General features: G+C 34.4%; 9 protein-coding genes, 4 long non-coding RNA genes and 3 pseudogenes across 28 annotated transcripts; 9 read left to right on the top strand and 7 right to left on the bottom strand.

The window, feature by feature from the left end:
* The first annotated feature begins 1218 nt into the window (after nt 1–1218).
* P5cr (Pyrroline 5-carboyxlate reductase) lies at nt 1219–7646 on the top strand. Of its 2 annotated transcripts, XM_071797197.1 has the most exons (7): nt 1219–1349; nt 1594–1768; nt 1860–2116; nt 5007–5088; nt 5153–5289; nt 5362–5573; nt 7322–7646. In XM_071797197.1, the coding sequence occupies exons 2-7, from the start codon at nt 1678–1680 to the stop codon at nt 7389–7391; spliced, it is 849 nt and encodes a 282-aa protein (XP_071653298.1). In that variant the 5' UTR covers nt 1219–1349; nt 1594–1677; the 3' UTR covers nt 7392–7646. The 2 variants fall into 2 exon arrangements, with proteins under 2 accessions (XP_071653298.1, XP_071653297.1); XM_071797196.1 differs by lacking the exon at nt 1219–1349 and having other exon boundaries at nt 1531–1768.
* Nucleotides 7647–7676: 30 nt separating this feature from the next.
* Prp18 (pre-mRNA processing factor 18) lies at nt 7677–9545 on the bottom strand. The gene is made up of 4 exons (XM_071797195.1): nt 9060–9545; nt 8705–8983; nt 8186–8614; nt 7677–8061 (listed from the first exon to the last, which is right to left on the bottom strand). Exons 1-4 carry the CDS (start codon nt 9120–9122, stop codon nt 7825–7827), a joined length of 1008 nt encoding a protein of 335 aa, XP_071653296.1. The 5' UTR covers nt 9123–9545; the 3' UTR covers nt 7677–7824.
* Nucleotides 9546–22582: 13037 nt separating this feature from the next.
* LOC139824673 (peroxynitrite isomerase THAP4-like) lies at nt 22583–25674 on the top strand. Of its 2 annotated transcripts, XR_011735218.1 has the most exons (4): nt 22583–23476; nt 23695–23855; nt 24027–24122; nt 24407–25674. XR_011735218.1 is itself a non-coding variant. In XM_071797198.1 (3 exons), the coding sequence occupies exons 1-3, from the start codon at nt 23700–23702 to the stop codon at nt 24419–24421; spliced, it is 267 nt and encodes an 88-aa protein (XP_071653299.1). In that variant the 3' UTR covers nt 24422–25674. The 2 variants fall into 2 exon arrangements, 1 of the variants encoding a protein (XP_071653299.1); XM_071797198.1 differs by lacking the exon at nt 22583–23476 and having other exon boundaries at nt 23700–23855.
* A 12515-nt stretch (nt 25675–38189) lies between these two features.
* LOC139824676 (uncharacterized) lies at nt 38190–39932 on the top strand. Its single transcript, XR_011735223.1, has 3 exons — nt 38190–38711; nt 39002–39106; nt 39363–39932. It is a non-coding gene; the product is annotated as an uncharacterized lncRNA (long non-coding RNA).
* LOC139824675 (uncharacterized) lies at nt 38743–39354 on the bottom strand. Its single transcript, XR_011735222.1, has 2 exons — nt 39221–39354; nt 38743–39115 (listed from the first exon to the last, which is right to left on the bottom strand). It is a non-coding gene; the product is annotated as an uncharacterized lncRNA (long non-coding RNA).
* A 2211-nt stretch (nt 39933–42143) lies between the features above and the next one.
* LOC139824677 (uncharacterized) lies at nt 42144–43027 on the top strand. The gene is made up of 2 exons (XR_011735224.1): nt 42144–42283; nt 42369–43027. It is a non-coding gene; the product is annotated as an uncharacterized lncRNA (long non-coding RNA).
* A 1054-nt stretch (nt 43028–44081) lies between these two features.
* Nucleotides 44082–46751, top strand: LOC139824674 (uncharacterized). Of its 3 annotated transcripts, XR_011735219.1 has the most exons (5): nt 44123–44220; nt 44442–45097; nt 45171–45244; nt 45466–45746; nt 46193–46751. It is a non-coding gene; the product is annotated as an uncharacterized lncRNA (long non-coding RNA). The 3 variants fall into 3 exon arrangements; XR_011735221.1 differs by lacking the exon at nt 44442–45097 and having other exon boundaries at nt 44082–44220; XR_011735220.1 differs by lacking the exon at nt 44123–44220 and having other exon boundaries at nt 44849–44932.
* A 2987-nt stretch (nt 46752–49738) lies between these two features.
* On the top strand, nt 49739–54168 carry LOC139824670 (ADP-ribosylation factor-like protein 13B). 3 transcript variants are annotated; one of them, XR_011735217.1, is made up of 9 exons: nt 49739–50054; nt 50150–50220; nt 50334–50467; nt 50624–50739; nt 50898–51074; nt 51177–51354; nt 52051–52081; nt 52148–52774; nt 53736–54168. XR_011735217.1 is itself a non-coding variant. In XM_071797194.1 (8 exons), exons 1-8 carry the CDS (start codon nt 49963–49965, stop codon nt 52459–52461), a joined length of 1113 nt encoding a protein of 370 aa, XP_071653295.1. In that variant the 5' UTR covers nt 49739–49962; the 3' UTR covers nt 52462–53025. The 3 variants fall into 3 exon arrangements, 1 of the variants encoding a protein (XP_071653295.1); XR_011735216.1 differs by having other exon boundaries at nt 52834–54168; XM_071797194.1 differs by lacking the exon at nt 53736–54168 and having other exon boundaries at nt 52148–53025.
* A 5897-nt stretch (nt 54169–60065) lies between these two features.
* On the bottom strand, nt 60066–80924 carry LOC139824680 (caspase-1). Of its 3 annotated transcripts, none has more exons than XM_071797203.1 (4): nt 80668–80921; nt 78044–78303; nt 77295–77597; nt 60066–63602 (listed from the first exon to the last, which is right to left on the bottom strand). In XM_071797203.1, exons 1-4 carry the CDS (start codon nt 80748–80750, stop codon nt 63352–63354), a joined length of 897 nt encoding a protein of 298 aa, XP_071653304.1. In that variant the 5' UTR covers nt 80751–80921; the 3' UTR covers nt 60066–63351. The 3 variants fall into 3 exon arrangements, with proteins under 3 accessions (XP_071653304.1, XP_071653306.1, XP_071653305.1); XM_071797205.1 differs by lacking the exon at nt 80668–80921 and adding an exon at nt 78459–78485; XM_071797204.1 differs by lacking the exon at nt 60066–63602 and adding an exon at nt 71502–71969 and having other exon boundaries at nt 80668–80924.
* Nucleotides 80925–82030: 1106 nt separating this feature from the next.
* LOC139824679 (uncharacterized) lies at nt 82031–84737 on the bottom strand. Of its 2 annotated transcripts, none has more exons than XM_071797200.1 (4): nt 84200–84737; nt 83705–84045; nt 83221–83489; nt 82031–83077 (listed from the first exon to the last, which is right to left on the bottom strand). In XM_071797200.1, the coding sequence occupies exons 1-4, from the start codon at nt 84250–84252 to the stop codon at nt 82628–82630; spliced, it is 1113 nt and encodes a 370-aa protein (XP_071653301.1). In that variant the 5' UTR covers nt 84253–84737; the 3' UTR covers nt 82031–82627. The 2 variants fall into 2 exon arrangements, with proteins under 2 accessions (XP_071653301.1, XP_071653302.1); XM_071797201.1 differs by having other exon boundaries at nt 83720–84045; nt 84200–84723.
* Nucleotides 84738–99394: 14657 nt separating this feature from the next.
* Nucleotides 99395–100438, bottom strand: LOC139824683 (uncharacterized). The gene is made up of 3 exons (XM_071797211.1): nt 100141–100438; nt 99788–100057; nt 99395–99607 (listed from the first exon to the last, which is right to left on the bottom strand). Exons 1-3 carry the CDS (start codon nt 100363–100365, stop codon nt 99395–99397), a joined length of 708 nt encoding a protein of 235 aa, XP_071653312.1. The 5' UTR covers nt 100366–100438.
* Nucleotides 99581–102505, top strand: LOC139824669 (uncharacterized; annotated as a pseudogene).
* Nucleotides 102506–102992: 487 nt separating this feature from the next.
* On the top strand, nt 102993–109086 carry LOC139824678 (putative nuclease HARBI1; annotated as a pseudogene).
* On the bottom strand, nt 108891–111935 carry LOC139824681 (uncharacterized). Of its 6 annotated transcripts, none has more exons than XM_071797209.1 (5): nt 111672–111870; nt 111410–111534; nt 111116–111342; nt 110227–110418; nt 108891–109906 (listed from the first exon to the last, which is right to left on the bottom strand). In XM_071797209.1, exons 3-5 carry the CDS (start codon nt 111257–111259, stop codon nt 109409–109411), a joined length of 834 nt encoding a protein of 277 aa, XP_071653310.1. In that variant the 5' UTR covers nt 111260–111342; nt 111410–111534; nt 111672–111870; the 3' UTR covers nt 108891–109408. The 6 variants fall into 6 exon arrangements, 5 of the variants coding, with proteins under 5 accessions (XP_071653310.1, XP_071653311.1, XP_071653307.1 ...); XM_071797210.1 differs by having other exon boundaries at nt 111685–111870; XM_071797206.1 differs by having other exon boundaries at nt 111442–111534; nt 111672–111869.
* A 25-nt stretch (nt 111936–111960) lies between these two features.
* Nucleotides 111961–116054, top strand: LOC139824684 (uncharacterized). 2 transcript variants are annotated; one of them, XR_011735226.1, is made up of 6 exons: nt 111961–112452; nt 112710–112933; nt 113055–113216; nt 114180–114281; nt 114420–114532; nt 114611–116054. XR_011735226.1 is itself a non-coding variant. In XM_071797213.1 (5 exons), the coding sequence occupies exons 2-5, from the start codon at nt 112756–112758 to the stop codon at nt 114443–114445; spliced, it is 468 nt and encodes a 155-aa protein (XP_071653314.1). In that variant the 5' UTR covers nt 111961–112452; nt 112710–112755; the 3' UTR covers nt 114446–116054. The 2 variants fall into 2 exon arrangements, 1 of the variants encoding a protein (XP_071653314.1); XM_071797213.1 differs by having other exon boundaries at nt 114420–116054.
* Nucleotides 116055–116100: 46 nt separating this feature from the next.
* On the bottom strand, nt 116101–118075 carry LOC139824685 (uncharacterized; annotated as a pseudogene).
* Between the last annotated feature and the right edge of the window lie 7500 nt (nt 118076–125575).

Genomic DNA, 125575 nt, shown 5'->3' with positions numbered 1-125575 from the left:
TTAAAAAATTACTCGCACCCCACTTTGAGATAACTCAAATCCGCTTGAGCCATTTTTTTCAAAATTGTTTGTAGTTGTTTGTAGTGCTTTTCTTTTCGTTTGTAGTTGCACTGTTCAAAAGTTATTATATTTTTGCAATAAACAAAAAGAGATAATTTTGAGAGACAATTTTGGAGATATTTTAAACGAAACGGAACGAAAACTATTACAAACAACTACAAACAATTCTACATCGAGTCGCGCAATTAGTTTTAAAATATTTCCAAAATTGGCAAAGTTACACTTCTGGTATATTGCAAAAATATCATAACTAGATATATATAGAACGGTGCAAATACAAACAAAAAAAAGAAAGCACTACAAACAATTACAAATGATTCTGAAGAAGATGGCGCAAGCGGATTTGAGATATCTCCAAAATTGGTAAAGTTACTCTTTTTGTTTATTGCAAATATATAATAACTTTTGAATGGTGCAACTATAAACAAAAAGAAAAGCACTACAAATGATTCTGAAGAAGATGGCGCAAACGGATTTGAGATATCTCAAATAAGTGGAGTGCGAGTAATTTTTTTAATTTTTATCATTTTTAATGTATTAAACTACAAACGAAATTTTTGTTACTACAAACAACTACAAACAAAATGCTAACGTTTTCTGTAAAAAAATTAATTTTTCGGAAGTCGGGTGCCAGGTTCACATAGGTTTGGTCCTTGTGGACCTGGAAGGCAACAACAAGAAATATACAGTAATTGTTAATTACGAAGATGCGGAAAAAGCCCTAAAAGATTACTACTACTACTACTAAATTAATATAATTAATATAATAATAAATAATTTCGATATTTTTATAAATCTGAAAACTGTTATTTATTTTATAGACATGACTTTTGCAACATTATTGTTTAAGTACAAGATTCTTTTTTATATATTTAGAATAGGTGCTCCTATCGTCGTGTCACGTCGTGTCTAAGGTAGGTTAAGATAGGTTATATTTCTTTCTTATACGGGTGCGTTTCGACATTCACTGGCAGTACTGGCAGTACTGTGGTCGTCGTTCCGTTATTCCAGCCTGAAAGTAACAGCAGCAATATAGAAACGCTCCTGCAGTTCTACTCAATGACGTCATATCGTCAGTACTTACAGTGAATATCAAAACGCACCCTTTATAGGGTCTCTAGTAGCCCGACTAGCTTCAAAGTGAGTCACCCCCCACCACTGGAGTTGCCAGACCTGTGTATACGACCAGAGAAGTAGGAATCCTCAGATCACTCTAGAACGGGCATACTAAGCTATGCATTTTGTGTGCGATGGCCTTTAAAATACATTGCTCGCGTGACCAGCTATGGGTTCGTGAGTTGAAGTATTGCGACTGTTATGCCTGGTCTACAATGGATGTATTAAGTGGTATTAAGTCGTAAGTCGTAAGAATTGGCCAATCACAGTTCATTATTCTTCGACCGCAAGACTGTGATTGTATACATCCATTGTAGACCAGGCTTTACTGTCTGCATTGATTCCACTCAGATTTTCAGTAATTTCCATTTAGACTTCGCTACGCTAACAGTGATTCAAACTTTGTTTAACAAACAGTGACAAATCTGGCCAAAATTGTCCGCTGAAAAGCGGCAGGCGCCAATTTAATAGAAGAAGAAAGAAAGAAAGAAGTGACCAGCTATGGCGGAACAGTATTTAAAATCCATTAAAGTCGGTTTTATCGGTGGCGGAAATATGGCTAGTGCCATAGGCGCTGGTTTAATTCACAAAGGTAAACACACTTGCTCATCACTCACTGATAAGTCAGACTAAAGCAAGACAGAAATCCTGAATGATACATTTTTTTCTTTCTCTCGCAAAAGGTATATTAAAAGCAGATAATGTCTGGGTTTCTGGTCGTACAGACAGAACACATGGATTTTGGAGGGATCTAGGTGCTCATCCAACATTGAAAAACAATGAAGTCATGTGCAACTGTGACATCATATTTCTGACAGTGAAACCGCATATGCTGGACGACGTACTTGAAACTGTTGTTGGGAGAAAAGCTGGTGAAAAATTCGAGAGCAAGCTCTTTGTTTCGGTGCTTGCTGGAGTATCTCTCAATATCTTGTATACTGTGAGTAAAACAAATTTTGATAATTATAAAGAAGAGGGCTTCCTCACCGATTTGGCTGAAACTTCACAATTTTGTGTATTTTGGTGCGTAAAACATGAATCTATAAGAAGGAGTGGTAATAATCGACGCTGACTGGCTATATAAAATTCTTTAATTATCTCACGACGTTTTGACCGTCACTTTCGGTTCTTATCAAGTGTTCAAATTATATTACTTGCAAACAATTCAGTCCTGGCATTGTGCCAACAATCCAAAAGTCAAGAACTAAATGAAAAAATAAAAGGAAAAAAAATATATATATATAATATAAAAGGTCCAGAACTAAAAAGATGAGAAAATATAAAAAGAAAAATATAAAATATAAATTGACAAGTTTAAAAGGTGATGAAAATTACAAAATGATAAACTTACTAAATGATAAAAATAATATAGAAAAAAAAGTATAAAATATAAACTTACAAGTTTGCGCGTCATATGTAAAAATGATGGTAAATGTGGGAAAAGCATGTCAGCAGTCCACGGGTGACAAAGGCACACTGATCACGATCGACGTTAAATATTCTTTATTATTATATCATATGCCCCGGTCAAATTATTCGTGTCTTTCTGTAGGTTGATTGTGTTGTTATTTTGTTTTATGAAAAACATTTCAGCGATCTCGCGTTTTCTAATTTGTTTTTCGCTATGTAATATCTCTGTTTTATGCCATTCGAATTCGTGATCAAAGGAAGTACTCTTTAATGCGTGTTTCGATATGTCTTTTGGTTTGGCCAATATACGTGGCATCGCAGTTTCCGCAGTCAATTTTATAAATTAAGTTAGCCTGCTTGAAACAATCGAGTCTATCTTTCCCTCTCCTTATGACGCAATCGAGGGACTTAGGAACTGTATAAAGGACATGAAGACCGCAATCATTAAAGATACGCAAAAGTCTCTCGCTGAGACCCTTAATGTAGGGAACCTTTATACAATTTTCCGGTATTCGCCGTATAATGTCGCTTGTGTTAGATGTGTTAATTTGGTGACTGAGAAGTTTCAATCTCACTCTAATAAACTTGTCAATCAAATGTGGAGGATAGCAGTTGTTCAGAAGTATTTCTTTGATTTTAGCAATATTGTTCTCGTGGAACCGTTTGTCGGATAATAAGATCGCGTGGTCAACCAAGCTTGTTATCGTGTTTAGCTTGTATTTTTTCGGGTAACTCGAAAAATAATTAACGTATCGTCCAGAGAAGGTAGGTTTAGTATACCAGTTAGTAATTAAGGTGTCATAATCCCTGATGACAGTCGTATTCAAGAAATTGATTGAATTATTTTCTTCAGTTTCGTAGGTAAATTTCAATCGAAGATGATAATTATTGAAAACCGTTAAAATTTCATCAATATTAGACTTCGGAACAATCGCAAAGACATCGTCAACATAACGACAAAAAAACCGGATCGCAAAACTTAATTGTTTCAAGCAGAAAGTCTCAAGATCATCCATAACAATGTCCGCAAGGATAGGAGATAGAGGGGAACCCATGGGGCTACCGAAAACCTGTTCATAAAATTGCTCGTCAAACTGAAAACTTGTTGAAGATAGGATGAGGTCAATCGCGTATAAAAATTGTTCTAAATTGAAATCAGTATTACGGGAAATATATTTCCATCTGTTCTTTATACCATCCATAACTAAATCTTTAGGTATATTAGTGAATAATGCAGTGACGTCGAGAGAGACCATCAATTCGTCCGGATTAATTTTAAAATTGTTGATCTCAGACACAAAGGTCCAACTGTCTTTAATATATGACTTAGGTTTCGGTATGGATTTATGTAATATGTTATGGATGAAACGCGCTACATTATAAAGTGGACTACCCACAGCGGAAACAATGATTCGCAAGGGAAAACATCTCGGAAGATTACCATTTGTGCAGTTAAGGAATTTATAAGTACGGTCATCGACGATACCATTGGTGTGCCATGATTTGATAAGCTCATTAAGTTTAGTTGTAATGAATCTATAAGTTAAAATTGTCGCTCTCACTTAGGAAAAGTACTAAAATTGATAGTTGCGTACATACGTGGTTAGAATGTTTGTCATACTGACATGATCTAGACGCACATGATCATGCGTAGAGACGTAAAAGTGCATGAAATTACAGTAATAATACAGTATAACGACAACCTATCCTATAATAGTCTAGCATCTTACTTTAATTATGTGCTATTATTTGAGTTTGTATTTATTATACTTTGTATTTATATAGACTTTTTAATATACCAAATATTTTCTGCTTTAAAAAAAGCGTAAACTCTATTTCTATTATCTTTTTTAACTATATGGTAGTATATAGTTTTAGTATATAGTATATAGTTTTAACTATGTAATAGAAATAGAGTTTATGCTTTTTTTAAAGCAGAAAATAATTGGTATATTGCAAAGTCTATATAAATACAAAGTCAAATAATAGCACACAATTAAAGTAAGGCGCCAGACTATTATGAGAGGTTGCTGTTATACTGCACTATTACTGTAATTCCATGCACTTTTACGTCACTACGTATGATCATGTGCGTCTACATTCTACATTATGTCGGTAAAACAGACATCCTAACCACGCAACTGTCAATTTTAGTACCCAGCAAACACAGTAATCATCGAGTGCACAATTTGATAGCAAATTGCGCACTCGGTGATTACTGTGTTTGCTGGGGTACTTAATAACGTTTTTCCTAAAATTGAGAGCGACAGTTTTAACTTACAGATTCATGTTTTATGCACCAAAATACACAAAATTGTGAAGTTACAGCCAAATTGGTAAGATAGCCCCTCTCCTTCATAATTACCTAAATTTTGTATAACATTTCCATTTTCATGACAACTTATATGAAATGTTTTTAGAAACTTTCAACAATTGTGACTTCACCAAGGATAATTAGATCCATGCCAAATACACCCATGATGGTTGGGGAAGGAATTACAGGTATGTTAGAAAGCTGCGATGTAGTGTAGATTAACTTGTGCATTAACATAAGTGTAATTTTTAGTTTATTGCAGTAACAACGCTGAGTCGAAAGATCTAGAATTGATAGATATGTTATTCTCTTACATTGGCATGAGTCAAAATGTTCCGGAAAGTCTTATGAATGGCATTGGTGGCGTATCAGGTAGCGGCCCAGCATTTGTAAGTTGTAATAATCGTCACGATTGGAGAAATGAAAATAGTTGCATATTATTTCAATTTATTTTTACTCAGGCATATCTCGTCATAGAGGCATTAGCGGACGGAGCTGTGAGAATGGGTGTGCCAAGACCAATGGCGACTAAATTTGCAGCACAGGTGCTGGTAGGAGCTGGAAAAATGGTACTCGAAACTGGGCGACATCCTGGCCAGTTGAAGGACGAAGTCTGTTCACCTGGAGGTACTACTATTACCGGCATTCATGCTATGGAAGTGGGAGGAGTTAGGTACTTAACTTATTTTATTCATTTCTTTATTTTATACAGAGCGTATAAAAAAAGGTAAAGTAAACCAACTAGGAGGTGAAAGAAGAGCTTGAGTAGAATACGTAATGTACATAAACTTTTCTTGTACTCGCTATGGTTAAATACAGCATTACTATTTCTTAGCTGAAGTTAATAAAGATTAATTGATTGTGATAGTGTAAATACAGCATTTTATATGCACAGTAGATTTTACAGCTGCAAAATAAGCATACAATACATTTATCTGCATACATTTGTTACTGTCATTGTTGTTGTCAAGTTTTACAATAATCAATCTTCTGAACACTATCTTCTACACACTCATTAAACTGTTTACATTTAGTGTATAATGTTGTGATCTAATTGTGTTTACTATGTCCATACTCTGTCTATATCGCATCTGGTGTTTCCTTTCAGCTGTAGCAGCATTGCCATCACAAAGTCCTTAAAGATAATGCTTATCGCGATATTCCTCATTGTTTTCTTTCTGTGATCACGATGTAATTATCTGTGTACGAGCACTTGATTGTTCACTCCTCCACTCTTTACTTTTTGTAGCGAACACTATCGTCTTTTAAATGAGACCTGGAGGCATGACGACAGCAGGTATGGACAGAGTACGGATGCGGCAAATACAATTAGATCACAACATTATACACTTACAATCAGTGTAAACAGTCTAAATGGGTGTTCAAAAAATAGTGTTTAGAAGAAGATTGATGGCAATGAATGTAGATAATAAATGTTTTATGTGCTTATTTTGCAGCTGTAAAACCTACCATACCGTATGAAGCGTTGTATTTACTAAACCATGGCAAATACAAGAAAAGTTTATACACATTACATACTCTACTCAAGCTTCTCTTTCACCTGCTAGTTGATTGATTTTACCTTTTTATACATCCTGTGTACAATGTATATACAATATATATGTTACGGGCAAAGTCCGCATGGTGTGCAGTGTCGGCACTGCCCGGGCAATGTCAGGATTGCACAACGCGACTGGGCAAAGTAGTTTATTAGCGGACATTGCCCGGTTTGATGTGGGCAAAGTTAACACTGCCCATCCAGCGATGGCAATGTCAACGGCTATTATCACATTGCGGATTTTGCTCGGGTCCAAGTGGGCAATGTCGAAAATTAACAGTTAGCCTTATGTAGGCAGGAGAAGGGCTTCGTTTCCACGCGAGACGAATTGCCACATGGGTTTATAACTTTCCACGTATGAAAAGTTCACGCATGTACTTTGCAAGGCACACTATGTCTAGTTTAATGGTAGTGGAGCCCCGCAGGGGGGCGAAACCTACTGCCTTCATGCATACACTTTCCACGCGACTACATAAACCGGGCAATGTTCGCTAATAAATTACTTTACCCAGTCGCGTTGTGCTGACATTGCCCAGGCAATGCCGACACTGCACACTATGCGGACTTCGCCCGTAATATATATATATTTTATTTATTTAGTTATTGCATTACATGCATATGCAGGGTATCTGGTAATAATCGTATCACTTTTCGTGAGCGGATAGAGCGAGTCAAACTGAATACTGTGTTTTAAGACTACTGTTTTTACTCATTAATTGAAAAAACTGCAAAACGGGAGAACTTTTTATTTAGTTTAATCCACGTCCATGAGAGGTAGTATGGTTATTACCAGATCTATACCTATACGTACATTTAATGATTTAATTGTTAAATAATCTTGATTTTTATCTTGATAATTACAGGGGATCTATAATGAATGCTGTCGAGGCTGCTGTGAATAAAACAAATGAACTAACATCTCACTTAAATTAGTTCCTTTTTTGATTAGTGATTTTGAAGTGTGTAGATATGTAATAATCGAATAAATGTTCGATGTTATCTTACTGCTTATTTAAGCTACATTTTATATTCATATAATATTTGAAGAGATATTAAATTCATGTAATGTAGAACAATAATGTAAAATTTTATTTTTTCTGAATGCGAATATTATCATAGTGAATCTTAGTATCATTTCGATATTAAGTATACACGAAAAGTGTATACAATAAATACATATATACATTATATCATTTTGTTAACTATCTAAAAAGAATGTTATAAACTGGTAATAAATTTATTTTGTAAAAGATTTCTATAATAATCTGTTGAGAATTTCTATTAATGATTATACGATGTCCATTTCTACATGCAAACTTATAATAGTGCGTGCTTTCCTTTACTTTGTACATTTTATCGTAGATATCTAATTTTTTGAGTACTCTACACAACGTGATGGGTCAGTAGGATAATATTCTTGACATTTAGTCATCAATCTTTTAAGTGCTTGAATATACTTTCTTTGAGTTTCATCGTTCATGACATGAGCAACATTCTTGGAGAAGATCTTTTCTCTACCAGTACGGGCATGGATACCGACCATAGTAACACCAATAGGCCATGGAGAATTGCCTATTGCCATTTGTAAATAAGCGTCGCTAGCCTGAAATAAGAATTTGGTATTACTGCTTTGATATGTCTATTTGATATTGTCAGATACAGATATTTGTTATTATTATATTTATTACACTGACAGGATACATATTTTATATGTAATTAAAATGTACCAATATGTAGTTTCGCTGTAGTAAATGCTTAACAATTTCTGTTAAACTGTCTGTTATATCTTCTGGAAGAGATTTATTCTTCAATTTTCTCAGAAGTGGTTTTAAATACTCTCTTGTTTGAGCGTACGTGGCGCTATTCATCTTTCCTTTTGTGCTCATCTTTTCAGCAGTCAACCGGCTGTTTAATTGATTGCCCCACATTTGGACTAGATATTGCACAAATAGGGTGATAACATTCATATCGAAGTCTTTGTCTCCCTTGTTCAGTTTAGTCGACATCTTTTCTATGTCTTCATAAGTGACGCCCTCGTCAGGTACATTTACATCTCCCTTTCCATCAAGATTTTGAGACTTGGAAGATGTCAAAATCTCATTGAGATACGCTTGATCCACTTGTTCCATAGCCTCTTGAAAATCATTTCTGAAACCCTGTTGACAAATTATTGCAATCAAATTTCTATTTTTTAGTAAGCTGTTTTTTAATTGATGGAAGTAATGTAAAGCAGATGGATACTTTACCTTATTTACTTCTGGCTCAAGGATTTCACATTTCCTTAATCTCTTGAACGCTTCTATTTCAGATTCGCCGAATAACAATATGGGCTCTCCCCGCTCGCGTAATCGCCTAATTACTTCTTGCCTGGACAGCAAATGTTCGGAACTGCTGTCTGTTACATGATTTTCCGATTGTTGACTGACATTTGAAGGAACAGCTTCATTATTTCCCTTGTCAGTTTCATGCACTTCCTGCTGCTTTGATATCAATTGACTTCTCTTAAAGTACTTCTTGTTATTTTCCTGAGAAAGATATTTTAAAATAAATATTAATACACAATCACGCAAGACTATAAAATTATAGAATACATGTACATACCAAGACATGACTTTCTTCTAGCTCTTTGCGTTTCTTTATTATTTCCGCTTTTAGAATATCCATTTTTCCAACAAATACGAGGTAAATCTGAAGAATAGTGACCTCTTCACCGATTTCGTTGAACTTAAGGCTTAATCAACGCGTTTTTGTGTGAAACGAAAGAATCTGGCAGAAAAAATGTCGCTCTGCCCTGCGAAGCGAGATATTAACAGTTAATGTTTTTTTTGTTTGCTCCTTTTAGGTGCTTTTAGGTTAGGAGCGTTAGCGCCTTCAACCCTGTCAAAAACAGTTAAGCCCCTTGCACAATGGCTGCGTTCAGTCGAAACTCCGCTAGCCTAGCATAGAGGGTCTCTAGCCTAGCAATCGTGAGCAGTCGCTCTTTTCCTCTCTTTTTAATCCATTGGATCAAAGGAGAGGAAACGAGCGACTGCTCACGATTGCTAGGCTAGCGGAGTATCGGCTGAACGCAGCCAATGTTAAAAGGCCATTGCACGTAACAAAGTTTTAAGGTATTCCTTTCATGACACCAAAGTCTTAGGCTGAGTTTCCACTGAGCGCGTCACGCGTCGCGTCGTCCGAGTTGAACCAATCAAAACATCCCATTTCGATCCCGTCACAAGAATGTAATGAAATGGGATGTTCTGATTGGTTAACTTGTGACGACGCGACGCGTGACGCGCTCAGTGGAAACTCAGCCTTAGAATTAACTGATTTTTTGGTACGAGAAAGTTAAAATGCATATCTTTACGCCAGAAAAAAATTAAACCACATTACCGAACATATAAAGAAGAATTATGACTTTGAAAATTCGATATTTTATATGTGACGTTATCGAAAAAGTTTATTTTTCACATTTCAATGTAATTATATAATTTGTTTATCAAATATCTTGAGATATTAAATATTAACTGCGCTACATATTCGCTAAACTCTATACTTTCGATAGGGCCGATAAAAATACAGAGTCACCGAATATTTAAACAAAATATTTATGTTAAAAGTTGACTTGAAATGTGGTTTATAGATGAATATTTTTTATGGCGACTTTCAAGGAATTATTTGGCAACGCTGGCGCTGCAAGCTGTGCGCTCATGTCACACTTCATTCATAACGTACAGTTTATTATCAACTTTTATTTTCACAAATTGTCCCTTATTTTTGCCCACATTACTCCTCACTTTATGTTTCTTATATCACTCATTATTATTATAAAATCTCTCTTTGTGATAAAAATAAAAGAAAATGTCACAATGTTCTTTGATTAATGAAATTGACACTTACATTGACACTTTTGTTATCAACTTCACATTTTACAATCGGCGCCCTGAAAAGCGCAGCGTTGCCATATTGTTCTGACAGTAAAATTTACCGAAAAATGAAAAATTTCTAAATACACATAATATTTTTACTTTTTTCTTATAATTAAACATAATAATCAATTATAACTTGATTTTATATAAGTTTAATGCAATATACAAGAGTTTGCTGAGGCCCTGCTTAAGCGCCTACCAAATACGCTCCTCCGTGAAAGGAATACCTTAAATGACCATGAAGCTAGCCGATAGAAATTACTAAATTTGATAATTTTTAATTTTTCTAAGTGTATTTCGTTTGTAAATCGTTTGTAATTGATTGTGAGTCAGTTTTTAACGTTTGTGACCAAGTTTGTTTGTAATTAACAATTTTATTTTGGCCATGATGTCAGCCGACACTTTTTAATAACAAACCGATTTTTGATTTCTGATAGCTGTAATTAATAGGAAATCGTTTGTGATTTACGAATATACCAGTGAAACGTTTGTGAATTAATAAGTTTCTGAGTTATTTGCAAAATAAGTTCAGTTAATATGGTTAATGTATGTACTGCGCAGATAACTGCGCAGATCGCTGCGCATGCGCGAAATGTACTCAAGGCTCCTGCGCACAAAGAGTGCGTCGACGCATTTCGCATGGCGGAAGTCGATGCGGTGGCCAATCACTTCTCACCTTTCTGTAACTAGCGGGCGATTATTGGCCACGCATTGCTTGTATGAAGCTAGCCGACAGAAATTACTAAATTCGATTAGTTTTAAGCCCCTTGCACAATGCCAGGCAACAGGCAATAGGAACAGGGAATAGAAATCAGAAATCATGTATAAATGCAGAATAAACAGTGACACAGGCAATAGACACAGAGTTTCCGTCACGTTGGAAATTCTGTGCCTATTGCCTATTGCCAACCAATCATAGCATTTGAATTTTTTAGGTTGTAATTAACGATTTTTTGGTTATTTCCTGTTCCTATTGCCTGTTGCCTGGCATTGTGCAAGGGGCTTTAATACTATGGTTTTAATTCTTCTAAGTGTATTCCGTTTGTAAATTAAGTGTATTTTGTTTGTAAATCGATCGTGATTGATTGTGAGTCAGTTCTTAACGTTTGTGACCAATTACGGAATACATACACTTAGAAGAATTAAAACTAATCGAATTTAGTAATTTCTGTCGGCTAGCTTCATACAGGCAATGCGTGGCCAATAATCGCCCGCTAGTTACAGAAAGGTGAGAAGTGATTGGCCACCGCATCGACTTCCGCCATGCGAAATACGTCGACGCACTCTTTGTGCGCAGGAACCTTGAGTACATTTCGCGCATGCGCAGCGATCTGCGCAGTTATCTGCGCAGTATATTAACCATATTAACTGAACTTATTTTGCAAATAACTCAGAAACTTATTAATTCACAAACGTTTTACTGGTATATTCGTAAATCACAAACGATTTCCTATTAATTACAGCTATCAGAAATCAAAAATCGGTTTGTTATTAAAAAGTGTCGGCTGACATCATGGCCAAAATAAAATTGTTAATTACAAACAAACTAATTGGTCACAAAGGTTAAAAACTGACTCACAATCAATTACAAACGATTTACAAACGAAATACACTTAGAAAAATTAAAAATTATCAAATTTAGTAATTTCTGTCGGCTAGCTTCATGGTCATATACCTTAAGGTGCGATTTCATTGACGCTAGAAACCAGCGGCAGCGTCAAGAAAATGTAGTGGGGGAAGAAGTTCAGACCGTCTCAACTTTTTAACGTACCGCAAAATTCAACGAAACTTCTTCCCCCACTACATTTTCTTGACGCTGCCGCTGGTTTCTAGCGTCAATGAAATCGCACCTTAAAGCGGGGAGCACACACTTCTGCACAACGTATAATGCGTAAGCATAAGAAAATTGTTTGGTCCATACACATGTGCATAAGAAAATAGACCAATCAATTTTCTTATGCTTACGCATTATGCGTTGTGCAAAAGTGTGTGCTCCCCGCTTTAAAGGTGCCTTTTCATGCTGACGCTCGACGCTCATTTTCAGCGGCAAAAAGGTCGCATGACCACAATTGACGCCGGCGTCAATTGAAATTCATGAAAAGGAAAACAGCGTCAAAATTTCGGCGTCTTCGCGCTGCTTTGGCTTTGCTTCATAATATGCATGTTTCATAATTTGCTCCATTTTACTTTTTTTATAAATAAATGATAAAGTTAGTAACAATGTAAACGTTAATATAAACGAAAATCATTAGAATTTGTAGATTCGCAAGGTACAGAAAAATTGCTCCCTTTTCGTTTGAATTTGCTCCACCTTTACAAACTAATTATCTACAGTATTTATTAAGAAAAACGTAAATAATTGCTTTATGCAGTTCGGAGGTTATCAAGAAATTGTGCGCATGCGCAGTACTTAGCGCCTGCGCAACAGAAATCGAGCGCGCCATTTTTTAAATTATTCATTTTTCTTTAATTTGCTTTATACAGTTTGCGAGATATCAATCATTAGAATTTGTACATTCTCAAGGCACAGACAAATTGCTCCATTCTTGTTTCAATTTGCTCCACCTTTAAAAACTAATTATCTACAGTATTTATTAAGAAAAAAATAAAAATTATCGTTTTATGCATTTTGCAGGATATCAATCATTGGAATTTGTACATTCTCAAGGCACAGATAAATTGCTCCGTTCTTGTTTCAATTTGCTCCACCTTTAAAAACTAATTATCTACAGTATTTATTAAGAAAAACGTAAATAATTGCTTTATGCAGTTTGGAGGTTATCAAGCAATTGTGCGCATGCGCAAAAGTATTTAGCGACTGCGCAACAGAAATCGAGAGCGCCATTTTTAAAATTGTATTTTTCTTTAATTTGCTTTATGCATTTTCCGGGATATCAATCATTAGAATATGTACATTCTCAGTGCACAGACAAATTGCTCCATTCTTGTTTCAATTTGCTCCACCTTTAAAAACTAATTATCTACAGTATTTATTAAGAAAAAAATAAAAATTATCGTTTTATGCATTTTGCGGGATACCAATCATTAGAATTTGTACATTCTCAAAGCACAGATAAATTGCTCCGTTCTTGTTTCAATTTGCTCCACCTTTAAAAACTAATTATCTACAGTATTTATTAAGAAAAACGTAAATAATTGCTTTATGCAGTTTGGAGGTTATCAAGCAATTGTGCGCATGCGCAAAAATATTTAGCGACTGCGCAACAGAAATCGAGAGCGCCATTTTTAAAATTGTCATTTTTTTTTAATTTGCTTTATGCATTTTGCGGGATATCAATCATTAGAATTTGTACATTCTCAGTGCACAGACGAATTGCTCCATTCTTGTTTCAATTTGCTCCACCTTTAAAAACTAATTATCTACTAATTATCTTATTTATTAAGAAATAAATAAAAATTATTGCTTTATGTATTTTGCGGGATATCAAGAAATTGTGCCCATGCGCAAAAGTATTGGCTGCGTTCAGCAGAAGTCAGCGCTTTTAGTAAGCGCTTTGGGCTGATTGGATTAAATTTGTAGATCCAGATGAATAGTCCTATCTCAATGAGAATGTACATACAAATTCCAATGATTGATATCCCGCAAAATGCATAAAACGATAATTTTTATTTTTTTCTTAATAAATACTGTAGATAATTAGTTTTTAAAGGTGGAGCAAATTGAAACAAGAATGGAGCAATTTGTCTGTGCACTGAGAATGTACAAATTCTAATGATTGATATCCCGGAAAATGCATAAAGCAAATTAAAGAAAAATACAATTTTAAAAATGGCGCTCTCGATTTCTGTTGCGCAGTCGCTAAATACTTTTGCGCATGCGCACAATTGCTTGATAACCTCCAAACTGCATAAAGCAATTATTTACGTTTTTCTTAATAAATACTGTAGATAATTAGTTTTTTAAGGTGGAGCAAATTGAAACAAGAATGGAGCAAATTGTCTGTGCCTTGAGAATGTACAAATTTCAATGATTGATATCCTGCAAAATGCATAAAACAATAATTTTTATTTTTTTCTTAATAAATACTGTAGATAATTAGTTTTTAAAGGTGGAGCAAATTGAAACAAGAATGGAGCAATTTGTCTGTGCCTTGAGAATGTACAAATTCTAATGATTGATATCTCGCAAACTGTATAAAGCAAATTAAAGAAAAATGAATAATTTAAAAAATGGCGCGCTCGATTTCTGTTGCGCAGGCGCTAAGTACTGCGCATGCGCACAATTTCTTGATAACCTCCGAACTGCATAAAGCAATTATTTACGTTTTTCTTAATAAATACTGTAGATAATTAGTTTGTAAAGGTGGAGCAAATTCAAACGAAAAGGGAGCAATTTTTCTGTACCTTGCGAATCTACAAATTCTAATGATTTTCGCTTATATTAACGTTTACATTGTTACTAACTTTATCATTTATTTATAAAAAAAGTAAAATGGAGCAAATTATGAAACATGCATATTATGAAGGAGCAAATTAAGCAGATTTTTTTCATGTATCGTAAGTTTCATTACTGTAGAGGTCGCTGGCTGGGAGCTTGTGGGTTAATGTTTCCTGTCTTGTGTAGTATACGCGACGTATACTACACAAGCACAGTACATACAGTAGCGCAACTCTCTGTCGGCACTTTTGATGTTAGCGTGGATGAAAATGAACTGCACATGCGCGTGCGAGGTATGTAACCAATCAGAGCACCGATAATCTGTCTCACTTCCTCTCACTGTTATAAGTCTCTCTCTCTTTCTAATTTATCGTTGCGTGTCAGACGCGCGCGTTTTGATTGGGATAATGTATAGAGACGCATGTTTGACGTGCGTTATAACGCGCAGAAACGCATGCATAAACAACAAGGGTTACATTTAGATAGAAATAAAACATAATGTACAACCAGACGCGCGCTATATATTTATTTATTGGCACTATATATTTTTTAATTATATATATATAGGTTAGGTATATACAAAATACAGATAAATTTTAATAATTTGTATAGCAATTGTACAAATGTGCCATATTACTTCTTCGTGTTATACACAAGTTGTATAACACAAATCAATAAATTATTTATGCTATCAATATTTAAACGGTCACAAAAGGAAATATCAAGGAAATATTAAGAAAATTATATAATACAACTTGTAACTTAATTTTATCTAAAATATAAGTAGAAAGGGCTGTAAGGGTCACAACGCGGATCACGGTGCGTTCAGATATAAATGTGATTTATTCCTCGATTTACAAAAATCCAAACGTTTCGGCTCCTGTCCGAGCCATCCTCAGTGGTATAATATTAACATCAAAAATATATATTCTCCCTTAACATGGTGAGTTTACTGTTTCAATTTGACAGAAACTTAGTGAGACTAAAAGGTCCAAATCAATTAGTCTGGAGAAAAAAATACATCGCAGTCAAACCAAATAATAAGAAAATAAGGCAAAGGGAATGATCTGTGCAGAGCGATCTGTAAGACGAGATCCCATCGACACGACGCACAACGAAACATTGTCTTTCGACGCACAACGAAACAGGCTCGGACAGGAGCCGAAACGTTTGGATTTTTGTAAATCGAGGAATAAATCACATTTATATCTGAACGCACCGTGATCCGCGTTGTGACCCTTACAGCCCTTTCTACTTATATTTTAGATAAAATTAAGTTACAAGTTGTATTATATAATTTTCTTAATATTTCCTTGATATTTCCTTTTGTGACCGTTTAAATATTGATAGCATAAATAATTTATTGATTTGTGTTATACAACTCGTGTATAACACGAAGAAGTAATATGGCACAATTGTACAATTGCTATACAAATTATTAAAATTTATCTGTATTTTGTATATACCTAACCTATATATATATATATATAATTAAAAAATATATAGTGCCAATAAATAAATATAAAACGCGCGTCTGGTTGTACATTATGTTTTAATTATTTCTATCTCAAATGTAACCCTTGTTGTTTATGCATGCGTTTCTGCGCGTTATAACGCACGTCAAACATGCGTCTCCATACATTATCTCAATCAAAACGCGCGCGTCTGACACGCAACGATAAATTAGAAAGAGAGAGAGACTTATAACAGTGAGAGGAAGTGAGATAGATTATCGGTGCTCTGATTGGTTACATACCTCGCACGCGCATGTGCAGTTCATTTTCATCCACGCTGAAATCGGGAGAGTTGCGCTATATACTGTGACACAAGACAGGAAACATTTAACACAGTATTGTGCGTTATGCTGGGTCTACAATGGGAGTCGCAAAGTCGTGAGTCGCAAGAATTGACCAATCACAGTCGATTATTCTCCTCAAATTCGATTGTGATTGGTCAATTCTTGCGACTCACGACTTTGCGACTCGCATTGTAGACCTAGCATAACATAAGACAAAGACTTAAGGCATAAAACACTGCCTTAAGGTTATAAGACAGCCATTCTGCTTAGGCCCTTACTTATTACGTCCACGACTACCGACTGTCATATGTGCCAGAGAGAAACCTGAGAGCGGCCACCGGGATCATTCCGTTCCAGCGGACGTATACTGACGCGCCGCCTGAGAAAGTGGACGTCAACTACGTCGTTACGCTCGGTAACGGTACACACATGGTTCGTGTCCGTGCTATGGTTCGTGTCCGAACTACTCAGATGGAGGGGATATGCTGGTCGCGCAAGCCCCTCTTCTGTTCGTGTACGCTCGGCACTTGGCAAGTTTCGAGCGGGGAGAGAAGGACAGACATACGATCTGCTGTCTCTTTCTCTCTTGAGCTGGGACATTGCCGGCGCGGCGTTGCCGTTAGCACGCGCCGGCTATACCACAATGCCACGCATTTCGGGTTTCGCGTCTCGTGTTTCGTGTCTCGCCGAGTGCTGAGTCTCGAGTTGGCAAATTGACGATGCGCTATACGTTACATTTGCGTTTATATTTACAAATTTTATTTTTTATATTTATAAATAAATATATATATATGTATATATATTAGAAGTTTATAAATATATAAAGATTGCAAATATAATTAATTAAATAAATATTTATAAACTTAAAAATTAAAATTCGCAAATGTAATGTATAAAAATCACGGTTCTATACATATGCTTTTCTATCTAAAAAAGTCTTACATTAAAAACCTTTACTTTAGCATAATAATATTTACGTGTAATATTTAAATGCATACCAATAATTATATTATTAACTATGAGAAATAATTGTAGTTTATAATGTTCTTTTACTCTCATTAAATTTATTTTACCTATGCATGTTTAATTGGCCAAATTACGGCTAAATTACAAGCAACAACAAAAGGATATTGGATAAAAATAAAAACATTTTATTAAATAAACAATACACGTGGGTAACATTTCGACTGTACTTATTATAATTTTAGTCTTCTTCGGAACGGATTACTATGAATATAAAAGAAGAAGATATAAATATTAAAACATGATAATGTTTCAGTTAACATACTAAAACATTAAACATTAGTCTACTAGACTAAAACATTAAACAATTTCCTAATAATATAAACAAAATAAACAATAAAATCTAATTGAATCACAAATATAAAAACGCCGGAGTATAAATCGAATGAAACCATGACAAGATAAATTTTATATTTATATTGAGAGGTGATAAAATCTCTTCCGTCAGGAAGAGAATGTAAACAATTATTAACGGGGGTATTCTGATTTAAAATATCTTTAAAATAGATATTTTTCAGGAATTTTTTATAGGAAAACAAAAAAAGTGAATAACGTTAAACTTTGCATGTTCTCTTCACCTTATTTTAAAATTTTATTTTTATTTAAGTAACAAAAATGCTCTTCTTTTCTGTTATATCCTTGTCACTATAAATGACAGACGGTGTAAATAATTTTAGCTGTTCTAGGTATCTGAAACACAAAAAGCTAAAATTTTCTTTCTCTAAAATTTCTAATTCTGCAGAAGTGTGGCTATTGTCTGAACTAGAATTAAATCAATATTTCTATTTTGTGTGTGTAAAAGCGGCTTTTTTATTAAAAATATTATAACTTTTTTCAAAATTTTATTAGTATTTTATTAAAAAAAAAACTAATAAACAATGTTTATTCTAGTTCAGACGATAGCCATCACTTATTTTGAATAAGAAAGTTTTTGGTTTTTACATTTTTGATATTTAGAACAGCTAGAATCATTTACTTCATCTCTTATTTACGTCTTTTAGTGATCAAGATATAACATAAATAAGAATATTTTTCTTACTTAAAAAATAAAAATATATTCTTAAAATAAGATTAAAAGAACATGCAAAGTTTAACGTTATTCGCTTTCTTCGTTCACCTAATTAAAAATTCCTGAAAAATACCTATTTTTAAAGACCTTCCCCGGCTCCAGTCGTGCTCAACTTGTATTCATGCCTAAAAAGAAAAATTTATTTTACTAAAGTTAGGGCCAAAGCACATATGACAGTCGTAGTCGTGGACGTAAGTAACGCACAAACTTTGGCGTATCCTGATCTGTCAGGTCGAGTACTACGACCGTCGTATATCGCTACGCCATGTTATGTGCTTTGACCCTTCATTGTTTATATACAAAATATTACATATAACAACTAAAAAATAAGAAGTTAACTTCACGCGTGAGAACTCATGCGGCGTTGCCAAGTAATAACTGACGCCTCTCCTCTTCTGTCATTCCTGAACCGAGCGAAAAATTCATCAAATCGCGTACTTTACACTAGTATTTCTCGAAAACGCGTACCGCAAGGTTATTGACACTTATCGCATATTATTTCTATTTTTATGGATTATATACTAGTTTTTCAAAAACATTTAGAGAAAACTTTTTTCACAATTTATTATGTCTATATTACAATAGCTCGGAATAGGAATTCCATGTTAAAAGTTGAAACTTTGAAGCTCAATATCTCGATTTTTAATATCGTAAGAGGTACTGAAATTTATACCACGCATAAAGCACACCTAAATTAATGTATATTCACAGTTTTAAAAAAAATCTAGAGAAAATCGATTTTTCGGAGAACGTCCTTAAGATCTTTCAAACTAGAATACGCCCTTGTAATTTATTATTTGTCATTAACATATTGTTATTAATTACATACATATAAGTGTGAAGAAGCATATGGTACAAAATAATTTCAATATTCAAATGTAATAATAAAGAAATCAATTATTTACATTTTCTACTGTGTGTGCGTGTGTGTGTGATATTATTGACAAGTTTTTTTGCACGTTTACATTTTTTTTGCAGATTTATTACACGCTTAACTTTCACAAGTGTGATGTGAAATACAGACAAGATTTTTATTTATCTGTTATAAGCGTGACTTCAAATGCAAGATTACGTTTAACATTTTCAATCTGCAAACGAGTGATCAGCAATATGATCCACAACATGTAGTCTTAAAATACTACGATTTTCTCTAGAAGCACTAGCGTATAATTTATTCGCCGACATTACGAATTTCTTCTGCAACAATCACATAAAATATTGAACAGTTTTCTTGAACGATTATAACAACGTCTGCATGCTTTTGCATCATTAACCCCCCGAGGCCACACCTCTTTTTTTAATACGCCCCGGCCACACGCGTGTGAATATGAAAATCCAATTTGTATTTCTAAACATCGTGAATATTATTAATTAAACGGACATATTTTACATTTAATTATATAAATTTGTGTATTTTTATGTTGTAAATTTTTTATCACACACAAACGTCTTGCCGTTGATTATTATTGTCATTAAGCTTTTAAAAAATAATATTTATCATATTTATAAAAACAAATTGCACTTTCATACTCACACGCGCATTATATGCATTAAAGAAATTTAAAATATATTTTAAAAGTTAAGATAAGTTTCTGTCTCTATATATAAATTAACTCTTTCTTCCAAGTCTGTCAAAATTTTTTGAAAGAATAACATTTGAGACAGCATTTTCTTTAAAGAAGAATAAACATTTTTTAATAGTATTATTATTTTAGAATGAGAATGTGAACAATACCTTAACAAATTAATAATGCAAGGACATACAGACGTTGTTACAACCATTCGAGGAAACTGTTTAACATTTTATGTGTTGCTGCAGAAGAAATTCGTAATGTCGGCGGACAAATTATACGCTAGTGCTGCTAGAAAAGATCATAGTATTTTAAGGCTACATGCTGTGTAGATGATATTGCTTGTCCCTCGTTTGCAGTTTGAAAATGTTTGATTATTAAAAACGTTTGATTATTAAAATCTTGCATTCGAAATAACACTTATAACAGATAAACAAAAATCTTGTCTGTATTTGACATCACACTTGTGAAAATTAAGCGTGTAAAAAATCTGTAAAAGAAATGTAAACGTGCAAAAAAACTATTGTCAATAACATCACGCATACACACACAGAAGAAAATATAAATAATTGATTTTTTTATTATTATTACAATAATTTGAATATTGAAATTATTTTATACCATATGCTTTCTAATACTTATATGTATATAATTAATAACAATATATTAATAACAAACAATAAATTAAGGGCGTATTCTGGTTTGAAAGATCTTAAAAATAAGTATTTTTTATAAATGGGAATTTTTTATAGCGGAACTAAGAAAGCGAATATTGTTAAACTTTGCATGTTCTTATTTAACCTTATTTTAAGAATTTATTTTTATTTTTTAAGTAAGAAAAATGCTATTTTTTTCTATGTTATATCTTGCATGATCACTAGAAGGTGTAAATGACAGACGGAGTAAATGATTCTGGTTGTTCTATAGGTATCAGAAACCCAAAAACAAAAAATTTTCTTATTCAGAATAAGTGCAATGTGGTTATTGTTTGAACTAGAATAAACATTATACGTTTATTAGTTTTTTTCTTTTAATAAAATACTAACAAAATTTTAAAAAAAAGTTATAATATTTTTAATAATATAAGAGAAATAAGACCCCCCGTTTTATGTGACCGTTATACAATTAATCAATATTAAATAAGCCGTTTACGGCGGTCCGAGCTTGGATCTTAATAGCCTAATAATATTTTTTGTGTATTACACGTATATTTTTTCCAACCTTAATAAACTGCGCGCCGACATAACTTGTCAGACTTACAACACAGCTCCTGTGTTGGAGTAGTAAATTCTTTACTATTATTTAAATCGATTTAATTAGAGGGGAATGAGGAGATTTTACTACTCCAATAGGAGCTGTGTTATAAGTCTGACAAGTCGGCGCGTAGTTTATTAAGGTTGAAAAAAATATGTGAATATAGTATATAAAAAATATTATTAGGCTACTATAAAATACAAGTTCAGACCGTAAATTGTTTATTTAATATTGATTAATAATATTTTTGATAAAAAGGCTGCCTAGAATGGAAATATTGGTTTAGTTTTAGTTCAGACGATAGCCACATATACTTCTTCTGAATAAGAAAATTTTAGCTTTTTGCGTTTTAAATACCTGTAGAACAGCTAGAATTATTTACACCGTCTGTCATTTATATCTTCTAGTGACCAGAATACCTATAATATAATAGAAAGGAAAAGCATTTTTGTTACTTAAAAAATAAAAATAAAATTTTAAAATAAGGTGAAGTGAACATGCAAAGTTTAACGTTATTCACTTTCTTTGTTTCCCTATAAAAAATTCCTGCAAGTTATATATTTTAAAAATCTTTTAAATCAAAATACCCCCGTTAATAATTTTTTACATTCTCTTCCTGACGGAAGAGATTTTACCACTTCTCAATATAAATAATCTTGCCATGGTTTCATTCGATTATTCCGGCGTTTTTATATTTGTGATTCAATTAGATTATTTGTTTATTTTGTTTATATTGTTAGGTGATTGTTTAATGTTTTAGTCTGGACTAATGTTTAATGTTTTAGTATGTTAAATAAACATTAATTATTATGTTTCTTGATATTTATCTTCTTCTTTCGTAATAATCCGTTCCGAAGAAGACTAACTATAGTCGAAACATTAACCGTGTGCATTATTTGTATAATAAATTGTTTTTATTTTAATCCAATATCCCTCTTTTGGTGCTCGTGATTTGGCAAAAATAAGAGTAAAAAGAACACTATAAACTACCTTTTTTTCTTGATAGTTAATATTTTACTATTATTATGCATTTAAATATTAAATTTAAATATTATCCCAAAGTTAATGTTTTTAATATGACTTTTTTTCTAGATAAAAAAACATATTGGCCAGAACGGGAATTTCTATACATTACATTTACGAATTTTAGTTTTTATGTTTATAAATATTTATTTAATTAATTAATTTTATGTTTAATTTTAACGGTACAAAAACTACGGAAGTACATGATCATACGCGATTTTATGTTTAATAAAATTTATTTATTAATTTGCAATTTTTTTGTAAATATAATTGCAATATTTATAAATATAACAATTAAAACTCGTAAATATAAACATAAATGTAACATAGCGCATCGTCGATTTGCCAACTCGAGACTCGGCACTCGGCGAGACATGAGAGGCGATACCCGAAATGCGTGGCCTCTAACAGCTCAAGAGAGAAGGAAACAGCAGATCGTATGTCTGCCCTTCTCTCCCCGCGCGAAGCTTACCGAGTGCCGAGCGTACACTGACATGACTGACAGAGGAGGGGCTTGCGCGACCAGCACATCCCCATGGTATAAATACATGTATTTATACCATGCACATCCCCTCCATCTGAGTAGTTCGGACACGAACCATAGCACGGATACGAACCCATGTATCGTTACCCGAGATCTCTCTGATCGTTACCTAGCGTAACGCCGTAGTTGACGTCCACTTTCTCAGAGGGCAGATTAGGACAGGCGTCCCTAGAGTTCCTCTAGTAAGAGTTAGGACACCCCGGTCTGAATCCTGATTGGTTCCGCCATTAATGGGGAAGACGTTAGTGGGAGTGAGACAAAGCTATGCAAGTGGGAGTGAGACAAAGCTATAACATAAGTGTTAGTGATCCGCTATGCCCGGCTATGCTACAATTTCCAAGTACGATAGTTGAAGAACAAAATTACCTCGATCGTTCGCTATGCAAAAGTATGACTATTTCGCAAGCGAGTAAAATTCACGTTACAGTAAGTAATAAAAATAATTAAAATATAACAAAGAGTTATTTTACATCTGTTTAACTGTACATGATTATAAGCGATACTTATTAATAAAATGTATTTAGTAATTATTTATTATAATATTAAATTCACAAACTGTAATCTAAAACTTATACAAAAAACCTTAACCTAAAACTTATACTTACAAATAGTTTGGAAAAATAATTTTAAAAACTGTGTTGTAGATAAAATGCCTAGTTGTGCGGCGCAAGGTTGCTCAAATTCCTGGAAATCAGGTTACAAAATGTGTTATTTCCCATTAAAAGATACACAAAGATGTGCAATATGGATTCACAATGTGAATCGTACAAATTGGATCCCAACAAAACATTCAACATTATGTCAGGTAATAATATAAATTTGAACTTATTAATAATTGTTGTACGGCGTCATTAATGCCTGGTCTCCAAAATTGGATGCGTTTCGGACTCACTCTTTGTCTCTTTCTAAAGGGGACAATTAGAAAGAGTGAGTTTCCGATACTCTATTATTGTTACATTATTTTTATGATTTATAGGTTCATTTTGCTCCTGAAATGTGGGAAAAACATAGAGCAGATGGCAGCTTGAAATTAAAAATGAATGCCATACCTACTTTATTTGGTGATACAGAGGTAATTTTTTCATCTATGTTGGTTTAAAATTCTTAATTTTTTGTATTTCTATTTTTATTAGTTTTATAGAAATTAATAACACAGTACCTATTATAAATAATAACTTTTGCATTTATTAAAGTAATAGATTTTTTGTAGAAATAGATATAAATAATTATTATTTAACAGCAAAGATTAAGGAATATAAGAAAGAAATTAAATAAACAAAAGTAAAGTTTTTTCTGTATGGACAGAATTCAATTATATGTTCCAATCATGTTCCAATGTTAATACTTTATTTTCAGTTCCAAAAGAGCTAATAATTAACGAAATTGAAAATAAAGATCAATCAACGAAAGACTATGTGCAAGGTGAGACGGTGCATATTGGAGAAAATTCGTCCCAAAATAATGAACATGAACCAATGGAGTATGAAAATAAAGATCAATCAACGGAAGACTTTGTGCAAAGCGAGACGGTGCATATTGAAGAAAATTCGTCCCAAAATAATGAACATGAACCAATGGAGTATGAAGATGTGAATGAAATTATAAATATTGAAAGTAGCGAAGCAGAAAATGGAAAATCCGTGCAATCAAATAAAGTTTTGAATTCGTGCACTAATTGTTTACAAAAAGACAAAACAATAGAAGAAATGCGTAAACTTTTAACAAAAATTGATCGCTTACATAAACATGCAAAAGAAAAACTTCTCAATGCAAAACGCAATATAAAACGTTTACAACAACGAACAGGTTCTTCCCATATACTTGCAACAAAGATAAAGAATATGCTTAGCGATACGCAACTAAAACTGTTATCTGGCGAATTTATCAAAGTTCCAAAATGGTGCAATAATACTATACAAAAAGCACTAAAAATAAGGTTTGCATGTGGTAGCTCAGGTTATGAGGAAGTGATTCGTCATTTTCCTTTACCTTCGCTACGAACATTAAATAGGAAAATGCAAAATATACAGTTTGATAGTGGTATTTTGAATGACATTTTTGACTTTTTAAGTATTAAAGTTTCTTCCTTCAAAAATAGTTTAGATAATCATTGCATGCTAGTGCTAGATGAAATGAGCATAACACCCAGTCATGTATTAGATATATCAAAAAATACGTACTTAGGTACTGCTACTTTACAAAATTGTTCGGGTGATAAGCATATCGCTAATCATGCTTTAGTTATAATGTTAGGAGGCATTTCAAGTCGATGGAAGCAAGTTGTCGCCTATTAAGTATTATACCAGTGACTCAGTGGATGGTACAAAATTAAAACCTATTGTCTGTGATATTATAGAAAAAGCAGAAAAAATAGAATTACGCGTTCATAGTATTACTTCAGATATGGGATCCGCAAATATGGCATTATGGAAAGCGTTTGGTATAAAAATTTCACGACATTCTAGGATCATAAATTCTTGCGTACATCCTGTTGACAAAAATCGCTCTCTTTATTTTTTTCATGACGTAGCACATACATTCAAAAACTTAAAAGCAGGTTTTATAAGAAATGAATTGTTTAAAATTCCAAAGGAAATAGTAGATAAATATGGTTTACCAACAAATGAAGTAAGAGTTTCTCATTTACATAAATTATGCACAGCACAAGAAAAATTAGGTTTTGGTTTATTAATAGCTCCAAAATTGCAAAGAAAATTATTAGATCCTAATAATTATTTTCAAAAAATGAAAGTGAGCAATGCTACTAATGTATTGAACCATCGTGTAGGTTCTGCTCTACAATTTCATGCTGAAGATACAAATGATCCAACTCTTAAAACAACTGCTTGGTTTATACAGTTCATTTCTAAATGGTTTACGATTATGAGCGCAAGAACACCAAAACTAGCCTTAGGAAAACTTAATGTAGAAAAATTTGAAGAAACAATGCAATTTTTAAGAGAAGTTATTCAAGTAGTTACAGGAATGGAGGTCGGCAAATCAGGGTCATGGAAACCATTTCAAACAGGTGTTATAATTTCTACCATGTCCGTTATACAATTAACTAATTACTTACTTGATAATGAGGGCTTCGAGTTCGTTCTCACGTCGCGATTTATGCAAGATTGTTTGGAAAATGTATTTTCTATTATTCGTTCTAAAAACGTGATACCAAATGCAGTCCAGTTCAAAAATGATCTCAAATTAATTACAATTTCGCAATATATGAAGCATATTGGACACAGTAGTTATGACAATGATGACAGGGAGTTCTTTTCACAGTTTTAGAACTAATGTCAAACAAGAATCGCACGCGTCCGATTATCGACGAAAATGAACTTGTTAGCAATCAAATAGTACAAATAAATGAGACTGATATTTGTGATAATATTGTTCTTGATAATATGGCTTTAAATACTATATATTATTTAGGCGGTTATATATTGTATAAAATTAAAACTAAAGAAAAAGTATGTGATACTTGTATTAACGCTACAGGGAGTACTGACTTTATTGCGTGTTCACATAGTGAATTGACAAGAGCAAGATGTTTCAAGGAAGAAACATTATTTTTTATGAATGAACCAACATTTTCTTTTATTGTAAAGATGGAAAAGGTTTTCCAGAGTTATTACATACAAGTTTGTTCCAAATCCATAAATTTAAAAAAATTTTTTATTAATTTGTGTAATACGATTAACTTTACAATTCCAAATTGTCATAATTTAAAACAAAAAATCATTACACGTTTCATTACTTTTAGATTAAAAAAAATGTCTGTAACATTGCATGGAATGGATAAAAATTCTATGTTTGCGAGCAAAAGTGCTTATATGCATGCTGTAACATAATAAATTTGGTTTGTATTCATTAAGTTAAATACATCATGTTATATGCGTGTTTATTATGTTCTATAAAAAGTTTAATATATGGCTTGTTTTGAATAAAAAATTATAGTATGGTTTATTCGAATAAAAAACTTTAATATTATTCTATCTCTAGTTGACTTTCCTATAAATACTGTACTCCATTCGTTAATTTTTTCAGGTTTCTCCTATTGCAATGAGTTAAAAAAAATCATGCTACATTTGATTTTTATATGCATATCGTGATATTAGTTCTGTGGAGAGCATTTGCAGCAACTTCATTAAATGATGGTGATTGTGAAATGTATTATTATACTTACTATGTATTTCATGTCCAAATGTTATCTTTGTAAATAAAGACAGACTTTTATAAAATTACAAATAGATAATATAAGTGATACGTCGTAGAGCAATTTTTTAACTTTTTATATAAAAGAAACGTAATCTTTAATTTTAATATATAAATAGATAAATAGAATAGTAGAAGCCTTTCAAATCGCGCGCTATAGCTCCCTATTAATGGCGGACGGTGTCCTAACTCTTACTAGAGGAACTCTAGGCGTCCCCCGAAGCGGGATGGCCGCTCTCAGGTTTCTCTCTGGTAAAAGTGAACACAATAGACTAAAATGTAAGTTCTGTGGTAGTGAAGAATATAAAGGTGCGTTTAGATGGGAGCGTCGAGCGTCGAGTGTCAAGCGTCAAACACGCGCGCAGCACCCTTGCGCAGCTGTCTAGGTGTTGTGAATTTCGTGTGAATTCGTTGTGAATTTTTATCCCCACCATTAACTCATGTATACACCGCTTTTATTATGTTAACCTTCCAATTTGTACCAACGCTTCACTCACGACATGTCAGAGCGACAGGTACATTTTTAACACTGCTACTTACTGGTCTGTAATGCTCCGTAAGTAAGAATTTGTGATTGTAATTTTAATACTAATACATTGCGTTTTTTAACATATTGCGACTCCGATTCACGGTTTAGAAAGGACAATAATCGAATCTCTCCTTTCTACCTATGGTCTTCCAACCTAGGAGTAAACGTCGAAGATGCGATCGATTCGGAGCATTTGCATATCCTGACAGACTACCGAACATTCGTATGAATTTTATTTTATTGATTTGACTGCGCTTTTCTACTGATTGACTCATTTTATCGCAATTGACTGTAATTTATCGTCTGAAATTTTCATGTATTATTTTCATTTTTACGCTGAAGATGACACAAAAAAGTGTCGAAACGTCCGAATTTGTATTAACTAAATAATATATTTTATTATTGACTTATTTTGATTGCGCATTAATTACCGCGCGTGGCTCTGATTGCCTCTCTCACTTCCCTTTATTTATTGATTTATTCAAGAGAGCCTATATTTCGTTTATTCAATTTTTAATTTATTTTTGTGTATGCATATAATTTTTCCTTACTTAATATTTAAATTATGTACAGATCCATTTGTGAGAAATTCAATGTAGGAAAAACCACTGCGTTAAATGCTGGAAATTGGAATTTTGTTACAATTTTTCCGTTTATAATTCGATTCGACGACACGTTTGTTGATATGTAATCCGCTAACAATGCGTTCCGAAATGAACGTAAGCGCTTACGCTTCTTCTTCTTCTTCTTCTTCTTTCTGCCCCGAATGGATTTCCGGTTCCACAGGAACCGTAGTACCACGCTTTATAACAAGAAATCTGGGGGACTATCCGGAGGAATAGTCGCCCTCTTGCGTCTTTCATCAGCTACTCCTCCTCCACATGCCGATAAAGAAGAGAGCCAAGCTCCGTATCAATCAGTTATAAATCGAACTTACAATCATTCAAAAAATTAATAATCACCTTTAAGATATTCCTGTTAAGGTTGTTAAATAAATATACGACAGAAAAAGGTGCCAAAAGTTTGAGTTTGAATAGATTATTGATAAATTAATTTCTTTCTTTGCTGTATAGCTCGCATGACCAGAACAAATGATCAACGTCTTGGTAACAAGAGCCACAGGGGCACGCAGGAGAATCACATAATCCGAATTTAAACTTAGTCGCATTAGAGAAAGCGTATCCGACAATGATACGAGAAATAATACCTAGCCAACGTCTTTCGATATTAAATTTAGTTAGGTAAGAAATATCAATTCCTGTCTTATAAAAATTTTCCATATAAAAGTTGCCCGAACCAATATTGATTTTCTCCAAAAATTCCACGTCAATCATTTTATAAGTGTCCAACAAAGCAGCAGAGACATCTCTATAAGATATTTTATTATTTAAAGGTTCTCCATTAATGGATGCAATCTTAACGGCAACATCTGCTCTCTCGTTTCCACATATGCCGATATGGGCAGGGCACCATGTAAATCTAATACGCTTACTACTAATCAGAGCAAGGTTCAACTTAATTTTTAAATCCGCAATAACCGGGCAGAGTTTACAGAAATTAAAAGGTTTAGCGTTACATAACGTCATAAGGACACTCAACGAGTCCGTACAGATATTTACATAATCCCACGAGCATTCCCATGCTAATAAGTCAATTGATTTAGAGATAGCAATGGCCTCCGCCGAAAGGAGCTAGTATAATGGTTCAATTTAAACAACCTGGTAATATCCTTTGAGGGGACGTAGATAGCGCAGCCCGCCGAAGTGTCATTCTTGGATCCATCTGTGAAGATATCAACCTCCGTAGGATACTCTCTATTAAAGGATATGAGATTAGTAAAAGCGGTATTGGGATTTCCATGCTCTCTAACCAGGGACCCAGTATCAGTGTCTATTAAAGGCAAAATTGGACAAATCTGAGAGGAGTAGGAGTATTGTGGATGTGTATACCAGATGTATAAATGACTCCTGAAAGGTTGGACCACCGGCCATCTGGAGACCAAAAAAGGAATGTTCCTGGGGGCAATATTTTGTCGATTAACCAAGCTGTGAAAATTAGCAATCTTATTTATCAGTCTATTGTTACGTAACTGAATAGATCTTGCAATGAATTTATTACATTTAGAAATGACCCTTCTCAAGAAGGAACTCTGGCCCCCAAAGGCCCAACATACTCGGTTAGAAGAAGACTTCGGGATGTCTAAAGCGGTTTTTGTTGAGGTAAAACTCTTTAATCATATATGTTATTTGTATTTGGCGCTAGATGCGTTCTCATATCTCCATGTGTTTAGTTCTTTTTGGCTTTATAGTTTCCGCTACTGCTCACGCGCGCCACCGCACTCTTGTCTTGTCGTCCCGCGCTTTTGCCTGTACGCCACGCAGCTCACGTTTCTTATTGTATCGGCTGTATAATTAAAACTACTGGTATAATCATATTGACTGTTTTCTATTAAAACATCAACATGGTAGCAGAGCGTGGTTCCTTGTAATAAAGTGGAATCTGTTACTGAAGTGCTGTATTCTTTTGCCTCTGTGAACGGGACAAACGCATAAGGTTAAGGGCGCGGTTGTCTGGATCGTTCACTGGAAATAACTTAAAACAGATCAAGCATGGAGTTCCACGGAGTTGAAAAGTTACGAGGCGCAGAAAACTGGAATACCTGGAAGTTTGCTATAAGAAATCTGTTACGCGGGACCGAGGACGCATATGAGGTTTGTCTTGGCGAAATTGTAAAACCGGAACCATTAACGATTAATGCAAGTAATGAGCAACAAGTGCAGTATCGAGCGGAAGCTAAAGTTTGGGACAAGGCGGATCGTGCTGCAAGTCAGATTATCGTTAGAACGCTGGAGGCCAAAGTAATGACACTCTTGGTTAAGTGTGAAACTGCTAGAGAAATGTGGCTAAAATTACATGCGGTATTTGAGCAACAAACTAAACAAGCTGCTCACACTGTTCAGGCTGAGTTTTTCAATTTCAGTATGAATCCAACTGATGATATGGTTACGCATATTGCCAAAGAAGGATTAACCTTGCGTATGCAGCAGATGAATGTAAAACCTGACGAATCATCACTAGTGGTTAAACTGTTGGACACGCTACCGGACGAGTATGAAAGCCTTCGTCAAGCTTGGTGGGCGAGACCGGAAATTCAGCAAACGTTCGAAAACTTGGTGGGAGTTTTAACGTCTGAAGAGTCACGTCGGAAGCAACGAGCGGGAAAACAAGAGGAACTAACAGCTCTATTGGCAAACAAGGCTAAAATCCAAGGAAAGAAGGAACGTAGCAGTAAGAACCAGCATCTGAAGAAAACTGTTGAGTCTGAAGTAAGCAAAAATAAAGACAAAGTATTCAAATGTTACAACTGTGGCGGAAGAGGACATATTCGGCGAAATTGTCCGACTGTTAAACCGAAGAAGCCAGAGGGACCAAGTACAACGACTAGTAGCAACAATGAAGAAGCTTTCATCAGTGAAGTTATGAATGTTGAACTTAATAATGATTCGTGGATTGTAGATTCGGGCGCGACAGACCATGTTACACATCATGGCGAATGGTTTTCATCGTTTGAACTTTTTGAAACGCCAGTTAAAATTTACATCGGAGACAAATCTACTATGAACGCTCTTGGAAGAGGAACGATTAAGTTTGACGCGCTTGTTAATGGAAAATGGCTGCCGTGCAGAATGGAAAATGTCCTATATGTGCCGAGTGCTCGAAGAAATCTATTCTCAGTGATTTCAGCACTTGATAGAGGTATGATATTCAAGTCTTTTAAAAGTAATTGTGAATTTGTTAAAGATTCCGTCGTCAAAGCCTGCGGGATACGAGTTGGACAACTATTTAAGCTAATGATCCGTGTAAAGCAGCCGGAATCGTCTTGTGTTAATGAGGCCAATCTGTCGTCAAAGGATACTGCACAAATCTGGCACGAACGACTGGGTCACCAGAACATACGTCATGTGAAGAAAATTCTCAAGAAACATGAAATCGATTTCGTAGATGACAACTCATTTTGCAGCGCCTGCGTTGAGGGTAAACAGCATCGTAATACTTTCCAATCACGTCAACAACGTGCCAATTCACCCGGTGAGATTATTCATGCAGATCTCTGTGGTCCAATGGAATGTACGTCACTAGGCAAAGCAAGGTACTTCTTATGTTTCACATGTGATTACTCAAAATTGCGCATGGTTTATTTTCTAAAAGAAAAGTCTGAAACTGTCGAGAAAATTGCAGAGGTACTGCAGGTTGTTAAAACTCAATGTGGACATCCCATGAAAGTCTTTCAATGTGATGGTGGTCTAGAATTCGATAACAGCAAAGTCCGAAAACTGTTGGCGTCAAATGGTGTAATATTTACTGTAACCAATCCGTATACACCACAGCAAAATGGTTGTGCTGAACGAACAAATAGAACTGTTGTTGAACTTGCCAGAACAATGCTGTTATCGAGGAACTTACCAAAACATTTATGGGCTGAAGCAGTTAACACTGCTGTCTACACACTTAATCGAACAGGACCAAGCAGTATTGACGAGAAAACACCGCATGAACTGTTTACGGGGAAGACAGCGCACTTGAAGAATTTTCATGTTTTTGGTACCACCTGTTTTGTGCACGTACCAAAAGAATTGCGGAAGAAATGGGACTCAAAATCTGAACCTGGTATTTTCGTCGGATATTCGGACAATATTGGTGGTTTTCGCATCTGGCTACAGTCGAAGAATCAAGTCATTCGAAGCAGAGACGTTGTGTTTGAGCCTGAGACAGCTGGAAAAACAATAGCGTTGGTGCCTACTACAACAGGAAACGGACCGAATGAGACTGCACAAGAGCCTGACTCCCAGGCTGATTCATCTTCCGATAATAACCTTGACAGTCCAGTGTGTAGTTCTACGCCAAAAGAATCGACAAAACGAAATCTGCGAGACAGGAGCAAAATTCAACCTCCACGTCGTTTGGTGGAATTAATGTTGACTGAGGTTGACGAGCCTAGGAACTACTCGGAAGCAATTAAGTCAGCGGAACGAATACACTGGAAAGCAGCGATGGCAGAAGAAATTGCCTCGTTGAAGGAGAACGCGACATGGACATTAGTCGACTTACCAGTAGGTTGTAAACCCATATCTAATCGTTGGGTATATCGCATTAAACGCAACTCTAAAGGTGAAATTAACCGTTACAAAGCCCGGATTGTTGTTCGGGGTTTTAGTCAACGCGAAGGAATTGACTACGAAGAAACATTTAGTCCTGTTGCTCGCCTTGATACGGTACGAACGGTGCTAAGCATTGCTGTAAGTAAACACTTAAAGCTAGCACAATTTGATATAAAAACGGCCTTCTTGAACGGTACAATCAAGGAGGACATTTATATGGAGCAGCCTCAAGGATATAATGATGGCACTAATCGTGTGTGTAAGCTTCAGAGAAGTTTATACGGACTCAAGCAATCACCAAGATGCTGGAACGAACGATTCAAGAAATTTCTACTTGATCTCGGATTTCTTGAGAGCACAGCGGATCCGTGCTTATTCTATAAAATCGTTGGTGAAGATATACTGATAGTCACTCTATACGTTGATGATGGCTTGGTAGCTGCAACAAGAAAAGATCTTATTGAGGAGTTTTTGAACAGATTAGAAGCGGAATTTAAAACAACTGTTGAACCGGTTGGATGTTTTCTGAACATACTGATCAATCAAGAAGAGGATGGATCAATCTTCATCACTCAAGAGACGTACGCCAAAGATGTACTCAGAAGATTCAACATGGAAAACGCGAATCCAGTCTCTACTCCATTTGAGAAGAATCAACCAATAGAAGAAGTTGCTGATGCTGATTTGACGGATGCCCCATATCGAAAAGCTGTTGGCTGCCTGATGTATTTGGCAGTAGCTACCAGACCGGATATTGCATTCGCAGTGAGCTATGTGTCTCAATTCCTTGAAAAACCTAAGCAGCAACACTGGATTATGGTTAAACGTATCCTAAGGTATGTTAAAGGTACGATAACTATGGGCATTCGATACAGTAATTCTGCAGAAGAACTGGAATCCTATAGTGATGCAGACTATGCAAGTGATCCGGCTACTCGAAGATCGGTTAGTGGAGTTATCCTTAAATACAGCGGTGGAGCCATCCTTTGGACCAGTAGACGGCAACAAAGTGTCTCGTTATCCACCACAGAAGCTGAATATATAGCTGCCTGTGAAGCTGCCAAGGACATTGTATGGATAAATAGACTGCTCAACGAGATTTCACCTCTAAGTGACATACCTGTACTTCGTGTGGACAATGCTAGTGCTATTAAGTTGGCTAAGAATCCAGGTTTTCACAAACGCTCGAAACATATTAATGTGCGTTTTCATTTCGTGCGAGAGTTAGTTCAAAACGGTCAGATGAAAATAGAACACGTATCAAGTGAAGACCAACTTGCAGACGATCTTACTAAACCAATTTCTCGAGTACGATTTGAGAGACTGCGTCAATTGTTAAATATAATTGAGAAACAAACTGAATAAGGACATTAAGTTTTTTTTTTCTCTTTCCTTCTATGAGAGGGCTTTCTTTGAATATATAAAATGTTAATATTTTCTTTATTATTGATTCAAAGTTTTAGGGGAAGTGTTGAGGTAAAACTCTTTAATCATATATGTTATTTGTATTTGGCGCTAGATGCGTTCTCATATCTCCATGTGTTTAGTTCTTTTTGGCTTTATAGTTTCCGCTACTGCTCACGCGCGCCACCGCACTCTTGTCTTGTCGTCCCGCGCTTTTGCCTGTACGCCACGCAGCTCACGTTTCTTATTGTATCGGCTGTATAATTAAAACTACTGGTATAATCATATTGACTGTTTTCTATTAAAACATCAACAGTTTTATATGAGGAGCACAGAATGCGATCCACGGTAGAGCGATATGTTTGTGCAGCACTCATATACCACATCGCACCCCATTCAAGTATAGAACCGATAGTGGCGTTAATATAATTAAGGGCCAAGGAAGGGCTAACACCCCGGAGTCTGCCAGACAACCATTTGAGTATATTCAAATAAATACAAGATCTGTCATTCAGTGACTTAATATGCCGACACCATCTGAGGCCAGTATCCAAAATTAGTCCAAGGTACCTAACATATCCACTAAGAGGGATAATCCCACACGAAAGTTTAAGGTGATCAGGTATGATCAGCTTCTTGCGATGGAAAATTATAAACTGGGTCTTAGGTAGAGAGATGGACAAATCTAGGTTTTCAAGCCATAAAGCAAGTTGATCAAATGAGCTCCTCAAGCCCGAAATAACCCTATTCAAGTCGTGGTCAGAGAAAAGTATCGCAATGTCATCAGCATATTGTAGCACAATAGCAATATAAGGGACGTGGAAAAGTATGTCCTTGACATATAAGTTAAACAAAATAGGGCTAAGTACAGAGCCCTGCGGTATGCCACGTTGTAGAAGTCTCCTTGTGTAATACAAACCTGACTCAAAGAAGTTAACGGATCTAGCGGAAAGTAAGTTACGGAAGAAACGCTTATAAGCGTCTGGTGTTCTGAGCTTATTGATAATACTGAATAAAACGTGTGGGTTGACGTTATCATATGCAGCTTTGATGTCCAAGAAGAGAGCTCCGGTCATATCTTGCTTAGCAAAGGATCTATAAATCTCCATATTAATAAGGGCCAAACAATCATCGCAGGACTTACCTCTCCTGAAACCAAATTGGCAAGTGGGCAAAATGTTTTCCAATTCAATAAACTTCTCGAACTTGCACTTGACCAGCCTTTCAAATATCTTGAACACATTAGAAGCCAAGGAAATAGGTCTGAAACCTTTATTGTTTGGTTTGGGAATAAGGACAATGTCATATAGGTTCCAAATGAGCGGGAACGATCCATCAGATATAATTAAATTAAAAATGTTAGTCAGCCTAGACAATGCAGAATCAGAAAGAAGGCTTAAAATAAAATTAGATATGAGGTCAGGTCCCGGGGAGCTTTTAATCTTGGTAGAAACGATTGCCTGTTTGAGTTCACACAATGAGAATTCCTCATCAAAGATTGATACCTGCGGCGTATGAGAAATATTCTCAAAATAACTCGGTACCCAGGGGGGAGCAAAATCACAAATAAAGTTATGCACACTAGATATACGGCTCTCAGAAGGCGGAGAGCAATCGGCAAAATAAGCAGAATTCTTGAAAAACTTAATCGAGTCCCAAAATGTTTTAGGATCGAAATTTTCTCCGAGATCATTGATAAAAGTATTAAATTTTTCTTTTTTCTTTTTACGGATAGTCCTTCTACAGGTGTCCGACATTCTTCTATAATTAGCCAAATTTTCCTTGGAAGGGCTCCCCATAAAAGCCTTAAAAGCATTCGCCCTAAGAGTTCTGGCATCTTCACATTCCCTGTCCCACCAGGGTTTGTTGGTGTGTTTTCTCTCATATTTAGGACGGTAAGATCTACGAGAATCGGAGCCAACATCGTATGAAACAATCAAACCCGAGGATTCAAAGATTTTCGCCCCAGCGCGCAGTGTGCAATCAATTATAGAAGAATTCCAGTTCTCAAGACTCAAGGCTCCAGAGAGGCCCTCCAACGAAAATTCGGACATACAGTTATTAACAATATCGCAAAAACGGTCTCTATCCATATTGGAAACACACAACCTGGTCCTCACAGAAGCACTCGGGAGATTGGAGTCATAACTTATCCGGATGATAATAGGGTAGTGATCGCTGCCGCAAGGCTCGTCAAAGAGAGATTTCGGGAACGCTACGATGGTCAGGGTTAGCGGAAACCCTTGTGCCGGATCCATCATTAAGGAATACGAAATCTGAATCAACCAGAGCCTCTGCCAAGGCTATATCATCCTTGTTAGGTCTAGTAGACCCCCACGTCTCATGCTGGGTATTGAAATCCCCACAGATGATTATGTTTTTAGAACTGGTAGCGGACACTACTGATTTCAAAAGGTTGGACCAGCATTCCAAACCCACACGAACATGCGGTGGTTTGTAAAGTGAAACGATGAAAATTCTATTGTGCGATATCTTCTTATTAAGAAAAGAAATACATGTCATTTCAATACCGGGATTATTGACAAGGTTGAAGTCAAAGATAACTGGGTCAAGTTCTTTCTTGCAAAGTATAACGGTGCCCCCCGCAAGTATCATCTGCTCTATCATTTCTAAAGAAAGCAAAATCTTTAAAGGAAAAATATGACCGAGAATCCAACCAGGTTTCCTGTAGACAGGCTACATCAAAATCAAGAATCAAGTTAGAGAATTCAGGAAACTTCCCAACAACACTCCTACAGTTCCATTGTAAAATTTTCAGAGACATGATTATGTGAGATTAGTTTAATTTACTAAAGATTAAACCGAGATATTTTAGCAAAGCCGCAGCTTTGTATTTATCTGAATTGCCTGAATTATAGAGAAAACGTAGGTCATGTAATATAATATCGGGAGTAGGGAAGGTGCTCGATAAAGACTCGAGGTTAGATTCAACCAAGTTATGTTCGATATGCGGAAGCTCTCCTTCAAGATTCATTTCCGCAGGGGGAGGACGTATAGTATCGTTCAACGGAGAGTGAGAGACGCTCGAGACTACACTGTCCGCTCTCTTGGAGCCTTTCCTATTACTGGAACTTTCACTCCGAGCCCCTTCTAAGTCGAAACCACTCCAGATCATATAGGCTTGTCCCCTGAGTAGATTTACCGCCTGTTGGCAGGAATTGATATTTCTGGACCTAATTATTCTTTTCGCCTGGGCGTGAGAGAATTTCGTATAAGACATTACAGTATTAATTATCTTATTATCGGTAAAAACCGGGCAAGAAGAATCTGTGGAGATATGACCTCCACCGCAATTTACGCACTTGAGATCCGAGTTACAGTCTCCGGGAGGATGTTCAAGGCAACATTTGTCACATGACTTATTACTTTTGCATGAAAGGGTGGAATGTCCCCATCTAAAACAATTAGTACATCTACGTACTTTATTAATATATGGGTATATCTTACACTAAACCTTCCATACGTATATATGAGAAGGTAGTAGGTTTGTCGAAAAGACCACCTTAACAGAAGCTGAGTCCTTCAATTCATTACTTACTATCATGGAATCTAAGTCTCTCCAAAGAGCAGATCTCATTCGGAGCATCCGGCCACGAGATACCTTCACGTAACTCGTCAATGGAAAGGGAGGGGTTTACATCCCTAATCACCCCAACTCGGAAGATCTTGTAATTCGGAGCGTAAAGGTGGAAGCACATAAAATTGCAGGAGCCATGAGCACGAATGCAGAAGCCATATGCGCATGCGCTATGGTATCTGCATTCGGCCCATGGCTTCTGAATTTTCAATCTACATAAAAATACATAAGCATAGTTTATGTAGATTGAAAATTCAGAAGCCACAGCCATGGGCAGAATACAGGCAGATACCATAGCGCATGCGCATATGGCTTCTGCGTTTTGCTCATGGCTCCTGCAATTTTATGTGCTTCCACCTTAAGTCAATAATCCGGGCGGAAGGGAATTTTTAGATAAAAATTCGTTTGCCTCTACGTACAAGGAGAAATCAACACGTATTAAGCTCTGACCTAATCTTCGGATCGAAACAACGCTGCTATACTTCGCGCATAATACTTTGCCTATGTTCATAGGATGTAAATTACCTATATTCAGAGAGGTCGAGAGAGACTCTATATGTATGAAGGTTGCAACACTTTTTTTTGATGATTTTTGGAACGCGCAGAAATTTTGAGATCGCGATCCACCATCTCTGTATACACGTAGTGAACGGTATGATAGCTGTCAAAGTGAACTATACAAGGTGGAGGTTCACGAAATGTATCTTGTGCGCCGCGGAAAATCTTAAGATATCAACTGGATAATGTAATATCGGGGTTAGTATAAAAGAATAAGCTAAATACACAATTTTATTTTATAAATTAATTTTTATTTTCAAGACATGTGTAACATTAAAAATTAATGTAATATAACCTATTAATATAATTACTTATAATTATATTCATATATTGTGTTATATGTTATATTAATTTTAATTACATAATTAATTACGTAATTAATAACATTAAAATTAATTAATAACATATTAATTTTAATACATAATATTAATACATAATTAATATAACAGTAAAATTAACTGGTGTCTGAATTAATGTTCGGCAAGCAGAGGACATCAGTCGATCGAAGAAGCTACCGTGGAAGACGTGGATACTGAGACCGCGAAGCCACATCACCGCTTCAAAGCCAATCCTTTTCGTCAAATAACGATGAAGTAATCTTTCTAAAAAATTACAATTATAAAAATTAATTACTTACAAATTCAGTTTTAGTATAAAATCATCATTTTATTATAATTATATTAAGTTGAGAAGATAGATTTACTTACATAAAATTGCCAGATCGCTGATTACTATTGACTGTTCATTAAGAACAGATCAATCGCAATCTGTTGTCCGCTGCAATCCAGAGCGAATCTCTTGTAGAAATTCGTTGTGGGATTAAGATGTGCACGTCTTTGTTCACTCTAGTACTGGGATCTTCTTTCGGCTGCAGGGCCCCTGGACCGACATTAGGCAGGCATGTTTGGAAACGGCAATACGTCCTCGGGTGCTGGAGAGGAGTTTGTGAGCAGCTTGAAGACCGGTACCAAAGGCGTTGTTATTGTCAAAAGTGCCACAGAACTTGATGGGCAGCTAGGCGAGAAGGTCACGGAATCGGCAGGCCCAAAGATATTTCGAATGACTTTTGCCTTGTGCCATGTCTATTCAAGATTTTCATTCCTTTATTCGTTCATTCATTTACGAGAGTTGTTCACGTTACAATCATTCAATTTCAAACATATTATTCATTTATTCATACATCATCTTGGTGAAAAAACTTCTCATATTTTCTCAGAAATTTTACAAGAATTGGGACTTGTGAAAAATTCTGAAGAAGTATATGATATTTCTCAGATACTTTCAGAAATAATTGAAGATTTTTAGAATATTTCAATATCCGTATATATGAAAATTTCTGACAAATTGCACAGATTTTCTCATATTTATTCAGATTTCTGCAAGGATATATTAGCGAAAAATACTTTATTCTTATTTCGTCTGAGATGTTTAATTCGTATAAAAAATCTGAAAATTTTTATAGAAATTCTGATTAATAATGTGAAAAATTCTGATATTTTTTTACCAGGGCATCCATGGAAGGTCACATAGTAATAATACCGTGTGACACTTCCATATGATTCTCTATTTCTACATTTAATCTTTGGGGCATAGATGCAACTAAATTTTGGAATAACTCGTGCCTTGCGCGGAAATCTTCCCATACGATGAGAACATGTTGCGCCAATGCCTCGCGTCTACGTGGAAATTGAGGATTCCATATTTTCTGAGTAGGTTGTTCCTCTCGTTTTCTATAATGTTACGCGCCCAGGCTCCTAATATGCGATAGCGCAAACCGTGCGGCGTAGATGGCGAGAACAGAGACACAATCGATATAAATCGGCTCAATATAAACAATTAACCGAACGCCACAAAGAACAACGGCTTTTGCCTTGCAGCATTTGGCACAGAAGCATGAATGGACAAATACCGTTTTCTCGAATGAGAACGTATTTTCGATGGATGAATCTGGGCGTGTAACATTATGGAAAACGAGAGGAACAACTTACTCAGAAAATATGGAAACCTCAATTTCCACATAGACGCGAGGCATTGGCGCAACATGTTCTCATCGTATGGGAAGATTTCCGCGCAAGGCACAAGTTATTCCAAAAAGTTGCATCTATGCCCCAAAGATTAAATGTAGTAATAGAGAATCATATGGAAGTGTCACACGGTATTAATACTATGTGACCTTCGATGGATGCCCTGGTAAAAAAATATCAGAATTTTTCACATTATAATCAGAATTTCTATAAAAATTTTTAGATTTTTTTTAGAATACTCAGAAATTTTCAGATTTTTTATACGAATTAAACAACTCAGACAAAATAAGAATAAAATATTTTTCGCTAATATATCCTTGCAGAAATTTGAATAAATATAAGAAAATCTGTGCAATTTGTCAGAAATTTTTATATATACGGATATTGAAATATTCTAAAAATCTTCAATTATTTCTGAAAGTATCTGAGAAATATCATATACTTTTTTAGAATTTTTTACAAGTCCCAATTCTTGTAAAATTTCTGAGAAAATGTGAAAAGTTTTTTCACCAAGATGATGTATGAATAAATGAATAATATGTTTGACATTGAATGATTGTAACGTGAACAACTCTCATTAATGAATGAACGAATGAAGGAATTAAAATCTTGAATGAACATGGCACAAGGCAAAAGTCATCCGAAATATCTTTGGGCCTGACCTTCTCGCCTAGCTGCCCATCAAGTTCTGTGGCACTTTTGATAATAACAACGCCCGGGTTGGTGCCGGTTTTCAAGCTGCTCACAAACTCCTCTCCAGCACCCGAGGACGTATCGCCGTTTTCCAAACATGCCTGCCTAATGTCGGTCCAGAGGCCCTGCAGCCGAGAGAAGATCCCAGTACTAGAGTGAACAAAGACGTGCGCATCTTAATCCCACAACGAATTTCTACAAGAGATTCGCTCTGGATTGCAGCGGACAACAGATTGCGATTGATCTGTTCTTACTGAATAGTAATCAGCGATCTGGCAATTTTATGTAAGTAAATCTATCTTCTCAACTTAATATAATTATAATACAATGATTATTTTATACTAAAACTGAATTTGCAATTAATTTTTATAATTGTAATTTTTTAGAAAGATTACTTCATTGTTATTTGACGAGAAGAATTGGCTTTGAAGCGGTGATGTGGCTTCGCGGTCTCAGCATCCACGTCTTCCACGGCAGCTTCTTCGATCGACTGATGTCCTCTGCTTGCCGAACATTAATTCAGACACCGGTTAATTTTACTGTTATATTAATTATGTATTAATATTATATATTAAAATTAATATGTTATTAATTACGTAATTAATTATGTAATTAAAATTAATATAACATATAACACAATATATGAATATAATTATAAGTAATTATATTAATAGGTTATATTACATTAATTTTTAATGTTACACATGTCTTAAAAATAAAAATTAATTTATAAAATAAAATTGTCTATTTAGCTTATTCTTTTATACTAACCCCGATATTACAGTATCCAGTTGATATCTTAAGATTTTCCGCGGCGCACAAGATACATTTCGTGAACCTCCACCTTGTATAGTTCACTTTGACAGCTATCATAACCGTTCACTACGTGTATACAGAGATGGTGGATCGCGATCTCAAAATTTCTGCGCGTTCCAAAAATCATCAAAAAAAAAGTGTTGCAACCTTTCCGTGAACGACTGTACCGGATAAGGCGCGATGATTGACTTCAAGTATCTATTATTTAATTGTGAAAGCACAAATTTCTCTCTACCGGTAGGTTGACTCTCACGAGGGAGAGATTTATTCAAATCCATAGAGGGATCTCTCACGTTCTCTGTATCGTTACGGCGACGTTTAGGATCGTTTCCGTCCTTGGGCGATTTGCGGCTCGAATTCTTCGGCATTCTATTATTGACATACAAGTCAGGAAATGTGAGCAAAAACACCCGAACGAACTCGTCGAGCGAGACAGCACAAAGTAAATACAGCAACACGCCAGCAAATACGTGACAAATACGCAGGAGGGATCTCAAGCTAACATATGATAAATTGTGATGGGTCTTAAACCGAAAGCTTTAAACGTAAAATGTAAAGTATTCCCGTCATAATGAAGGGATAATACAGAGTATTGTAAGAAATCGAAGGAGGCCTACCCCGATAGGTGGCTCCACATGTCGCATGCGAGCGGCGCGATAACTATGATGGCTAGAGGCGCTGGCCACCGCTGCCAGCGCGCGATCGGAGAGTGCGTATGATTGGTCGGGTGGCAATGACGCAAGTTGTTTACGCGAAATGTGTAACGGCCAAACAAGTCCGAACGTGTTCAAGCGAGTCGAGACGAGTTGAGTGCGCGAGAAGGTTCGACAGAGTTATGAAGGAATCTCCCAAGAGATCGGTCATGCGTCGGAGGGCTCATGCCTTTGTAATCGTATCCCGGCGTATCGGTTCGTAATTCGTAAGTCCGTGCAATGGACTTCGCGGAGATGTAAAAGTGAAATACATATTAAATAAGCGTTATCTATCCTTGTCTTCTTTTCCCATCAACACCACCCTCGTTTTCCTTCGTAATAAGCGGTGTCGATAATACCCGCGCCACGTCGTCAAGGTCGTCCTGCAAATTCCTTCGTGAATACCGGTGAAACGATAATTATTAAAGGAAACATTCCCATCTACAATCAGAGTTGGGATTCTCAACAAACATTTTACAAACATTTTACAGTATATAATAAAGTGTAAATAAGGTCGACGGGGCGTAAATAGAAATAGCAAGCGTCGCTGGAATGCGGCGATTCGCACTTAATACCAAAATAATAAAGGAAACGCTGAATAATTGTAATTTAACTATTAACATATATCGCAAAATAAAAACGCAAATAAACTTTTATAAGTATAAAATTTATCAATGTTGAGTAATTCAACTGTAACTCAAGGCGCGTGTAAAAGAAATAAACGAAAAAATCATTCAACAAAGAGGACAGTAATATATCAGTCCTTCTGATTGATAGCAAAATACCATTCGGAAGTAAATAAGAGAATTCTCGTCGCAGTGAGAGAATAATAGAAGTAAATATAATAATGCGTAAATAAGGTCGAAGGGACGCAAATAGGAAATACCGTTAGAATGCGGCGATACGCACTTAAAACTAAAGAATAAAGAATACGCTGAATAAATGTAAATTAACTATCTGTATATACCGCAAAATAAGCACATTACGATAGGACTAACATTATGAGAATTGATTAAGAAAACGCAAATGAACTTATATAAATATTATATAATTATCAATGTTGAATAATTCAACTGTAACACAAGACGTGTGCAAAAGAAAGAAACAAAAAAATCATTAAACAAAAGGACAGTAATAATATTAGACCGTCTGATTGATACTTCGCTTTATGACTCACCCCCTCGGGAGAATAATCGTATATCAGGTAGTCGGCATTCCGTGTAGAATCTATTCACGAGCGCTCAGAAATGATCCGCCGATATTCTCTGTGAGCACCGTGGCAGTTACTCCAGTCCACCAGAGATTACTCCAAAAAGGCACAATTCCGGCTACTCCAGAATTACAGGGCCGCTCTAGAAAAGCCAGTGCTCCAGGCAATAAAGCAGCCGCTCCGAAGATTAGCTCCAACAGAATGGAGTCAAGCAAGATCCATCACAGGAAGAAAAAGAAAAGGTCACCGCTTGTCATGAGCAGATGAGAGCCGTACGTCCGAACGCGACGAACGCTCATGCTGGGTCTACAATGCGAGTCATAAAGTCGTGAGTCGCAAGACGTGACCAATCACAGTCGATTATTCTCTTCAAATTTGACTGTGATTAGTCACGTCTTGCGACTCACGACTTTGCGACTCGCATTGTAGACCCAGCATCACGGTGGTCTCAAGCGCTTACGCTTGATCACGCTCACACTGCCCTACCTTGCAGAAATAAGCGTTTGTCAGCAGAAGTTATGACGTCACGATGACGTCATTAGTCGGTCCGTAAGCGCTTAGGCCCGGTCTACAATGGATGTCGGAAGTCAGAGTCGTAAGAAATTGACCAATCACAATCTATTATTCTTCTTGCGGTCGAAGAATAATGAACTGTGATTGGTCAATTTCTTACGACTCCGACTTCCGACATTCATTGCAGACCGGGCATTACAACTCCAAAGCGAACGACGTGAGTAAAGGCCATTGCACGTAACAAAGTTTTAGTTATAATCGTAAGGCCGTAAGAAAATAGACCAATCACACTTGATTATTCTTCAAGCACGAGGAGAATAATCGACTGTGATTGGTCTATTTCCTTACAGCCTTACGATTATAACTAAAACTTTGTTACGTGCAATGGCCTTAACGCTCATAAGCGCTTACAGCGCGTGAGCGTCCAAACCGAACGCACCCAATGTTGTATCTTGTTTTTGAAGAAAAAATGTAATATTAAATTTTTATTAATATTACAGAACACGAATCAGTATTGTAGAATAGTATATGTCGTTTCTGAGTTAATTTTAATCGTACATTAATTTTATTGTATTTATTTTTGGACTGTTTGACAAAATGTATCTATTAATTTTCTCCGCATGGTATTAGTCTTATGTACGTTAGTCTTATATACGATATATATAGATATGATATAATAGATTGTTCGCATTTTATTTCTTGCTTTTAGACAAAAACTGCAATGGGAATTAGCAGTCTTGAAAAAGAAATTCAATATTTATAAGAAGAAAAAAAAATTGATAGGTTAGTGTTTTTTTTTATTTTCATAATGACATGGGCGTTTTTGTAAATGCCCATCTTTTGCAGGTGATTATTTTTATTTTTATAAATATAAGTTCTGAAATCACTTCTACATACAACCTTGTAATTACAAGTAATTTATCATTGAAGTTACTTCAAATGCTATTTACAGAGATAATTTATAATCGATGTAATATATAAATATGAAAGTTATCGTTTTTCAGCAAAATTCAACTCGCTGCAGTGAAGAAGAAAATGCAGCAGTTCAAGCGAAATCAGTCATTAAAGCCGACAAGAAATACGAAACGAAGATGTACGATGTTTTGAAAAGGGTATTCACGCCAGGATAAATTCGGATGCTTTTGAATCCTTCTCAGAAATATGTAGTTTGGTCTTCGGAAGATATAGCCAGTGCTCTGTCATTGAGATGCGTCAGTCCAAAAGCATACCGGTACCTCAGAAACGTTATGAAAATACCGCTACCATCGCTACAAACGCTTCGAAGGTGGGCAACCGACATTAATGTAGAGCCAGGTGTTTTAAATGCTATACTCGATTGCATGCGCTTCAAGAGTAAAAGCATGCCAGATTTTGAAACATTGGTTATATTGACATTTGATGAGGTGTACTTATCCAATAAAGTAGCTATTGATAGAAAAAAACAGCAAGTTGTAGGTCCACATAAAACATGCCAGTGCGTCATGGTCCGCAGTTTGTTTGGAAATTGGAAACAACCTGTATACTATAATTATGACACGCCTATGACTAAAGATAACATTTTGCACATTATTTCGCGATTGTACAATGTAGGTTATACGGTTGTTGCAATGACATGCGACATGGGCCCGACAAACATGGCACTGTGGTTGGACCTTGGCCTAGGAATAGCACCAAAGAAATGTTATTTTCAGCATCCTATAAACGAAAATTATAAGATTTATGTATTTGCAGATATGCCACATTTGTTGAAATTGGCGCGAAATTATTTCCTTGATAATGGATTTAGTGTGGGGAAATATCGGGTATGCTGAGCGAAATGCTGACACCCTATATGTGTTGCCAGGTGAACCCCACAACGAAGAAGAAGAACTGTGTGAATATAACATTAATAATAATAATGTAATGCGTGACATATCTAATGATAATAATAATAATAATGTACTACGTACGTGACATATCTAACGTTAATAATAATATTATACTGGGCGACAAATATATAATTTTAATAATAATCAGAATAATAAATTTTTTTCGCCAGTATATAGAATAACAATTAAAGTAATTTAAATCGACCGTGACTGGCAATATATATAACGTCTTTTCGATATGAACATTGAAAAACTGTGAGCCAACTTGGTTTGTCGGATTCACACAGCACTTTTTTCGGATCAATCATCGAGACATTATTAATTTTGACCATGGTTTTGGTCAGTTGATGTAATTTCTAAATTAAATAGTTTTTAAATTTTATTGCAAAAAATATTACCCCAGCCAGGGTTTGAACCTGGAACCTCCCGTATACCGTGCGAGTGTCTTGCCAATTCAGCCTCAGTGGTCGAATTGGCAAGACACCCGCACGGTATACGGGAGGTTCCAGGTTCAAACCCTGGCTGGGGTAATATTTTTCGCAATAAAATTTAAAAACTATTTAATTTAGAAATTACATCAACTGACCAAAACCATGGTCAAAATTAATAATGTCTCGATGATTGATCCGAAAAAAGTGCTGTGTGAATCCGACAAACCAAGTTGGCTCACAGTTTTTCAATGTTCATATCGAAAAGACGTTATATATTGCCAGTCACGGTTACTTTAATTTTTAATAATAATCATGTACTGCGTGACGAATATATATTACTCTAGTAATAATAATATAGCCATATGCGATTTATCTACGTACCATGCAACTGTCGAAGAAGATCAACTTCTTGCGTCTCTAGATGACATGAATATCGCGGACATTATTGAAGACGAGGGCTTAAAATATGTGGCTGGGTATGTAACCTTACCCTACAGATTTAAGTCATATACCCTCAGTTCGGAGTCGAAACTCGAGAAATGCCGACTATAAACAATGGAGATTGGATACAATTTATTTCTCGCGGTAAATGTATGTACCCCTCAGAAGATATGATAGCAACTGCGCGAATAATGAATATCGAATTCGAAAAATATCACGAATCAAATCTTTGAAAAGATCAATTAATATTTAATAAATTGGCTGATATTTTACATGACAAAATACGACCAATTCAACTACCACGCGATGTTATTTTGTGTCTTGTTCGAACACGAACATATATATCCGAGTTCGTGTAATTAATCGGCAGATATGTGAAAGCAATAGAAAAAAATAGAAGAAGGAAATTAGTAAAATTTACTAACAATAAAATATTTTAATACACATCTTTGTTGTTTTCTTTTCCTGGAATACATTTCTTTAATTATTATTTTAAAATTTATTAATTCAATATTAAATTATTTAATTTAATGTTTTATTCCTTAATCCTTTAATTTCGCTTCTTATACATTTTTATTTAAATAATAATTTATCAAATTAATTTATTGCCCATTTTATTTACATATTTATTATTCATTTAATTAACACTGTTAACAATTTTAATACTTTATTAATAAAATATATATATATATATATATATATATATATATATATACAATTTAGCCGTCAAAGAACCTCAAATATATACTTTGTATCCCACATCTTAGTAAAGTATTTCGTATTAACGTATATACTACATTATAGAAATTTTACAATAAAATGTATAACTTTTATGCAATGACGTCTAAACAATGGCAAAATAGTAACTTTCTATAATGTGTATTGTAAAGAAATGATAGTAACTTCGAATTTACCGCATAATGATGACGTATGAATGGTGACAATTCTGATTGGCCGTTGACCGTCACGTGATTTATATATGCGCGTAAGCATATGCTTAGGGCCTAAACAGAATGGTTGTCTTAGGCCGGTATTCATAATCAGATCTTATTTCAAGACCGTCTTAAGTAATATCTTAAGATGCTAATACGGCTCTGTGATTGGTTAATGACATCTTAAGATTGTACTTAAGATGGTCTTAAATATAAGAACCGACTATGAATACCGGTCTTATAACCTTAGGCAGTGTTTTATGACTTAAGTCTTTGTCTTATGTAACGCACAATACTGTGTTAATGTTTCCTGTCTTGTGTAGTATACGTCGCGTATACTACACAAGACAGAAAACATTAACACAGTATTGTGCGTTACATAAGACAAAGACTTAAGTCATAAAACACTGCCTTAAGGATATAAGACAGCCATTCTGCTTAGGCCCTTAGGCTGAGTTTCCACTGAGCGCGTCACGCGTCGCGTCGTCACAAGTTAACCAATCCAAACATCCCATTTCATTACATTCTTGTGACGGAATCGAAATGGGATGTTTTGATTGGATGACGCGACGCGTGACGCGCTCAGTGGAAACTCAGCCTTAGGGTCTAAGCAGAATGGCTGTCTCGGCAGTGTTTTAATGCCTTAAGGATCCTAAAGCCGTGATCCTAGCCGATTTTTTTCAGTTTTTTTCTTAACACTAATCTTTTAATTGGCTTTATAGAAATGCAAAATTCTTGTCTAGAATTAAAGTACGCATCAAAATCTAAGTCATGGTGGTCGAATTTATATGTGGTGGTCGTCACGTATAACAAAAAATATTAATTTTTTTTTGTTTTTGATATAAATTCGACCACCATGACCTAGATACTGTACAGTATTGTGCGTTACATAAGACAAAGACTTAAGGCATAAAACATTGCCAAGACAGCCATTCTGCTTAGGCCCTTATGCATCTGTGCAAGTTTGTTTGGATTGACCTTCAAGGTCTATCCAGACAAACTTGCATAAGTGCATAACCATATGCATAAAGAAACGGATTGATCTATTTCTTTATGCACATGCATATGGACCAATCAAATCTCTTATGGTTATGTTTATGCGCTATGCAAGTTTGTCTGGATTGACCTTAAAGCGGGGAGCACACACTTTTGCATAACGCATAATGCGTAAGCATAAGAAAATTGATTGGTCTATTTTCTTATGCACATGTGTATGGACCAGTCAATTTTCATGCTTACGCAATGGGTGCGTTCAGCCGATACTCCGCTAGCCTAGCAATCGTGAGCAGTCGCTCGTTTTCGCTCGTTTCCTCTCCTTTGACCCAATGGATTAAAAGGAGAGGAAACGAGCGACTGCTCACGATTGCTAGGCTAGCGGAGTATCGGCTGAACGCACCCATTATGCGTTATACAGAAGTGTGTGCTCCCCGCTTTATAAAGCTATATCCACACAAACTTGCATAGGTGCATAACCATATGCATAACAAAACGGATTGGTCTATTTTTTTATGCACATGCATATGGACCAATCAATTCTCTTATGCTTATGTTTATGCGCTATGCAAGTTTGTCTGGATTGACCATTACGAAAAAGTGTGTGTCCGGGCCCTAACGCACAAGCTTTGGCGTATCTTGATCCTGATCTGTCATGTCAGGTCGGGGACTACGACCAACTACGACCGTCGTATATCGCTACGCCATGTTATGTGCTTTGGCCCTTAAGAGGCATGGAGGATGGAGGATGGAGGCAGGAGCCAATAATCAAAGAGGAAGGAAGGACTCGATGAATAACAGAAGTCCACCGGAGTGCGATTGAGACCGCGGGAAGCATGGGATTGCGATTTTCTCTCTCTTTTCCCGCGATGAGTAGTTGCATCAGAAGTATACTGAGGAGGCTGCGAAGAAACCGTACAGCAGAGAAGTACGCATCATTTATAAACGATGAATGCGTGTTGGATATGAAATAAGGAGAGAGATGACGTCCTTTTGTTTACATTTATCTTTCAACGATTTCAGGACCATTGTTTTGCTCATTGTGGGACTGGACAATGCCGGAAAGTCTATGATACTCAATCACATTAGTGGCGGTAAATTTTTCAAGAATTAAAAATAGGTTTAACACTAAGCGAAAATTCCTGCAAATGAAGCTTATCGCTGTATGGTATTAAATTTTGGTACAATACATATTCTTGTTCTGTAGATTCAGATCAGAAGGTGCTGCCCACGGTAGGATTCCGGATGGTATCCCTGAAGCACAAGTCATATTCCGTGAAGATATATGATCTCGGAGGCAGCTCTCAGATTAGAGCATTGTGGCCTAAATATTACAACGATGTAAGTGACTTATGTAAATCAAAATAAATAACGATAGTTATAATTAAATGTTACGATAAGAAAATAAGACAATTGACTGCTACATCTATGCTAACATTGCTAACTGCAAACAGCAACTTCAATATCTCTATATATGTTTCAACTGACATCTTTTAGATACATGGACTTATATACGTGGTGGATGCTAGTGATATTTCCCGTCTTGCAGAGAATAAAGTTGTATTTAACGAATTAATCACACACGAACATATTTCGACGAAACCAATATTGTTGTAAGAGATCTCTGAAGTTATGTCTCTGCACACTTTTGCTTGCGCACATACGAAAAGCAGATTAGGTCATTTGTGTGCATATAATGATCAAAGATGTTGATAAGTTGTGTGGTATTGCCGGTACAAATGTCATTCAGATTTTCATAATGTATGCATAGACTCGCCAACAAACAAGATCTGAATGAAGCTATCGACGAGCTAGATGTGGTTGAAAACCTGGATGTAGAGCGTGCAGCTAATGCTATGAGATGTCCAACAAGAGTAGAAACGTGCTCCTGCATTTATGACAAGGAGCAATCCAAGAGTAGTATTGCGGGTATAAAGGATGGATATAAGTAAGCTTAGAATTACTGTTAAGAAGATTTAGATACGTGTACGAAATAAGAGATTAATGGTATATACTGTCATATTGATGATCAGAATTTATTCTTCTGCAGATGGTTATTGGATATTATAGTGAAGAATTATGCTGTTCTGAACAACAGAGTCAAACAATCACAGAATTTTCAACATAAAAGCGTTCAACGGGCACAGTCTGTTGTGTCAAATGCGCCATCGAAAGTGTCTATACACTCCAATCCTTTTAAACCTATTAAAGATCTTTTGGCGGCAAAGGTGCACAATGAATATTAATTGTACACAGTCGCTCTAAGCCCGAACTACATCTATCGTAAAGTTCATTGTAAAAAGCGGGGAGCACACACTTCTGCACAACGCATAATGCGGCATAAGCATAAGAAAATTGATTGGTCTATTTCCTTATGCACATGTGTATCAATCAATTTTCTTATGCTTACGCATTATGCGTTGTGCAGAAGTGTGTGCTCCCCGCTTAAGCGATCGTAACGCTCGTAGTAACAGCTATCGTAAGCTCATTGTATAAGTTGACTCAGTTTGAACTTTTAAGGCCTTGGCACATAGAAAAACTTAAGCAGTAAAACTCAACCAGTAAGCAAATCAGCCAATCACAGTCAAGAACTTAAGGCACGGCCCTAAGCGGTAGCGAATCCATACTGTTGATTTCTTACTGCTTAAGTTTTACTGCTTAAGTTTTTCTATGTGCCAAGGCCCTTACGATTACAACGCTTTAACCTAATCTGTCAACCTTCTCGACGTGCGAAGAAAAGTGTGTTTATAGATATATGGGCATAGATATACGGTTTACGACGGCTTCATTGCTTACGATCACGATCAAAGCGTCACGATAGATGAAGATCTAGCTTTATGTTTGTATCTTAGAAATATGATGACACAAATCTCTCAGTTTAAATTTCTTATTATTGATCTGATATTTTCTTCTAAAAATTTCAGGATGAAGCTTTAATAAATGAATCGTGCAATGGTACGTGTACCTATGTTAATAAAACAAATATATAACATCTTAAATCAATATGAAATATTTTTATAGGTACCAATGAAAGGAGAAGCATTATGAAAGTTTTTGTAAAGAGAAATAAGACTGCCCCTCTTCCAATTGAGCAATCAACTATTAAATGCGAAAGTCTTTTACGAAATCTTACGCCTAATGTAGGGACTCTCGCTGGAGAGAAAAGCACACAAACTATGACTACAATATTAGATCCCTTGAATCTAAATATCAGTCCTAGTGAAAGTTACGAAAATAAAGTTACGCTAATCCGTCCGTATACAGCGCCAGAAAGATCGCAACAATTATCAAATAATATGACGATAATCAACATTCCTGGTCAAGTGCCTCAATAGCAGCATATCTGTAGCTTTTAAGGCCCGTGCTCAATGCTAGGCAATAGGTAATAGGAACAGGGAATAAAAATCAGAAATCGTATATAAATGCAGAATAACAGTGGCCACAGCGTTCCGTTGAAAATTCTGTGCCTATTGCCTGTTGCCAACCAATCATAGCATTCGAATTTTTTAGGTTGTAATTAACGAATTTTTGATTATTTCCTGTTTCTATTGCCTGTTGCTTGGCATTGTGCAAGGGCCTTTATACTTAAGTTAAAGAGAACCATATATAATGTACTATGAAAAGCTGCATGTAAATGATTGTAAAAATGTGAGTTGATAAAAACTGTTATGGATAGACTTTTAGATCAGTAATTTAAATATTGTTAGTTTTAGTAAATTAGCATTGCTGGCTCCTGGATGGTCACCGTGGCCATATTGGATTCTTACTATCGAGGCGAGGAAAACACCCAATTTTGTTGTGCATGCCATTTTCAAATAATTTGTATCTAAATATCATTTCAATAAGACATTTCAAAGAAGACATTTCAATAAAACATCACTATAGATCGTTTCAGAACACTTCCGAAATTGGCCGAAAACTACCCTTTTCCCTCGACAATAAACAAACAGCCATAAAACGAAGCCTAAACATACGGGAAAAACAGCCGTTTAACGACTATCGAAAAGAGGTGAAAACGTTCCTTCCGCATGCAAATCTTACTTCTTGGCCAATTTTACGACTTTCACGAATACGTTAAACGTTAGAGCACAAGCACAGAGCGAATAATAAAGAAATAGCACGTACAACAAAATAAGTTGTCACATGTCACAAAGGACAGAATTCTCCATTGGAGAGAGTTCTGATTTCTGCCGCGACGGTACGTCGTCACCGTCAACGCAGAGTTCTCGGCTGACCATCCAGGAGCCTTAACTCTACACATTTCAAATTAATATCTTTTGTACAAAAATGCTTTATTTTATACCGTTAGATTTACATTTTTAAAATCGGAAAAAACGCGAAAGTAACTTTATAGTGAATTTGGTTAGACTAGTGCATACTCAGTGCACATTAAAGCCGTCGTAAATGAATCAACGTAAAGTGTATGTTTGATATAAACGGGTTAAGTCATGAAATCCTCAATTATCTTTATTGTACTATTTGGTAAAATATGTATTGGGCATTAATCAGTCGAAATATTTGCATTTTACTTTAAGGGGCAAATTTTCCGACGAAGCACCTCAACAATTTAAAAATTATATAAATTTTGTAAATCTCAATTTTCATGAAGAAGACTTTGGGCTAAAAGCTGAATGGCATTATTTTGCAACAACTCATGGCAAAGGTTCTTATGATGGAGTAGGGGGAACTGTTAAGAGAATAGCGGCACGAGCAAAAGTCTTCAACTTCCATATGACGAACAAATCTCAACTCCTCAAGAACTATATAACTGGGCGATAAAATCAAATTCTTTGCCAAATATCTATGCGCAATTCTTCTCTAACGAAGATTATATTCAGAGCAAAGAATCATTAGACAAGCGATATATTAGAGCTAAGACAATAACAGGAACGCAGAAATATCATTGTGTAATTCCAGACGGAGAAGGCACTTTGAGATTTAAACAATTTTCATCATCTGTTGAATCTCGAATTTTTAAAATATTTAAACGTGTAAGAAAATAAACGTTACTTAATAAAAAAAAATTTATCAAACATAATAAACGCTTTAATTCAACTGTATTTTTTCCTGAAATCAATTTGTAAACTATTTAGTAATCACTATGTCTCAGATAATTATTAATAGTAGTTCCTGTGTAAATTATTTTTTCTTTTCAGATATTTTTTAGCACGGATAAATAAAAAATGGAAATTAAAAAATCGAAAAAAATAGATTCCGTCATTATCTCATTATAAATTTAGGCTTAAAAGTTGTGGAATCGATGATAGTTTTTTACAAAAAATTTTGGAGAAAATCGATCAGTACGTGTTTTTTGTAAATCAAAAATTTGTGTCAAAAATTTGAAAATCTTATAGAAATACAATTTGAAAAATTTTTTTGATATTTTTTATCAAGTGTGTTTAAAAAGAAAAATTTTGAAAAAAAAACGTCCTATTTGGCCCATTTTTCGTAAAGTTATGGGCGTTTAAAAAAAAAGTAACGTAATTTTTCAAAAATCGATATTTTGAAAACGGTTCGACAAAAAAATTTGAAAAAAATCATGGAGGCCTCTTTCAACCAATACTATAACATAAAAATTTTTCAAAAAAATCGGAGATGCAAAACTCAAATGGTGTCCGATTTGGCGTGGAACGCCCCATATACATAGATAAACACGTGTGTGTTTGTGTGTGTGTGTGTGTGTGTATATATATACATCTTCCATCGCATAAATTCTGCAAATGCACTTTGCTTGAAAAATACATATATAAAGGCACAAAATAAAAATTTATGCAAAATTATTTTTATTGTTAGTACAAAGTAATCGGAGCATGATCCTGGAGACGTCCCATGTCCGTGATATCGTCATCGTGGACGGGGCATGGGGCCCACAGAAAAAATAATAAAAATAATATATGTATGTGCGTATGCGTATGTATGTGCGATTGCGTATGCGTGTGTATGAATATGTATGTTCAATTGCATTACGGTTTTATGTAATATTATTTACTTTCGACAATAACAATAAAAAAAATAATATATTTCATTTATATATGTATTTTCGTTTATATTTCCCAACATTTTATCAACGAAATAATAAATAGAGAGTTTTTTGTCCTAAATAACATTACCGTTTTTCTTTCTTCAAATATACCCTTATAGAATTCCAAAAAATCCTGATTTTACCATACTAAGTGTACGCTACCCAGTGTACTAAAAGAGAGAGAGGGAGAGAGGGAGAGAGAGAGGGAGAGAGGGAGAGAGGGAGAGAGAGAGAGAGAGAAAGAGAGAGAGAGAGAGAGAGAGAGAGAGAGAGAGAGAGAGAGAGAGAGAGAGAGAGAGAGAGAGAGAGAGAGAGAGAGAGAGAGGAATAAATGATGCAAATTACATACATAGAGAAAGGAATAATAATACGAGATATCCGTCCTTGTCTAACGAGGCATCTGTACGACATATCTGTCAAAGCTCGTTCTTTGAAACGGCTTCATAGATCACAAAATCCTTTTACAGGAGTAAAGTTTAGGTACTAATGAAGGGTGGGATTGTAAAATAATTAGTAATAATTTAAAAAAATGTAAAAATGCCTAATGAGATATCTGTACCACATGGGCCCGATTCTCTAACGAGAAACGTATGCGCAAACACTGCTCTAACAGAAAGGCTGCAAATTGATTGGCTATCGCACAGTTTTTAGCCAATAAGCTTGCAGCTTTTCTGTTACAGCAGAGTTTACGCATACGTTTGTAGATAGAGAATCGGGCCCCATATCTGTCAAAGCTCGTTCTTTGAAACGGCCTCATAGATCGCAAAATCCTTTTACAGGAGTAAAGTTTAGGTACTAATGAAGGGTGGGATTGTAAAATAATTAGTAATAATTGAAAAAAATGTAAAAATGCCTATCGAGATATCTTGTACCACATATCTTTCAAAGCTCGTTCTTTGAAACGGCTTCATAGATCGCAAAATCCTTTTACAGGAGTAAAGTTTAGGTACTAATGAAGGGTGGGATTGTAAAATAATTAGTAATAATTGAAAAAAATGTAAAAATGCCTAACGAGAGATATCTGTATCATATATCTGTCCTGGTTCGATTGCTGTGTACGAACCAGACAATGTAGCCAACCGCCCAACCCCGAAACTGCTCACAGCTGCGTGCGCCATCGCGCCACCTCTCGCAAGATCCGTGAACTACTGCTGTGACATGATTGCTGCTCTGCGTGAATATTTTTGTGAAAAATATACACGATCGTTTCAAAGCTCTCATTTTTATTCCAGGCTTTCAATCTCAATTTCAAAGGTACGTTATTGTTTGTGCACGTCTTCTGAAGGGTGGGAAAGTTTCATTTCGTACATATTACTTATACAACTGTTTATATTAGAAAATAAGGTTATGAGGTGACAGCATTTAAAAAATTTTTTCAATTATTGCTAATTATTTGACAATCCCACCCTTCATTAGTACCTCTACTTTACTCCTGTAAAAGGATTTTGCGATCTGTAAAGCCGTTTCAAAATGAGACCTTTGAAATGTAATTGTCGGTAATTTGGACGGCTTTAGCATCCCCTTAAGGCTCCTGGGTAGTCACCGCGGCCATATTGGAGTCTTACTATCGAGGCGAGGAAAACACACAATTTTGTTGTGCATGCCATTTTCAAATAAAAAGACATTTCAATAAAAAATCACTCTAGATCGTTTCAGAACACTTCCAAAATTGGCCGAAATCTACCCTTTTCCCTCGACAATAAACAAACAGCCATAAAACGAAGCCTAAACATACGGGAAAAACAGCCGTTTAACGACTATCGAAAGGAGGTGAAAACGTTCCTTCCGCGCGCAAATCTTACTTTTCGGCCAATTTTACGACTTTCACGAATACGTTAAACCTTAGAGCACAAGCACAGAGCGAATAATAAAGAAATAGCACGCACAACAAAATAGGCTTGTCAACATGTCATTTTCCACGCCAATCCACGCCTTATAGTTCATTGGTTTGCAGGCGTGAGGCGCTGCACGATTCTTGACATGTCGGTAATATGTCAGCAGCGTACGCACACAGAGATGCTCTGTCTCCGTGACGACCGTGTCCGTGACGATGCGCGCTCGGCTAAGTTCGGCGCGCCGTGCGAGCGAGCGAGAGAGAGAATATCATTCCCTCCTTCTCGCTCTGACTCTGATGCGTCGAGGCTGCTAGATTGCTTTCTCGACGTGGCCCGGCGATCTGAAAAAGAGGGTACACGTCGAAAAGCGCAGATGTGCACGATACTTTAATAGTCTGCAAGGGGAGAACCTCAGAGTATATAAATAAGATATTAGTTGATACTAAGCATTCGTTGCAAAGTTATAAACAAAAAAGGATTTCAGCGTTCCATATATACCCGTGCGGTAACGTTCAATCCCGAAATGGTATGTGGCAGCGCGGTACGGCGTTTGCCTGCTAAGACGCTGGGCCGGGTTCGTTCCCTGGTGCTTCCTTTTATTTTTTTAATTTTTTTTTTTTATTACAAAGTAATAATTATTTAATTATTTCAAGAACAAAGGAGCATGTAAAAAATAATTTAATTTATAGTCAAAATGTATTAATTTTCTTTATAACATTCGAACACGACATAATACAGGAACGCACGCGTTTTGGGCACAAGACGATTCCGAAGAGGATGAGAAAGAAAATCGAAATAACCCGTCAATAATTTTTTCAATTAATTGTGAAAGTTGAAACAAAAATTTATTTGTTATAAGGTGTAAGATAATACTATTCTCCATTAATCACACCGTATGACTAAATATATTTGTGTAAGGGAAAATTAGTTACTAATTATTCTTCTCCTCACCTCCCTTATTAAACTCTTAACGTTATGTAAAAAATTATTACATTCATATCATTCGATTACACATACACTTCTAAATTTAATTATTTTTTACATGCTCGTTCGTTCTCGGAATAATTACATAATTATTATATATGTTAAAAAAAAGTAAAAAAATAAAAAGAAGCACCGGGAAACGAACCCGGGCCAGCGTATTTAGCAGTCAGACATCCTGCCGCGCTGCTACAGGTTATTTCGAGACTGAGTGTTACCGCACGGGTATATAACGCTGACATCTTATTTTTCCCTTTTGTCTCTCTTTCTCTCTCTCTCTCTCTCTGTTTCTGTAAATTGTGAGATTTCGTAGGAAAAAAAATAAGATACACATTATATGGTAAATATATTTCTTTATTGTGAATAATGAAAATGAAAAACAGGGCAAAAAAAAACAAAGATTTTAAGCCCTTAACCATTTTAATCGGTTCAATAGAATTTTGGAGACGGCCCTGTCCCGGTTGACATGGAACGTCTCATATATAAATATTTTTTAATACTTTTATTTCTTACTTTAAAAAATAAAAAAGTTTGTACAATTTAATAAAACTTTGCTCTCTTCATATAATTTATTTCGAATAAATTATCATAAAATCCCGACTATTACAAGTCATGAACAACAAATAAAGAATATATATTATTTTATCTATAGATAATCGAATTTGCAATGCTTCTCTATAATAAACTGGTAGTATGAATTAATGTATTGTTCACGGTGTAGAACAGCTTTATGTTTCTATGACGATTTAATGGAAATAAATGTACCATTTAAAATATATAAACGTTTAGAAAATTATTTTTTATTAGTTATTTATCTCAACTTTTATTATATGATTTTAATCGCTCAACGAAATGTTAATAGAAATAATATGTAAATTGTTTTTACATCAAGATATAAAAATTAGACGATTTCGCTTTTTCTATGAAATCGTGTAATATTAAAAAAATTAGATTTGTGTTGCTTTTTCGAAGATAAAGTTTGCAAACTTTTGAAACATATAGATCATTACATACAGATATACCGCGAAAATAAGTATATGAAAATTTTTCAATTTTAGATTTTTTAATGTCATTTAGTAATACAGTAATAAAAAAATAAAAGTCATTTAGTAATATTACATTTACAGTATCTCACTTTATAAAATTTTATATTATTTTACACTACATTTTATGTTACTCATAATGTGTGTGCAATTTTTTATTTAATTTTTTCTGTAAGTGACACAAATATATAGCCCTACGTACTTCATCTTATCTTCAAAAAAGCAATACAAATCTAATTTTTTTAATTACACGATTTCATAGAAGAAGCGAAATCGTCCAATTTTTATATCTCGATTAAAAAACAAATTACATATTATTTCTATTAATCGTTCTGTTACGAAATAATAGTCATATAGACGTATTGTCATGACAGTTACAATGGCCAGTAGGGTCGATTAAAGTTTTCATTGCTGTTAATTTTTATTTAATGTTTAGTTTTTAAATAGTAATTTAATATTATTGGTTTTATTAAATGTGTCGTTGAATAGTACACTTATAGAAGTAATATGTACGTTGTAGAATGGAAATTTTTCTCATATCTATTAATTCTGTACTATATTTTACAATTATAGATGTAAATATTTATTTATTTTAATATGATAAACATTATATATTTGAAAATGCATGATCGATTCGACATCTGATTCTCAGCCACTGTCAACGCGGAGTTCACGGCTGAGCGACCAGGGACCGTATTCTCAAGCCTGCCCTAATTATTTTCGTATGCGACTTTCTATTTGAAAAGCATTGAATTTCGCAAGCGAGTTTCATAAAAACGATTCAAGAATAGGGCCCCAGGAGCCTTAAATATTAGAGATTAAATCAGTGTACAACGGCTTTAATGTGCACTGAATGCGCACTGGTGCGTCGAACCGAATTCGCCATTATTAGTTATATAAATATCAATAATGATATATATTGTTAAAATAAAAAACTTGTAAATTCATAATATATATATGTAATATAATAAATGGATTATCCAACTAAATGTGTCCACAAAGAAAAGTATCAGGTATCCTTGCATGTAACTAGTATAAATGCATTTTACTGCAGCACGTCAACATTTATAAGTTATATTTTATTGATTTATTGTGTAAATTTGTATACAAGTTCGTGTATAGAAAGATATTACAAATATATACGATACAAAGCACACAAAATATTACTAAATTTATGTGTATAAAGATGCTGCAAAATTACTTCACTACTCCGGTAACATTGATTCTGAAAAATGCAATTTCCAAATGCCTGATTCATGTGGCCTATGTAGTGGCTATTTTTAGTACACACTTATCACAACGCACAATGCACATTGTACAATCTTATATTTTGCAATGACATCTTATATCTTTGAGCAATCGCTTATAATGTCATTTAGATAAGATATTGTTTACATTGCAAAATACATTTGTATGGTAAACTGCATATATATTACTATACGAGGAACAATAAATGAGAACACGATTCGCAGAAACTACCGTTGAATATACATGTTATGCGTACGCTAATAGTCTTACACAGTTTAACTATATAATTATCAAACAATTGTGTATAAGGCATATAAATTCCGTTACTCTCACTATGAAAGACTTTGTATCACGTTTCGCAATTTTCGTTACCGTTTCTCTTGCGAATACAGCAATCTCCGCCGTAATACTAATTGATCCGTTTCTCTTTAAATCTTTATTTAGTACGTTATGCTCCTTAATCTAGCAACACAATGCATATCTGATGATCTCGGTATCTGCAGGGCACGTATTAGGCCCCTGTCCTATGGACTGATATTTTCCGCGTAAGGCGTATCGCGTTAAGAGCCTCCACCATTCACGACCGTGGCCTCCACACAAGACCTTCGTATGGTAACGTAGTGTAATGAAACGTGAGTCAACGCAGGGCCAAAGCACATATGACAGTCGTAGTCGTGGACGTAAGTAACGCACAAGCTTTGGCGTATCCTGATTTGTCAGGTCGAGGACTACGACCGTCGTATATCGCTACGCCTTTGCTATGTGCTTTGGCGGGCACAAGAAATGTATCGGTTACGGCGTTATACGAAACGTCAATACGTTTCTTGTGCGTTGATCTACGTTACGTTACCATACGAAAGTTTTGTGCAGAGGCTCTATAACCAATCATAGAAGTTTCGCATTTTCTGTTATGCATATTCACGCTTGTGATTGGTTACGTATACGCGGTTACGCGTTACGCGGAAAATACATGCCATGTACTACGTTTACGCGAGCGTTACTTCTGCAGTAACTTACGATAATTCACTCGTTTACGCGGAGTAAATTATCGTAAGTTACTACAAAATCCCGTTTACGTGAAAGAATTATCTTAAGTTACTACAGAAGTAACTTTAATTCACTCGTTTACGCGGAGTAAGTTACTACAAAATCCCGTTTACGCGAAGGAATTATCGTAAGTTACTACAGAAGTAACGCTCGCGTAAACGTAGTAATAATCGTAAAGATTAGGACAGTCACATCATACATATTACATATATTACATATTGTATATACAGGGTGATTCAGGACCTCCGCGACAAACTCTATTATACTATTACATTATTAACCTCTTGATACACATAAAACTGTCAAAATACGCGACAGATGCTCACGAAGTCAGTACAATAAGAGAACCAATCAGCATCGCAGAAAAGCGTCAACAATAAAACTTCTTACACTGCTTTTTTATGAGCGGAAATTGTAATAAATGTCACCTAAGATCTGTCTGCGTGGTCGCGTATGTAGCTCCTAAACGATGTGTCAGAGAACAAGAGTTGCTTCACACAAAATGGTCCTCTTTGCGAGATCTATCGTTCCTCGGAGTTTGTTGCAGAGATCCTGAATCACCCTATATATATACTACGTTTACGCGAGCGTTACTTCTGTAGTAACTTACGATAATTCCTTCGCGTAAACGGGATTTTTCTTCGCGTAAACGGGATTTTGTAGTAACTTACGATAATTTACTCCGCGTAAACGAGTGATATATCGTAAGTTACTACAGAAGTAACGCTCGCGTAAACGTAGTAATAGTATGCATATAATATATATATGCGATTTATAATATATAATTAAAAAATATCCTGTTTGTATGTTATTACGTTTACGCGAGCGTTACTTCTGTAGTAACTTACGATAATTCACTCGTTTACGCGGAGTAAATTATCGTAAGTTACTACAAAATCCTGTTTACGCGAAGGAAAATCCCGTTTACGCGAAGGAATTACCGTAAGTTACTACAGAAGTAACGCTCGCGTAAACGTAGGTACTGTGTAACATCAATGCTACTGTAATAGACATACGAAATAGCTAATCTTTTTTATATATGTATAATGTATATATCTTATATTTATACGAATTATTGACGAAATATGATTAAGAATATTGTATATAACGTATATAACGTATATTTTGCAGTCGATAACTCTTTTATTTGTACTTATTATATATCTTAATCGTATGAAACACGAATGTCTTAATACTACGTTTACGCGAGCGTTACTTCTGTAGTAACTTACGATATATCACTCGTTTACGCGGAGTAAATTATCGCAAGTTACTACAAAATCCCGTTTACGCGAAGGAATTATCGTAAGTTACTACAAAAGTAACGTTCGCGTAAACGTAGTATTAAGCACGGTAGTTGCTTCTGAAGTTTTCTTCAAATAAATTTGTTCAGATATTTTATACTTTGATGCTTATCGTTATTATGCTAAATGTAAAAAAAAAAGATTGAAATGCTATCGCAACACAGGATTTTTTTGTCACGTAGAGAGGTATGAGTGAAAATTGAAAAATGTGAAAAGAAAGGATTCTCTAGCAGTTTAATGATCTGTTTTTCTGGTAGAGATGGGAGGAACAATAATGTGAGCAAAAGAAATAAAAATACCTGTATAAAAATCTGCCTAAAAAAAAACAAGAATTATTTCATACTGTTATAGTTAGTTTAGATGAAATACTTCCACTTGGATACGAACAGTATATAAAATTATTTTAAAATAATATTAAATATAGATATAAAATGCGAAATCTAGCATGTAATACGCGGCAATCATACTAGCAAACTATTACTACGTTTACGCGAGCGTTACTTCTGTAGTAACTTACGATAATTCCTTCGCGTAAACGGGATTTTGTAGTAACTTACGATAATTTATTCCGCGTAAACGGGTGAATTATCATAAGTTATTACAGAAGTAACGCTCGCGTAAACGTAGTATATGGCGCATGAATAAAATTGATACTTGCACCATTTGCAGCCTTACTCAACGATATGGCCTGTATATCGTAAATAGGTACATAAATGCGATGTAATAATTTCCTTTATTCTACAGGCTATATAACTCCATTCCTTGGAGACGTAAATTTTACCAAACGCGTCAGCATAGTAGTAATGCATGGGATTTGCTTCTGCTGGTGCATGGCCATGTTGTCAGGTGTATTTGACTCATAATCCAGGGCAACGCGTTGGCATACAAATGTCAGCAGAGTCAGTAAATCATAATGAGTGCCGTTATCGCGTAATTCCATACACAATGCTTGCATAAACCAGGATCCGCGGGTGGTATTCCTCCAGGAATAATAACCTATCAATTTTAAAAAATCATTTTTAAGTAGCAAAGTACTTAATACTATACGTTTACGCAAGCGTTACTTCTGTAGTAACTTACGATATATCACTCGTTTACGCGGAGTAAATTATCGTAAATTACTACAAAATCCCGTTTACGCGAAGAAATTATCGTAAGTTACTACAGAAGTAACGCGTAACGTAGTATAAGTCGAGTAATTTGCCTCTTCCTCAGAATATTAAATATCTTTCTATAATAATTTAACTTTCCATTGCTCTCATGTTAGGCGAGCGCTAACATCACATCTTATTTTTTCAATTGCATAGATATGGCATAAAAGTTGACTCTGCAACTTTTTGACTTTTTATCTACAACCTTTTACATTATCAATAATACGAGAATTATACGACCGTTATGATATGCAATCAAATAGATTACTAAATTGTCATTTACGATCCGCCTTATGAATTATCCGATCTTAAAGATATGTGTAAAGCGGGGAGCACACACTTCTGCATAACGCATAATGCGTAAGCATAAGAAAATTGATTGGTCTATTTTCTTATGCACATGTGTATGGACCGTATGGACCAATAAATTTTCTTACCCTTACGCATTATGCGTTATGCAGAAGTGTGTGCTCCCCGCTTAATACACAAAAAATATATGTATAATAATCAGGCTACCAAGATCCAGCGCGGATTGTAAATGGCAATTTAGTTTAATCTTTTAGATTATATTTATATGATTATTTTCCAAAATTCCCTTGTTAGTACAATTTTTCGATTAGACTTTGAAAGTGCTAACGTGTGATATATCTAAACGCAGCATTCATAGCTCAAGAAAATTAGGATTTATCTGCGGAAAAATTCGCACCTAGCTGAATTTTTGCATAGACCTTTATTTCGTCGTTATAAACAATATGTGAAAAGTCCCTATCGATGTGACCCCTGCTAAAAATTTTACAGAGAGTCAAAGGTAAAAAAAAAGCAGTTTTTCATGAATATCTCTTTATTCATTAGTCCTAAGGCAAAAATAGTTATCACAAAATTTGTAGCTTATAAAACTCTCTACAAAGAACGTTGCATAAGTTTTTTTCGTACGATCAATCGTTTTCTTGTCCTGCGGCTTACAATGTTTCAACTTTCATACGTTTCAGAGATAATGCAGTTTTCCACACTACCTCGAAGGTACAGTGCTAGAGGCGCGTTTTTTGTAATGTGATGTCCCTGCTAGTAGGCCTAATTTACTGTTTTCCTGAGAGAAATGAAACAATTAAGTACTTCTTCTTCAATTTCCTCCGTCGGGTCGATATCAATAACTTCTTCAATTTCCATGGCTTCCGCCAAGAAATCTGCAGGATGTACATCTTCATAGCTGCAGTCGGCATAGCATTCTTCGATTGCATCAGGTGCTGCGTTGAGACAAGACTGGCAACGACAATGTCCACACACTGCTGAACATTTTAAACCAATTTTCCTGTAGCCACACAGTTGAATCCGCAACTTTTCGAGCAGTTGCAAAAAAAATGGAGTTTAACAGAGTGTCCGGAGCAGATGATAGCAAGATGGAATCGGTTCTGAAATATATCATTCCTCCTTATCCATCCTCAGTTTTCAGGATTGAGATCGTTCCCCGAACCATGTTTGCACTTGACAGTACACTCAATACAAATGCTGTTGAGCAACACTAGATGTTGATGGAAGAATAGATAATTTCACTGCCTCAGTAAGCAGCGTTAATTTAGCAAAACAATAATATCTAAATGTGTCTATTGATTCCTCATTATGTCAAGCGCTATACATCGCCAAAAGAAAGCGTACTCTATTAGTAAAAATTAATTGTGACGGACATACTTTTATTTTAAAAACCTCCGCAGAATTTCTCAAATCGTTACGTTTTTCTAATATTTTTAAAGCTTTCGATTTACTTTTATTAAACAAAACTGACGTCGTGTCGCAGCCAGTGATTACGCAAAAACAAAATATGGTCTTTACTTTTACCATATCCTCTCTGTTCAACAAAGGTAAATCGAAAGCTTTAAAATTAAATATTAGAAAAACGTGACGATTTGAGAAATTCTGCGGAGGTTTTTAAAATAAAAGTATGTCCGTTACAATTAATTTTTATTAATAGAGTACGCTTTCTTTTGGCGATGTATAGCGCTTGACATAATGAGGAATCAATAGACACATTTAGATATTATTGTTTTGCTAAATTAACGCTGCTTACTGAGGCAGTGAAATTATCTATTCTTCCATCAATATCTAGTGTTGCTCAACAGCATTTGTATTGAGTGTACTGTCAAGTGCAAACATGGTTCGAGGAACGATCTCAATACTGAAAACTGAGGATGGATAAGAAGGAATGATATTTCAGAACCGATTCCATCTTTGCTATCATCTGCTCCGGACACTCTGTTAAACTCCATTTTTTTGCAACTGCTCGAAAAGTTGCGGATTCAACTGTGTGGCTGCAGGAAAATTGGTTTAAAATGTTCAGCAGTGTGTGGACATTGTCGTTGCCAGTCTTGTCTCAACGCAGCACCTGATGCAATCGAAGAATGCTATGCCGACTGCAGCTATGAAGATGTACATCCTGCAGATTTATTGGCGGAAGCCATGGAAATTGAAGAAGTTATTGATATCGACCCAACGGAGGAAATTGAAGAAGAAGTACTTAATTGTTTCATTTTCTCAGGAAAACAGTAAATTAGACCTACTAGGGACATCACATTACAAAAAACGCGCCTAGCACTGTACCTTCGAGGTAGTGTGGAAAACTGCATTATTATCTCTGAAACGTATGAAAGTTGAAACTTTGTAAGCCGCAGGACACGAAAACGATTGATCGTACGCAAAAAACTTATGCAACGTTCTTTGTAGAAAGTTTTATAAGCTACAAATTTTGTGATAACTATTTTTGCTTTAAGACTAATGAATAAAGAGATATTCACGAAAAACTGTTTTTTTTTACCTTTGACTCTCTGTAAAATTTTTAGCAGGGGGGGGAGTCACATCGATGGGGACTTTTCACATATGTTTATAACAACAAAATAAAAGTTTATGCAAAAATTCAGCTGGGTGCAAATTTTTCCGCAGATTTGTTATTTTTTCGTCTAATTTTCCTGGGCTATCATGTCAAGAACAAATACGTAGAGTCGACACGACTTGCGCTGTTATTAAATCTAAGTTTTACTGTAGCAAATAAAATATCGATGAAATATCGATGTATCGGTCGATATTTCATCCTCTTGTTTTTACAATACAGACTATGTTTACACGGCGGCTTGTAATTCGGTTTAGTAACTACCGTATACTATTCCAAATTTTTCTTTTCTAATAACAATAATTTAAATATGAACCTATTTTGATACTCTAAACATTTGAAATAATCTTTGATATATATCTATCGTATACTAAAAGTTGTAGTTTAAATATTAAAAAAGTTCATATCTAAATGATTATTATGATCAAAAGAAGAAAAATTTTAGATCGGATAGTATACGGTATGTAGTTATTAAATCGGATTACAAGCCGCTGTGTAAACGTAGTTACGTAGTGTTTGGGGGCCACTATTTCCAACATCTGTTAACTTCTAATCGATCGTTAACTTTTCAGAATAGTCAATAGAAGTTAATTTAATAGTCGGTTAGAGTTTAACCACAGACATAGGAAGATATGTCTGTGAGTTTAACAGACTTTGGAAATAGTGGCCCCTTGATCTGAGAAACTATGTGTTAATGTCACACTAATACAGGGATATAATTCCAAATGACCCTGCTCCCGATCGACCTAAAGTTTTACATATAAGTTGTTTTCGATGTAAGGAATAAGTACGCGTGGTCTCAACTTCGGGAAAATTTTATGACAGCACTTAATATCGATATAATAAAATCGATTCTATATGATATATTATACAACATATAATAAATATAATATATTGTATATACAGTCAAACCTCGTTAACTCAAAACTCAAGGGAATAGGGCTGTGTTCTGAATTCACTCTAGTTAACTAAAATGCTATAGTATATATACGTAACGACGCTATAGCATTTTAGTTAACTAGAGTGCATTCGGAACACAGCCTAGAAAATAATTCGAGCTGCGAGTATTTCGAGATATCAAGATTTCGAGTTATAGAGGTGTGGAACAAAAATCCTATTTATAAAGATTTTGAAATTATACATAAATAACTTAAGGTTACCGTAAAAAACCAACAGAATAGCAAAAGGTTTTAATAATTTTAATAACTTTTACGTAAGTAAATTTATATTTATTTATAGAGATACATTATAGAGATCCATGTATACACTTTTTTTATTTAATAAAAAAAAACTGATTTTATTTTGCTTCATGGGTTTAATTTATTAGGAATCTATAGCGTTTTCAATTTTTATAAAAGCATTAAATATGTTATTATCAATATTACTTTTTCTTTAAAAAAAAGACGTAATTATGTAATAGTATTTATATCACACGTGCGTAGAAAGTGGCCCATTACGCGCGCGCCATCTGTGCGACAAATAGTCAATTTCACACACGAGTCGAAGTAGTGTTTACATTACCGCACTGTTTCGAAACATTACAATATATAATATATAATATATAATATATAATATATAATATATAATATATAATATATAATATATAATACATAATATATAATAAATAATATATAATATATAATATATAATATATAATATATAATATATAATATATAATATAAAATATATATAATATATAGCACGCGTGAAAAGTTGTAAACCCATGTGGCATCTCGTTTTGCGCGGAAAGTGTATACGTGGAGGCAGAAGGTTCCGCCTTTCTGCGGGGGGCTCCACTACTATTAAATTAGACATATAATGTGCCTTGCAAAGTACATGCGTGAACTTTCCACGCGTGAAAAATTGTAAACCCATGTAGCACCTCGTTTCGCGTGGAAAGTGTATGCATGAAGGCAGTAGGTTCCGCCCCCCTGCGGGGGGCTCCACTTCCAAAGAAACTGACCTAACCCAACCTAATTGTTTGTGGATGGAAAAGTATATGCGTGAATACAATAGATTCACACTTTTCCACCCACTACAAAAATATAATGAAAGATTTATTACTTTTACCAAAAAGTCTTGGTTACAATTACTGGTAAAAGTAATAAATTTGCTATAATTTATCACATTTACCACCGTATGTTGAAAATTATGCATGATAACCGGTAATAGTCTAAGAGCTGGCTACAGAGAAGGCGACATGCCTCGGTCCACGAAATATCTTACCTGGAAAAGGTTCGATTGCTGCCGGCAAAGCAAAAGCTCGATCGTCAGAAGGCGCGCTGGAAGCTAAGTGGGTGGGCCGCCCGCCCAAACGTGTAAATTTTTCGACCAAAAAAACTGTCGATCGGCACGGCTGAAAATTTACATAGGTATCGAGGAGTATGAGAAAAAGCAGGGAAAAAATTGTCAGAAGAGTAAGTAGAAGCTAAAGGGTTGTCAGAAGCTGCCAAAGTTGCGAAAAATTTCGGCAAATTTACATGTTAAGCAAAACTTCTGATTAGTCCAGTCACTATGTACAAAAAAACGGATTATAAAAGACATAATTCTGACCCAGGATTTTTCTTTTGGGGGGTGTTGGGGGGCTCAAGAAAAGCTTAATCTCAAGTTTTCGACCTCTGTTTCCCGCTTGCTTTTTTTACGGGAGTAAAAAATGTGAAAAAATGGTTTTTCCGCGATAACTCGGTTTCTAATAAAGTTACAAGGTCGAATCGGAGCTCATTTTAAAGCTTTTTTTACGCTCTACAAATTATGTCGTATGACATTTTTACGTATGATCGATTGTTTTCGAGACATCGAACGAGAAAGGGAAATAAAAAAGTATGATATTTAGTTTTTTTTTTTACTCATTATTGTCGTCCGAAATTGCAAAAATGCTTCAAATAAAACTTGTAGAGCGTAAAAAAACCTACAATTTTCATTTGTTATTCATTTCATTTAGTTGAAAATTACGCCTTGTAGAGCGCCTCAAAGTGGAGAGTCGTCGCCATCGCGTCAGCGGCGCGTTGGTTACGTCGATACGCGGCACCGAACGCTTTCGCTAAGATTTCAGACTTCAATGTTTTCTTCATTGTTTTATATAAAGTAAACATACTAGCAAATGTTTACTATAGTAAACATCTGCTTGCCGGTCCTTTTTATCGCATTTGCCAGTCGTTTTCTGTATATCGCAGCGAGCTGATGCTTTTCGAAACGAGAATTTTGTGGACATTTTGTTAGTGCAGTTTTTAATGAACAACAATGAGTGACTCGGATTGTTTTATATGTGAAAAACCTTTGATAACAGACGTTCAAGTGGTGAAATCGAGAGGTATTAAATCTCTTTTATTGGCGAGCGAGCAAAGAGGAGATGCGGAATATCATCGAAAGTTGCAGACATTGACCGAAGTTGCTGTACACGGGGCGTGTTACAAAACGTATTCGAATAAAAGATTAGCTTCGTTGGCTTCTCGGCGAAGTGGCAATGGCGAATCACCATCAACATCAAGAGAAGAACAGTGTCATCCAGATTTCCATTTCAAGAAAAATTGCTTATTTTGCGGTAAAGAAGCGAAAGAATCGTCATCAAAAGTACCTGCTAAATATCGAGTAAGAATTTCTTTAATAAATCACGATTCGTCGAAAGAATATATTCTGACAAAACTTGGTGGTCGCAATGATGAAGTTGCTCGTGCAATTGTGAATCGCCTCAATCTTGTCCCTGATTTTGTCGCCGTTGGAGCTCGATACCACAGAAAATGTTATGAACACGTGGTTAAAGTAGTGATAGGTACGCCAGTAGGAAGACCACAAGAGAACGTAATAGATGATGCTATGGAACAAATTTTTATTGCTGTGCAAGTTTTATTTGAAGCGTTTATACAGATTCGTGTGCGAAAAACGATAAAATAGAAAAAAAAAACTTTTTTGCGTCAATGAAATCGGAAATCTTAGCGAAAGCGTTCGGTGCCGCGTATCGACGTAACCAACGCGCCGCTGACGCAATGGCGACGACTCTCCACTTTGAGGCGCTCTACAAGGCGTAATTTTCAACTAAATAAAATGAATAACAAATTGTAGGTTTTTTTACACTCTACAAGTTTTATTTGAAGCATTTTTGCAATTTCGGACGACAATAATAAGTAAAAAGAAAAAACTAAATATCATACTTTTTTATTTCCCTTTCTCGTTCGATGCCTCGAAAACAATCGATCATACGTAAAAATGTTATACGACATAATTTGTAGAGCGTAAAAAAAACTTTGAAATAAGCTCTGATTCGACCTTGTAACTTTATTAGAAACCAAATTATCGCGGAAAAACCATTTTTTCACATTTTTTACTCCCGTAAAAAAAGCAAGCGAGAAACAGAGGTCGAAAACTTGAGATTAAGCTTTTCTTGAGCCCCCCAACACCCCTCAAAAGAAAAATCCTGGGTCAGAATTATGTCTTTTTTAAATGTACATAGTGACTGGACTAGATAGTTTGCATTTGTATTGTTTACGTATAGAATAAACTAAGTGCAAAGTGTCAGAAGGCAAAGTGGAAGCGATCGTGAGAAAATCGGGTGCAAAGTGCGAGAGCGTCTTTCGGCGCGCGGCGCAGCGCCCAGTGGACCGATCGCTTTTCTCTTGATTTTCACACCGTACATATTTCATAGCACTTCTGACAATTTATCTGAATATTCATAAAGGACTAAAGGAACTATTATTAAAATGTCAGAAGTCAATTGAGAAGAATTAATAAATTTAATTTTACTTCCTCATAGAGGAAGCTTTGTGATGGTAGAAAATTTTTTTTTCGAGATTTTAAAGGAAATAGGTTTAGAATGTTCCAAAATGTCGAGAAATCGTATTAGTAGAAAATGTCCAGAAGTATGTATGTATATGTGTGTGTGTGTGTGTGTGTGTGTGTGTGTGTGTGTGTGTGTGTGTGTGTGTGCGTATGGATTTTTGTACACGTATCAACTTCTACAACTTTTAGATACCGGGTTGAAGTTTTGCACACCAAATAGAGTATCATAGAAAGTATGTCCTCCTTTAATTTTATTAAAATCCGTCGACCGGTATGAATTTTAAGGAGATTTTCATTTTTCAGAAAAGCGTATTTTACGCTGTAGCTTTCTCAATATGTTTTTTCTCATACTCCTCGATACCTATGTAAATTTTCAGCCGTGCCGATCGACAGTTTTTTTAGTCGGAAAATTTACACGTTTGGGCGGGCGGCCCATTCACTTAGCTTCCAGCGCGCCTTCTGACGATCGAGCTTTCGCTTTGCCGGCAGCAATCGAACCTTTTCCAGGTAAGATATTTCGTGGACCGAAGCATGTCGCCTTCTCTGTAGCCAGCTCTCCGTCTATAATTACATATAATTATTGAATTTATCACTTTTACAGTAACATATAGGGTAGGTAGTCCAACAATGAACCAGTAGTACACTATAAACCATTGCGATATTTCATAAATGTAATGTTGCCAGATTGTGCTTGTTGTCATGCAACGACATTTGAACCCCTCTTCGGCTCCCCAATCGGCCGGCAAATCGCGCGAAGAACGGCAGTTCGAGGCCACATTTTGTGTTTTTTAGGTGACAAACTAAGTTTATTTTCGTAAATTTTACACATTTTTCATGTTTTTGTTGTTATATCTATCATTTTTTTCATTGTTCTATAATTTTGAGTGTATATTTGGTTTTATAATTCTGTAAGCAACTTTATTCTATTGCATTATTTTACTGTATTTTTTAGAGATTATTGTAAAAAATGTTATATGGTCTACAATGAACACCATTTTGTCTTTTTACTATAGTTATCTGTGTTATAAGTCTTATTATTAAATTGACTAGTTGCTACAATGAATAATAATCTAAGTGAGGAAAAGTCTGACTAAAAGTAATAATTTTGATTGTAAGTTTCAAATAATAAAAACATAACATATAATTAAGTTTAGCAAACATATGTAATTAGCTTTAATTTAAAGTCATATAATATTATCCTAACCTTACATTATTCATGTCTTATAATTATCTCTTCCCTAAATAAACATTTTGAAACATAGTAAAACTAAAATAACACTAACAATTCACAGGGAAAAAATATTCATATCTGATCATATATGAATGGCCATATATGGTCAGATATGGAAATTGGCCAGATCTGAGGATATATGATCTGATATTATTGTATATGTTAATATCTGATCAGGTATGATCAGGTACGAACTATATATTTATCAAATATGGACATATATATTTAAGTAAGTTTCAGAAAATTGTTATATATTTTCAAAAGTTATTTTTTAAGAGTGTGCCACTTTATTATAAAAGTAGACTCCACGATACAACTAATACAAAAATTGTGCCGCTCTATAGTGCGAGACAGTGTCGTGTCTTTTGATACCGTTCTTATAACACTGTTTGTCAAATTTTAAATACGAGAAACAGATCCCATCGAATACTTTGATATGCAATATCTGATCTGATCATATATAATCTTATATAATCTTATATAGGTTCATATATGATTATATATGCTCTATATATGGGTATGTAAAACTTATATCTGTTCATATCTTATTTATATATGTTCATATACTGTCAGATATGAATATTTTTCCCGGACATTTTATTCCCGGATATAAAAGTCCGGGAAAAATATTCATATATCTGACAGTATATGAACATATATAAATGAGATATGAACAGATATAAGTTTTACATACCCATATATAGAGCATATATATAATCATATATGGTTATCTATCGCCATATATGATCAGATCTTGTGTCATGTGTAATGTACGATGTGATCATATATGGCGATAGATAACCATATATGATTATATATGCTCTATACATGGGCATGTAAAACTCATATCTGTTTATATCTTATTTATATATAAGTCGTTTTATTTTCGACCCAACTGGCCAATTGAAACAAGATTGCATGACGTTTCGACCGAATTCCGGTCCTTATCAAGTGCTTTAATTCAAGTTACACCGATCCGCATAACAAACTTAATTGCATCGTTGACGTGGTGTCCTGACAACGTCAAGACAAACGCAAAACTAAACAAAAGAGAAAATAATACATTTAACAATAGAAAAACTATACAAAATCATTACAATATCGCGCTAGTCAAAAACAATAAAATCAATTAACACTGTAAAAATTAGTTAAAAGCTTACAATTCTTGTGCGTTCCAAAACAAACGGTGAAATCAAAACGTCACCAGCCATATCGAGGCACAACGTCCGAACAGTAAGACAGTCAAATTCGAAATGAAGTTGTCAAACGTAATCCGCGGATAGCAAACGGTGCTCTGGTGGAAAAACGAGCAGAACCGAATATACAGGGCCGACTAAGTAATACCAATGACACGGTTATAAATAGATGGCAGGCTCTCAGTACCGTTTTGTAAATTGATTGTGCAATCATGTTTTTTAATGAAAAACATTTCCGATATTTCTCTTTTTTTGAAATGTTTTTCTTTGTATAAAATTTTCGGATGCTGCCACTTGAAATCATGATTGTGTGCAAGACGGTGTTTGCTCACAACAGAATGATTATCTACATTTTTCCTGATATCACATCGATGTTCTTTGATGCGTGTTTCTAAATGCCTTTTTGAAAAGCAATCCTATAAGAAATACAACATCGAAAATCAACGAAGTGGCAAAGTCTTGGTTTAACATGGGCATCATCAATGAGCAAGTTTTTAGACATTTGAATTGCACTAATGGGAATCTTCCGCGCAGTTACGGACTCCCGAAGATTCATAAAATTGGCTCACCATTACGTATAATTGTTTCCACTTTAGGCAGTCCGCTCTATAATATCGCCAGTCGTTTGCAAAATATTTTAGAAAAATCTGTTCCTGAACCTGAATCATATGTTAAGGATGGTTGGTCCTTTGTAGAATTGATTAGAGGAGTAAGAGTGGGAGACGGTGACGTTTTAATTTCGTTAGATGTCACTTCTCTTTTCACTAACGTACCTAAAGATCTTGTTTTGAAAGCGATTGAAGAGAGATGTAATTCCATCACTACAAAAACTGATCTCAGCCTTCCACAATTCTTGAGTGCTGTAGACTTGATCCTCAGTTCTACTAGTTTTATGTTCAACGGCCAATTTTATGAACAGATCTTCGGAAGCCCGATGGGGTCTCCCCTCTCTCCTATCTTGGCTGACATGGTCATGGAGGATTTAGAGAAGCATTTTATACAGCGCGAGCGGCTCAGTTTCAGGATATCCTTTTTCAAACGATATGTGGATGATATTTTCGCGGTTGTTCCCGAGTCGGGTATTAGGGAATTATTAGACAGTTTCAACAATTACAACGATAGATTAAAATTCACTTATGAAATGGAAAGCAATGGTAAATTGAGTTTCCTTGATACCACGGTCATCCGCGAGGGAGGCTCATTGCTCACGAATTGGTTCCGTAAACCAACTTTCTCGGGCCGGTATATAAATTATTTTTCAAACCATCCTATGAAATATAAAATTAACATCGTAAGGAATTTAGTTGATCGGGCGATTCTTTTGTCCGACGCGCGGTTTCACAAGTCTAATATTAGTAAAATAAAAAAGATCCTTATTAATAATTGTTACCCGAAGAAAGTTGTTGATAAATATGTCAATGTCCGGCTTGGCAAATTGCGAAATCGTAACAACAATGATCCTGTCAGTAGCGAAGTGGCCCAAGATCCTCGAAGGTGCATTACTGTACCTTACATAAAGGGCCTTAGCGAGAATGTTAGCCGTATAATGCGAGACATGAACTTTAGAGTTCTTCACACCATCCCGAAGAGATTGGATTGTGTCATTAGGAAGGGTAAAGACGGGTTGCCGAATCTCAGTCAGACTGAGTTAATTTATAAGATTGATTGTGCAAATTGTGATGCGGTATATATTGGCCTGACAAAAAGGCATTTAGAAACACGCATCAAAGAACATCGATGTGATATCAGGAAAAATGTAGATAATCATTCTGTTGTGAGCAAACACCGTCTTGCACACAATCATGATTTCAAGTGGCAGCATCCGAAAATTTTATACAAAGAAAAACATTTCAAAAAAAGAGAAATATCGGAAATGTTTTTCATTAAAAAACATGATTGCACAATCAATTTACAAAACGGTACTGAGAGCCTGCCATCTATTTATAACCGTGTCATTGGTATTACTTAGTCGGCCCTGTATATTCGGTTCTGCTCGTTTTTCCACCAGAGCACCGTTTGCTATCCGCGGATTACGTTTGACAACTTCATTTCGAATTTGACTGTCTTACTGTTCGGACGTTGTGCCTCGATATGGCTGGTGACGTTTTGATTTCACCGTTTGTTTTGGAACGCACAAGAATTGTAAGCTTTTAACTAATTTTTACAGTGTTAATTGGTTTTATTGTTTTTGACTAGCGCGATATTGTAATGATTTTGTATAGTTTTTCTATTGTTAAATGTATTATTTTCTCTTTTGTTTAGTTTTGCGTTTGTCTTGACGTTGTCAGGACACCACGTCAACGATGCAATTAAGTTTGTTATGCGGATCGGTGTAACTTGAATTAAAGCACTTGATAAGGACCGGAATTCGGTCGAAACGTCGTGCAATCTTGTTTCAATTGGCCAGTTGGGTCGAAAATAAAACGACTTATTTTGAATTATTTGCTGGCGACGGAAATTGTTTTGTTTATTTATATATGTTCATATACTGTCAGATATGAATATTTTTACCGGACATTTTATATCATTATATCCCAATCTGGTCATATATAGACAGATCTGATCATGTTTCATATCATTTCCGGTCGTATATAAACATATATACAATCATATACAGCATCGTGTCTTGTCATATATAATCATATACAGTGCCGATATAGTTATGTATGGCCACATATAATTATATCTGATAATACATGGCCGAACATTCTTTATATACGACCATGTGAGGCCAGATACGATTATGTATAGTGTCATATCTGCTACACATAATAATATGTCTGACCATATATGAACTTATATAATCAGATCTTGTGCCATGTATAATGTACGATCTGATCATATATGGCGATAGATAACCATATATGATTATATATGCTTTATATATGGAAATGTAAAACTTATATCTGTTCATATCTCATTTATATATGTTCATATATATATCATATATGTTTATATATGTTCATATACTGTCAAATATGAATATTTTTTCCCGGGCGTATAAAACATGTGGTTCATTATTGTTAAAAATGTCTAGGTTTATTGTATACACACCCCTGTACACAATGAAACATTTGACATTATTTTAAAAAAATCGAAATTGTGGCTAAACTTTAAAAATAACTTATGAGTCATCTTATGTAATATGTAGCCAACTAAATTCATGAACTGATGCAAGAACACAGATCTCCAACTCAATAATTGAGAGATAAATGCTATCATAAAAAAATTTTTTTTATTTCCCGAAGTTGGGACCACGCGGATTTTATTCCTCACATCGAAAACAACTTATGTGTAAAACTTTAGGTCAATCAGGAGCAGGGGTCATTCGGAACTACACCTCTAATACAGTGACAAACATACTATAGCGCAGCATGGCGCTAATACGAGAGTACTGACATTCGTTTGCTGAACGAGGGCAATGGAGGGTTAATGTTCAGATAGCGCAAATGACAATACCTGGAATGGTTGAGTAGGCAATAAGAAAGTCCGCTTGAGTAGGGATGCGGAATGTTGAGACAAGCCCATCCGTTTCAGTACGCTCTTTGAGATTAATACCTGGATCCAGTTTATCACCCTGGCAAGCTTGTATAAAAAATAGCTTAGGTTTGCCAGCAAGACTCTGGCATTTATCGGCAGTGAAGTAATGCCATAGAGAATCCGCTTTATACGCAGTATCATGAGCGTAGAGCAATCCAAGTTCACCGTGACTTAACACAGCTATCACCAAGCAATCATGTTCAGAATGATCCATTTCCGCAGCTGTGAAAGTAATAATCTGCTTGTTATCACATATTTCAGTTATATCCTACATGATATTTAATCTATAAAACATCAGACATTCTCTTTATACTTTTTATATATAACAAATGTTTCTTAAAGCGAATTCGGGCGCTTGCACTAAGTGCACACTGAATGCGCACTAAGGCTTGTTTATAATCTATTCTTATATTTAAAGTCATTTAAATACACATTTAAAAACTTTTTAGCCAATAAAACAATCTGTATATGGATCTATATGGATGCTGTACAAATCATTTTACAGACTAAGAAGTATTTGAGATGATCTGTAAATATAACAATTGATTAAGAACAAGCCTTAGTGCGCACTCAGTGTGCACTAGCGCAAGCGCCCGAATTCGCTATTAAATAACAAGTTTCTTAAAGAAATGTTGAATGTGCGAGTTGAACGTTGAAGTGCATCTTACCTCTTTCCAATTGTTTTACTACATCTTTGTGAGTTAAATTGTGAAAGTCGTTCACTTCAAAACCAAGATTTTTCAAGTTGAGGGTTAAATTTTCACAATCGACATTTGTACCGCAGCGAGGTTTAAGATGTGGGACAGTGAAAAATTCATGATTGAAGATGAGAGCTACACCACGCTTGGAATGATTCATATTATAGTATGTGGCATAACGCTGAGTAGGTGCCAATTGTGCTACACTGAGAGGAGAAACTGTGCTGCTCCTGTAAAAAGAATGTTGTCTTGTTGTTCTATATATTCTAACTTAAAACTTTTCCATATTAGATTCAGAGTCTATGACTATGTTTACACGGCTGCTTATAATCCAGTTTAATAACTACTGTAGGGGGGACCATTTAAATTTATCGTAGAAACTTGCCTTTCCTAGAGACCCTCCAGGGAGTCCCTACCAGGGATTCAAGCGCGAAAAGAATAATCGACTATGATTGGTCTATTTTCTTACGGCCTTACAATTACAACTAAAACATTGTTACGTGCAATGGCCTTAAGCCACCATATAAATATATATAGTCTGTATGTATATGTTTTCTGGTACATGCTTATTTGCTACACATCGGATGCTTTCCATTTACTGATACAAGTTGACACAATTGTTGTTCTGTCTTTGTTACTCATTGAATGCAAAGAAAGATAGAACGACGTTTGTGTCGACTTGTGTCAATAATAGGAAAGCACCTATTTACATCTGTATTCAGAGCCTGAATTTTACATCTCGTAGGGGAGACCGGGGCTATGTGTCCACACTTTACGCTTTTTTCAAGTTTAATAAAAAACTAATAAAGATATTTGGCTAAATGGTATAACCTTTCAACCTTGCTATTAAAAAAAAAAAACAATTAGAATAATTGATTTTTTAACATTTTAAAGAGACAAATTTTTTAAGTAGACAAGTCAAGCGTAGACAGCCCCATATGCGGGGCTATCTGTCTACATTCGAGGGGCTATCTGTCCACATAATATAAAACACATTTTTTATATTAATTTCTATACTTATTTATGATATTATTTATTATTAATATATATAATATTGGAAAAACTGCCTAGTCGTTGGAATCAGAGAAGTAATAGGCACTTTGTGTAGATTTTTTGATAAGTTTCCTGCGTAGAGCTGACTTTTTTTTATATACGGTGGCATCAAACTGATTTTGAGTCCATTGTAAAATCAATGTGATGAGTTTCTTTTGTCTCCTCAATTCTTTAATTTTTTTTTTATTTAGGGCCTTTAGTTTATCCTCGGCAGCGTTTGAAATAAAAAATACTCAATAATTTAAGACAAACTCATATATTTAACTTGACGTGTATTTTTAAAATAAAAATTTGGTAACGATTCTTGAATCGCAGGATCAAGTAATTGCTCGTAGGTCACTTTTTTACAGTAGCGAGTGAGAGCCCGAACATTTATTCCAAAGTCTAACGCTGATTTTACGAAAAGATTCTCGCTCAATTTTTATTCTTTTAATCGCTCTAAATATAATTTTATTAGATATGTCTACCTTATCCGTCTTAAGGAAAGTCTTTCTTTTGTAGTTGCGCACCATTTATAAAAGAACAATTCGTCATTGAAGTGTGGACACATTGCCCCATCAAAAATAGAACAGATAGCCCCGACCACGTTTTTCAGTCGTTAACATGTTGCCACAATTTTAGATAATGCGGAAGTAAGATTTGACGCTTCTCACACCTGATAACTATATATTAATTGATAATATTATGAATTGCTTACTTTAATTTCAGTTAAACTACCGTCGCACAGCAAATTTTTCGACCGTCGAAAAATGTGAATAATTGTTTTCGCTTTTCTTTTAACGTATATATAGCGTCTGCGAGAGGTATCGCAAGAAAACAAACAACATTTAAATGTCTTACGTAGGGCATTTTTCAACTACTTGTTACAATGGTAGAGACATCTGTCTCTTAAAACTTGAGATAGCAGTACTGTGGACAGATAGCTCCGGTCTTCCCTATTCTTCATATTTTTATTACGACTCGCTTTTAATCTAAAGGTGGAAATTGCACATGATTCGCGAATCGATAAGAGTTAATTCTATGATAAAAATCGACAAAAGTCCATTTTATATAGCTGCATTTCGATATTTACTGTCAGTACTGAAAATCTATAGTATACGTGACATAAAATATAAAAAAATATAGATTTTCAGTACTGACAGTGAATATCGAAATGCAGCCAATGTTTGTGCCATGTTTGTGCAATCTAGTTTGCTTCCAGCAGTCATTGAACAATCATTGCGTATCAAATAAACTTGTCTCATATCTTACGTACGATAGGAGTAATCCGCTCTAATGACATCTTTCTTTGTTACAATACCAATATCGAGTTTAATTATTATAATATATAAATATGTATATATATATATATATATATATATATATATATATATACATATATATATGCATATATACAGATATCTTGTTGTAGTTCAATTAATTATTGTAAAATTTTTTAATATAGACAATATGGAATCTTGCGACGATTCGCAATTTGTGTGATAGCGCAAATGTGTGCGCGTGCCTGGCAACGCAGGTAGACGAGAAGTTCTCGTATATACCTGCCGAACGATCCAAACGCGTCGCCTACGTCGTCGCGCTGCATGCCGTTATTCATGCTGCTGTTATTGTCGGTGGAGCACATGGTGTTAATTTTCGCGTAATAAGCTCACAGATCGCGGGAAAGAGCCTATCTCTCACTGCGCAGTTTGTGCAGTCACTTTGTCTGAACAAAATACGTAGCGTAGCCAAGCTTAGCAAGCACTTCGATAACGCTGAATAATACTGAACTGTACTGAACCCTGAAACGTGTAGAGTGTAGAGACGTAGAGAGAATGGGTCCATCTAGGAGCACGACCACTCACTGAGCTGCTAAGTAACAATAGAATGTGATTGGTTCTTTCCTTTAGATCCAACCAGTCACACTTAAGCCAGAGGCACACGGAGCACAGTATGGGAGCTTTTCATTTAGCGACTCAAGTTGACACAAGCGTCATTCTGGGAGCTTTCCAGCAAGCGACACAAGTCGACAAAAATGTTCCAGTAAGCAAGGAACATTAAATTAATGTTTAGAAATATTGACTTTATGTGTATTTTTTAAACGTTTTTTTAATAATACTAGACACTACAGACGCGCGCTTCGCGCGCGCTATTTAGCTTTAACATTATGCTATTACTATTACACTATTAACTCCTTGATACACTACACAACTGTCAAAATATACAATGACAGCTGCAAATAAAGTAAGCGCAGCAAGAGAACCAATCGGCATCGCGAAAAGTGACAACAATAAACTTCACATCTCCTTTGTGCCAATTCATGGGACGCTGAAAAACAGCGTTGAGCGTCGTCACGTGACATCACCATGATGCCAGCGCTTAGAACATATAGAAATGGAAGCGGAATAGCAGACTGAAATGTGTCCGGAGGAAGTGAGAAAAAAAATCGTAGTTGCCTCTCTCTTGTGAGTGACTGCTCGAAAGTGCGCATGCGCGCCATTTACTGACGCATACAAGCACATTGTGTATGTGTGTACATATATATACCTCACAATCAATCATATCAAGGGTTTTTTTAAATGAATAAATAAGTAAATAATTCATTGAAAAAATCAGAGAATAAATAAATAAGTAAATGATGAAATGCATAAGTCAAAAAATGAATAAAAGTAAATAAACGAATAAATTAATAAACGAATAAATGAACGAATCGGAATGAATAATCGGTGAATGAATCAATTAATAAATTAAGTATCATAAGAAATCCATAAGTAAATGAAATAAATAAATAAGTGAATAAATAAAAGATAAATTAATCAATATAATGGGGTTAAATAATTGATGCATAAATAAATATATTATAATGAATGATCATAAAATGAATAATAATGAATGAATCAGTGTTGAGGAGATCAATAAGTACAGTTTATATAATATGGTGAATTTATTTTATATTACACTGTATTACAATTTTATTGGTTTTTAAATAAAATTAGTTTTGAATATTTTTGTCGAATATATTCGTTTTTTCCAATGTCTGTTGCGCGTTTTCCTTCATGAAATAAACGTAGAATTACATGTGTTTTAATAATAGCTTTGATCAATTGAGTTTTATGGTTATCAAGAATTCCTTGATTCTTAACACGTTCTGTCATGATATTGTCGTTAAATACTACATGGTTGATACTAACTGCCTCAAACGTTTTCGTTATTAAAAATTTTTTAATATTTTTTTGTGTAAAAAGAATGGAATCATTTGCGCGTATAATACTCTCAGTTGTTCTAGCTATTGTAATAACGTCACGTGAAGGGTACATCAACCTTCCCCGTGTTTTCATTTCAATCAATGTACATTTCGACATATCTTGGCTACTGGCTGTCAGAAATGGTGCACATGTGTCGCACATACTTTTATTTTTTAATAGCTTCCTAACTATAAATCCGCTGATGTACGTTACTACTTCATCAATATATGGACTAAGATTTCGCAATGTCGATACGTAGTCGTGATCAAATAACACATCAATGGATGACGTTATTTGCATATTCTTTTCTTTTCGCAAGTAATTCTAAACAGTTTCTAAGAACGCTCGCTCTTTCTTTTCCACTTAGTGAATTGATCAAAAAGTAACCTATCGGGACCTTCCAATGCGCGTTTAAAGCTACAAGCATGAAAACCAAGGCACTTCTAGCTTGCAATGGCTGAGCAGCAATTTCAGAAATGTAGTTTTTTTTCTTCAAATCAGAGACCAGATCCTTTAGCGAAGAAATACGTTGCTTGCATCTACCAAATTTTTTTTGCAATGTTTCAATTTTCTTTCGTTGCTGCATAATGGTACGTCGCGCTAAATTCATGGCTCTCATAGCTCGTCTTGGTGTTGCCAAATGAGGTGACCGGATATCACCAACATAACGTGGATCTGGTATCATCGGTAGAGCAGAATCACAAATGGCTGATGTAATGGCAGGGACCTGATAGATTGTGTAAAACTTATATTATTATATATATTTACTATATTCAATATAAAACAGGGGATTTATTATTTTTAGGTCATAAAAAATAAAATAAATTAATGGATATATTAGGATTAAATATATATGTAACGAAGTAATACTGGTAATTCATGAATAGCAATCGTTGAATCAATACTATCATTAAAATCTAAGCGTTTTCTCTTGCTGCTGCAATGAGCATCTTTCCGCCGTTTCAAGGGAGTTAGGCAGTTGTTCAGAAAAATTTCACAATTGCCTATTTCAGTGCAATGAGCAGGATCGACATCCACATTGACATCCATACTACTTATATCCTCTTTAGCAAAATCCTGAGATTTCTTGCGTGTACCACAAGAGCTTGTGATTCGATTGGAAGGAGTGTGTGTAATATCTGTCACAGAAACAGTATGTAATAGGTTATTAAAAGCCTCAAGCACAAATCGAAGTCGTACCCAAGTTGTATACATGAAAGGTTAATATTTTGGCATCTTTCAAGTTTACACTTTTTGGTCAAATATCTTATTTAATTATTAAAAAATTAACGTCTTGGTATATGTTTTGATTCGCTGCTGGTGTACGCCAAAACATTTAAATAGATATACAAACAAAAATAAGACTCACTCTCTGTTACTGCTGTTGTGGACTGTGAATAATTCACGACGTTAATGTTGTCATTCGAAGAATCACTGTTCGTGATTCCAGTGGAACAGATATTGCCATCATCAGTCTTACTGGCATTTCCAACGAAGGTGGAAGGTGAGGTGCCTCCACCAACTATATATATACAAGGCACAGCTTCTGGTTGCACAACGATACACCTTGAACGCTTCCTCAGATCCTCGGGTTTGAAGTGATCTGTACACAATCTGTGTGAGTCATACAAATTGTTCTCGGTCTTGTTACAGAATTTCAACCACTGCTTTCTGATGTGCTTATTTGATGGAAATCTGTTGACAGATATAATAAAATAGATTTAAATAGTTAAAATGTAAAAAAAATAGTTTTAATATTAATTAATTTAAATAGTTCAATAATTAAATTTATTGCTGAGATTACTGAAATCACGCAAATTGACAATAAATTAAATACATTTTTACTTACCGTATATAGGAAACCGATTTGTCCTTTCTACCGCATAAAATACAATATATCATCTTGCTTGAATTTTGGCGTACGTTCGCGGATCAACACGTTTTAGAAAATATCTAAGAAATAACCGTGTTTCAACATATGTCACTAACATAACCTTATTTTTCAGTGAGCCAAACCGGCCAAACAAATGTAGACCGCGCATGCGCACTTTCGAGCAGTCACTCACAAGAGAGAGGCAACTATGATTTTCTTTCTCACTTCCTCCGGACATGTTTTTCTTCCGAAAACAATAGGCATTCCGCTTCCATTTCTATATGTTCTAAGTGCCAGCGTCAAGAAAGAGAAGTTGGATTTTTCCGACTTCAAGCGTCAAAGCCGAAGCAGCGCGAAGATGCCGAAATTTTGACGCTGTTTTCCTTTTCATGAATTTCAATTGACGCCGGCGTCAATTGTGGTCATGCGACCTTCTTGCCGCTGAAAATGAGCGTCGAGCGTCAGCATGTGAAAGCTATATCCACACAAACTTGCATAAGCCCATAAGCATATGCATAAGAAAATGGACCAATCACGCGTCCAATATGAAGAACGCCATATTGCTGCATAGGACGTAAACATAGCGTATGTATACGCAGAGAGAAACTGAGAGAGGCCATCCCGACATTTTTCGTCAATTTTTCTGTGTCGCATTTTCCGACGCGCCGCCTGAGAAAGTGCAACTCAACTACGTCGTTTCGCTCGGTAACCGCACATGGTTTGCGTCCGTGCTAATGGTTCGTGTCCGAACTAGCCAGTTAGAGGGGATATGCTGCGGCCGCGGCGCACAGTGGAGCCGTTTGCGCGAATCGCAGAAAAAATTATGTTACTTGTGAAATATGCAATGAATGATCATAGAATCTTTCAATGTTGACTTATAAAAATTGCAAAAGTGTATATTTATTAAAAATTAATGATAGGAACAAGTATTTGATTGAAATTAAATAAAAATTCAATTTACATTTAATTTACGTATAAGAGCAAAGTAATTCTTGGGTCTCATCGCTTAAGTCTAAATTTTTTTTATGTGGTTTACTTCTTAAACTAGTTATTAACGGATCGGATGACACGAGCATCATATGCATAACATCTTCATTTGTAAACAGACGGCTACATTTTCTACTATGATTAAGTCGATATCGTTTATAGTCCTTATTTCTTGCCTCTTGAGCTTTTTCCGATAATGTCCCAACAGGTAACGCTGCATTTTCCGAGGCATTTTCTATAATTTCCTTACCGTGAAGAAGAATTTTATGAACGGTAATTGGCATAAAGTACCAAGAATATTTTTCAATAAATATTTCCGCTGCCTTGTACGCATAAGAACCGAATTTTTCTGAATTTATTTCTTCACCACAATTAATTGTTTGTAATATTGTGGAAAATCTTCTGATCAATTCCTCGTCAACTCCAGTTATTTCTGCTGTGATTTTTGGATCAGCAAAAAATCGTCGAGAAGTATTTCCGTTATTAGATGATCCGGAACCTTGTTTAACGATGTCTACCCTCAGTCCAAGTTTATTATAAAAAGCGTCTTGTATTCTTTTTTTTTTTTTGTTTCTTCTTTTTGAACGCGTGTTTCTGGCGTTGTTGACCACTTATTCTTGAAAGACAAATTGTAGGCAATATGTAATATACATTCCATGAATTTGATTCGTGCGTGCAAGGGTGACATTCCTAATTTGAGTGCTTCTTTTCTTTGTTAGACCTTTTATTAATTTCTGTTAAGTTGTTCATTTGAGATGGTTTGGAACCGCAAATGAAGCATGAAGATGATGAATTTTTGTATCAGTTGTATCGTGGAGTCCACTTTTATAATAAAGTGGCACACTTAAAAAATAACTTTTGAAAATATATAACAATGTTCTGAAACTTACTTAAATATATATGTCCAGATTGAACTGTGTCAGTTCGTATCTGATGATACCTGATCATATCTGATCAGATATTAACATATACAATAATACCAGATCATATATCCTCAGATCTGGCCAATTTCCATATCTGACCATATATGGCCAATCATATATGATTATATATGATCATATATGAATATTTTTTCCCGGGTTATTTGGAATAATGATCGACCTTCTTCAACGAGATATTGCAGAGCAATATAATTTGAATACACAAAAGAAACTGCTGAAAAAATAAAAAGTGAAAAGCAACGTATGGATGACGAAATTGCTCAATTACGAGAAACAGAAATAGAAAAGTTCGGAACCACATTCAAAATAAATCATCAAATGATATTTACGATGATAGACGGTAAGGTAGCTCAAGCTGTAACCCACACGCCTTCATCATCTTCATGCTTCATTTGCGGTTCCAAATTATCTCAAATGAACAACTTAACAGAAATTAATAAAAGGTCTAACAAAGAAAAGAAGCACTCAAATTAGGAATGTCACCCTTGCACGCACGAATCAAATTCATGGAATGTATATTACATATTGCCTACAATTTGTCTTTCAAGAATAAGTGGTCATCAACAACGCCAGAAACACGCGTTCAAAAAGAAGAAACAAAAAAAAAAAAGAATACAAGACGCTTTTTATAATAAACTTGGACTGAGGGTAGACATCGTTAAACAAGGTTCCGGATCATCTAATGACGGAAATACTTCTCGACGATTTTTTGCTGATCCAAAAATCACAGCAGAAATAACTGGAGTTGACGAGGAATTGATCAGAAGATTTTCCACAATATTACAAACAATTAATTGTGGTGAAGAAATAAATTCAGAAAAATTCGGTTCTTATGCGTACAAGGCAGCGGAAATATTTATTGAAAAATATTCTTGGTACTTTATGCCAATTACCGTTCATAAAATTCTTCTTCACGGTAAGGAAATTATAGAAAATGCCTCGGAAAATGCAGCGTTACCTGTTGGGACATTATCGGAAAAAGCTCAAGAGGCAAGAAATAAGGACTATATAAACGATATCGACTTAATCATAGTAGAAAATGTAGCCGTCTGTTTACAAATGAAGATGTTATGCATATGATTGCTCGTGTCATCCGATCCGTTAATAACTAGTTTAAGAAGTAAACCACATCAAAAAAATTTAGACTTAAGCGATGAGACCCAAGAATTACTTTGCTCTTATACGTAAATTAAATGTAAATTGAATTTTTATTTAATTTTAATCAAATACTTGTTCCTATCATTAATTTTTAATAAATATACTTTTGTAATTTTTATAAGTCATTGAAAGGTTCTATGATCATTCATTGCATATTTCACAAGTAACAATTTTTTCTGCGATTCGCGCAAACGGCTCCACTGTGCGCCGCGGCCGCAGCATATATCCCCTCTAACTGGCTAGTTCGGACACGAACCATTAGCACGGACGCAAACCATGTGCGGTTACCGAGCGAAACGACGTAGTTGAGTTGCACTTTCTCAGGCGGCGCGTCGGAAAATGCGATACAGAAAAATTGACGAAAAATGCCGGGATGGCCTCTCTCAGGTTTCTCTCTGGTATACGCATATTGTCGAAAAATTTTTACCACCTATGTAGCCGCATAATCATATGCATAATAAGGTAAACCAATCACGTGCTTTATATAAAACTACAAAATTGCTGCACAACATGGATTGCCGATATGCTCTTGGCGATGTACCCAATTGAGGGTCCGCCATTTTACACGTCCAAAGTACGCGCATGCGTGGTGGACTGTGACTGCGTCGGATGACCTAAACAAATTTAGCTCCCCCCAAGTATATTATTGATATATTTTTTTTTACCAATTGTTTGGTGGTTGATTGGTAGTATTTGGTACCGTATTCAAAACGTTCGGTAGTTTCTCGTTTTTCTAGGAAATCAAAAACAAATTTTTGATCTTCTTTTAGCCCCCCCACTTTGACTGTGGTAGTTTTTTTTTTTTTTAATCGATTGGCGATTGATTGGCAATGTTTGGTACCGCATTAAAAATTTTTGGTGGTTGCGCGTTTTTTTAGAAAATTAAAAAAACAAATTTTTGATCTTTTCTTAGTCCCCCCACTTTGACTGTGGTAGTGGTAGTTTTTTTTTTTTTAATCGATTGGCGATTGATTGGCAATGTTTGGTACCGCATTGAAACCTTTCGGTAGTTTTGCGTTTTAAAAAGAAAGAATTAATTGTCAACAAATTTTTAACCTTCTTTAGCGCCTACACTTTGACTGTTGGGAATTTTAAATTCTTTTTTTACCAATTGTTTAGTGATTGATTGGTAATGTTAAGAGCTGTAAGTTATTGAAAATTTTATTTTAACATTCCAGTTATGTATAGTGACGATTGCACACATTGTGGGCATTCAAGAGCGCATACGTATGTACACGCACTAGGCTCTGGGGTCACATGCGCATGCTCTAGGGCTTAAGCGGGGCGCACACACTTCTGCACAACGCATAATGCGTAAGCATAAGAAAATTGATTGGTCTATTTCCTTATGCACATGCATATGGATTAATCAATTCTCTTATGCTTATGTTTATGCGCTATGCATGTTTGTCTGGATTGACCGACAAGATCTTGCGTCGGAAATGACGTCATAAAATGAAACGTTTTGATTGGATAACTCATGACGCGGCGTCGTGACGCGACGTGCGACGCGTGTAGTGGGAACGCAGCATTAGTGAATGTGTGCAATCGTCACTATACATAACTGGAATGTTAAAATAAAATTTTCAATAACTTACAGCTCTTAACATTACCAATCAACCACTAAACGATTGGTAAAAAAAGAATTTAAAATTCCTAACAGTCAAAGTGTAGGCGCTAAAGAAGGTTAAAAATTTGTTGACAATTAATTCTTTCTTTTTAAAACGCGAAACTACCAAAAGGTTTCAATGCGGTACCAAACATTGTCAATCAATCGCCAATCGATTAAAAAAAAAAAAAACTACCACAGTTAAAGTGGGGGGGCTAAGAGAAGATCAAAAATTTGTTTTTTCGATTTTCTAAAGAAACGCGCAACCACCAAAAGTTTTTAATGCGGTACCAAACATTGCCAATCAATCGCCAATCGATTAAAAAAAAAAAAAACTACCACAGTCAAAGTGGGGGGGCTAAAAAAAGATCAAAAATTTGTTTTTGATTTCCTAGAAAAACGAGAAACTACCGAACGTTTTGAATACGGTACCAAATACTACCAATCAACCACCAAACGATTGGTAAAAAAAAAATATATCAATAATCCACTTGGGGGAGCTAAATTTGTTTAGGTCGTCGGATGGGTGCCAGCAGAGAGAAACCTGAGAGCGGCCATCCGGCTTCACCTAAACAAATTTAGCTCCCCCAAGTGGATTATTGATATATTTTTTTTTACCAATCGTTTGGTGGTTGATTGGTAGTATTTGGTACCGTATTCCTAACGTTCGGTAGTTTCTCGTTTTTCTAGGAAATTAAAAACAAATTTTTGATCTTCTTTTAGCCCCCCCACTTTGACTGTGGTAGTTTTTTTTTTTTTTAATCGATTGGCGATTGATTGGCAATGTTTGGTACCGCATTAAAAACTTTTGGTGGTTGCGCGTTTCTTTAGAAAATCGAAAAAACAAATTTTTGATCTTTTTTTAGTCCCCCCACTTTGACTGTGGTAGTTTTTTTTTTTTTTTTTTTTTAATCGATTGGCGATTGATTGGCAATGTTTGGTACCGCATTGAAACCTTTTGGTAGTTTCGCGTTTTAAAAAGAAAGAATTAATTGTCAACAAATTAACCTTCTTTAGCGCCTACACTTTGACTGTTGGGAATTTTAAATTCTTTTTTTACCAATCGTTTAGTGGTTGATTGGTAATGTTAAGAGCTGTAAGTTATTGAAAATTTTATTTTAACATTCCAGTTATGTATAGTGACGATTGCACACATTGTGGGCATTCAAGAGCGCATACGTATGTACACGCACTAGGCTCTGGGGTCACATGCGCATGCTCTAGGGCTTAAGCGAGGCGCACACACTTCTGCACAACGCATAATGCGTAAGCATACGAAAATTGATTGGTTCATACAAATGTGCATAAGGAAATAGACCAATCAGTTTTCTCATGCTTACGTATTATGCGTTATGCAAAAGTCTGTGTTCCCCGCTTAAGCCTCAAGCCGTAAGCAATTGACCAATTACAGGCGAATGTGAGGAAAATAATCGACTGTGATTGGTCAATTTCTTACATCTTGAGGCTTACTACAGCTATTAGTAGATACCACGGTCTTACATACAGGTCTGGAAACTTGTAGGGTGGGGAGTGACTCAGATAGTGAGGCAAAATGGCGAACCTAGGGGTGAGCCAATCAAATTAGGCCGCGTTCCGATGCATGTTCAAAGCGCTATTGGCGTTATTCTATCCTTGTTTATGCCTAATGAATGATAAAGATAGAATGATGCCAATAGCGCTCTGAGTGTGAATCGGACTGCGGCCTTAATTATATATATACATATACAATATGTATGTATGTATATATGTATATATGTATGTATGTATAATTGTATATATATATATTATATACCTTTGTACATTGATATATATAATACCTTTGATATATAATTTTATATAATTGTATATAATTCTTTATAATTAATACATAACCTTATGCAAATGCGAAAATGCAATCGACAAAACTGTTTAAATAATTCACACTTACATCAATGAGAATTTTTCCATCTGGACCACGCTTCTCTAATTTTCGCACGATGCACGTTGGCTCAAAACGCTCACACACATGTTGCGACGATTTCAATACTGCAATGCCGGGAATTGCAGATTCCCATTTTTTACGCAATTCTTCGTCCTGAGGCACTTTAAAAACGGAATATTTTTCTGTATTGTCCTTAAATTTCTTCCAGCAATTCGGCACAATGCACGCTTTTGGCATTGTATTTACAATTTATGTTAACTTTCACTCATACAAGTTTCAAAGATTTTCACTGATTTCGAATTTTGACACACGATCACCACCATTTGAACATGGTCACGGTCGGCTCAGTTTCCCGTCCGTCCGATAGGTTTGCTCCAATACTGGGGTCTACGTGCCTCACTAACGGTGACACCCCCCACCACTTAAAAACACAGAAGTTTCCAGACCTGTATGTAAGACCGTGGTAGATACGGACTGTGGGTTTTCAGTAGTTTAGTAATTTCCTAAAAATTACTAAGTAATCTCTAGAAAAGTTTAATAATTTCTAGGGAAGTTTAGTAATTTCCTAGGAATTTTCTAAGAAATTACTAAACTGCTGCTCGCTGCTGCAGCATTTCACTGCCCATGAAATTTCACCTTTAGACTTTAGGTTTGTTCGCGTCGCATACTCCAATATACACCAGAGAGCACTTGGATCACGAGTAAAGGTTGCGATTGGAGCAGATAAGTTTTTGGAGTGCGTTGGAGTGAGTAGGAGCATGGTGGGGCATGCGACGCGAACAAACCTTTTTACATCTTAATTGAGATAGGACTATTCTTCTGGATCTACAAATTTAATCCAATCAGCCCAAAGCGCTTACTAAGCGCTGACTTCTGCTGAACGCAGCCAATACCTTTGCGCATGCGCACAATTTCTTAATATCCCGCAATATGCATAATGGAATTATTTATGTTTTCCTTAATAAATACTGTAGATAATTAGTTTTTAAAGGTGGAGCAAATTGAAACAAGAATGGAGCAAATTGTCTGTGCCTTGAGAATGTACAAATTCCAATGATTGATATCCCGCAAAATGCATAAAACGATAATTTTTATTTTTTTCTTAATAAATACTGTAGATAATTAGTTTTTAAAGGTGGAGCAAATTGAAACAAGAATGGAGCAATTTGTCTGTGCACTGCGAATGTACAAATTCTAATGATTGATATCCCGCAAAATGCATAAAGCAAATTAAAGAAAAATGACAATTTTAAAAATGGCGCTCTCGATTTCTGTTGCGCAGTCGCTAAATACTTTTGCGCATGCGCACAATTGCTTGATAACCTCCAAACTGCATAAAGCAATTATTTACGTTTTTCTTAATAAATACTGTAGATAATTAGTTTTTAAAGGTGGAGCAAATTGAAACAAGAATGGAGCAAATTGTCTGTGCCTTGAGAATGTACAAATTCCAATGATTGATATCCTGCAAAATGCATAAAACGATAATTTTTATTTTTTTCTTAATAAATACTGTAGATAATTAGTTTTTAAAGGTGGAGCAAATTGAAACAAGAATGGAGCAAATTGTCTGTGCCTTGAGAATGTACAAATTCTAATGATTGATATCTCGCAAACTGTATAAAGCAAATTAAAGAAAAATGAATAATTTAAAAAATGGCGCGTTCGATTTCTGTTGCGCAGGTGCTAAGTACTGCGCATGCGCACAATTTCTTGATAACCTCCGAACTGCATAAAGCAATTATTTATGTTTTTCTTAATAAATACTGTAGATAATTAGTTTGTAAAGGTGGAGCAAATTCAAACGAAAAGGGAGCAATTTTTCTGTACCTTGCGAATCTACAAATTCTAATGATTTTCGCTTATATTAACGTTTACATTGTTACTAACTTTATCATTTATTTATAAAAAAAGTAAAATGGAGCAAATTATGAAACATGCATATTATGAAGGAGCAAATTAAGCAGATTTTTTTCATGTATCGTAAGTTTCATTACTGTAGAGGTCGCTGGCTGGGAGCTTGTGGGTCTGGTCGCGCAAGCCTTTCCTCTGTCCGTGTACGCTAGGCCCTCGGCAAGCTTCGAGCGGGGAGAGAAGGGCAGACATACGATCTGCTGTCTCTCTTGAGCTGTGACATTGCCGCTTTTTGCACGGGCCGGCTTGCCGGCTATACCACGATGCCACGCATTTCGGGTATCGCGTCTCGTGTCTCGCCAAGTGCCGAGTCTCGAGTTGACAAATCGACGATACGCTATACTCGCTATATACGTTACATTTGCTTGTATACAAATTTTAATTTTTATATTTATAATTAAATAAATAAATATATATATATATGTATATATATTTGAAATTTATAAATATATAAAGATTGCAAATATAATTAATTAAATAAATATTTGTAAACATAAAAACTAAAATTCGTAAATGTAGTGTATAGAAATCACCGTTCTATGCTTTTCTATCTAAAAAAGTCTTACATTAAAAACCTTTACTTTGCATAATAAATTTTAAATATAATATTTAAATGCATACCAATAATTATATTATTAACTATATTGAGAAAAAAATGGTAGTTTATAATGTTTCTTGCACTCTTATTAAATTTATTTTACCTATGCATGTTCAAGCGGCCAAATTACGAACAACAACAGAAGGATAATTGGATAAAAATAAAAACACTTTCTTAAATAAACAATACACATGGGTAACAGTGAGTTCTATTATAATTCTCGTATAGTTCTGAACGTGTTCTAACGTTTATTTCTAAAGAGTTCTGACGATAAGCATTATTTATTCATATTTTAAATAATTTTTATCGACCAGGAAAGACGCATTTACGGGTATGTAGGTGAGACGCTGTAGAAAATCTCGGAGTTCTGGCTTATATAAAATATTTTTCGTACAGTTCTAAGCATACTAAAACAATTTCTAAAGAGTTCCGGGCATTGGCAATGTTGTATAATTTTTAAATAAATTAATAACGCACGAAAGTCAGGAATTTATCGAGAATAGGGTCTTCCTCGAGCGATAAGAATGATTTAAAAAATGAATAAATAATGCTTATTGCCAGAATAAAATGAGACAACGTTAGAACACGTTCAGAACTACACGAGAATTATAGCAGAACTCACAGAACTGCCGAAATACGGCCAGCTTCTCACCTTATTTTTGATAAATTCCTGATTTTTGAGCGGTATTAATTTATTTAAAAATTATACAACGTAGCTAGTGTTTGCTAAAGTTAATAAACATATATATACAACGTAGCTAGTGGCGGGAACTCTTTAGAAAATGCTTTAGTATGCTCAGAACTATACGAAAAATATTTTATATAAGCCAAAACTCCGAGATTTCGCACAGCGTCTCATCTTCTTCTGTCATGATTACTTTTCGGTTAATATTAATTTTTTTTAAATATAACACAAAGATTCTAACGCTCGGAACTCTTTAGAAAATGTTTCAATATGCTCAAAACTACTCGAAAAATATTTTACATAAACCGGAACTCCGAGATTTCAACTGGCGTCTCAACCGGTATACTCGTTGCATTGTAATTTTTTTTTAGTACCTTATAATTAATTTTTTTGCTTTTATATGGCAGAACTCTTTATAGAACTGTTATAGAACTATAGATCTTGCAAAATCTGATGAGATAAACTCTTTTATAGAACTGTTATAGAACTATAGATCTTGCAAAATCTGATGAGATACAGTGGTGGAACTTGTGTAGGACAAAATGAGACGCTGCGTGAACATAGCGTCTCAGTTTGTACTGACGCGTTTTTTGAAAGAAGCCAGAACTCTCAATAATTTGTGAGTTTCTGCAAAATGAGACGATAGCTTCACACACACGTTAGGAAGAGAATGTATAAAGAATTATTAACGGAGATATTTTAATTTAAAAGATCATTAAAATATATATTTTTCAGGAATGTTTTATAGAGAAACGAAGAAAGTGAATAACGTTAAACTTTGCATGTTTTCTTCACTTTATTTTAAAAATTTATTTTTATTTTTTAAGTAACAAAAATGCTCTTTTTTTTGTTATATCCTGGTCACTATAAATGACAGACGATGTAAATAATTCTAGCTGTTTTAGGTATCTGAAACGCAAAAAGCTAAAATTTTCTTATTCTGCAGGAGAAGTGTGGCTATCGTCTGAACTAGAACTAAATCAATATTTTCATTCTGAACGGCTTTTTTATTTAAAATATTATAACTTTTTTCAAAATTTTATTAGTATTTTATTAAAAGAAAATGTTTATTCTAGTTCAGACGATAGCCCATATCACTTATTCTGAATAAGAAAATTTTTGGTTTTTACGTTTCTGATACCTAGAACAGCTAGAATCATTTACTTCGTCTCTCATACTTACGTCTTTTAGTGATCAAGATATAATATAAAAGTAACGAAAAAGAAGAATATTTTTCTTACTTAAAAAATAAAAATAGATTTTTAAAATAAGATTAAAAGAACATGCAAAGTTTAACGTTATACGCTTTCTTCGTTCCCCTATAAAAAATTCCTGAAAAATACCTATTTTTAAAGACCTTCTCCGGTTCCAGTCATACTCAACTTGTATTCATGCTTAAAAAGAAAAATTTATTTTACTAAAGTTAATTTACTAAATATTACATATAACAACTAAAAAATAAGAAGTTAACTTCAAATCGCGTACTTTACACAAGTATTTCTCGAAAACGAGTACCGCAAGGGTATTGAAACTTATCGCATATTATTAATTTCTATTTTTATATATAAAGCATCATATACTAGTCTTTCAAAAACATTTAGAAAAAACTTTTTTCACAATTTATTAAAATGTCTGTTTCACAATACCTCGGAATAGGAATTCCGTGTTAAAAGTTAAAACTTTGAAGCTCAATATCTCGATTTTTAATACCGCAAAAGGTACTAAAATTTATACTACACATAAAGCACACCTATAAATTAATGTATATTCACAGTTTCAAGAAAATCTAGAGAAAATCGATTTTCCGGAGAACGTCCTTAAGATCTTTCAAACCAGAATACGCTCTTGTAATTTATTATTTGTCATTAACATATTTTATTATTAATCACATACATATAAGTGTGAGAAAGCATATGGTACAAAATAATTTCAATATTCAAATTATTGTAATTATAAAGAAATCAATTATTTACATTTTCTTCTGTGTGTGTATGTGTGATGTTATTGACAATAGTTTCTTTGCACGTTTACATTTCTTTTGCAGATTTTTTACACGCTTAATTTTTACAAGTGTGATGTCAAATACAGACAAGATTTTTGTTTATCTGCTATAAGCGTTATTTTGAATGTAAGATTTTAATAATCAAATGTTTTTAATAATCAAACATTTTCAAACTGCAAGCGAGGGACAAGCAATATCATCTACAGCATGTATCCTTAAAATACTACGATCTTTTCTAGCAGCACTAGCCATTAGCGTATAATTTGTCCGCCGACATTACTAATTTCTTCTGCAGCAACACATAAAATGTTGAGCAGTTTTCTCGAATGGTTATAATAACGTCTGTATGTCCTTGCATTATTAATTCGTTAAGGTATTGCTCACATTCTCATTCTATTAACAAAATTTTGAAAAAAGTTATAATATTTTTAATAATATTTTTAATAAAATTTAAAACTATTAATTTAGAAATTACATCTTCTGACCAAAAGCGTTGGTCAAAATTAATAATGTCTCGATGATTGATCCGAAAAAGTGCTGTGTGAATTCGACAAAGCGAGTTGGCTCTCGGTTTTTTCAATGTTCATATCGGTAAAGACGTTATATTGCCAGTTACTGTCGATTTAAGCTGCTTTAACTGTTATTCTATTCACTGGCGAAATAAATTTATTATTCTGATTTTTAATAATGTAAGAGAAATAAGACCGTTTTATGTGACCGTTATACAATCAATCAATATTAAATAAGCCGTGTACGATCCGAGCTTGGATCTTAATAGCCTAATAATATTTTTTATGTATAATTACACGTATATTTTTTCCAATCTTAATAAATTGCGCGCTGACTAACTTGTCAGACTTACAACACAGCTTCTGTTGGAGTAGTAAATTCTTTACTATTATTTAAATCGATTTAATTAGAGGGGTGTGAGGGGATTTTATTAATCCAATAGGAGCTGTGTTATTGTAAGTCTGACAAGTTAATCGGCGCGTATTATAGTTGATTAAAGTTGGAAAAATATGTAAATATAGTATATAAAAAATATTATTAGGCTACTATAAAATCTAAGCTCAGATCGTAAATGGTTTATTTAATATTGATTAATAATATTTTTGATAAAAAAGCCGCCTAGAACCTAGAATGAAAATATTGGTTTAGTTCTAGTTCAGACTATAGCCACATATACTTCTTCTGAATAAGAAAATTTTTGGTTTTTACGTTTCAGATACCTAGAACAGCTAGAATTATTTACACCGTCTGTCATTTATGGTGACCAGGATATAACAGAAAAAAGAGCATTTTTGTTACTTAAAAAATAAAAATAAATTTTTAAAATAAGGTGAAGAGAAAACATGCAAAGTTTAACGTTATTCACTTTCTTCGTTTCCCTATAAAAAGTTCCTGAAAAATATATATTTTAAAGATCTTTTAAATCAGAATACCTCCGTTAATAATTCTTTACATTCTCTTCCTGACAGAAGAGATTTTACCACTTCTCAATATAAATATAAATTTATCTTGTTATGGTTTTATTCGATTATTCCGGCGTTTTTATATTTGTGATTTAATTAGATTATTGTTTACTTTGTTTATATTATTAGTTCGCCAACATGTTTAATGTTTTAGTCTAGACTAAATGTTTAATGTTTTAGTATGTAAACTTGAACATTAATTATCATGTTTTTTTATATTTATCTTCTTCTATCGTAGTAATCCGTTCCGAAGAAGACTAAGTACAGTCGAAACGTTAAGCATGTGTATTGTTTATTTAAGAAATTGTTTTTATTTTAATTCAATATCTCTCTGTTGTTGCTCGTGGCCGCTTATAAACATTAATAGCTAATATAAATTTAATAAGAGTAAAAAGAACATTATGAACTACTTTTTTTCTCGATATAGTTAATATGTAATTATTGTTATGCATTTAAATATTAAATTTAAATACTATTATGCTAAAGTAAAGGTTTTTAATGTAAGACTGTTTTTGATATAAGAGCAAATTTGCCAGAATGGGGATTTCTATACATTACATTTACGAATTTTAGTTTTTATGTTTATAAATATTTTTTTAATTAATTATAATTGCAATCTTTATATTTATAAATTTCAAATATATATATACCTATATATATTTATTTATTTATTTACTTATAAATATAAAAATTAAAATTTGTAAATATAAACGTAAATGTAACGTATAGCGCATCGTCGATTTGCCAACGCGAGACTCGGCATTCGGCGAGACGCGAGGAGCGATACCCGAAATGCATGGCATCGTGGCACAGCTGGCGCGTGATAAGCAGCTACGTCACAGCTCAAGCGAGAAGGAGACAGCAGATCGTATGTCTGCCCTTCTCTCCCCGCTCGAAGCTTGACGAGTGCCGAGCAAGAAGACTAGAGACCAGGAGACCGAACTCCTTAAAATTTCAGTGGTGGGGGTGAGTCAAAATGTGGTCCGGCGCTGTTCGCAGTATGGTCGCCGGCCAATTCATGAACTACGGCGTGCTGGATTTCCGGTGCAAGATGGTGCAAGAGCTTCGTGCAACATAACCAAGAACATCAGCTTGGCAGATGTAAACACTGAATTTAATTTTGATGTCGTAAGTATTAATAAATAATATATGATACTTAGGAACGACGAAGTTCACATAGGAAACTTTTTGGATAAAACAAGTGATAAAAAAAATACGATATTCTGTGTTGTGAAATATAATCAATTGAATTTTTTTGCATAGGGCACTGAGTCTGGAAAAGTAATTGATGCAACCATGGGCGAATATCGAGAAGAAATTGAGGAAAGATTCGTAAAAGCAGGTTGCGAAATACACGGCGACTACAGGATTGCAAAGACGTGCAAAAATTGTCTATTTCAATATCTACGAAAGAATGCAAAACTCATTCAGTTGCCACATGAAAGTTGGGGATTTGTTGTGCAAAATCACCGCATAATATTTGCTAAAGCAGAGAATGATTATACTATAAAATTAAATATGATCATTGATTCGAACATGAACGGAGAGATATATTTTAAACAAAACCATATAAAGTGGCTAATACCTGAGCCAGAATCAGTGAGAGATATTGTTGAAAGTTTGAATTGTATTGATAAACTTTTGGTTTTTCAAAGCATATAAATTTTTGTAATGAAATTGATAATAGCTTCCTCGGAACAGCTAAATTGTACATAAAAATGTTTATTGATATTGGATGTGTAAAATGCAATGTAATTTTTTTTAAATAAAATTATGGTTTTTCCTTTATATTTATCTCCTTATATTTTTACATAACTTTAAATATATATTATAACTTTAATAACATAACTTTTATTCAGTCTTTTTTTTATCGAACACTTGTTTTTATTTTTTTGCAGATTTTCCACCAAGTTTCGATTGTTTTCGATGTTTTTGCATCTCCACTTTCTTCTCATCATATATTTTATTGTAAGTTTTACTGAGAATATGTGCTCTGCTTAATGTATAATAATGAATCACCCGTTTTGTCAACGCTCCCTTATGTTCTTGACATCCAATGAACGGGAAACTCTCGAGGAGGATATTCTCTGCTATGCGCTGGAAAGAATAACAATTCAGCTCCTCGGCACCAATTGTCTTGAGAATTGCTCTTTCAATAGCGATCAAGAGATTAAATAAAGCGTCCGACGGGAACTTTAAATAGCCGTTGGTGAGTTTTTTGTAGAGAATATCTCAAATATATTTTCAAAGCATAATTTATAACGATTTTCAACTTACACATAAACTTTCGTCTCCTGCATCCATGGACTCTTCTTCAAAATTATCTTGATGTACATCGAAAATACATGGTACACTACCTTGATTCAATTTAAATTTTTCACGTGGTATTTCGTTTATTGTTCCATCTTTCAAGACAGTTCGAAAAGTCCGCTCAACATCGTTGTCCTTGAAATGTTTATCGCAAATACGTAAATATTTTCGAGTAGCGTTTCCCTTACTCAAAAACGGAGAAATCTTATCTATCCAGATTTGATTTTCATGAGAATCCTGAAAAGTGAAAAAATCAAACTGATTGTATGTTCTTGAGAAAATGATTGTTATTTATTTTTATTTCAATCAAATACACTTACCTTCGGAAATCCAAATAGCGTCCTTTTATTCGAATCCAAATTGGGACATTTACTCTCACAATTCACAATGCAACACACTTTAGACATGATTTCACTTTGTTTTAAACGGTTTGCAACAAACAAGAAGACTAGAGAACAAACGACGTAAAGATTCGAACTTATCCAGCACGTAGCGTAGTTCATGAATTGGCCGGCGACCATACTGCGAACAGCGCCGGACCACATTTTGACTCACCCCCACCACTGGAGTTCGGTCTCCTGGTCTCTAGTCTTCTTGGTGCCGAGTCAGCCGACTGACATATCCCCTCCATCTGAGTAGTTCGGACACGAACCATAGCACGGACACGAACCATGTGTGTACCGTTACCGAGCGTAACGACGTAGTTGACGTCCACTTTCTCAGGCGGCGCATCAGTATACGTCCGCTGGAACGGAATGATCCCGGTGGCCGCTCTCAGGTTTCTCTCTGGTGCCAGTGGGTGCGTACGGGTGCGCATAGGTGCGTAGGTGCATAAAAAACTTATTGAGTAATTTTGAGAAATGGTGAGATGTTGCTTTTGCCAAAACATAAAAAAAAGGATGTGGGCGAACATATCATAAGTAAGTATAAATCGAATAATCTATACACAACATTTATGAAATGTGACAACTACAGGTTATGTGTTTTCGGGTTTGTCAATTAATTATTTTCACATTTCATAGATTAGATTGCTAAAGAAAACTAGTTATTGAAATATTTAACATTTTGTTCTATTCTGTATATGATCTATCTTTTACAGATTTCCTTTAGCAGATATATTTCTACTAGAACAATGGGTTAACAATGTACCCTTAAAGCATTGGAAACCTAGTAAAGAAAGCTTATTGTGTTCAGATCACTTTACTGAGGACTGTTTTGATAGATCTGAATTTAGAGTACGCTTGAAGCGTAATAGTGTTCCAACTCGTTTCGGAGATCCCCCGGGATCCTGTGTAATATGCAAGCGCAAGCGTTCGCATCAATCTCCTTATTCATTCTTCAGGTATATTCTCCAAATGTTGTATTATTTGACATTAGTTCTACAGTTTTACATTTCATTTATATTTATTCGATATTTATTCTATTTAGGTTTCCCTTGGAAAAACCAGAACTCCTCAATAAATGGTTGGGGAATATGAATATGCTAAACTGGAGGCCTACTGAAACTAGTTGTTTATGTTCAAGTCACTTTGAAGCATCTTGTTTAAGAAAAGTAAAAGGAAAATACTGGACATTAAAAGAAAATAGTATTCCAACAATATTCACTTCCATTGACTGTACTTTATTGGATGAAACTTCAGGTAAATTAAACATTAATAATTTTGTTATAATTTCTATCTAATTTTTTTATCATAATATTAAGAAAGAAATGAAATTCCTAATTCTTGTAGAATTTCTTGCATCTGAGGAAAATGTTCCACCTCCAACTGAAAACAACATTATAACAAACTCAGTACCACATCATGAACTGCACGATGTGGCAATGAAAGAAAATAGTATTCCAACAATATTCACTTCCAGTGACTGTAGTTCACTGTATGAAATTCCAGGTAAATTAACCATCAATAATTTTAATATGATTTTTACCTAATTTTCACCATAATATTAAGAGAGAATCTATGATAGTAATAATAAAAAGGTAATTCCTAATTTTTTGTTTCATAGAATTTCTTGCGTGTAAGGAAAATATTCCAACTGCAACTGAAAGCAACATAACAACAAACTCAGTACCACATCATGAATCGCACAATGTGTTAACAATCAATTCAATTCCTGTTGATGAAGCAAGAAGAAAAAGCTCTCATAATGTTAGCGACATAACTATGAAGACACTTCATAATTCTGGTAAGGATTATTCAAGGATGAATGATAAACATATGTATGAGGAAAAAATACATGAAATGAGAAAATTCACAACATATTATTGACAATTTTGCAGATAATGCAGGAACAGGACTAACGTCCATGCAATTCGACTCTACAACAGCATCTCCAGTTTGCAAATCGCGGCGGATTATAGACCATGATCATCATTATGAAAGTTCTCCCACAACGCTACGTCGTAGACTATTTGATTGTGAACAAAGGTTGAAGGAAAAGGAAAAGATCATCAAGTTGCAGAAAAGGAAACTCAATCGGCTGCACAGAAAAGCATCATCTTTCCGAGAGATGATTGATGAGCTTCGTAGTTCTATGAAAGTTCAAGTTTCCGAAGCTTGTTTACGTCTTTACAATCTATAGTCGATCCAGGTGTCAAAGAATTTTTGCAACGTGTCATTGATAATGGTGAGTCAAACTCCATTTCAAGAATGCAATACCCATCGGCCCTTCGTAGTTTCGCGTTAACTTTTTTTTACTATTCACCTAAAGCCTATAATTATGTGCGTGATAAAATGAATTCAGCTCTGCCTGCACCAAATACATTACGTTCATGGTACAATTCCATTGATGGTGAAGCAGGATTCACTGCTGAAAGTTTTGAAGCTTTATCACGAAAAGTTGAGGAAGCTAAAACAAAAAATCAGCAGGTACTCTGTTCATTGATGATAGATGAGATTGGAATTAAAGTAGGGACACAACGTGGTAGAGATGGAAAGGTTTATGGTCACGTTGATTATGGACCAGAATCTGTGCTAAATGACAATTCAAAAGAAGCCAAAAATGCCTTAGTTTTTATGGTAGTTGGTCTGGATAGTAATTGGAAATTGCCCATTGGTTATTTTCTCATCAATGGAATTGAATCAAAAACATCCGCGGTATTAATTAAAAATGCATTAACTCAATTGCATGAGACCGGTGTTGAGGTTGTGTCTTTGACTTTAGATGGGCCTAATGAACATTTTGCAACTGTTCGAAGATTGGGGGCAATTTTTTCTGAAAATAAAGTACAGCCCTACTTTTTCCATCCAATAACTTCTAAACCTATATACGTTATCTTTGATGCTTGTCACATATATGCTCAAATTGATCCGTAATGCATTTGGTAAAGGACAAATTCTACTAGATAATGAGGGAAATAAAATTGAATGGAGATACATTGTAACATTAGCTAAACTACAAGAGATAGAAGAGTTACGTGCAGGGAACAAATTACGTTTAAGACATATTGACTATTTTAAAATAAAAATAAAAGTGAATTTAGCGGCTCAGACTCTGAGTCAGAGTGTTGCCGACGCGTTGGAGTTTTGTTTAAAAGAACTGCAGTTACCAGAATTTAAAGGTTGTGAAGCAATGATCAAATTTATCCGTTCAATTGACATTTTATTCGATTTCTTGAATTCTCGTAGCCCTTATGGTCAAGGATACAAAGCCCCGTTAAGAATTACGAACGAACATATATGGAGATCGCGAATCGAAGAACTTTTGACGTACATTTCAACGCTGCGAAACGCAGAAAATAAATTGATGTTTTTATCAACCCGTAAAGTAGGATTCTTAGGAATGTATTCTGCCTGTTTGGCTGTGATAAGTATATATGAGGAGTACGTTAAAGCACCAAATTCTCAAATGAAATATTTATTGACGTACAAATTGAGTCAGGATCATTTAGAATTATTTTTTTGTGCTCTTCGGGCTCGCAGTGGTTGGTGTCCCAACCCCATTGCTATAATTCAGAGCCTCATATAAAAGACTGCTGATTCATAATGAAATAAAAGCCACAAATGGCAATGTGACAATGCAAGATAATACCAAAATTTTGACGGTTAGTTCAGGTTTAGGGAAAAAAGCCTTTTTAGATAGATATGATCCAGAGGTTTATGATACTATGGCCAATATACGCGTATGTAACAAATATGATTTGACTGATAAGCCAACGATTGTACCCTGGTAACCAGTTTGCTAGTTCAGATGCGTCCCAAAGAAGTGCGCAAGAAAACAGTCCAAAATTGCGACAAAAGTGCATAATATCTGTGATTGAACGAGTACTTACTGTACTATTGCAGTAGTCTGCTGTAAGAAGCTACTGTGAAATTTTATACTATTTGTTAAAAGTAAACATGTAGCAGAAATGTGAAAACAATATGGAAGTATCTTTTGAGTACAGATCTAACCGGCAGAAACGTGAAAAGAACGTGCAAGCATCTACCCGTGAGAAAAAGAGCAGTCGAGTGTGCTAGACGCTTGAAACATATTTGCAGCAAAATTTCACAAGTGTATGTCGCTTAAATTGTTGTTTTTGCCGTACAGATCCGACCTTTCTCTAATCCGACCGGCAGAAACGTGAAAAGAACGTGCAATCATCTGCCCGTGAGAAAAAGAGCAGTCGAGTGTGTTAGACTCTTGAAACATATTTGCAGCAAAATTTCACAAGTGTATAATGTCGCTTAAATTGTTGTTTTTGCCGTATAGATCCGAGTGACAGAAATGCGAAAAAAGCGTGTAAGCATCTGCCCGTCAGAAAGAGAACAGCCGAGCGCGCTAAACTCCCAGACAACACAAAATATTTATAAAATATTTATAAAATATTTATAAAAAAGATTAAATATTTTGAAAATATATACGTTGAATATTTTGTAAATATTATAATGTCCGGAAAATAAAAGTATCTAAAAGATTATAATAAATATTTTAAAATAAAGTGTAAATAATTATCATCAATATTATTAAAGTTGTTTTTAATTTATGTTATAAATATTTATAGAAATAATTACTGTAAGTTAAGTGGAGATTGTGAAACTGTTATAGCTTCGTGCTGTGTGAGATGTAGGTTATACGTACGGTCCATTTTGGCGTTACGAATTTCGAAAAATGTTTGATTGATAAATCAGATGTACGGTATATTCTACCAAAATAACGATAACGCTCTCAATAACGATAAATAAACAAAACAAGGCAAATGAGAGCTTGTTCGCGACGATGGACGGGCGACGGTAATAAAATATTACAAATTGAATAAAATATATATAATAAAGTAAACGTTTCGGTTCTTGATTTGGACCCTCCTCAGTACATATAGCTGGTCGAGTGAAATGCAGTGGTCACAAGTAGTAAAAAATGCCGCGTAATACTTATTGTATTACGAGAGATGGTGTCGTATATGTTATAAATTTGACTGTCAGGTAACTCTTGTGATCACTTTTTAAGGTATGACTATATATATTTGGTTAATTTATTTCTTTTTATGGAATTAAGGTAATAGTCACGTTGAGGATACGAGATCCACACTCTCATAATCGGAGAGCGGAATAACTGCATTTTTGACTACTTGTGACCACTGCATTTCACTCGACCAGCTATATGTACTGAGGAGGGTCCAAACCAAGGACCGAAACGTTTACTTTATTATATATATTTTATTCAATTTGTTGAATTTGTAATATTTTATTACTGTCGCCCGTCCATCGTCGCGAACGAGCTCTCATTTGCCTTGTTTTGTTTATTTCTGCCAAAATCATTTGTATTTCTGCTGCTCTACTTCTTACGCAAGCATCTAGCTGCCGTAATTCTTGTTGAATTCTGCTGTATGTGCTAGTTTGCAACAATGCCGCTAGGCGGCGCATAATAGTAAAACTAACTCGCAAGTAAATTTCAGTTGGGATCTAATATAAGCAGGCCTCCGGCGAAGCGCGAAGCAAAATCATGACATTCGCGACAATCTTCGCTAGCAATACAACGCAAGGCTTACCCAACACCACTGCGGTGCTATAAATATAAAAAATATTTTTGTAAATTATTTTAATCTTTCTAAAAAATATTTTAAAAATATTTTGTGTTCTATGGGTAGCAGTAGGCGCTGCTACAAATCTGGCGCGATTATGTTGCACTGCGATTTGTGCAAGCATCTGCCACATTTCTTGCACTATTCTGCTATATGTAAATGCATACACATATCTTCCACAATTCTGTTGCACTACGACGAGAGCAAGTTTCTGCCAACAGAAAAATAGTCAAAGTTGGAAATAGAAAACGCATTATCTGCCCGAAAGTTAGTGCACGACTTTTCGTGCAGTTTTACAGCAGAATTGCAAAGGAATGGTTACCAAGGTAAGAAATAGTTCTAGCGCGAGTAAAACTAATTGCGAGTTACCAGAACTACTGAGTGGTTTTTCACAGAATGCTATTGCTTACATATGTGGCTATGTAGTTCGTAAAGTTTGGACGAGAATTAAATGTGAAACATGTCGTGGAGCTCTTATGTGTTGTGATATTGAACCTAGTCTTAAGAACAATATTGAAACTAATTATTCAGATGATGCTACAGAGTATTTATCGCATAAAAATGCTTTGAGATTAATTGTGACTAAAAGCAGGGGTAATTTGATACCTCCATCGTTAGGCGTATATACACTAGCTTTAGCGACAGAGAAGTTGTTTAGAAGGGCAATAAACTGCATTAAAGGTAAAGTTCCAACTGAGCCTCAATTTGGTGCTATGTTGTGCTCAAAGATATTGAGAGAATTTTTATCAGATTCTAGGAGTAATCTTTTTCCTGATTTAAATACTCATATATTTGATGATACGACTGAAGAACTCTCTGGCCATGTATTTTTATTATCAAAGTTAATTATCAAAGAGTATTTAGAAATAAGAATGAATGCTTTAACTAAGATATGTACTAGTCGTCAAACTGGTCGCAATGTTAAACACTATAAGAATCGAGAAATGGTCTTGGTGGGCCCTATTCTCGAAAAATATCGCATACGATATTTCACGAATGTTACTAGAATATCGCATGTCGCAGTAAATTTATATTCTCGAATTTTCACAAGTACCTCGTATACGATAAATATCGTATATTTGGTATCGAATGGGTCAGACCAGTCGATACGAAATCTCGCATACGAAATTGAGGTAACGCGGGCAATGTATAGCTTTTAACACGTTGTGTCAGTTGTGTGGTTGGTTGATAGCTTACAGCAGATTTCGTTTTATATATTGTTTATAAGAAAGATTGGTGTAAATTAGGTAAAAAAAAACACATTTAGTGCTATATTCGGTGTCGAACCTCATGTTTGCTCATGTTCGTGCTCACGCGAAGTATAACCTAGCAGTTCGTTGAGTATTGCACGTAATCTATTTTTCACAGATTTATTGGAACATGCAAAATTTAATAAATTTAGAAGCAATTCGTCTTCTCGAAGAAGTTGAAGGAGGAGCAGTAGTTAGGCGATTATTTCATGCAAGAAATGATCCTTTCGAGTTATCCAATAAGGATTTTATCCGATTATACAGAGTAAATAAAAGAACAGCTGAAGATATCAGTAATATTGTGTCGGAATATATTAATGAACAACCAAGACGATTATCAGCATTAGATATAAACACACAGGTAAATAAAATTATTAAATTGTTTCTTGTATATGATTGTTTAAATGTTGTACCATTTACACAATATTTATTAAATTAATTTTTTACTATAGGTTGTAACAGCTCTACGCTTTATGGCATTTGGCAGTTACCAGACAGACATAGGATACAACATTAATTCAGCTGTTAGCCAACCATCTGTGAGCAGATGCATTAAAAATGTGACGAAAGCTTTGAATCAACCAGAAGTATTAAATAGATGGGTTAAATGCCCTTCAACTTTAGAAGAAGTTAAACGTATAAGAGATGGGTAAATATTTTTTAAATAAATATAGTATTAATTATTTTATTAATGATAATTTATATTATAAAAAGTCTTCTATCTTATTTCTATTTTTACATCTAAATTAAAATAACAGATTTTTAAAAAATAAAGAAACAATTTTTTATAAGCAATACTTATATATAGATTTATATTCGAAGAATGTAACTATCAATTAATGTTGAATAAAAATTATTAAGCAATTTATTTTCTTTTATACAGGTTTTGGGAGAAATATCAATTCCCAGGAATTATTGGATGCATTGATTGTACCCATGTAGCAATCGTTGCACCTCCTACACATCATCCATTATTTCCTGAATATATATACGTAAACAGGAAAGGTTACCATTCCATTAATGTATAACTGGTAAGTTACTAACGCATAATGTAGCTATAAATTTGTAAAATAAATTTTATATACTGGATAAATTGTTAATATCAAATATGGAACCGCAGATGCTAACTGTATGACCGTATAAATTATATGTGCGTATAATAATTACATATATTTTTTAGATATGTGACAGTGATATGAAAATCATTCATGTAAATGCAAAATATCCAGGAAGTACTCACGATAGCTATATTTGGAATAATTGCAACTTTTTACCAATTTTGAGACAATTACACAATCGGAGACGTACTTTTTATCTTTTGGGTAAGTATAAATATATTAACATTTTTGTGTTTAATACATTCTAATTACTTTAATAGTTATTGAAAGGAATGATAACATCATTAATATATGAAATGTTTAATCTTGACTGATTGTTTTATGTTCTAGGTGATTCTGGATGTGCCTTAAGACCCTGGTTATTGACACCTGTCATGAATGCTGAACCAAACTCTTCTGAAGATCACTATAACATAGCACATCGACGAATCCGATCTCTTATAGAAAGGACAAATGGTTTATTGAAAATGCGTTTCCGCTGTTTATTGAAACATAGGGTATTGCATTATAAACCAGATGTAGCATCGCGTATAATTAATTCTTGTGTAGTATTACATAACATGTGCATTCAAGAAAATGTACCACTACTGTGCCCAGAAGATTATGATTTTGATTTTGGATTAGATATTAATGATAATGTAAATGAAAATGTAGAACGGAACCGTATTAATCCAGAGCTTGTTGCAGGAAGAAATTTGCGAAGATTACTGATTCAAAATATGTTTACTTACATATAATAATACATTTTACTTAAAATATGTGTATTATTTATTAACACATGTCTAAAGTGATACAAATGTCAACGTAATACATAATCTCATATATCTATATATGTATATAACCTTATAACGTTTTACATTATAAAAGTATAAAATAAAAACAAAAAGTAAAAGTTAATAAGGTTTTGAAAGTTTATGTACTTATATAAGTTACCTTATTGCACCCAAAGTAACAAAAAATAGGAACTTTTCATTTATAATACTCTAGTATCACAAATTGTTTTCACAGTATTATTATTTTAGTATTATGAGTATGACAATATAATATATAGTAATAGTAATAATTATGATAATTAGCAAGTATAAGGCCCAACGGGCAAGTATTAGTAGTACAGTAACACAAATTAATATTGATATAGTAGTATACATAAAAATAAAAATAATCTTTTAAATCATAAACACAAATAAAAGATATGAAGTCTTTGAAAATCACAACTTGAAAATTAGTCTTTTATAAACGGATAAACATTAGATATATTTTCTAATGCAGTTGCCATTCTTTCTTTTATTGTTACATCTCTTAACATTAATTTTAATTTTTTCCTATAATATTTCTTTCTCATCTGCTGATCTTTTGCTGTTAGGCCTACTAAATCATTAGTATATTCCATTGTTTTTTCAAATCTATGGCTTGCTACTGTTTGTTTGTGTGGTTCATTTTGTTTAATATGTCCTTGTTTTGTGTTACATGTTTTTGTGTTCCTCTCTGTCATAGGTGTATTTTTAACGATTTTATTTCTATTTTCTTTGTTATTAGTAGCCATTACTTTATTCTCTTTATTTACGACAATCATTATTTGATTCTTTGTAGAAGAATTTTGCATATTGCACGTTGTAGCCTCATTATTATTCGTACTCATTGCCTCCACAACCGTTGCTTCAGGACCTTCAGAATCTGATATTTCTTGATACTCATCCAAGTATTCTACACCTTCATATTCCTATAAACAAAATTATATTTAACAAATAGATAATATAAGCTTGGCCAGAAATATTAGGCATTTATATTTTTTTTATTTACCTGGAATTCTTTTACCTGTATCATTTCCTATTGGTTACCGCCATTATACATAAGTTTAAAGTTTAATCTTATGTATAATGTCGGTAACCAATAGAAAGCAATACAGGTAAAAGAATTCCAGATAAATGAAAAAATATAGGTGCTTAATACCTTTGGCCAAGGCTATATATGTATGTACAAAGTTAAAGAAAAATTATATAATTAACATTACAATTATGTATAAAAAAAGAAAGTACGTACAAATACTGCTTCCGTTTCTGCAATATTATCAAGGCCACTAATTGCTGTTGCATTAATTGTTTCCAAAACCTGCTGTTCCGTAGATGTTAATTGCTCCGAAGGTAATAAAGCAGGGCCACCACCTGTTCCTTTCATGTATTTACTTATTTGACTATGTTTTGCTTTTGTTTTTGAACACAGATCTTGCCAAGTCTATTTAAAAAAAATTATTTTCTTACTAATAAAATTTCTAAACTACCCAGATAGCGAAGCGTGTCTGAGCAAAATTGCACAAACCTGTGATTGCTTGTGATGCTGGTAACTTGCCGTACATTTGCTTCAATTGATTTCGAGTAATTTAAATTTTGAAGCAACACGCAGGCAACATTGGATATATGTATTGCCAGCAATTTGTCGGCAAGAGAGCAGCATCAAATTTACTTCGCGTTGCTAACAATAATATGACAGCATTGTGTGATCCTATGAATTATTACAGCAACATGACAGCAACAGCTCAAATTTTAAATCAGACGATTTTAGAGCAGCACAAGTTGCTGGCAAGTTGCTACCCAAAATGGTTATCTCGTGAAGGCATCAACTTGCCGACAAATGCGGACTCAGTTGCCACAATTCTGCTAGCAACACATACTATGTTGTCGGCAACATGCCAGCAACAATGCAGACACGTTGCTATCTGGGTAATTACATATATAATTAAATGATTATTACAAGAATCAATTATGACTGCGGTCCACTTGACGCTACAAATGCTTTGAAGCATTCCTTTTCTCCTTTCTTTCAATGAAGAAAGAAGGAGAAGAAGAACGCTTTGAAGCATTTGCAGCATCAAATGGACCACAGCCTATGTTACATCTTACAAAGTTATAAATATATGTTCTTCTCTACTTACCTTTCTCCATTGTTTCCAATCTTTTATAGCTCCGTTGGGTATTTTATGTAGTTCTTCAGCGAGTGCTATCCACATTCTTTGTGCATCCTTTGTTGTAAATGTTGAAGAAAATTTGCTTGATTTTAACTCCGGATTTTGTTTCATCAATTCAACTATAGTGTTTCTTTTTGTTCCATAGTTATATATCCTGACCTCAATTTAGTGTTCATTTTCTCTGATAGCCTAACCTAAATAACAAAATAGATTTAATAAATAGACAAAGTAATTTTGATCAAATCTTTTACTAATACCTACGTCAATTTGTTATATTAATAATAGTTAATTACCGAGGCCGATTTGATCATTCTGTCAGCACCAACTACAGTTTCTTTATCGGTAGTTGAGTGCTGCATTTCATGTAAAGATTTTCTAACTTTATCCTGCTTTAATAAAAAAATAATTATAGTATACTCGTAGACCATTTTATGTATTTTACACACAAGTATTATATTAAGATAGTTTCGCGCGAAAAGAAAAATAAATATACTATCAGAAGCGGTAATCGGTTTCGACGTACGAAAACAGCTCACGATATTTTATTCACGAATAATACGGCGTCACGATGCGAATATTATCGTTTGAACGAAATTTCAGTCAACTTTCCGATTAGAAATTACACGGCTCTTGGCCTTGAAAAATCTGCTCTAGGTATTCGCAGCAATATATACACTGACAGTACGATTTATATGTTAAGGTAAGGTTAAGTTTTCATTTCTTGTTATAGCGGCATTCTAATTGGTGCAAATATTTGTCTTAAACCTGGCAACGCTGTGAGAGTATCGCGTACGAAAATTTTCGGGTTACAATTTTCACCTTATTTCAAGAATATAAATCAGTGGCTTTTGCGTTACGCATGCGACATCGGTTGTGCGAAAATTAGCGTCCACGATATATATCGCACGATTTCGAGAATAGGGCCCGCTGGTTGCACATATAAGGAGCGTTGCGTAACTAGAACTTATATATATATATATATATATATGTAAAGAAACCTTGTATTATTTGCTTTTCTTCTATTTTCATATATGTTATCCAGAATCTATGTCTGTTTTAGAAATAAAAAGAGTTCTTATATGTTATTCTTTCCAAAATTTTATATCTTTCTTTGCATGCAATCACCTTTCATCCTTCACAAATTATTTACACATTGATATAAAAAAGAATGAAACTTACAATTAATTTATTTCTCAGGTGACTGTCATTCTTCAACCTCCTCTGAGGACTATACAATTTAGGCTGCACAAAGTGATGACATCACCTTATAGTAAAACCATAATTTTGATTGTTTAAACGTTGAGGTAATTTTTTAAAAATTAATTTAATATAGGTGAACGACAATGGAATACCTCAATGGAATCACGACAAGTTGATTGTAATATCGCAATTACAACGTAAATAGGAATCTTTGTTCTGAATTAAAAAATCTGAATAAAGAATTATTGTCTTATTAAACAAAATCTTGTAATATTTGGACTATTTAATAATTTGTTTCATCAATAATGCTAATTTTTTAAATTAATAATTGCAACAAACGTTACATAAACGTAAGTTTCAGTTAAACTCATTTGAATTTCCCGCTCGGAGGCAAATTGCCGGGTAAGATGGCGGCCGCCCATTTGGGGACGCCATTGGGGGACGCTGAAGAAGATGCTGATGTTGTTTTAATAGATCTCGTTAAAAACTTTCCCTTTCTTTATGATAAAAGTGCAACAGATTTTAAAAACGCAAAGAAGAAGGAACGTACATGGATGGAAATTTCTGAATATTTAAAGTTACCAGGTAATTTTTTATTATTTTTATAAATTATAAATTTTATATTTCATAAGCCATCAACTACATATTTTTCTCTTTACTTTTTTTACTTTGCTTTTATTAACATCTTTTTTATTGTTAATTACAGTTACGGATTGTCAAAATAAATGGCAAAGACTTAGAGAAAAATTTTCTCGTGAAAAGAAAAGAAGAGAACTAGAAACCCGAAGTGGCAGTGGAGCATCTACAAGACCTACGTTCTTATTATATAACAACATGAAATTTTTGGATTCTTTGTTAAAAGCAGGAAGTAAGTTCTATTACCTTTCTATAAGATAAATTAGATTACATGCTTTTTTATTTTTATATATAACTATTGCTTCCTCATAGAGGAAGCTTTATTTTCGTAAATTCATATATGAACCTTTGATTGCGTATAAAGTTGGCTCTAATCAAACAAACTTAAAAGAATTATATATAAAATAGGGGTAGAAGAAACCAAAGAAAAGATTGTTTTTTGAGTTTTTAATGTCAATATGTTCAGAGTGTTTTAAAACGTCGAAATATTGCATTTAAAAAAATGTCGGTATGTGTGTATGTATGTATGTATGTATGTATGTATGTATGTATGTATGTATGTATGTATGTCTGTGCCAAATTTACAGAAATTTCTATAACTCCAGAACTGATCAACCAAATCTTAACGAATTATATATGAAATAGGGGTAGAAAAGACTGAAGAATATAATAGAATTAATAAAAATTGTTAATAATAAAGAGGTTACCGATTTCTATTAAAAAAAGGTTTACCGAAATTTTTTAATTTTATTGTATTCTTCAGTCTTTTCTATATTTCTATTTCATATATAATTTTTTAAGGCCGGTATTCATAGTCGGGTCTTATATCCAAGATCGTCTTAAGTATAGTCTTAAGGCGTCATCAGCCAATCAAAGGGCCGTATTAGCATCTTAAGACATCACTTCCTCTATGAGGAAGCCAAGTGCAAATTTCTAATTTGCACAATTTTTTTTTACTTATTTTACTTTCTTTTTATTTTAAATTTGTTTAATTTTAATATAATAAAATTATATGATTCATATAAATTTAACAAGATTTGATCTATATTTATAATATTTTAACGTTATATACTTGTAAATATGTAGTTTAATTGTATATATTTCTGAATAGTTATATAGATGTTTTTTTTTGTTGTATTCTCGGTATTTTTTATAATATAATTGTTTTATAATTAATTGTATAATTAATTTTTAGAACTTATACAAACATTATACCACGAGGAACACATTTTATTTCTGATATGCCAAAAACTAAAAGTATTTTACAAAAGAGTAAGCCAGTTGAAACTATTAATAGGTGAGTACAACTCATTTAGTAATAATTTAACAAAGCTTTAATTCTTTTGTTTGTAAGATACAAATAATGGTAAAATATTTACTAGTTTATAGTCATAATTATGTTACATAAACTAATAAATAATTATAATCTTTTCAGCATTTCTGCTCGATCTGAGGTGTTAAAATCTTTATCACCATTATCAATACAGTTGTCTTCATCATCTGTATCTTCATCTCCATTCCTATCTTCAATCTTATCTTCATCACCAAGTATTAATGAAAATTCATCATTAATGCAATCATGCACAAAATCTACGCCAGATAATCAAGAAATTTCGTCAATTATAGTGCAACCACGCATAAAATCTACGCCAGAAAATTAAGAAATTTCGTCATTAGTGCAACCATGCATAAAATCTACGCCAGAAAATCCAAGAAATTTCGTCACTAGTGCAACCAAGCATAAAATCTACGCTAGAAAATAAAGCAATTTTGTCATCAATGCAACCATGCATAAAATCTATGCCAGGAAATAAAAAAAAGCAAAAAATACAATTATTCAAGAAGCGGACGAAGTTGAACAATAGTTTATGAATTTATCATCTGTTATGTCTCAACATTTCTCAAATAAGCAAAAAATGGATGAAGATGATGTTTTTGGTAGCACAATTGCATATCAATTACGTAAAATAGAAGAACCACGGAAGACACAATTATGAAGATTTTATATGAGTTTTAAAGATAATTTTTTATTACATCTTATAACAGTTATGTTAAAATCACATTAGGTTTGTTCTCTGTAGCTGAACTGGCTGCACTAGTTCAGAGTTTATCTTTTTCTTTCTAATGTGGAGTATAAAAGATAAACTCTGAACTAGTGTAGCCAGTTCAGCTACAGAGAACAAACCTATTGATTTATGTCGAGATGGTTCTTGTTGTATACAACTGCAGTAGGGTTTGCATAATTGCATACAAACATACAGCAATCTTAGAGCAGTTAAATATTTTAAGTGCAAGTGAATATTTTAAGTCAAAATGTTAAGTTTGATTGCATGGAAAAAAGCATATAAAGACTGATAATTTTATTTTTGTTTAGTTGCTACGTAATTTTGTCTGTGGATAATATTTAGTTTGTTGTTTGTATGCTTTATAAGTTGCTGTGCACGTTTTGTTTATTTAAATTTTTTAGTTTTTTTTTTAATTTTATTTTTTATTACAAATAAAATAAACATAACATTTTTGTTTGCTTGAAAATAAACTTTTATTTATAACTTTAAGACGTATTAATGTGTTCTATAATTACAAATATTATTTTGTTCAAAATGTATTAAAATTTTTTACATTTCATTACAATTCAAACCAAAGTAAAAGTGATATTAAGTTATATGCATTGTTGCCACTTGTTTTACATTAATTATATATGTAATTCAGCATATAGATATGTATATTTTTGTACTTTTAATACAGAAATAAAAAAGTAAAAATTGTACTGGATATATGGTATTTATTCGTATAACGCACTCAGAGAAAAATTTGTACCAGCAACTAGAATTTTTTTAGTTAAACCGACTAGAAATTTGTGGATAAATAACGCCTCAACTATGTATAATATAGTTGTAATAACAACAATAAATAAATTATTTAAACTACAAGAAAGTAGTGGCATTAACGAAAAATATATTGTGTATGCCAAAAGTATGTTGTAGTAACATGAATAATTATTCATTGTAGTGATATCAACATAATTTTTAGAGTTGTCTAATAAAGAATAATTTCTTATTTGTTAAACTAAAAGATTATAATTAATATACCTAGGCGACTAGCGCCTGAAAATCTGCTTTGGTCCCGTAGGGGGTCTCCTTATATACAGGTCGGTGCGGAATTTTGAACTCGAGAGAATGTACGGGCGATGCGACGCCTAGCGGCGTCGATGCAATCTATTTATAATCCAAAATTGATTAATATATATATGGGTGAACACACCCTGACTAGCGAACCTTAGAAGGATCGCTGGAAAAACCCTGCTGAGCGACCCTAGTTATAGGAATCGATGTTGAATTTTAAACACGCAAAAGTATACTGGCGATGCACCGCGTAGCGGGCGCGAGCCGAACTCTCTCGCCGCGCGAGTCCGCGCTGCCGCCCGCACCAGCTTCTGGAAGTATGCTACACAACAAAAAAATATTTGTCTAAACAATAAGTCAAGGAGTTGTCTAAACTTGAAAAATGTTATTGTCATATCTTGTTTTATGGAGTCTATATAACTATAATAATTATAGTTGAGGCGATATTTAACTATCAACTAATAGTTGACAAATATTGTTTCTGTGACCATACTTTTATAGTATTCAGTACTATTTAGTTCCTATTACTTTGGAAAACTAGTTACAAGTAATTAAACTGCAGAGTTGCCAAAAAAATAGTTGCCACAACTATTCAGATTTCTCTCAGTGCGTATGATACGTAGATCCCACATGTATACGTTCATATTGCCATGTAACTTCACCTGGGATGATAGCAAATATTCAGTTAAAATGTCTCTTTGCTCGTATGCTTCGCGAGTTGCCCTATGTGCACTGCAAGGGCTTAGACGTTCTATTCCTTCGTTTTCATCTCTCCATCTTCCTGGTATTACTGTTCCCATATTATTATCATGATCGACAAAGTTTGTTGGGCAGTATGTTTGTTCGCATGATGATTTTTTGGCGTTTTCAGTCATTAAAAAATTGTGTAAATTTACGCATGCTAAAACATATCGATCAACAGTTGATGGATGAGCACAAATTGGGCGACGAAGTATTCGCCATCTTGATACTAGAATACCAAAAGCATTTTCGATTGTACGTCTTGCACGTGATAAACAATAATTAAATATACTTTTGTTATCGCTTAAATATCGACCAGAATAGGGACGCATAACATTTTTATACAACTGAAAAGCCTCATCACCAACGACAAAATAGGGCAATTCTATATCACATCCAGGTAATTTCCTTGTTTCATGCGATATATTAAGTGTGCGATTATATAATGCTTTTCCAAATACTGATTTAGATAGAACACCAGCATCACAAACACTGCCAAAAGCATGGTCAACTACAGTGAACTTATACTCATGATCACATATAGCCATGAGTACTAAGCTAAAAGTCTTCTTATAATTAAAATATAAGCTCCCAGATTTTGGTGGTGCTTGTATCTGGATGTGCTTTCCATCCATTGCACCAATTGTGTTTGGAAAATTCCACCGTTGCCAAAAGCCCGTGCTTATATTTTTCCACTCATTCAATGTCGGTGGATTAAGATACTCAGTACTAAGTACGTTTGAAATTATTTCGCATGTTTCCTTAACTATGGAATGAGCAGTTGATAATCCAATGCGATATGCTAATGCTATTGATGTCATTTGGTCACCTGTTGCAAGAAACCTATTTTCAAGAAGAAGGATTTTTTTATTATCCATCTATCAATAACAAGGTTCAGAATTGAATTTATTTATACAACTACCTAAGTGTAATAATCAAACGCTGCTCTGGAGGCAAGGCTCGCCAATTAGATTTTTTTAAATATGGTCCTATCTTGCTTAGTAATAAATTAAAAGTATCTTCATCCATTCGTGTATATTTAAAAAACATATCTGAATCTTGTTTCAATTCTTGAAAGAAGTGGTCAAAATCTCCTTGATAAAATCTTAATGTATTAATTGGACGACACCACCATCTTCTCTTATGTTTTTTTAATAAACGACGTTGACGACGTCTGTATAACATATAACTCGAACATGACAAAGCATATAACTCTTCGCAGCTTCCATATTTCAATTTTTAGATTTTTCAGAGGATATATGTCCAGCAACACGGATTGCACAATATAATATTACAAATCCACAAAATATATATATGTCAATTTGAATTTGTTCTACAGTGACGATTGAACGTTTTCTTTACGACGCTGCATATGCGTACATATATAAAGATACATTTGTGTAGCACTTTTCTTATTAGATATGTGATTGGTTCATTTCTTTATGCATATGCCATGGTTATGCAGCTATGCAAACTTCGTCTGAATTGACCCTTATTATGGTTATGATTGTGCATATGCTTATGGGTTTATGCAAGTTTGTGTGGATATAGCTTTAGAAAAGGATTATATACATATTTGAAAAGTATTATTTTGTAATATGATTTTTCTGAATGTTGTTAAAATATTTTAAAAACGTACAGAAAATATATTTTTCAAATGTTATATACTCTGACATTTATTTGAGATCAATGCAACATTCAAAATTCCTTGTAATTTGGACTTAGAAATAACGTTGGTAGTACATTAAATTTCAGTTGTTATAATAATGTTATTGTTTTATATTATGCGCAATAACGCTTATCGCGACAGCCATATGATGTACGTACATACATTTATTCTGCATATATACGATGCGTGAGTGCGTATATACACGTATGTGGATCGAGCAGTGAGTACTCTTTAATTATTTATATATAAGCATATTTATATATAAGTAAGTAACTATTATATTCTAAAAGTTGTATATTAATGATAAAAACTTAATTAACCATATGCCATATGTGCTATGAATAGTAGCTGGTGATGCAGGATTCATTTTCCGATTTACAAGAGAGATTTACAGAAGAGAGGAAATATCAATTAATTTATCTACGTTCTATAATAGACTTGTCCTTGGACGTATATAAAAAATATCATCAAGGTTTGTCCACGCTATTATTTTCTATAAAATAACCTCAAAATTTTGGGAAAATATGTCAATAATTATCAAAAAAGAATCATTTCCGAGATGATTTATATCAAAGAACAAACCAATGGAATCAATTTGAACAAGGATACTGAATCACTATACGAGGTCTATTTTGACATCTTAAGTGAACTTTCTAGCTTTAAGGTAGTCCTTTCGCCCCTACTGAAAAAAATCACGTCACGAAATTACATCACAAAATCACGTAATAAAATTAAGTAATTACCCAAGGAGCGCCAATGCGCGTATAATGCGCTTTGAATGTACATTAAACTTTGCATTAAATGAGGATATTTGTCCCGCATTATATGCGCATTTAATGCATATTATGGAAGCGCATACCAAAAAGTGCACCTACGCTCATTGATCGAGGAGCCCAATCGAACAGCTAGTGAACTCTGTACTATATAGGAATTTTTTTTCGTGCCCAGCTTTTAAGCATTGCTGGTGAGCACATTCCAGTATGTGCAGTTATCACAGAAGAAAAGAACATTCTTATTTAGAGAATATATCTTAATTTTGGCATGATAAATGTCATTTATTTAAAATTTCATTCATTTAAAATTCAATTTATTTAAAATTTAAAAACTTAAATAAAAATGTTCCATAATGAGTCAGAAGCTACTCATTTAAATATTTTATAAAACCTGTTATTTATAAATTAAATGCTCAATTTGCATTAATTACGCATTTGAACGCGCGCATTTTGAACACACAATGTGGTTTTGAAGCCAATGCAATTGTACGCGCATTAAAAGCACGTTATACGCGCATTGGTGCTCCTTGGGCTACTTCTATTCGAGAACTTGAATCAAGGACTTGGACCGATTTCTAGCATCGTGTACACAATAAACTTTTAATGGCGTTTTCGATTTATTACTACTCGACCCGACTCGGGTCGCATCAATGGACGTGGAATACATACATAGATATGTACCTATTCCACGTCAATGATGCTAGAGTCCTGTATACATGATGCGACCCGAGTCGGTTTGAGTCGCAAATCGAAAACGCTATAATGGCGTTTTCGATTTGCTACTCGACCCGACTCGGGTCGCATCAATGGACGTGGAATACATACATAGATATGTATGTATTCCACGTCAATGATGCTAGAGTCCTGTATACATGATGCGACCCGAGTCGGTTTGAGTCGCAAATCGAAAACGCTAAAGACCGTGCTTACAAGTTACCTTATACATGTAGCACCCAATGTCAGCAACAAAAGTACTTCTGTGATATGTCTGTGATATATTTATCACTATACTCTAAAAAGCCCCTTGCACAATGCCAAGCAACAGGCAATAGCTAGGAACAGGAAATAAAAAAAAATCGTTAATTACAACCTAAAAAATTCTAATGCTATATGATTGGTTGGCAAAATAGGCAATAGGCACAGAATTTTCAACGTGACGGAAACTCTGTGTCTATTGCCTGTGTCACTCTTTATTCTACATTTATACATGATTTCTGATTTATATTCTCTGTTCCTTTTGCCTGTTGCCTAGCATTGTGCAAGGGGCTTTAAGGTACTATTACATCTCACTCGGCATGTAATATTTCAGAAACATTTCTGCAAAATTCCATTTGAAATATTACACCTTTCATTAATATTTCAAAAATATTTCACGACCGTTTTTACATCATTTCGGCAATGTTTCAATGTCCGCAATTAGTTCAAATTCAACCATGCTGAAAAATTTCGGTAATATTTTGGTAATATTATGAAATATTTCTGAAATATATCTACGAAATATTGCAGAAACACTTCAGAGATATTTTAAATACATTTTACACTGAGAAAAATATTTTACATTATCAAACAAAATTTTGTTACTGACGCAAAAACTATTTGTTGATATGTAAAAAATGAAATATTTTGTTACCGGAACAAAAAAAAATGTATTAAACCGTGTGCGTATAGCCGCCGCGCGTTTGTCCGAAGTCCGCTCTCTCAGCCGGTCACCCATCCAAGTAGTATACCGGCGCCTTAATTGTTGCTTGACATCGATGATTGAACAGGGTAGTGGTGATCCTCTAGAGTCTGGGTGCTTCCGAAGAAGCGCTCGATTTTCCGCTGTGAGCTCTTGCCGTGTTCGCACGTTCGCTCGTATCTGCCCGTGACAAGCGGCGGACTTCGCATTTCTGAGATGGCTTTTGATTTTGCTCGACTCCTTAATACCGGAGCATCCTATGGAGTAACTGATTTTACGACATCTGGAGCATTCGTTGATATCCTGGAGTAGCCCTTGGATCCCTGGAGCATTCGGAGTGGCGATATTTTTTCTGGAGCAATCACTGGATGATTGGAGGAATTGTTACGTTGTTCACAGAAAGTATTCTCCTGGTGGGGTGAGTTTTTGGCGAAGTAACAATCGGGTATCGGATACTCGCAATTTAATTCAGCCGTTTTTATGTTATTAGTTACTTTTCTTTTCTTTCCTCTTATGCGAGTACCATTCTCTATTCACGTAATCACTTGCGTGTTCTTTGCGCGCGATTTCACTTTCGTAGTTGGTGTTAAGTTCTTGATATATTGTTAATGTAATTACTCTTTCATGTTTGATTAAGGGAATTTTCGCTTTTATTTCGCAATTACTACGTTTACGCGAGCGTTATTTCTGTAGTAACTTACGATATATCACTCGTTTAGAGCCACCGCACAAGACTCTCGTATGATCACGTAGCGTAACGTAACGTGAGCCAACGTACAAAAAACGTATTGGTTACAGCCGTTACGGCGTTATACGTTTCTTGTGCGTTGATCTACGTTACGTTACCATGCGAGAGCTTATGCGGAGGCTCTTACGCGGAATAAATTATCGTAAGTTACTACAAAATTCTGTTTACGAGAAGGAAAATCCCGTTTACGCGAAGGAATTATCGTAAGTTACTACAGAAGTAACGCTCGCGTAAACGTAGTAAATGTGCGTTAATTTGATTTTTATATCGCATCGTGCGTTGATTGGTCGTACGTTTTATTTGCGCATGTGATCACTTATTTGCGCGGGCTTATTGTTTCTCTGCGCGCGTGTTTTTACATTAATCGTTCATTCTAAAGTTTTTAGATATATAAGTATTGTAGTTTTCCCTTTATGATCATTTAAGCGAGTTTGTGCATTATATCGTATTATGCTGTACACACGCTTGCGCACGTGATCGCAACTTAGTTGATTGGAGCTTAAGGTTTTTTCTACAGAATATTACCATACCGTAACTTTTTAATTCAGATAATTGCCATCGTCTCAATAGTGAATGGTAGTGAATTGTTGTGATTGTTTATTTGAAGAAAAAGCTTTGCGTGGTCACACGTATTGTAAATATCGTATTAATTACGAAGTTACAAATATGGATTACATAACAGATATATATATATATATATATATATATATATATATATATATATACATATATATATGGGGCATTCCACGCCAATTCGCAAGGGGTCAAACTTCGACCTTTTTATTTTTGATGGCCGCTCGTTTTTTAACAGGTCTTTACGAGTATTAGACCCCTGTTAAATCGTTTCTATAATAAATGTAGCGTTTCCGAAATAGAGCCTGCGCAAAATGAGGACTGCAAAATTTTCAATGAATTTTTTTGCCTATTAGACAACGTCTAAGAAAAAAATTTATTGAACATAAAATACGCTATTTAGATCATAGTTTAAAAAAAAATTATCCCAAATTTTTATAATAATGATTTTAAACTAATAAAGTAAAAAAACACACAAAAATTTGAATATCTCAAAAACCCCATTTTCTATTTTTTTGAAATTTATAGGAAATATTCTAGGGAGTATTAGAAGAATTTTAAGACTAGTTGGAAGTTGCGCAGAATTTTTGGGAATTTTTTATAAATTTTTTTGTGAGGCAGTAGTAATATTTGACTCACAAAAGTGTAGTTAAAAACGCGTTTCAGACAATTCTGAATCGATTTAGATATACTTTTTTATTAAAGCATGATGAAGATCTCGGCATAGCACACGACAATTGCGATGAATAATGTGGGAAAGGCGAAAAAAATAGATTTATGAGGAAGTATAATTCAATAAGTACATTTGTTTAAGAACATATTATTTATAATTTTATTATTTTGTGCTCAGTATAATCATTCGAAAATGAGTAATCTTTAACAATTAATTTATAATTTTTGGTATGACTTGGTATGACGCAGTGGACACGTTGAGTCTGAGGTATTCTTTTTGTTTGATCGTACCGATCTGTCAAAAATTCGGCGGCGATTGCAAGTATTGGGACAAAAAAAATTATGAAATTGCCGCCGAATTTTTGACAGGTCGGTACGATCAAACAAAAAGGATACCTCAGACTCAACGTGTCCACTGCGTCATACCAAGTCATACCAAAAATTATAAATTAACTGTTAAAGATTACTCATTTTCGAATGATTATACTGAGCACAAAATAATAAAATTATAAATAATATGTTCTTAAACAAATGTACTTATTGAATTAAACTTCCTCATAAATCTATTTTTTTCGCCTTTCCCACACTATTCATCGCAATTGTCGTGTGCTATGCCGAGATCTTCATCATGCTTTAGTAAAAAAGTATATCTAAATCGATTCAGAATTGTCTGAAACGCGTTTTTAACTACACTTTTGTGAGTCAAATATTACTACTGCCTCGTAAAAAAATTTATAAAAAATTCCCAAAAATTCTGCGCAATTTCCAACTAGTCTTAAAATTCTTCTAATACTCCCTAGAATATTCCCTATAAATTGCAAAAGAATAGAAAATGGGGTTTTTGAGATATTCAAATTTTTGTGTTTTTTTACTTTATTAGTTTAAAATCATTATTATAAAAATTTGAGATAATTTTTTTTTTTTTAAACTATGATCTAAATAGCGTATTTTATGTTCAATGAATTTTTTTCTTAAACGTTGTCTAATAGGCGAAAAAATTTATTGAAAATTTTGCAGTCCTCATTTTGCGCAGGCTCTATTTCGGAAACGCTACATTTATTATAGAAACGATTTAACAGGGGTCTAATACTCGTAAAGACCTGTTAAAAAACGAGCGGCCATCAAAAATAAAAAGGTCGAAGTTTGACCCCTTGCGAATTGGCGTGGAATGCCCCATATATATATATATAATATATTTATTAATAATTTTCTTTTTCAGCGGCGGCGGAATTGGCGAGTGATAATTTATCGGAATGAACAAAAATAGCAAACAATAAATACTCAGCACTTGTTTTCAAAATACGATCATTTCATTAGCATTACTAATGTCTTTTCTTTCACAAACAAAAATAAAATGTAATTCACTGTATATAACCATCAGATATCAGACTTCTTTCTCTCTTACTTATTAAATATTTCTTCACATATTAAGTTGTATAAATAATAGTAAAACTTATTTTACTGACTTTAAATACATATCTTTTATTAATTTGAAATTACTGTAAATAAATAATATTTTATTAGATTTTGATGGTTTTAACGAAGAACGTTTTGCTGTGATAAGCAAACCTGCAGAAGAAAACGCGCATTCTGCAGATGCTGAAGTTGTAATCGCGGTATGGCATAAATGCAGCATACCAATTTGTACAAATTCGGCAGTGACAACTTCATTTAATTTATTCCACCATTGTAGAGGATCTTCGATAATAGATTCTGACATATGTAAATACTTTTTAACTTCGACAAGAATAGGATCTTCAGGAGGAATAATGCTTATTGTATGTTTCGCAGCCAACTCCAATCGTAATTTTTTAACTCCACGAAGCTCACATGACTTATTAGGATAATCTGCTATTATGAAAAAGTAAAACTAAACATGAGAATTTAACTTATATATATCATAAAAATAATAATCTTATATTTGGTGATTAATATAGAAGCTGTTGCAAATATAAACTATGTAAGACTTATATATATATACTACTTATACTAGGCTTAATTACAATATTAAACCTAGATTTTGTAAATCTAGATACTGTAAATTACCTAGACTAGGTATTGCTTAGATATATAGTTTATAAAAACTGTAATAAAAGTTATATATAGCTTAATGGACAAAATTCATATACACTAATTTTTTCATTGTAATTCGTAATTTATTGCATATCCCCGCAGGGTTCGCAATCTACTACCAATACTATCCTTCTCCTCTCACTTTAACCCTTTGGACCAACGGCTTAACGTCTCTTTCCGAAAGACGGAGCCCAGTTTTCTCCGCACAAGAGCCTATCTTGCACGGAGGGGCGCAGCTATCGGAAAAAACATTTCCATACTTCATGGCTCTAGTGGACTCGAACCTGGTTCCTCAGATTACGAGTCTGGCGCTCTACCACTAGACCACACTGCCGCCCATAATTTTTTTATTGTATTAAAAGTATAAATTAATTTTATATAGCATATAATCAAATGGAATCAAATATGGATATATTATTAAAAAATATATTTAATTATATTTCTCATTTTATATATAAAAACAATGTCATTCAATTGGACAATAAGTTTTACTGGAACAAAAATATTTGTTAAAATATGATCTAATCTAAAACGTCGCTTCC

Source organism: Temnothorax longispinosus, unplaced genomic scaffold (genome assembly GCF_030848805.1).
Source record: "Temnothorax longispinosus isolate EJ_2023e unplaced genomic scaffold, Tlon_JGU_v1 HiC_scaffold_51, whole genome shotgun sequence".
In the NCBI taxonomy this organism is placed as follows: domain Eukaryota; kingdom Metazoa; phylum Arthropoda; class Insecta; order Hymenoptera; family Formicidae; genus Temnothorax; species Temnothorax longispinosus.
The sequence above is the reverse complement of the archived record's forward strand: the minus strand, read 5'-3'. Positions and strand labels throughout refer to the sequence as shown.

Coding starts and splice junctions, on each gene's coding strand:
- LOC139824673 (XM_071797198.1), top strand. CDS start 23,700: ATGCCTAGTTGTGCGGCGCAAGGTTGCTCAAATTCCTGGAAATCAGGT. Junction 23,856..24,026: donor AACATTCAACATTATGTCAG/GTAATAATATAA, acceptor TATGATTTATAG/GTTCATTTTGCTCCTGAAAT.
- LOC139824681 (XM_071797209.1), bottom strand. CDS start 111,259: ATGAAACAAAATCCGGAGTTAAAATCAAGCAAATTTTCTTCAACATTT. Junction 110,419..111,115: donor ATTGGAAACAATGGAGAAAG/GTAAGTAGAGAA, acceptor TTTTTTAAATAG/ACTTGGCAAGATCTGTGTTC. Junction 109,907..110,226: donor CAGAAACGGAAGCAGTATTT/GTACGTACTTTC, acceptor TTTTGTTTATAG/GAATATGAAGGTGTAGAATA.
- Prp18 (XM_071797195.1), bottom strand. CDS start 9,122: ATGGATATTCTAAAAGCGGAAATAATAAAGAAACGCAAAGAGCTAGAA. Junction 8,984..9,059: donor TAGAAGAAAGTCATGTCTTG/GTATGTACATGT, acceptor TATCTTTCTCAG/GAAAATAACAAGAAGTACTT. Junction 8,615..8,704: donor TTGAGCCAGAAGTAAATAAG/GTAAAGTATCCA, acceptor ATTTGTCAACAG/GGTTTCAGAAATGATTTTCA.
- LOC139824683 (XM_071797211.1), bottom strand. CDS start 100,365: ATGTGGTCCGGCGCTGTTCGCAGTATGGTCGCCGGCCAATTCATGAAC. Junction 100,058..100,140: donor CGCTATTTGGATTTCCGAAG/GTAAGTGTATTT, acceptor TTCACTTTTCAG/GATTCTCATGAAAATCAAAT. Junction 99,608..99,787: donor CAGGAGACGAAAGTTTATGT/GTAAGTTGAAAA, acceptor TATTCTTTCCAG/CGCATAGCAGAGAATATCCT.
- LOC139824684 (XM_071797213.1), top strand. CDS start 112,756: ATGGCGGCCGCCCATTTGGGGACGCCATTGGGGGACGCTGAAGAAGAT. Junction 113,217..114,179: donor TTCTTTGTTAAAAGCAGGAA/GTAAGTTCTATT, acceptor ATTAATTTTTAG/AACTTATACAAACATTATAC. Junction 114,282..114,419: donor CCAGTTGAAACTATTAATAG/GTGAGTACAACT, acceptor TAATCTTTTCAG/CATTTCTGCTCGATCTGAGG.
- LOC139824670 (XM_071797194.1), top strand. CDS start 49,963: ATGGGATTGCGATTTTCTCTCTCTTTTCCCGCGATGAGTAGTTGCATC. Junction 50,055..50,149: donor AGAAACCGTACAGCAGAGAA/GTACGCATCATT, acceptor CAACGATTTCAG/GACCATTGTTTTGCTCATTG. Junction 50,468..50,623: donor GGCCTAAATATTACAACGAT/GTAAGTGACTTA, acceptor GACATCTTTTAG/ATACATGGACTTATATACGT.
- P5cr (XM_071797197.1), top strand. CDS start 1,678: ATGGCGGAACAGTATTTAAAATCCATTAAAGTCGGTTTTATCGGTGGC. Junction 1,769..1,859: donor CGCTGGTTTAATTCACAAAG/GTAAACACACTT, acceptor CTCTCGCAAAAG/GTATATTAAAAGCAGATAAT. Junction 5,574..7,321: donor ATGGAAGTGGGAGGAGTTAG/GTACTTAACTTA, acceptor TGATAATTACAG/GGGATCTATAATGAATGCTG.
- LOC139824680 (XM_071797203.1), bottom strand. CDS start 80,750: ATGTGCTCCACCGACAATAACAGCAGCATGAATAACGGCATGCAGCGC. Junction 77,598..78,043: donor AGTAAAACAATTGGAAAGAG/GTAAGATGCACT, acceptor TTACTTTCACAG/CTGCGGAAATGGATCATTCT. Junction 63,603..77,294: donor TGCCTACTCAACCATTCCAG/GTATTGTCATTT, acceptor TAAAATTGATAG/GTTATTATTCCTGGAGGAAT.
- LOC139824679 (XM_071797200.1), bottom strand. CDS start 84,252: ATGATATATTGTATTTTATGCGGTAGAAAGGACAAATCGGTTTCCTAT. Junction 83,490..83,704: donor AGAGAGTGAGTCTTATTTTT/GTTTGTATATCT, acceptor TTTCTGTGACAG/ATATTACACACACTCCTTCC. Junction 83,078..83,220: donor TTGCTATTCATGAATTACCA/GTATTACTTCGT, acceptor ACAATCTATCAG/GTCCCTGCCATTACATCAGC.